The sequence below is a fragment of the Microchirus variegatus genome, assembly GCF_963457635.1.
Source record: "Microchirus variegatus genome assembly, chromosome: 8".
NCBI lineage: Eukaryota > Metazoa > Chordata > Actinopteri > Pleuronectiformes > Soleidae > Microchirus > Microchirus variegatus.
In genome coordinates, this window is record NC_139809.1 from 18326448 (window position 1) to 18436360 (window position 109913).

Below are 109913 nucleotides of genomic sequence, written 5' to 3' on the forward strand. Positions count from 1 at the left end.
TTTTAAAGTGGACCTAGACCGGAAGTTCTAATTAACGCTGTTTTTAGTGTGTATCTGCGTCATTACCTTGTTTATGAAGCCCTGAAGTTTAGAAACAAACAGTTCAGCCATTGCTGAGAACGCTGTGTTTTATTGTAATCTTGGGCTGAGCGAGATCTCACTTCTGGTTACGTAAACAGCAGATCCTCCTGCTCCGGGCACGAGTCAGGGCACATCTGGTTGTGTGCATTGAACCGCAGAAGAAGAATAACGTCCGTTGTGGAGGTGTTTCACGAGCGACAGTGTCTTCTGACTCTGGGTCTGACTCCGGGTCAAAGTCATAAAAGGGACTGCGGCGGGGAGTCGTGAAGAAGCTATTTTTAAACATTGTTAAAACAATGTTTTGATCACGAGGAGCAGTGCATCCACCGTTCCAGATGGGGGAGCTGCGCTTCTGAGAGCTGGTGTGCTGATTATGTTACTTCCGGGTACTGGCCAGTCACAAGACAGTTGGGAAGGCTCTACGCTGGCTGGCCAATCACAACGCGGGAGCAGATAAACACACAAAAAAAAAACAGCGTTAATTGGTACTTCTGTTCTATGGGAGATTTAAAACGATGTCGCAGCAGTTTCAAGCAGCCGTGTTATGATGACAGAAGGTACACAGGGGGTACTTTGAAGTCAAGAAAAACAACGACTAGAGTCGAGTAGAGCTAGAGCTAGAAGTGTGTCATAGAAAAGCACACATTTCTCTGTCCTTTTGAAGATGAATGATGAATAAAATGAGCGCAGCACTCTGTGTAGCCGGAGAGCATTGACAGTAGGGATGTGAATCTTTGGGTGGCTCACGATTCGATTCCGATTCTTAGGGTCAGGGTTAGGGTTAGATTCGATTCAAAATCGATTCTCGATTCAACAGATTCAAAAATGTACACAATGTATAGTGTGTTAAGGCAAATTATGGCATCAAAACAATACAGTTTGTATAAGATAAAAAATGTATATACATTTGTTTTTTTTAAGTTTAGGAATCGATTCTGAATCGTGGATGATTAGAATCGCGATTCCTATGTGAATCGATTTTTTCCCCCACCTCTAATTGATAGTTCTTTTGTATCCTGTTAAACACACTTTGAGATGTGTCATGACGTTCATTATGCTTATCATGCTTATTATTATTATATCTTATTTCAAAGAGAAACAATTGTTATGAGTCAATACTGTGCACTATATTGCTTTTATGTACTTTGAGGTGTGTGAAGGACAGTTATGACCAACCAACTGGAATGAGTTATTTTTTTTAACAATTACTGATGGTGAATTTGACCTCTTCACTTAACTCATCCTTGTTACACACCAGTCATGAACACACACACACGATCTGGGCGCAGGAGCAGCTCTTATTTAGGGATTCTTCGTGGCATTTGAAGTTGAACTGAGCCCAATTCCTTTGGTCTTGTCCATGGGCTGCCAAGAGTGTAAAAGCTTATTGTCAACACAGGTATAGTTCTTTGTTGTTGTTCTTTCTTTGTTCTTATTTTTATGAACATTTTTGATGCATCCGTGTCAGATGACCAAATTTAAAAGGTGGAAAAATCAATCAACATGAATTCTTACAAATACATTTGTGCTGCTTTATAATGTATAATGACCTGCTGCTTACTGGATGTGGCTAAATTTCTTGGTTTGATAATGTGGCCCAACTGTGTTTGTAAATGAAAAGCCCTTTGACACTTTGAACCCCTCATGTATTTCCTCTGGAAATATTGTATTGGACACTAAAGTGACTAAATGAAAATGATCGTAGAACTCAACGTACAGTGAAGTCTGTAAAAAGGAGTGTGTAGAAAATGAAATGAATAACAAAGAACTTACCTTGTCACCTTATCTCTCCCTCCATCATAATCTAATCTTATTGGGAATGAATCCGTTTCCTGTGAAAAGTCTGTCGCAGACTATTTACACTACTGTATTTAAACATTGGTCACACTGGTGTTAGCTCATGATGTGTACAATGAATAACTAATGAAACCCATCACTAGTAGTCACGGGCTCAATTGTAACTCGCTTTGGATAAAAGCGTCTGCTAAATGACATGTAATGTTATGTAATGTGTTATTTTGAAAGGCCAGTATTTTCTGAGGGTTGTTCCTGGTATAAAAAGCTTGCAAACCACTGCTACAAAGTATATCATGTATAATTGAAGTGCATTGTTTATTATGTGTTAAAAGAGAAAATCTGGTTCTGATCATTTTAACTTAATCTTTGGTAATGTGGCAGCCTTTTTATTGTGTTTTCTATATACGTGATAATGATATTCCCCAGTCTAAAGAGAGTCATCCATGTTCATTGTTGACACCATCATCTACCTGGTGTCATCTGTGTGTTAAGTTTAACGAGAGGCTTCTCCTCTTCACCCCCAGCATTTAACCCTCCACTTACATACAGCCAGTTCTCCAAAGAAAAAGAAAAAGACGCTGAGATGGCAGCAGTCAGTCCAGTCACCATGGAAACCTATTCATTACTTAGTTGAAGAGGCAGCAGCTCTGTGTTCTCCTTCCCCACCTGCTCACTAATGACATTTTACTCTGTGTAGCATCTTTGTTGAACTCTCAATTGACACAAAGCAGCGAGTCCTAATCTGTGTTTGTGTATTGTTTGTGCGTACGGAGGTGAAGGTGGGCGGTGGAGAGCTAATGCTGACCAGTGGCTTTATGACCGACTAATGACCGGTCCTGTTCCTGCTCTTCAACAATCAACCAATAAAAAGGTACGTTATGTTTTTACTCTGACTGAACTTCACATAATTTTTGAGCCATGTCTCACATTACTTAGCATAGTAATTAGGGCTGCAACCAATATTCCATTCAACAGTTACTAAATTATTTGTCAATTATATCGGTGGGAGTGCTTTTTCAATAGCTTATTGATTTTTCAGCTCCTTAAATGATGGGGCTGAACAATTCATCGAAATTAGATTTATTTATTTTTTAATTGAAAATGAGAATTATGATGTAAAAATTACCATTCCCTCCGATATCACGAATCACATCGCAATTCCTCTCAAAATTGTGATTGTGAAATCACTCAGCCCTATTAAATGTGAATGGTTTTTGATTTTCTTCATTATATGGAGCAAATAAATCATTAACACTGAATCATTTTTGGTTTGTGGTCAAAACAGGACATTTGAGAACATCTTCATTTCCAGGTTTGAGAAACACTGATCAACATTTTAACAATTTATAGAACAAACAAGAAAATATTGGCTTCATCCATTATGAAAATAATAGTAATCCATCCATCCATTTTGTACCACTTTATCATCGCATGAGAGTCGCAAAACAACCATTCACTCTCACAACTACGGTCAATTTAGAGTGTCCGATTTACCTAATCCTCATACTGCATGTTTTCGGACCGTGGGAGGAAGCCAGAGAACTCACACACAACCGGGGATAAGTTGAACCCGGGTCTTCTTGCTGTAAAGGCAAGAAGCGCTAACCACTACACCAACCATGTAGCCCCCTAACAGTAATGCACAACAAAAATACACACAGTAAATGACCACAACAAGCCAATACTGTCACTGAATTAACATTCCATTAGTGTAACAATTAAGCCATCAGTATATTATGATATATAATTATTAATATTTTATTTTGTAATGAAAATGTGTTACCATTAAATATTCAACAATATGTTGAACAAGGAAAGTAAAACAGTGAAAAGTACAGTGTTGTAACTGGACCTTTTAAAAACACAACAACAAAGACTGCAGTGACACCACACATCATCAGCGTGTGCAAAAACCCTGATATTTAAAAAGAAAAGCAAACAATGTTGTTATTCCCATACAACTGCTGCTGAAGGAAACTGTCATGTATTCAAAAGAAGTCTCTTTGCATCCAGGCTGAGGTTTTACAGAAGAGTTACCAACAGTGAGCCTACACTGCCACCTGCTGGAACCTACAGAGCACTGCACATTTAATACGCTCAATGCCACAGAATACTGTGGTGATGGAGGTCTCTCTGTTTCACAACAAAACAGAACAATGGATCCAGTCATCAGCAAATATCATCAGGACATCTCAAGCACAAAGTGGGATGGTTTCATTCATCATGAAGGTAGTTTGCTGAAAGTGATTACTGTGGAAGTTTTCTCTGAAATTGTCTTCATAAAGTGACGTTTGATTCTGATTCCACTGAGAAATATTACTGTGAACAGAAAACTGTTGCTTTCACCATAGATTGATAGGGTGATTATTTCCTTGATGAATCGATTTGTCGTTTCATTCATTAAATGCAGAAAATGGTATGAACATGTGAACAGAGACAGTTTACTTTAGTCTTAGTCACAGAGGAACAAAGAAACAGACAATGCATTTTGATTACATTTAAAAAGGTCCAGTGTGTTTAATTTAGGTGGGTTTATAAGCAGAAATGACATAATATGATCTAAATGTTACCGGTCAAATGTTTTTGCTCACTATACATTGTTAATGTGGTAAACGACTATTCTACGTGTAAACGTCTGTTTTTTAATGGAATATATATGTACATAGGTGTATAGAGGCCCATTTCCAGTGTTCTAATGGTACATTGTGTTTGCTAATGGCGTTAGAAGGCTATTGGATGGAAAAAATTAATTATTCTTTTTAATATAAAAATCACTATTTCTGTGACTTTTAATGGACCCCAAACGTTTGACCAGTAGTGTAGAAGCTGACCACGCAATTGAAGAGTATTATTAGTATTATTTCAGATATGTGAAGACCATCGTAGTTCAGTTCTGACATGCTTGGGGAACAGCAGGGAGCTAGAGGAGTCCTTCATTTAAATGCAATCTTATCATTATTAGATGTCACTGAACGAGGGCTACAACCAATTATTTTGTCGATTAATCAACTAATCACTTGGTCCATAAAATGTCAGAAAGTATTTTTCAAACCTGGGAATGACGATGTTCTCAAATGTATTATCGTTTTGTCCACACACAAGAGGAGTGAGATTACAGAGATTCACAGTCAGCACAGACGCAGAGTGTCACTGACGACAGGCGAACAGTCACGCTAGCATCATTGTTGTTGTTGTTGTTGTTGTTGTTGTTGTCGCTGTTAGCTTACCTGACAGTCCACACGGTGAAGCGCTGGAGGTTTCACTCGCTTCTTCAACACTGAAGTCGCTTTGTTGTCGAGCAGATGCTGCAGTCAGGTCAACGGACTCCACTCCGAACCGAACCGAACCGAACCGTACCGTACGGGTTTACGGGTTTACGGGTTCACACCACAGCGCCGTCCCCTCTGCTGCTGTTTCCGGGTGCTAAACCATTACAAATACGGGCGGGAAAAAGAGATGCAGTCACGTGACTCTGTATTTCCGCTTATACAGGATGCAGAGCAGGGAATTCAAAGGGGGGGGGGGGCGGGGGGGACTGCCATTAAAAACATTTTTTTTTTAAACACAAGAAGAAGAAAGTGCTGTTCAGTTTATTAAAGTCAGACAGTGTTATAATGTAATAAAGTACAAATACTTTGTACAAAATGTATGTATTTGTACTTTATTTATATTTTTATTTTATTTTTAATCCAATACATTTCTACACTACAGTTTTGACACTCACATCCATTTTCTATCACACATCCCATTCACACACGATGCCATCACAGCCATCTTTACGGGTTAGGGTAAGGAGACACGTCTGCATGTAGACAGGAATCGAACCCACAACCTAACAGTTAAAAAGTTGATTTTCTCTACCACTGAGCTACTGACGCTCAATTTTAACTCCTCACTTTTAATAATTTTACTTCTCAAACTTAAATACATTTATATCATTAAATAAAAATAATTTTACTCGAGCAATATTGTAAATGAGTATGGGAGTTACTATGGGAGTAACTGGGTCTCCCTCAGGAACGTCTTATTGGCCTTGGGATTATTATCTTAAAGGTGCATTATGTAATAAATCTGAAGCAACTGGCCATAAAATCCTCCTAATATATCACAGAGACTCAGGAATAATGTTCATATAACAAACTGAACTCACCAACAACAACAGTACAGACAAAATATTTGCATAAAAAAAACATTTTGCAGACTGCAAATCATGTTTATGTTTTGAAATCATGTTTTGGCATGTGGCGCCACCTACTGCCGTCTACCAATCATTGCAGTCAGTAGAGTCTCAGCTGCCGAGCAACCACGGGTTGTTACGTCAGAAAATGAAACCTAAAAGACCTCGGTATTTTTAATTTGAATGTAGTAAATTCTTACATATGACACCTTTAATTCATCAAATAGGTGAACATATTTCATACAACGACATCATTGACGATTTTGCATCTAGGAAGGCCAGAAGGTTTAAGTTTTAGCTGTTTATACATTGTGTTTTCTGTTCTGTGTGCAATTGTATAATAATTACACTTTCTTCAGTGTGTTTTCACATTTGTGTAAGAAGGATTTGCGTTTTTTAAGAATCTTTATTCTCTATTGTATTTGTATTATATTGTTATTGATGCTTTCTGCTCTTATTATTGTGTATATTTCTGGCATAATATAATATAAAATATAATATATATATATATATATATATATATATATATATATAAAATAAATAAATAAATAATAATAATAAAAACAGAAATACATTAATATACCCCTGAAATAAATAAATATGCCTATGAAATAATAATAATAAATATTCGTAGCCCTATTTATTTATTTATGTTTTTATTTATTTATTTTTATTTATTTCATTCTGACTGAGCTGGCTCTCCACAGGGGTCAGGCCAGTATTGACCGTGAGCAAGCAGGCACATCTGATGATACACTTGTGACCCGTAAAAATAGCTGCAAAATAAATGTAATTACTATTTTTGTACATAATAGAGAGGTCCTGTGTTGTGTATATAAGCTCATCGTATAATTATATATTATTATATTATTAGCAACAAAGTGAAAAGTGCAAAGAATATGTGTCTGAAGCTGACTTGCAACACCTAACTTTATTTTAGAAACATGAGACAACCATAACTGGTTTAGATTTAGCGTTAACTATTTGTTGTTATGTGAAAACGTGTGCGTGTGCGTGTGTGTGTGTGTACGCGCGTACGTACGTGTACGCGCGTGTGTCCTCCCTGGGTGGAGACTGACGTCGTGGTTCCTCCCAAATGAAAGACAAACAACTCTCCAGCAGCTTCATCTCCTCCAGCTTTGCTGTGATTCTGTCACAGGTTTGCGTTACTTTTGCGCTGTCACAGTTGTGTTGTTGCGCATATTCTGCGCAGACTCCAGCAGAGTGGCTTCTACACAACAAGGGTAAGTGTGGGAACTACGTGTGGGAACTTGTGCAGAACAATTTTAGCGTCACCGACGAACAACTGAACCGTGTCTTGACTAAAAGCAGCGCGAAGTAGAAGCTCTCGGCCAGGGAAAGAAAGGTGACGAGTTCCCGGTGAATGTGGACACGTTTTATTTGTTATTGTGTTCAAAGTAAATGATGTAAAGGTGTGCGGACTGAATCACGTCGGGGTTTTACGACCGTTTTGAAGTGTTACAGGGTCAAGTCAACTTTTTAAACCTGTTCTTAACGTTAGCTTAAGTTGACTACAGCGTGTACAAATGATGTACATTAGCTACCTAGCACAGGTGCTAGGCCTTTAGCTTAACTAATCCCATCAATATGACTCACAGAGGTGTAATGTTGAACTTTTGCAAAGAAGAAACGTGATGTATGGCTTATATAAGATGGCATCTATATTCACATGTCTAATTAAAACTGTGATGTGGGTATAATAGGAGAAATGTTTGTTATTGTTCAAAGTTAAGTTATTGTTATGTGTCTTAACCTGAAGTACAGCCTTGTAACAGACTATGAACAGGTCTGCCTTGTTTGGGTTGAAGAGCAACACCCACAGAGTAAGCTCCTTTTATTTTCTTAACACACTTAAGTGTGTGTATCCAATACAGCCCCATGCTAACATTTACACTTAGGACTTACTGTCAATTATAAGACGCCTCTGTTTGCTATAAGAGCCAGTCACACTGGCAGTGTTGTTGGTCCTCAGTCAAGTCGAGTCCCAAGGCCTCGTTGACTATAAAGTTCTGTGTTGGACTCGATTCAGATCCAAGTAGAGTCCAAATTGGAGTCCCCAGTGTTTGAGGTTGAGTGGAGTCCATCCATCCATCTTCTACTGCTTTATCCTCCACATGAGGGTCGTGGGGGAACAACTGTTTCAATCTCAGCTGACATAGGGCAGTAGGTGGGTTTCACACCCTGTAGCCATCACAGGAGACAATCATCCATTCACTCTCACACCGACGGTCAATTTACAGTGTCCAATTTACCTGATCTCCATATTGCATGTTTTTGGACTGTGAGAGTGGAAGTTGAATAGAGTTAACTGATGGAGAAGAGGAGATTAGAGAGAGAGGAAGGATCCAGAGGGACTCAGGAATCAGGATGGAGGGGCGGGGAGTTTTGTGGAGAACTTTGAGCTTTGAACTAATGGAGGATTTTATACTTTTATATACTTTTTTATAATTTTATAATTTATACTCCTGCGTAAAGTGCTCTGCGTAGGCTACGCAGAGTCCTCTGCGTCGACGCAGAACCTGTTGTAGAGTCTCTGCGTCGTCTCCGGCTGCACGAAATATTTTTTAAGTGTCCGTCACTCAGTCAAGGGACAACGGAGACGGCAAGAGCTGCGATTGGTCCTCAGGACAGGCCGAGCGAAGCTGCTCTGTGCCGGCTCACAGTGAGCACCGAGCGTCCACAGAGGGCGGAGCTGAACACCGCCGACTTCGTCGCTGCCGAACTATAAATACGTCATATCTTAACACACACAGCACATGTTTAGACTCTAAATGGCCAATTTCTCGCCTCAAATTATCTTAAAACTGCGTTCCGGGACACAGAAAAGTGACAAACGGCCACTGTTTCAACAACAACAGTCTTTTTCCCTCGGACACCATTGCTCACTGTAGCCAAAAGCACAAAAACCTTGCACAGCGACCCCTACTGATCGGGCGGGAAATTGCAGCGCGTATCCGTCACCACGACGCAGAAGTATAAAGGCTCGAGTGGTCTACGTGGTGACGCAGACGGATAACGCATTACGCAGTCGGAGAAGTATAATGTGGCCTTCGAGTGTGACTTTGAACTGTGGAGGATGGCGTCGCACCTCTTGGTGAACAGCCTAATGGAACGTATTGGAAGTAGAAGAGATGAGGATGAGAAGAACTGTGATTAAAGAACGTTCACCTGTGTTGAAGAATTTAAAACTGCTGACAGAAACGTTGCTCTTCCTGTGGAGGGCAGCATTGCCCAACTGCAGAGGTGATTTAGTGTCTTCTGTTGTGAAATATAACATTTTTCATACTCGCGTTGCAGCAAATGTAGATATAAAATATCTTTCTTGTGCAAAAATAATTAAGCATTGAAAAAACAATAGCTGTGGGGGGCGCTAGTGTAGAAGTCAAGGAGATAGGAGTTTATTCAGCCTTGTGTTTTAGTCATTAGTAAATATTGGCGGGTCTTGGCGTGTTTTCTGATATCTGATAATACATTTTAAAGCCAATATCTGCCAATACTGATATCGTGCTGATGATATTGTGGTGATAATATCGTGCATTCCTAATATATACGTAACTCAAGATAGATAACTGTTTTGTTTGGTTGTTAAATTTGTGAACAATTTTGTTAACTTAAACCCCCCTCATACCACAACCCCTACACACCCTCACTCTTTGGTGGGCAGAGAAATTAGAAAATGATAGACACTACTTTGCATGTTGTTGGAATCTGAAGTGCAGATAAGGGCTGCCCACTGCTCCTGTGCGTGGCCTCTGTGTCTGTGTTCACTACTGGTGTGTGCAAAAATAACTAATGATATCTATCTTCTGAGTCTGACTGCAGTCAGTGTTCAAGTCCTAGTCCAAATCATCAGTTTTCCAATCTGAGCCAGAGTCCTCGACGCATGTACTACAATAGTGTCACACAGTACACAGCCAAGCTACCGTTGATCTAAAAGTGTAAGTGTGCCACGTAGAAAGAGGTTAGATGATATTTGTGATGGACATAGGCTGAGAACACAACTCCTCTCTTGTATTCTGACTATGTTCTCCAACTCTGTGCATGATTCCCTGCTTTACTCGACTACTGTATATGCACATATGACCTATGACAGGAAAATGATGGCAATCAAATGGCTTTTGCAATCTAACCAAAATGAGGGAATAAAACTAAATACAGTTCCAGAGGCTTTTGCAGTCGGTGCCAAAGGGCACTGATCTGGTCTTGCAGTACGTGGTTTTCTTTCTGTTCAGTTCATATTTTGAGTGTGCGTTGTTGCACTGACTTCATGTTTTAGAGTTGGTCTTGTTGCCACTGTTGCCCTCCTAACTAACTATGTGCAACAAGTTCAGACAAAGGACTTTGCAGGGTTCAAAGCAGAAACTATTTTGGGCAACAGCTGTACTGAAAGCTCTTATATGTCTTCCCTACTGATTGATGCGTTTATAATGTGTCACAATCTCTCTCTTGGTATTTGTGTCATTTGTTTTCCCAGAGAGATGAGTCAGGCGGAGCAGGCGCCCAAGGACGTGCCTGCAGACCTCGATGACGAATCAGAAGCTGCAGGTTAGTGAAGTTGCCAAGGTTTTTTTTTATGAAAATCTTGATTTATTTAGCTCTGTCAACTCAAAGGTTTAAATCATTTTATAGCACATTTTTCAGTCAGGAACCTAGACCGAAAAATTGCACAGAGATGACAAAACATAGTTGGCAAATAATTTACTATTCAGACACCTATCAGTTAATTGTTACATCCCTGCTTTCATAGACTTTATTGATTTATTACACACACACACACACACATTAATACAAGAACACATAGGAGTGAGGATGTAGTAGGGGCTGTTACGCACTCACGAAAACCACACCCAGAAGATTGGATGGTATCCTAATTCATTTTATAGACACTGGAAATCACCAAAATAAAACGCATAGAAAAAACTAGAGGGTTAAAGAACATAAAAGACACCCTTGGAGCTGGACACGACCTCTCACTGATAACATGGCAGGGGCCACTAATTACAATAATTATGAAATTCATGGACAAGATTAAAAGGAAAGTTCAGGGTTTTTAAAGTGTTCATGTATAAGGGATTATCAAAACTGATTTCATCAAGTGTGCCTGTTTCCACGAACCTGCCTGGCATCTGGACCCTTGCTCTCATTTAAAACATGGCTGCCAGCAGCAGGACAAACTGATTATACCTTCATAACAAAAGGCTGACCTTTTAAAATCTATGATATCTCAACAATATGTCTGCTGCTTCATCGTGCTCATAGACCACCTTTTCCTGCTGGAAACTGGTGCAGAGGAGAGTGGCCAGTCCTTAACCCTCAGGCTGCCTGGATTTATTCAGATTTTATGGCTCTAGAATTGTCAAAAATGTTCAGTGAGTGAGTTCTCAGTTCTGCCCCCTTTTTCCAAAATAAACTTCACTTTGGATATCTTAAAGTTATCTATTTCATTATTCAACCGTTTAGGAATTATGGTACTGAGAAGCTGACATCATAAACGCGTGACGCGCTGGTGAATCTCGTCTGTGATTGGACGGTCGTTCCGCGAAAGTCCTGAGGTTTTACCGTAATGACAAGGATATGAGCGCAAAGCTCGATTTCTCTGCTTTCCAGGCTCCATCTGTCCATCTTCTACCGCTTTATCTTTATCTCTTTATCACACCCTGGACAGGTCGAGGAGTTTCAGTAATGAGATGTACACATGACATATCCCGTTGGACGCAGAAAGGTTAAAGTAAAACAGCATTTTAAGCTCACATTTGACATTTGAACAAAGGATTTCAAACACCAAAGTCACAGAATATCACATTACTCATGAGGTAGCAGTTCATTAACACCGACTGTGTGCAATGATGTAAATCTGTGCTTCAGATTGTCACTGGAAAAGGCTGTCTAAAGGCGAGAAAATGGAAACAAACATGTTCTCAAGATATCATAGCCTTAGCCAAGCCTTGTGTTAACCCATTAAGGCCTGAAACGTCTAGAAAAAATGCCTCTAAAACCTATGGGTGATTTCAGCTTCAATGGCTATTAAATGACTGATTTCTCAGCCTCTAGCAGGAACACAATCCAAAATGTATTTGAGAGCTTAGTTTAGTTTATATAGATACACCATCACAAAAAAATGTAAAAGTAAAGTGAATAACTATTTTCAATTAAAAAACAGTAAGAAAATAAAGTAATATCAACGTGTGTTAGTGCCTTGATTTAGTCCTGATGGAGTGTGAAGAACAAGAACAGCATGTAATGACTGTAACAGTCTGCTTCACATGTGACGGTGATAGTGCTTACAGCGCTGTGGCACCTGCAGGTAAACCAACTTTCACCCCTGGTGTCCGTAGATTACGGTAGTAATTCTCCGTCTTCCGTCACTTTCAAAACCTCGTCGTCTTCATACATTAATATGTCTTAACCATAAATCCCGGTCGATTGGTTCAGCGCATTCGAAGTCATCAGCAATGATGTCATCAAAGCCGATTAACTCCTCAAAACCACTGCCTTCAGACTTATCAGTGAGAGCTACTGTCTGACTCCCAGATTGGTTTATCATGGAAACAGCAGCACTCTCATATGGTAACGGTGTTGTGACCATGGATGTTCCTCCTCCATGAAACATTGTTAGAAGCACTGTGCGAAATACAGGGGGGTCTGGGGGGGTTAGACCCCCCTGATTAACACTCAAGCCCCCCTAAAAGCCTCAAATGCAAAATTTGAGGGGGGTCTAAACATGTTGCAGTGTAATTGGAAAGCATGTTTTTTTCCTAAAGATTTTTATAAATTCAGTTTTACATATATGATCTACATACATAATACACTTTGCATGCTTTCTTATCCTTTTTAACTAGACAAAATGTCAATTATTTCATTTCTAATTGTGTATTTTTAATGTTTTAATTCATTGCTTTCCAAATGGGGCTGTGGATAAGGCCCACACCTGACAGGGAAGATGGCCAATACTGTGGTGAAACAGTATTGCGCAACAAATGGGAGATGGGGACCCCCCCGATTATTAATGGGTATTTCGCACACTGGTTAGAAGGCCTGTTCGGAACATGAGGAACATGAGCATTGCAGTGACACAATGTTTTGTTTTCAATCAGACAACAGCAAAGACCACCCACAGGTTCAGCCGGGCATGTTTGGCCGGCTTATGGGGGGCATGTATGGTGCCACCAAGGGAGCTGTAGGAGCAACAGTGGGCGGTGTAGCCTGGATCGGGGGAAAGAGTCTGGACCTGACCAAGAGTGCTGCCAGCACTGTAGCTGCTGTCCCCGCCATGGGAGTGGGCCTGGTTAAAGGAGGAGTGTGTGCTGTTGCTGGAGGAGTGGCGTCTGTCGGTTCTGCTGTGGTCAGCAAAATTCCCATAGGTGGTGGGAAAAAGAAGGACAAGTCTGACTGACAGGAAGTGGAGGAACATGAACACACACCTGCGTTGTATGATCTCACCTGTTTATAGGATTCATGAGCTGATAAGTGTGAGGAGGGCTCTCTGTGCTTTGTATTTGATGTGGTGTGGACCCACAAAGCAAGACTTTACCAAGACTCTCTGACTCTGTTAAAGGAAAACTTATTATCACCTGTGCCTGAAATTGTTCATTTTTTATATTATAATGATAATAATGATAAGCCACAATGGTGTTTTCACTGCAAATTGTTGTACTTGTGTCACTTTAATGAATTGACGTACAGGACGAGATCAGCTCAGTGTATATGCACTTAAATGTTACTTGCAAGACAATCAATGATCTGTTACTAATACAAGGTGTTCAAAGATTTCACCGTAAACTGACAAACAAATAGGTCTGAATAAAAGATGTTATTTTTAAAAAGTAGAGTCTAATTTCTTACAGTAAATCGCACGCTGTGAATATTTCACAGGTGCATTGTGTTTGCCTCTGAATTGACATCACCCTCCAGTGTTAATTGTGTTTGATCAATGGAGAGCAACTGTGTCACAATATTAAAAAAACATTTTTTTTTAATTTTATTTCAATAATCCTAATTTCCAGTGAAAACAGAAGTTGTTTTACTGTGATTAAATGTTGATGTGGCCAAAGCGAGGTTTTAAATTTGATTGGAGTTGATCATCTAGTTTATCTGGTAGCTCTGACATGTCAGCTAATATTGCTTCCATCTCCTTGTAAAAATAAAATCATCAAAGATACTTGATAATGGCGTTAATGTCAGCCTGCACCAAAGATGTTTAATTCCATGTGTTTGAAAAATCTGTGGCTAGATTTCTAGACAAAAGATTGAATTTCAAATTTGAAATACATTTAAGGTTACAAATGTACAAAAAGTACACTTTTTTAATTGTAACGTTAGAATGATGTTCAATCATTGATGCATGACGCAAAATGAAGCTTTCAAAGGTGTTACCAGTGTGGTGGGATTTTTGCATAATCATGATAATATAATAATCAGAAATAAAGATGTCGACAGTTGTATTATTTCTGTGTTTCATGGGTTACACAATGGCTGGATTTTGTTTATTTACTGTCTACATTTATGTGGTGTATATATATATATATATACATATATATATATATACTGCAAGTGCTGACTAAGGTGACAGGCACAGTGGTATGATGACATGAAGTTAGTGTTTTATCAGCTTTACGTTTATAATAACTTGATTCTAAACGCACATCAAGATTAATTAAACTTAATTAAAAACAGTGCATTTACCTGAAATAAAAATATTTACAGCACATCAGTCAATATTTTTTAATACAATTTTGACTACAAGACTTTCATTCTTCCTGTTGCACACTGTTTTGGCATACACACTATTTGTCTGATTTCTCACCACAGATAACTGCACCATGTTAATGCTATGGATGTTTATTCAGTGGTCTCAGCCAAATTCTTGGACTCCTCATTCTTTGCTGGTTTCTGGCGGGGCGACCATGTTCAGAGCGCCAGAAGACACCACGATCTTTTGTTGACTCCTCGCCTGGTATGTAGCTTCAGCGTCTCTCTCTACAAACAAACACACACACACATGCGGTCAGATTTATGATCATATTTGTCCTGAATTCTGCAGATTATGAATTGGTTGCTTACTTTTCCTGAAGCATGATGGCTCACAGTTTCCAGAAGAGGCACTGCACACAGTTGTACTACAGTGGATGTATACCTGAACAGAATCAACAGTGTCAGCAGGGTATTAGGTAGATAGTAGGTTGCAGCATATTCTCCTCAGCAGATGAATTCCTTACCAACTCCCTCATTGGCGTTAGTGTGTTGGCGTCCACAAAGGTAAACATTTTGAAAATGAAACGCCTATAGTGACTTGGGAATTCCAGACCAGAGGAGATACCGACTGGAACCAGTGAGGACAAGTAGCGATCGTCCCTGTATGGACAGCTGGATCAAGAGGAAATGACATTAAGGCAATGACAATGAAATGCAACTGAATCGAGAGATTTCCCACTTCATTATCACTTGTGACCAATCTAAAACCAGTGTAAGAGTGAATTCCAATTCCTTGCTTAACCCTCAATCTCAAAAATGCGCGCTCCCTCTAGTGCAAGTGCTGTCCCGATTCTCAGAAAAATTAAGTTGAGGGGCAAGTTTAAGGGCTGTATCGCCCTCAATATTGAGATTTTCCGAGACCACCCTTGGGAGCAAGGGCTACCCAGAATGCATTGCGTGTTTTGACATAACAAAGATGGCGCCGAAAGCAGCGAAACGAGTACGCTACAAATTAAGTATTTTCTTTGTTAATAGAGATATAAAAAGTATGAAAACCATTGTATTATCTTAGTTTAGGCCCATATTATGGATTACTGACGTCATTGTTGCAGAACATTTATTTTTATTTTACGATCTTTTGTCAATAGCCGGCTGGTGCGGACAAGCGATCGTTTGCTATGGTTTACTTTTCAATAAGCCGTGGTGTGTGGTAACTGTCAGCTGAATATGTCCGTGGTTGTGGTATTTGTATGAGTATCATCTTATAACTAACTGACAACCTAATAACTTGACTGACAAACGGATCGTAATAAATAATCCTGACGTAAATGTGTTCTTCTTCTTTTTTGGAGTTGACAGACTGGACGCAGCTTTCGCGTTATTCTGCCCCCTACAGTCTGAAGACGTACCTGCATTTAAGGGGTGTCCCATTTCTAAGTGACAAAATTACCCTCAACACTTGGTTTTTAGGGCCAGTTAAGATTAAGGGTTGAGCTTGAGGGTTAAGATAGGAATTGGAATTGGCCCTAATAATATATCCACCCACCACGTTTTCTTGATAAGGACAGTGTAAGTTGTTGTAGTTACCCATCTATCAGAATGTCCCACTGAGGCAGGCTGTGAGGGTTGGGGCTTGTGGTTGTCCAACAGTGACCAAGAGTCAAGACTAGGTTTGGATCCGTCTTCTCAAGGAGCTGAACCTCCACATACACTCGGTTCCTCAGTACTGTGGTCACAGGGTAGTCTCCCTCCAAATAGTAAGAGTTATAGGCTACATCCACTGTGAGAACAGACGTGAGTTAGTAAAATTGTCCATAAATGCATAAATGATGCCACGCTGACATGTTTACCTTCATTACAACCCTTTGATAAGCACTGTCCATTAGCCAACCTCATTCCTACTCTGATCGGTCCAAGAGCGGCAACAGGTAAAGGAGGCTCTTGTAATGGTAATACTTCCACAACCAAGGTTTCCACAGAAGTACCGATGAACCTACACTGGAAAATCAATCTTGACAAAACAAACAAACAAAAAAACAGGGATTACACATCTTGTGAGATACATCATAATGTTCTAAAAATAAAAGATCACCTACTCAAACTGGCTATCCCTGGTAATTACTCCACGTTCGCCTGTTAACATCTCGAATTTGGACGACATACGGTTCTCGTAGGCTATAATGCCAGGCTCCTCCTACAATACACAGTCAAAGACTTGTAACAGTACAGTCACACACAATAAAAACATTTTATATATATATATATATATGTATATATATATATATACATATATATATATATACACGGTTTCCTCCCACAGTCCAAAAACATGGGTTAGGTTTAGGCAATATGGGGGTTAGATAAATTGGACACCCTAAATTTGTCTCTATATGTGGCCCTGTGATGGCCACCTATCGCCCCATGTCAGCTGAGCACCCCTCGCAGCCCTCTTGTGGAGGATAAAGCAGTAGATAATGGATGGCTGGGTAAACGGAGACAAGCAAGGTCTTACCCAAATCATAGAACCACAGCCAGTAACAGGAAACTGGTAGATGACAAATTCTGAATTAGAGTCAACGTGGGTACAGCCTTGACCTCCCCCCAGCATTGAGATTGACTCCAGGTCAATGTTGGGCAGTGTTGCATCTCTGGCCACGACAACAATGAACTGAGCATCCCTTGTACATTGGATGGTCACTGGTGACACAAAAGCATACATTAATAGGTTGAGTGGTTAGATGTACTAGTAAGAAAACAAAAAAAAACTTAAATATGTAGAATATGCTCTTGCTAGATTTTTGTATATAATTATTCTCCCTAAACCACCCCTTTAATCAGTCAACAACTGGAATAAAAGTTAATTTCCTTAACGAACAACAAACAAAAGCCCTCTCAAAAACTCACCAGCCTTTCCAAAGAAGCACTGTTGGCCATCAAAGCAACAGTTAATGGCTTCACATCCAGCAGCAGAGATTTGAGGACCTCCACATGGGATCCTCACATTGCGGTTCACCTCACAACTCACGTCATTAGGGTCCTTTGGCACTAAAGGGCTAGTTCTGTGTGGTGTCTGTGGTGGAGAGATTTGTGGCTCCTGTCGAGACTGGTCATAGTATACTTGATTTTGTGGAGGATGTATAACGGGTCCTTGCTGTGTAGGTGGTTTGATATTAGTTTGTCCAGGATATGGTTGGGGAGCTGGTTGTCCAGGATATGGGTTCGGAACTGGTTTGATATTAGTTTGTCCAGGATATGGTCGTGGAGCTGGTTGTCCAGGATATGGGTTCGGAACTGGTTTGATATTAGTTTGGCCAGGATATGGTTGTGGAGCTGGTTGTCCAGGATATGGTTTCGGAACTGGTTTGATATTAGTTTGTCCAGGATATGGTCGTGGAGCTGGTTGTCCAGGATATGGGTTCGGAACTGGTTTGATATTAGTTTGTCCAGGATATGGTTGTGGAGCTGGTTTGATATTAGTTTGTCCAGGATATGGTTGTGGAGCTGGTTGTCCAGGATATGGGTTCGGAACTGGTTTGATATTAGTTTGTCCAGGATATGGTTGTGGAGCTGGTTGTCCAGGATATGGTTGTGGAGCTGGTTGTCCAGGATATGGTTTCGGAACCGGTTTGATATTAGTTTGGCCAGGATATGGTTGTGGAGCTGGTTGTCCAGGATATGGTTGTGGAGCTGGTTTGATATTAGTTTGTCCAGGATATGGTTGTGGAGCTGGTTGTCCAGGATATGGGTTCGGAACTGGTTTGATATTAGTTTGTCCAGGATATGGTTGTGGAGCTGGTTGTCCAGGATATGGTTGTGGAGCTGGTTGTCCAGGATATGGTTGTGGAGCTGGTTGTCCAGGATATGGTTTCGGAACCGGTTTGGTATTAGTTTGGCCAGGATATGGTTGTGGAGCTGGTTGTCCAGGATACGTACCCGTTCCTTGATGACCCTTTTGTGCTGGCTTCATCCACGATGAACCCTGAGCCTCCACATTTCTTGCAGCAAGGCAGCTTAGCAGTGCTAGTACCACCAAAGAGGTGGCACTCGATGGCTTTCCCATGTTTTCACAGCTGTTTGTCCCCAAGTGCACCACTTATGTCTGTGCGACCACATTTATAGGTGATTAGGTTTGACTTTTAAAACCCCCACCTCCACAACCAAACCACCACCAATCACGGCTTCCCATCTTTCTATCGCTATCTAAATGTGCCACAGTGCATTGTGTAATGTTTGAGTAACCAAGCAACCTTTGGGCAACGTCACAAGATCACATGTATTGGACAAGGTGATGAGGTGCGTTTGACATTGACAAATCCAACATTTGGGTCACAAAAACCTTGTTGCAGGTCTCTATGGCCTCAGGATTTATTTGTTGCCAAATGTTTCTTCAAATTCTGTCACAAAGTTTCTTCAAATCAGTGCATTAACAGTGTCTGGAAAGAGTTTGTTAAATAACGACATCTGCTTGTTTGTAAGATAATATAATAATTCACCTAAGTGACAGATGCGATGTATATGGCCCTTTATTTCATATTCTAAAATAATAAATAAAAATAAAATAATAACCTTTTTTTTTAAATGAAGTGATACTGCATGTTGAGGAAATTTGAATTCCACGTCTTATTCCTCTTGTGATAGAATGACTATCCTAGAATGACTAGCTATGGCTATCACTATTTTTATCACTATTTTGTTGGGGGCTGAGCTGCTTTGGTGGAGGTCTATGCTCTCCAAGTGCTTTTCTGGTTATTCATTATTTCAAACGTTTTACTTTACTTATACTTGTATTCTGGTACTTCAATATTATTTAAACTTACTTTATATGTTGAATAAGTACTTATGTTTCTTACGGCCACACAGTGGTACAGTGGTTAGCCTTGTTGCCACAGGTTTATCCTTCTCTTTAAAATGATGTGTGTTAAATTCACAATGCCTGCTGCAGGATGTGTGACATCTTAAAAAATAAAAATAAATATATATATATATATATATATATATATATATATATATATATGTATATTGTGTGAAAATGTTTCCTGGACCCGGGTGACACAGGGGAACAGTGGCAAGTATTGTTGCCTCACAGGTAAAAGGTGACCAGTTCGGATCCTGTGTTTGACAGAGGACCTTCCTGCGTGGAGTTTGCATGTTCTGCACTCCAGGTATACGCCAGTTTAAAAACATGCAGATTAGACACTCTAAATTGACCGTAGGTGTGAATGGTTCTTCTTCTCGATATGTTGGCCCTGTTTTGGACTGGTCCACTTGTCCACGGTGTACGCCACATTTCACCCTGCTTCAGCTGGGATTTGTTCTAGCACCTGGTGAGGGGGTCGTACCTATGTTCCCCGGGTCCTATGTTCCCCGATCGGGGAGCATCAGACCTTTTTTTAAAAAAAAAGGGGTCCTATGTTCCCCACTTTGTGGATGCCTGGGTGTGGAGCTCCAGGGTAAAGGGTTAGGGTTAGGGTTAGGGTAAGGGTTGGGGTTAGGGTTAGGGGTTAGGGTAAGGGTTAGGGTAAGGGAGAGGGTACTATGTCCCCCGGGTCCTTTTGGGTGAACAGCGGGGAACATATGACCCTTCTTTATAGAAAGAGTCCTATGTTCCCCAGTCACATACAAAGCGGGGAACATAGGACCCGGGGAACATAGATACGGTCCCCCTGGTGAGCCTCATGTGGAGGGTCAAGTGGTAGACAATGAATGTATCTTCCTTCACTTTGTATTGCTGGTTTGTTTTTTCCCATAAAACTGTCAGTAAACTCTTCTCTCAGTACTGGTGGAATGTTCATTCTTGTTCTAAATCTTTTGACAAGGTACTTTAGGGGCCTCAGCTGTAGTCTTCAGGTGAGTTAAATGAAGTTACATGATCACGTTATATCTAAAAGTGACCTTAACTCCTTGAATATTTCTTGTCATGTTTTCTATTCTTGTTCAGCTAATATTTAGTCTTACGTACCTTTAGACAAAACGGCTTTGTACCTTCTAGGTAGAGACAACAGGATGAACTGTGCTGTAACAGATCAGATTACTGGGGTTGATGTCCGTTTGAAATTCAAGTATTTATTTGCTAGTCCAACATTTAGGTCACAAAAACCTTTGCAAAGGTCTGTGTGACCTTGAACTTTATTTGTCCCATGTTTATTTTGCTGGTGTACAATGTGCCTGCAAGGTTTCTTCTACACTTCTACATAATCACGTAACAGTCAAGGTTTTATATGATGCCAATCATCATGAGTGGAATTCCCAGAAAAAGTGGATAGAAGTGAACATGGCCTAACGTTTGTGAAGAGTAATGAATAAATCAATCATTTCAGTCTACTCTCTTTTAAGACAGTTAAATGTATCTCTGGTTTCTAAAGGCAAACTGACTCAAAGTAAGAAACAGTCACTTTTTTGAAGACAGGTTATTTGCTTCCTGTTTTATTTTTGCAATAACACATGATGGGAGTTGAACTGATTCGTCTGTTAAACTACCTAACTATCTAACTTATCTAAGCTATAAGCCCCAGAGTGTCCACATACATGCAAGGTTGAGGATTTTGGAAGATTGGACCATAGATTAATGCAAAACTCTTGCCAGAACTGGATGAATATTGTTGCAGAGATTTGATTATAAGTTGAAAAGATTTATTAGAAGCAGCTCAGATCTGAGGAGAACTGAGACAATGCCGAGACGAGTCAGAGAGTCAGGATATTTCAAGGGTTTTGGAGGCATTTCTCTGCTGATGGAGCACGGAGCTGACCTGGGAGGACTGAATAGTTGAGTTATCAGTCGTCTGCTCCAGTCAGGTGAGGCAGAGTGAAATTATAAAGAGGTGAATTCTGGAGACAAATGATTGGTGCCAGTGCTACACTGAGGATGCTGTGATTAGAGAGTTGTTTAGGTATGTGCTTAGGAACGGGAGCTGCTCATTTTAGAGAAGGCAAATATGATCAACCAAAAATCTACCAAAATGTATTAAGTTGAACTGTTTGTAAAATATCTGACATATGCTTGTGCTTTTGGAGGAAAATAAGTATAAAATAGCTTTTTGAACACCAATTTGAAGACAAGCCCAACTAAAAACCTGGATTTCTGAGAGAGAAGAAAATGCATGTAATAGTTATTTTTGACCACAGGGTGGAGCAAATTACTCTACAAGCAAATATGGCTTCATGATTCCCTTAGCTTAGCAAAGACAAAGCCTTTTTTCCATCTGGTATGTGGAAAAAAATATAAATTGATTAAATCAATAACCAGCTCTAAAAATGGTCACCTTTATTTCATGTCATGACACTTTGACTGCAGTCTTCAGGTTTCCTCACCACTACATCACTGTTTTAAATACCAATTTTTAAAAACCACTTCATGAATTGGACAGAAGGTACACTGGTGATTTGGATCAACTTGCATGCATGATATGCAGGCTATGTTAAAGATTGAAATAAAACAGAACTGAACAATAACATTAAATAAAGAAAATCAGTCATATGTCACTATCTATTTTTCTGCTGAATAATTTACAAAATATCAGAAATAAAGGCAACCATGTGTAGAAATATAAATAAAGGACAGCACAGACGTGCTCGTCATGACTGCACACACCCTAAAGCTCTAGACAAACAGAGGCTGGAGTCAACCACAGCAGGCAGGATGTGCAAATATGCCTCTGAGAGACAGAGTGTGAGTGAGTAAGGTGATGGCTCCAGGACATGGAACGTCGTATCCACGTGGCCAGGAATAGTGTAAACAAACATCTGCACTGAGGTTAGACTGGAGGTCCCAGGGTCAAGGTGGTTGTAAATAACAAAGTTAAGATCGTGTGGGACTAACACAAAAATAATAATACAGTACTTGTGTGGTCTTGCCTCTTCTCCAAGCTCAGGTCCTCTACCAAAGAGGGCTTTGCTCTTCCTAGGTTCCTCTGGACAGAGATTAATCTGTTGATTATTTTCTTGATGAATCTATGAATCGTTTGGTCCATAAAATGTCAGTAAATATATAAAAAACGTTGATCAGTGTCTGTCAAAGCTGGAAATGATGATGTTCTAGATTGTCTTGTTTTGTCCATAAACCAAAAGGATTCATTTGTTATGTAGAGCAAAGAAACCAAGAAAATATTCACACTTAAGAAGCTGAAACAATCAGAAATCTTGTTTTAATAATGAAAAAAGCTTCAAACCGATTATTGATTATCAAAATGGTTGGCGATTAATTTAGTAATCCATTAATCGTTTCAGCTCTAATATGTATATAGTGCTTTTCTAATCTTGATGGCTCAATGCTGCAGCACCTTTTCTATCATCTGTTTCATACCCATTCACACACAGCCATCATGAGCTGTGTCACACTGCATGTAGATTAGGGAATCAAACTCACAACCTTTACAGTTGACGGTCCCACGGAATCTAAGAAATCAGTGAGAGGTTGTAGTCTTTTTAAAATATTTTCCAAATCCTATCACAACGCAATTAAGGTCAACTATTTTTTAACGCGTTGTCATTGTTCCTAATAATGTGATCGCGAGTTCGTCCCGTCTCCTCCGGTAGAAGTCAATGTCGTTGTGATTTGCACTTTTCGGCCACCGTACTTATCAGAGTCGTTCTGGTTGCATCTTTACACTCTTCTGTAAGGAGCTGAACCAGAGTGGCCTACGTTTCCCACAATCCCAAGCGGCACGATCCCTCCGTAAAGCGCGTCTCGTGCGTCTCTCGTCCTCGGGTCGAGACAGACTGAGCTGATTGGAGTCGTCGGGGACACAGTGAGGACAGTGAAGACAGTGAGGACATGTCTCTACCGTCCACACAGAGCTGCGACACGAGCAGCAGGAGGAGGAAACACACGCACGGTGAGGAGCCCACACACACACACACACACTTACGACAACTTTATTATACATACGACGACGTCGGAGAGTTGAACATCGCAGTGACAGCGCGCTCCATTTTAACTCAAGTGTGTCAGCAGCTGATGTTCACTGTGATAACAACGAGTGAATGAATGAGTGAATGAATGAATGAGTGAATGAGTAATGAGTGAATGAAGAGAGTAAAGACGCTGTCACGGTCACGCTGTGTTCGTTACGACGTAGTCCCTGTGTTTGTGTGCGTACAGCCATTACTCATGTTGTGGGGACCTAAATCTGTTTACACACTCACATTGTGGGGATTTGTCGCCCTTATGGGGACAAAAAGGCAAGTCCTCGTGACGATAACTCCTTCATTTTAAGGTGAGGACACGTTTTAAGGTTAGGTTTCAAGGAAATGAATGTAAGTCGATGCAATGTACTCTGAAGTCATGGAAACTGTGTGTGTGTGTGTGCGTGTGTGTGTGTGTGTGTGTGTGTGTGTGTGTGAGACTGACATAAACACTGACTTTGTCAGGACCAGTAGTACTTATGGAGACCAAAACCTGGTCCTAATGAGGCACAATAATTTACAGTCATTGTCATTTTTGCTTCGACAAAGTTGCACCTGCAAAGAATGATCTGTTCTATTACAGTCACAGGTTAATATTAATCTGACATAACAGCCATTTAAATTCACAGACTTATATATTTAATCAATTGTTGTGTATAATTTGCATCTTTAGATTGACGTCGTGTAAATAGGACAGATTATAGCCATTGGCTTATGTGTCCCTATAGATATGGAATAAAACTAAATACACGAGAACAAAACAGAAGACAGACGTTAACAAAAGGTAGAAAAAGGCCAAACAGGAAATATGGGCCATAGTTAAACTGGTGCTGAAGTGCTTATTTTACTGCACATTTATTTTTTGAAGAGATTGGAATTGCTCTATTCCTACTGTATAACCTATCCCATTGTGGGTAGAGATGAGGTTTGTGCTTTGATGGTAGGTGTGACATGAACATGTAAGGGTTAGGTTATCATTGTTCAAACCATTGTCCACACAAGTCGATGAGCTCCATGTGACTGTCTGTGTTTTCATGTCTGTGGAGACACATAGTGATGTGTTTGAAATCAGGACTGATGGAATACAACCAGTTCTAGAAAACAGAGATACTGAAACAAAGAAGACAAGAAAGACAACGGATGGAATCTGGACCTAAACATCAGTTTGATCTATAGTGTCATAAAACAGAGAGAAGGAACTGACGACCGTGTTCACACATTTATTTATATGGTGATAAATGAGGCTGAACAATTTTGAATAAATATCTAATGTAATTATTTTGACAGGAAATGCTATTGCGATACGATTCACGTTGTCAGAGGGAATGATCATTTTTACATACATACAACATTCTCATTTTCATTCAAAAAAACATTTAAAAGGATTCATGTGTGATATTTGTGCAGATGTTCTCTTCAGTCTGTAGAATAAGATGTGTGATAATAATTAATCTAAAATGATATTTTCTCACACATTTTGGCTTGAACAGATATAGCGTCCCCTGCGATTTGAAAATTGCAGTACTCTGTATTGCGATTTCGATAAAATGTCGATTAATTGTTCAGGCCAAGTCATAAACAAACGTAGAGGCTGATTAGTGAATGACTCCTCTGTGTGTGTGCAGTCCTTATATGACTGTGTAAGTGTATACAGCGGCAAACCTAGGAACTGAAACGAGACCAGAGTTAACTGTGTGCAATGCAGCGAGCTGATGTAACAAGGGAAGTTGGTATTAATGTCTATATATATATATATATGTATATAATATTCACTTATTCACATTTTTCAAGGCTCTATCTTGGTCGAGACAAACCCTGGTACAGAATGATTGAATACATGAGCGCCCTTTATTTAATTACAGTCATGCCGTTGGTTTCTGTGCAGAACAGACACAGCTTTTGTTCGACTGTCAGGCACAGTCAACAGATCAAAGATAGACAGAAATGTTGTGGCAAAATCTTAACATTTATTTGTTCCTGCAGGAGGAACAAACAGCACAGAGCATCAAGGATTCTTAGAATTAGTTCATACATATATCACTATGAATATATACATTTCCCACCATGATTATCCTGACCAAAATAAATGCAATTCAAGATATTATTGCATGTCAAATATATTTTTTTAAATCATAATAAGTCACAAGGAAAGATGCAGCTCCCCATTTTGGCACATTAAAAAAAGAAATCACTAGGACTCTCTTCATAAATCTCTTCATGATCATCACCATAATAAAATTTCACCAAAATGAGTGATAATATCGTGCAACATGTCCCAGCAGTTGAGCATGCCTTTACAGCTAATAAAGGACACGGGACAACACTGTTTTCCCAGTTAATTGAATATGATGAATTGATTCAGTCTCTGTCATGTGACAGCAGCAGTGTCACGCTTGTTTCTGCTGCTGAGCAGAATAAAATGAATATGGTGAGGGCTGTGAGTGAATCCAGGCTGACTGTGCAGCTCAGGACTGGAGAGGACTGAACTGACACAGTGTGTCATGTAACTGACACAGAGTGGCAACAAAGACTCATCTGACAACAGCAAAACAGTTTCTTTTTTTCTTTAAATTCAAATAAAATACTTCAAATAAAGCATGAATGATATGGACAAAGCCATGGACCGTAACATGAAATGTATACAAATAACAGGTTTATGCACATCTTAATATAAATATGATATTTATTATCTAGTCTCTGCTATACAGAAGTAAGTCAATGAGGAGGTGAGTGGCTCAGAAGCTCCGCCCCTCCAAACTGCCAGCCTCCTGAAACATAGAGCAGAACACACTACATTAACAATGTTTTTTAGTGTGTATCTGCGTCATTACCTTGTATACGAAGCCCTGAAGGTTTGAAACAAACAGTTCAGCCACTGCTGAGAACGCTGTGTTTTATTGTAATCTCGGGCTCAGCGAGATCTCTGAAAAATCTCAGGACAGCGTCAGAAAAGACAGATTTCTATCGGCTCGTTTACAGCAATTAGGAGGTTTTTGACCATAAAAAACCAGTTAATGTATGTAAGTAGACCTCCATAACTAACATAAAGTGCAACAGGACCACTCTATGTGAGCTTTAACAAAATAAAGGACAGGAACTGAGCTCATGACACAGTCTATATTCAAATATATTTCACATTTTGGCCAACTCTTTAACATCCGCATCATTTAAACAACTTCAAGCACACAGTCCATTCTTAATGATGCTGTCCTCCAGGACACAAATGTGGCAATAAATAATGTGTGTTTTCTTGCAGATCCTTGGTTGGAGCAGGATCTCCAGGCAGACGAGAGCCATGAACAAAGTCAACAGGTCCTCTCCACAGACAGCTGCTCATCTCCGTCTCCACCTGCACATCGCTCCACATGTCATGCACTGTGCACAACAAAGTGCGTCCCTGCACGAGCATGTGAGTACGCAGCACCGACTGATCTTTATTGATTTCATTTTCTTTAACACTTAGTTTGGGTTTATGAACGTTACTGTCTTCTTGCCAACGGTTTTAGGTCCAGGCCACAACGCATGTGATGATACGTGGGAAGAGATTCAAAGTAAAAGAACCATCAGAGCAGAGAACGAAGTGGAGGCCAACAAACTGGTCAACAACTACAGGGTAAGAAGACGCCTGGAGGGTTGAGTTCTGCAGGGATGATAAACTGGTGTTTAATGTGTGTGTGTGTGTGTGTTCCTGTGTGTGTCAGTTTGGTTTCCGGAAATGGAAGAGCCACGTGACAGAGCGTCCGTTTGAAGTCAGGTCAGAGGTCGTGAAAGAGCTCTACTCTGAGCTGAACATCATCAAACCACAATCAGGTTTGCTTTTATTGTGTGAGCCTTGCACTGATGAGTGGTCTCACTTTATTGATTTCATTATGGTATATAACTATACTTACTATACTAAAAGTAATGGCTGTGATGACATTTGACTTTACAAAATGACGACAGTTAGAAGAACTGAACAGATATTTTGGGTCATAATTACTGTGCACTGGGAGTGGACGACATTTACCACGATTTTCTGATCAGTTGATGCTGATAATTATTAATAATAGACAGATTTTTATAAAAATACTAAAATCCATGGTCAAAACAACAGAAAACAGAAACATTTTGCACATCTGAGGTAAAACATTCAAAGCAATTATATGTAAACATTATATTGATATAGAACATATCGACATTGTAGAATTAAGTAAAGAATGTTGACTGAAGACTGAAAACAAACTCTCATACACTCGGAGGAAGCAAACAGTCAAGAGTCCTTTGGCAGTTTAACATACACAGACTATACCAATACAGAAAAGTGTACAAACACGGTTTTAACATCAAAAATACCATTTAACTGTACAACTATACACCAATGGAGAAAATATATTACCATAATGAGGAAACACATCAGGTCATAGTCAGAGTTCAGTCCATGACTCAGTGAATCCAAAAACCCATTACCAATATATCTGAGAGAGGAAATCAGCTGCTACTGGAACATTAACATGTTTGCATTAATGCTCTACTTTACCACAAGGGCAAGTCATGAGACAGATGGCAGACCATGTTTTCTGTATTTTTTAAATGTTTTCTTATTCTACTTTTTACCTGTTCCACATCCTTTCAGTATTCATGGATGGAGTTTGCATTTTCTTGTGTGTCCATGGGTTTACTCCCACAGTCCACAAACATGTCAATTGGACACTCTAAATTGACTATAGTGTCAGTGTAAGAGTGGATGGTTGTTTGTCTCTGTATATATGTCCCTGTGATGGACTGGTGAACTGGCACAGACAGGCTGACAGTCAGATGTATCCACAAACACTGTGGCTCCTCCTTTATCTGCCTGCTTAATGACACTGTTTCAAACATTTTGTCTCTTGCTAATTTTTGAAATGCTCATCAATATCTTGTTCAACATGTCTACTCTATGGTACGTGTCAGTAGAATTACTGCAGTGGTTGGGAGGAACTTCATTGAAAAGTTAACTTAAATATTCAGATTTATGTGATATATGTTAAACTGTCAAATGAAGCGCGGTTGTTGAGGCTTATCATTATAAATGAGTGTCACTGTCACACTGCTCCTGATCTTAAGGAAGGCCTGAGAGAGGCTGAGAGAGTGTGCAAGACCCTTTTCTCTGATTGAAACATATAGTTACTGACTAACTGTGCACCTTTTTACTTCTGAACATGTTTCTGGATCACTAACTGCCTCCTTCAGACCACACAGTCACCAGATCTCAGCAATTCACTTTATTGTTCCTGATTGAGACAGTTGCTTAAACTCCTACGAATAACTGTTGTAAAAACAATGAAACTATGTGTCATCGACAATTATTGCCAGCAAAAGCAGTTAAAATAATCACAACATACAATATGTGGACTGAGAAAATGACATGGGTAAACTATTACAATGAGGAATCTAGTTTACATTTATTTGATACCCTCTTTCCTTTTTAAATGAACGGATGTATTTATTTATTTTCCTCTCTTTGCTGCTGTCCATGTGAATATCACTGAGTAAACATCTGCTGTTTATGTGATGAGTATGATAACGTAGAAATAAAATTAAACTGTGTAAATGATATGTAAGATCATGGAGAATTAATGAGTCTTTCACTCTTTTGTTGGTTCTCCCTGGAATTAGGTCGTCTGATCACATGTGGAAATGTCCTCTATGTGTTTCTCTTTGGCTGGTGGCTCTCACTGGCATATTTCCTGGTCGGATTGCTTATGTTCATCACTGTCGCTGGATTACCGTATGGTACGTGAGCTAATCAATCAAGATTACTGTGAGATTGGTGAGCACCAGCGATTCCCCTCATGTGTCTCTTTCTCTATCTTCAGGGAAACTTTGCTGGAAGTTGTCCTGCTACTTCCTGTGGCCTTTTGGCAAGACAATCCATGAGGTAATGTTGGGGTCTAACTTCAGTCTTCTTGTTATTTTGCCATTCTCTACCAAGTGAAATTAGGTAGATACCTAGCACAGCCTGTAGTTTCCTCATTGTCCTGCCATACTCCATCATGAAAGCAGAAGCTGTGGTCATGAAAGCAGCAACAGAACAAGGTTACAACACAGTCTTTCATTGCGGTACATGTATGAAAAACAGTGCACAGCATCCATTAAGATTACGTTTTTTGTTGAGCTTGTGTTCTCCCCATGTGTTTTTTGGGATCTCCATCCATCCATCTTCTACCGCCTTATCCTCCACATGAGGGTCGCTGTTCCAATCTCAGCTGACATAGGGCGATAGGTGGGGTTCACACCCTGGACAGATTGCCAGTCCACCACAGGGACACATACAGTATAGAGACAAGCAGCCATTCACTCTCACAATCTCACTTATGGTCTATTTAGAGTGTCCAGTTGACCTAATCCCCATATTGCATGTTTTTGGACTGTGGGAGGAAGAACCCGGAGAAACCCCCCCCCCACGAACACACACACAGGGAAACATGCAAACTCCATGCAGAAAGGATCCTTGTTCTGACCGGGTGGTAAACCTGGGTCCTGACCACTACACCAACCGTGTGGCCTGTTTTTTGGGTTCTCTCAAATGAAAATAATTTTATGTGTCCTGGACCTTTAAGTGGAGACTTTGCCCATAGGTTTGAATGTCATAGTGATTTGTCTTGCCTTGGCTCCACCCCCCTCCCCGTCCCTGAACCAGACAAGTGGTAGAAGATGAATGAATAAATGAATGAATGAATGTGACCTGGTTGTGTTTCCAGATTGGAAACACATTGAGGAGATGCTGTGAACAAGCACCAGACTGTGAATGCAACATAGATAATGTGGGTGAGAACTCCCCAGTTCTGCTGCCTTCACCCACAGAGGTGATAGAGATCCCAGAACAACGTCCGCTCACTCCCTTCTGGGTAAGAACACGTGTGATTACCACCACTGTGCACTGAGTCACTGATTTCTGACATGTTTTTTTATTTTATTTTATTATTTTAGCGTCGTATCTCCACATACGTGTGGTTGCTGTTGGGATACCCTCCCATGGTGGTCATCCATTCCCTGGCATGCTTCTTCTCCTGGATCCTGATCTTCACCATCCCAGTTTCTAAGATGAATGCACGGACCATGACGGTCATTCTCCTCCTGCCTCCTGAGGATGTTTCTGTTTCCTCTTGCTTACGGAGAAAGGCGAGTGACAGAATGGGCATCAGCCAAAGCACACTAACTATACACCAACAACAGATGAATCAGTGTTAGTTTGTTTCTTATGAGCCTGTTACTTATTCATTTGTCTGTTTTTACTTGACCTGTAGAATGTAAGCTATGAGACCAGAGCACTTCTGTGCTGTTACCATGCTGTAAACTGGTACTACTACAAGTACACTGTTGATGGGATCAACGTGTTTGCTGTCAGTATCCTTTTTTGTGCGTGGCCTGTGAGTTTGCCTGTGGTAGACATGAAGACATGTTCTCTTCTTTGACCCTCCCACCCAGACCTTCTCCCTCTGGTCATAGTTGCTATAGTAATGGGATATATCGACAAAGAAAACCAGTACGCCGGCTCTGCAGTCAAGTTCGCCATAGCTCTTGGCTCCATGATACCTCTGTCGTATTACATTGGTATGGGCATTGCCAGGTGAGCTGTTTTCATGAACTTTACACACATGTTAAAGCTTCAGAGTGTAAGAATAGTGACACTGTTCCAGCACAACTTGGCGCTACTCGGTCTGGTATCAGATCTGTTGTTTTTCCATTACTTATGAGTACAGGATCTTTAGAATCAGTTCATTAAAAAGATTAGTTCAGTAATTCAGATTCTGTCTGACACAGAAGTGAAAAACCACTGAACAGGTTGTGATTCGAGTCATGGTTGCCAGCTCTCAGCAGTGATGTCGCTAAATACACCAGAGTCCTCTTTTAAATATTGACATTTTAGATATTTCCTTCCATGTACCAGGTACCAGGTACTATTACTAATGGAAAAGCAAAGAAACCCAGAGTAGAGCCAGGGATAGGGTTAGGGTTCGAACTTTATAATGGAAAAGCGCCATTTTTCCTTTGGTAAAAGACCTCCTTTTACCAAGAGTGCCAGGGAACTATGGTGGCCTTCACAGACCAGAAAGGATGCTATTCTCCTTTATTTACATACACTAGGAAGTTTCTGCCTCAAAACTCTAGGTTTGTCTGTTTGGACAGCTGTAGAAACATGGAGACCTCTGTAAAGTACATATAACCATTCAAATCAAAGTGACGGAATGAAATTGCTAAGAATGTGGCGGTGAATTTCAACACCCCTCACTATTCTTACCTAACATGATGCCATTAAGCACAATGCTGAATTGTATAGAATGAAAGGAAAGCAAAGGAAATATCTGGGCACAACCAAAAGTGAAGAAGAGAAGAAGTGAACTTTAACACATTACTGCATCAGGACATTTGGAAGTGAAACTGTCAAAAAGCAACATCTATTTGAAAATGTTTTATCTTATTCACTCTTCACTAATAGTAGTGAGATTCCGTCATTGATATTTTTTAAAAGCCTGTGGTGATAATATGTTACAGGTGTACAGTAGTACAGTTCAGTTTCAGTCAAAAAACCCTTATAGATATTACACACTGGACCTTTAGCAGCATTACCTTTGATTTCACTGAAATGACTGTAGATTCTTTTTGCATTGGCAGCATCTCAGCGCAGAGTAACTTTGCAGTGGGTGCAGTGGTGAACGCCACCTTCGGCTCCATCACAGAACTCACCTTTTACATCACAGCTCTGCTCAGAAGTCACCAGGAATCCAACAAGTGTCTGCAGGAGGTGGTTAAGGCTGCGCTCACAGGCACGCTGCTCGGCTGCATTCTCTTTATTCCTGTGAGTCAATTTATGTCATTAATGACCTCAAATATGTGCCTCACCCACTGTGAGTGTTTACGCTTACGTATCAGTCCACTTCCTTCCAACCTGTCGGTTTAAAAGTTCATTCAACTAATAGTAATGCCCCCAAATCACATAATAATAATAATATGATGATTATAATTGTATTGCTATAACCCTTTACTCAATGGGACATAACTTGCATGTGTTGTTTAAAGGGATAGTTCGGAATTTTGGACATAAGACCAATTTTCCAACTCAGCCGGTGTGATGGAGACGTCTGGAGACGTTTTCAAGAAATTTAATTCCGTTCTTCTAGTTGCAGTGTTTGCTGGTGCTACAGCTAGCGCAAGTCAATGGTACAAGTTAGCATGGCATTAGAAACACTCATACTGACTCCACAGTGCACCCAAGGCAAATCAATTGTAAAGGCAGACTATCGATGTACATATCTGTGTTGATAGAATGTTTGAAATAATACCAACCTTGCAATTTGAAGGATTTATGTCTCAGCAGCAGCGTGTCATACTTCCTATCCGCAGCGGCGGACTGATATCACCTAGCACTTATAAGTTACCGGTTCCATAATAGTTTGTTTACCTGCTGTCATTGCTACAGACGCAGAGTAGCCTGCAGTGCTAGCTTCATCTCACAAAAATGGCCACTTTTGGAGAACATACTGATACTTTTCAAGACTGATGAGGATTTTTCCCCCACCCAAACCCAACCGTACCTGTACGAGCCTGAATGTACAGAAGAAGAATTGCACGAGAGGGACGCTCAAAGGGCAGAACGTGAACGAGCGTCTGTGGAGACCGAGATAGCCCTCTGCTGCTGCTGAGAAAGTAGTCCCTCAAAAATGGATGATTCATGCGATGCGAGGTTGGTTTTGTTTCAAATATTATTCTATCAACACAGATATGTACATCGATAGTCTGTCGTTACAATTGATTTGCCTCGGGTGCACTGTGCTCGGTATGAGTGTTTCTAATGCCATGCTAACTTGTACCATTGACTTGCGCTAGCCATAGCACTAGCGAACTCGGCAACTAGAAGAACGGAATGAAATTTCTTGAAAACGTCTCCATCACACCGGCTGAGCTGGAAAATAGGTCTTATGTCCAAAATTCCAAACTATCCCTTTAACTTAATTTACTGTTTGATACTCTTATCCATCCATTGTGATTTTTTTTTGACATTGTTGTTGTTGTTGTTTGTGCATTTGCTTTGTTCCCTTTATTTATATCCCCCTGTGCCCACAAGATGAGGCCAGCACTTTGTACTTGTGCTCTTTTTGAAATGAAAGAAAACAAATAAAAAAAAGCAAACCAAAATTAGATCACATCGAGCAGTGCTGATTATCTCAATGTCATCAAGTGATCATATATGAACTGATGTCAACATGAAAATGTCAAGATCATTTATTGAAATGAATTAAAATGTGTCATCTGTACCAAAATGATGCTATACTATACTGTAAAAACATTTAAGAAATGCTAATGATTTGATAAAAGTGTGTTCTTCAAAGCTGCAGTGGAGTCAGCTGAAGAGGAGCCGTAACTAAAATGACTGGTTCATGCTCAGCTGATCAGCTCAACTAATTCATGACATTTGAAAATTTCATGAATTAGAAAAGCTAAAAGACGTGGTTTCCCACAGTGCAGTGGTGTTCAAATGTGATCTGATGTCACTGTTCTCTTTGTCTTTGTCCGTGTGCAGGGCATCTGCATGATCATCGGTGGCCTGAGACACAGCGAACAAAGATTCAACAGTCGCTCGACAGGAGTGAGCTCCGCTCTGCTTTTCATCTCTGTGGGAGGTCAGTCCTCAAAAACCATCGTCCAAATCCTCTTGTACATTTTTAGAAACTGAGCACAACACAAACTCTTGTTTAGATGAAAATAACTTACTCACATCAGCACGCTGTCAAGAAATGGCAGCTTCTTACATTGTTACACTAAAGCGCCACCTGCTGGCTGTTTATGGTACTGCTGCTCTTAGTGGACTTCATTCACTAAACAATAGTGTGTGGAAACATTCTCTGGATTCATTCATGAACACATCTCACCACCTTGTTTTATTGGTTATGACCTAGAAACATGTAAACAAACATGTTTATGACATGTAAACATGTTTCTAGGTCAGCAGTGAACATCATCATCGTCTGAAGAAGTGCAGAGTATGAATCAAACAGGGAAGAACGTATTGATTAACATTTTGTACATTTATCTGCGTTAACATTTCATTCTCCTCCCACATTTGTTCAGAAAATCAATAAAAAGAATGCAGCAGTAGTTGTAGGTCGTGACATACACATCTGTAAAGGTCTGTATGCGTCTAAAAAACAAATCATTTACCACAATGTCTCAAACTCATGTGTCTGCCAGGTGTGTTTGCCCCCACACTGTTCTCCAAGGCGTACGGCAGCCTGGTGTGCGACGCCTGCACCAACGAAACCGCACGAAACGCCATGAGCAAGGCACAGTTCGTCTGCCACAACTGCCACTATGATCTGGTCAGCGGTCACTAACCAGGAGCAGCTCACCAACATTCGTCCAAACACACACACACACACACGTTTAATGTGACTTTGTCTTTTCTTTCAACAGAACAACGGGACACTGTTCCACAGTCACGTTCAGTAAGACACCTACTCACTACCAATGAATATCCCCCACCTCCTCTTCCACATGTGTTACCTTCAGTTAGCATCACAACAACAAAAGATGTGTAGTTTGTCACCCAGCTCAAGTTATTGTAAGTAAGATCATACACATCTCATGTTTTCACACTGCACTAACACCACGTCCAGTGAAAACAGAGGCTCTAAGGAAGGACATTTACATTTAGAGAGTCCACCGCAGTGTCCTCGTTTGTGTGTCTCTGTCCCAGATCACAGCTGCACTCACATCAAACGATAAATGTAGAAAATGAAGCAAGTCCCTGGTCTCTCAAAACGAGGAAATAAAAACCACCGTGACCTAATTCACAATAAATCATCATGAGTAAATTTGTGCTTACTATTATCATGTGGGTGACCTTTTGAACTGCCAAACGTCTGTGAAAATGATCCATAATGTAATGTTTTTCATGAATCAACACTCATGACAATTTCACGCGTTAAATACATTTAAAAACAAAAGTTAACCAGTCAACTATGGTGGAGCTTAAACATAATGCTGTGCTGTGAGTCATCTGTGTGTGAGCTGCTGTGTCTTTCTCAGGCCTCTGGTGTACTCCGTGTGTGTCCTGCTGCCCGTCGCCTACATCATCGGCCTGATATTCACACTGAAGACACACTCTCACATTTACAACATCCATGTTGGAGGAGGACAAGGTATAAGTCACTGTCATGGTAACACAGTCAATGACAGCCACATGTACGGTGAATGATGAAGGTGTGTGTGTGTGTGCGCAGTGAGTAGTCAACACGGAGCGGTGGTCCACTGGTCACGCTGGAGGTCACTGATCATCCTCATCATGGCCACTGTGCTCACATCGGCCTGCGCCGATCTTGCCACCGAGCACATCCAGCCCATTCTGAACCAACCCAACATCTCACAGGTGAGGACATGCAGCCACGGCCTCGTGTGTGAGAATTAGTGACATCTACTGGTGGGACTGTAGAGTGCAGTCTTCCACTCACCCCTTCCTTTTCCAAGTGTGTCAGGAAACTACAGTGACATTTGTGTACCATGATAGATGTAAACAACTCTGTCCTCTCTTGATGTGGTACTTTTTTTAGTACCTGCTCTGGCAAAGTTCCAAGTGTGCTGAGTAGATATTATGTGTGACGTCATCAGACTGCCGGCCACTGAGGGTTAATCTCCAACAGTTACCAGAGAAATGTCTAAAATCTCAATATTTAACAGAGGAGTCTGGTGTATTTAGCGACAGTACTGCTGATGTCTCATGTGTTATTGTAGTAAATGCAGTGCTCACTCATTTTAAATAACTTCTGAACCATATTTAAGAAATACGCCTTTTGCACATAGAAAAAGTGACAGATTTGACTTAAATTCCAGGTAAATGTGAGCAAATGTGAGTTGTATTTTAAATGTTTGTGTAGTTAGATAGTTACATATAAAAGGCATATTCGTAGTCACGAAAAGCGAAATGTAATGGGATTGTTTGATTTGAAATAAAACATATGTTTTAGTATATGTACACTGTTCAATCTTACACACTGTTGCTGCTCACATTCATCTGTCTCTGTTTCTCCAGTACTTCATTGGGGTGACGGTTCTTGCGATGGTTCCTGAGATCCCTGAGATCGTTAACGGGATCCAGTTTGCTCTGCAGAACCACATCAGTCTTAGGTAAATGATGCATAATTAAAACAAGTGAAAGTTCCTCCCCAGTGTGTCTCTAACCAGAGTGTGTCTTCTCTCAGTTTGGAGGTGGGAAGCTGCATTGCCGTGCAGGTCTGCATGCTGCAGATTCCAATACTGGTCTTATTTAATGCTTTCTACGTAAGAAGCCTTTCTCTTCATTGGTGTTTTTATTATAAATAAAGTCTCTGAGATAAAACACCGTCTCTGCTTCTACACAGGATGTGGGCTTTGTGCTGTTGTTCAGTGACCTGCACCTGTGGGCCAGTATCTTCAGCGTCATCGTCGTCAACTACATCTTCATGGACGGGAAGTCGGATTATTTTCAGGGTGAGTTTCAGTTTGTTTGAAACAGTTTTTTACAGAGAAGTCATTTTATGTATGTCTGAAGTAGAGCTTCAAAATGACCTTTGTCAAGCCTTCCAAGGGAATCCAACAAAATATTTAAGTCATCACATAACACTTCATAATGAAATATTACCAATAAATAATCGTAATAGATAAGCACGGATTCCATATCGATCAAAATCATTGTCATAACAGAGATGCCTTATGTTTTCTTTAAATATTACCACATAGTTTATCATAAGAATTCAATATGTGTATATACATATACAGTATGTGTATACAATACTGGTTAGGTCTATTAAAGCAGACCTAGAATGGAAGTTCCAATTAACGCCGTTTTAGTGTGTATCTGCGTCATTGCCTTGTTTATGAAGCCCTGAAGTTTCGAAACAAACAGTTCAGCCACTGCTGAGAACGCTGTGTTTTATTGTAATCTCGCGCTCAGCGAGATCCCGCTCCGAACCCGGTCCGGTTATGTAAACAATGGTTCTCCGGAACAGCAGGTCCTGGTCCGGGCACTAGTCCGGGCACTAGTCCGGGCACATCCGGTTGCGTAACCGCAGAAGAAGAATAACGTCCGTTGTGGAGGTGTTTCACGAGCGACAGTGTCTTCTGACTCTGGGTCTGACTCCACGTCAAAGTCATAAAAGGGACTGCGGCGGGGAGTCGTGAAGAAGCTATTTTTAAACATTGTTAAAACAATGTTTTGATCACGAGGAGCAGTGCATCCACCGTTCCAGAGGGGGGAGCTGTGCTTCTGAGAGCGGGTGTGCCGAATGTCACTTCCTGGTACTGGCCTTTTACAACACAGTCTGTCTTCTCAGGCTAGATTTATGTCTGAAATAGCACAGCTGACAAGTGCTTCAAAAAGGACATATTTCTATCGGCTAGTTTCCAACAACTAGGAGGTTTTTGGCCATAAAAACAAGTTAATGTATATAAGTAGACCTCCATAACTAACATATATGTGCAACAGGACCACTCGATTTGACCTTTAAAGTGTGATTAGAAAAATGTATTCCATCAGTTCTATTATATTTTTACGCTGATATTTTTCCTAGAACAAAGAATTTGTTGGTGAATTTCTTTGAGCCCAGTCTGACGCTTACCTGCAGTACCTCCAAGGTCCACCAGTGGGTGACTGAGACCTTGGCAGTACTGCACGATACTTCACAAACTAGAAAGCAATTCTTCTGTTTCAATAGTGAGCTTCCTAAAGTCCATATAAAATATATTCTTATTTTAAAATGAACGTACACTTATACAAACCGACTTATGGTCATTCTGTCCTGTTTCTACCAATAAACCATCCTAACTGTTACACTGGACCTTTGAGAAGTTTGTGGGGATGTAGGATTATGTTTTACTGTGTGATGATGATACAGATTCAGGGATAGAGCATTGAGGTTTGTCATGTCTGAGTCGCTGTCTTTACTTGTAGGTTTGAAACATGTTTGTCTCGTTGAGTGATTTGGTTTGATGGTGGCGTGTAAACCTGTAATCTCAGGTACAGCCCTGGTGGTGGTCTACCTGATCCTCCTGGCTCTGTATTACTTTGCTCCGTATCCTGCTGGATGTTGACGGAGGATCACGTCGTCAAAACCACTCCCCGTCAGTTGAATTTACTCTCACAAGATTTTATCTGAATGACGATGTGACATGTTTAGTCTCAGGTGGGTACTTCCTTCTTTGTCTAAAAAAATGTACTCCTAACATATAACTCCTAACACTATGGCGTTTTTCAGCTCGTTTCTTCTGTCCTTTTAAACTGTGGTAAAGGAGCAGTTTGTTTTTTACAATACAGGGGATTTTGATATTTGTGCACATAGTATTTTGTTAAAATGACTGTTCTGTGATATGCATGTATACTTTTTTAACCTTGTGTATATTAAATGTAAAGGGTGCGTGCTTGTGTGTGAGAATGACTTCTAGATCTCTGCATGTTGAGATGAAAACAGTGTTTAACTGCGTCTCTGAACGGTTTTCCAGCTGGCTGTGCACAGCAAGAACGAGAATTGTAAGGACAACTTAAAACATGTTCTGCCACAGCTGTATGTTCCTTTGTTCCAGCTCTGGCGTTACAATAATAATAATAATATACCTGAGAATATATTATTTAAAAAAGCAACCGTCTGTGTTTTATTGTTTGAACAGACAGAAATACAAAACACAATCAACATTACAGATATACCATTTGCCTCGAAGGAGGAGGAGGCGCTCACCATTTTACAGAGGGCTTTACGTGAAGTGACATGCAAAGCATGCTGACGTGCAAGAGGAGGTCATTTCACCTTCAACATCACACACATCTCAACCTGTAAGCAGTGCAACACATTTACCAAGTATGAGTGAGTGGAGAGGGGGTGAATAAGGCTGTCATCTGTGAATGGAGAGTCAACGTCAAAGAAAATAATGCCGAGATGTTTTCAAACATTAAAAGAGGCATGTGACACAAATGACTCATGACAAGTGGTTTACAGCTAAATCGTCCAGGGTTTGCCTTCATGTGACTGCTGATGCTTTAACTGAAGAGTGTGATCACAGTGGTTCAGATCCTGAGTGAGCGAGCATATTTACCTCTCTTATGGTTTTTCCTTTCTTTAGCACAATAATGCACAGAGAAAACAGAGCAAAAGTAACAGTACAATATAAAAAGGCTTACATTGAGATCAGGCATAAAGTGAGAAATAAAAAGGATGTGAAATAAATACAGCTACAGGGTCTGCTACAATTCAAAGGTTTGTAATAAAACAAAAACAGCAGCACATTGATGGAAATAAATAAGTAAACGCAACTTAAACTTTGTTTAAGGTGATCAGATCATGTGGAAAAAGAGAGACATCTTAAAAATGAATTATAAAACACAACTTTGGAAATTCAGAAGGCACTGAATGGAGAAATAAATAAAAACAAAGGCTTAAGAAACACTGTGGAGCTTCACGTCTTCACAGTGATGTAATGTCACAGATGCTTTGATTGTTTTTCAGTTCACAGCTGGACACCAGCGTGACCTCACCGCGTCCCTAATGCTCACGTGATGCTGTTCTGCATGGTCAGCAGTGTTTTCAAAGACAGTCACCTTGATGAGCCGCAACGTGAAACAAGCAAAATCTCAGCCTCTGAATGTAATTTGGAGTAGAAACTAGCAGAAGCGCCATTCTCCATTTGTTTTCTTTAGAAAATCTAACTTTCTGCTCATGCTCCACAAGTGTGGCCAAAACCGAAGAGCACAAGACACATTCTGAGCAGAACACGAGAAACTTCTTAGTAACGAGGAAGTGGAAAGCAGCATAACAGTGATTCTGGTTTCCACAGCGATGTGTGATTCCTCACAGAATGCATGCAAACTCAAACAGAGAGAGAGAAAAAAAACACATTTCAATAAGATTTCAATGAGATTTCTCATATCACCATCTGACATCAGGAGTGGTTTTTTTTCTTCAGAGTCACGTACCACTTTCTCTCCGTCGCTGTGCTTCCTCTACTTGAGTCGCTGAATGAGTGAGTGAGTCAGTCCGAGGCTCAACAGCTGCATTGTGGACAGATGTGCTAAATGAGGGAAAGACTTGAGCACTTTCTCCCAGGTGAGTTCTTGCAGGCTGGGAACCACCAACCACACTTTGTACAGAGAGCCCGTCCTACGGTTCCCGGACATGTTGACGACACCGCCGTGGACGTACATACAGCCGGCCTACGCACAGGCAGAGGAACAGGACAGGAGGTCAGAACTGCAACAGTCAGGCCTTGAATCGATAAGTCACTTATTAGAAAATTAATTTTTTTGACTTGGATGATACCATACACTAAGCTTTTACTTTCTCCTTTAGCAGAAATGCGTTTCGTTTTCGAAACAAGAGGCTCACCCAACAGAATATACATATTTAGGGTGAATTCCAATTCCTTGCTTAACCCTAAATCTTAACCCTCAATCTCAAAAATGTGTGCTCCCTCTAGTGCAAGTGCTGTCCCGACCCTCAAAAAAATTTAGTTGAGGGCCAAGTTTAAGGGCTGTATCACCCTCAATATTGAGATTTTCCGAGACCACCCTTGAGAGCAAGGGCTACCCAGAATGCATTGCGTGTTTTCACATAAGAAAGATGGCGTCGAAAGCAGCGAAGCGAGTGCGCTACAAATTAAGTATTTTCTTTGTTAATAGAGATATAAAAATTATGAAAAACATTGTATTATCTTAGTTTAGGCCCATATTATGGATTACTGACGTCATTGTTGCGCAACATTTATTTTACGATCTTTTGTCAATAGCCGGTCGGTGCGGACAAGCGATCGTTTGCTAAGGTTTACTTTTCAATAAGTCGTGGTGTGTGGTAACTGTCAGCTGAATATGTCCGTGGTTGTGGTATTTGTATGAGTATCATCTTATAACTAACTGACAACCTAATAACTTGACTGACAAACGGATCGTAATAAATAATCGTAACGTAAATGTGTTCTTTTTTTGGAGTTGACAGACTGGACGCAGCTTTCGCGTTATTCTGCCCCCCACAGTCTGAAGACGTATCTGCATTTAAGGGGTGTCCCATTTCTAAGTGACAAAATAACCAACACTTGGTTTTGAGGGCCAGTTAAGATTAAGGGTTGAGCTTAAAGGTCAAGATAGGAATTGGAATTGGCCCTTAGCTTTGACTTGAACTGATAAACTGGTAATAAATGAATGACAAAGAGCTTTGTCTCACAGGAGTGACTGCAGCACAGTGGAAGTAGGCTGGTTCTGGCATGAGAGCGGGAAGCTTGGTCCACTGAAATGTCTGCAGGTCCATTTTCCACAGGTCCGATAGGATCTGCTCTCCGTTATAACCTCCACATATAAAAACCTCTGGGGGGAAAACAGAGTGAGACAACAACAACAACACAGGTGTGTGTGTGTGTGTGTGTGTGTGTGAATCCTCCTTACCGTGTTTGACCTGCACACAGCTGTGACAGCGACGGGCTGCAGGATACCCTACCATTAAAATGAAGTAAAAAATAATGACAATGTGTTATTAAGATAATATTATTATTATTATTATTATTATTATTATTATTATTAATATTAATAATAAGTTCAATGATCACAAACCTATTTTTTCATGCGCTTTGGTGTTTATCTCCTCCCAGTTATTCGTCTCCAAGTTATAGGCGTGAATCTGATAAAGATGATCAACATTAAATCGATGACACTGACACTGTTTCTTTAAATCTGCGTTTGTATGAACTCCTCACTTTATCCATGGGATATGACGTCCAGGATGTTCCACCTCCCAAAATGTATATTCTCTGTCCGTCATGAGCCAGCTCATGTCTGTACCTGTAAGATTGGGCATTGATAATAATGAACACTGACAGGGAGTGAATCAGTGATAGTCTAAGATGGTCTGCTCTGCCTCACTGACCTCTCCTGAGGTAGATCCGACGGTGTGTTGTTGGGTTTGAGGTGAGTCCACTTTCTGGTGGTAAGGTCCAGCCTGTGAAGGTCAGTGCTGTAAAGGTAGCCTGTTGTTCCTCCAAACACATAGAGGTAGCCATTGATGATGACCATTGCCTGCAAAATGGAAAGCACTCAGATCTTTGTTGTAAAGAAACAGCTGTGAAGAGACGAACACTGGTTACCTGCCCATAGATCTTGTTGGGCTTCTTCCCTCTGCAGTTGAGCAGGTTCCATCGTTTGTACTGAACATTGCAAACGTGGACGTCGTTGCCGTTGTTTTCACCAAATGGAATCCCAGTGCCACCAAACACCAGCAGGTTGTTGCCATGCAACACAGCTGAAAGAGTGACAAACAGTCAGCCCACGTGTGCGAGAGCAACACTTTTCATACATTTTCATATCCATGCTACGTCCTGTCGTTGTCGTCTTCTGATGCTACTTCCTGTGTCTCACCTACGCTTTCATTGGCTGTCGGCAACAGGTGTGTACACACTAGAGGAGAAACCGCACTTGCTTTACTCAGACTTTCAGCGTCACTCATCACAACAAACTGTGACGATCTACATTTCACACTTATTATTATTATTATTGTCTCTGATCAAACCCGGCATTAACATCCAACCACGAGAGGACAGCTCAAATATAAGTGTGACAATACATCGAGGACACGTTTGCATTGGCAATCAAAGCAGGAGGTAAATGAGAAGTGGTCACTTAAGAACACATTCTTACGTTCTTACAAGTGTTCAGTTTGTGAAGAAATCAAAAATCACATGACTGCAGGGCACAGACTGCTTACATTAGTTTAATGCATTGTAGGGCTGTAACGATACACAAACTCACGATTCAATTCATATCTCGATTTTTGACCCACGATTCGATACATTCCACGATTTTTTTTAAATTTAAAAAACATTTTATTTAAACAACATTTAATTATATAGCAACTTCATGTAACATTTAATAATATTTTGGAACACTGAACAGATTTGAACATAAATAAATAACCAAAGATTTCTCTCTTTTCTGTAACAAAATAATACTCTTGAGAAATACAAAGTAATGATCAATCAGACTGGGATTTGTCCCCAAAGCATGCTGGGAAGTGTAGTTCTTCATTAGAAGCATGGATGATTAGAAGCAGTTTTGTTCCAGTGGAAATAACTTGTTTTGATAAACAGCAAAGGTAAGACTACATTTCCGCTTGTATTTCTTGAAAGTCAGTCGTTTTGCTCTTATTTAGGGGCTGGATCCGTGAGTCTTGTTTGTAGTGTGATAAATGTCTGTGAATTCTCCGCAGTTTACATAATCACGCTGACGCTCCGGTGCCGCTTTTCAATGTGTGTGCTGGAACGGGTTTTTTCCGCTCCTGCGGGTTTCCATCGGTGTTTTAACTGTGTTTGGTGAACATAAGAAAGGTTTATATGAGCTTTTAGCTGAGTTTCTGACCTTTCTGTGGGTATACAGCATGTCTGTGTTAGACATGGTTTTATGACGATTTTGTCGCTGCGTCTGACGCTGCTCCGGTTTACATCAGTAAAGAAGAGATTAACGCGATTAAAAAACACAACGGATTAATGATGACTGTAATTAATTCATCACAATTAAATCGATAATTTGACACCCCTAATAAAAAAAAGTTTGTTAAGGGCGTGTCTCGATTCTGCCTTCTCACATCGAGACACAGGTTCGTGGCTCCGAGTATCGCGATTTCGATACGCATATCGTTACAGCCCTAATGCATTGGTTCTCAAAGTGTGGCCCGGGGGCCAATGGCAGCCCACACAAACATTTCTGGCGGCCCGCAATTAATTACAGTTGATAGTTTTAATCCAGGCGCTACTAAGCTTGTTAAATGTTTATTGGACATTACCGGATACAGACCAATAAGTGTAAACTGTAGAACTGCAATCTGGTCATTAAAATGATTACAAATGGGATTTCTTGCATCTCAATCCAATGTTGGGTTCCTAAATTGGCCCTCATGTATCAAAACTTTGAGAACCCCTGGTTTAATTACTACAATCATTGTTTGCGGGTGTCCTGAAGAGTTTCTGTTTACACACTGAACTTCTTCAGAAAAAACATGTTAAATACATTTAACATGTCATTTACTATTTATTTTTATCTGTTTAACGTGCGCAAAGTCTAATTTCATGACACGTTTGTCCACAGTGCAATGATTTGCTCACTTCCTCTCCGTGTGAAGCTCTTACCTGACATAGAAGCCAACTCTGTGGGCATGTAGCCCTCTGTGCGGACTTGCTGCCATGTGGCTGTGGCAAAGTGAAACCTCCAAAGCTCCCGAAACAGAGGGTAGTCTTCATTCTCTGAGCCGCCGGCCTCGTCAAAGTCTGGGTTGTAGCCTCCATACACGTACAAATTGGTGCTGTCCGCGACACATCGGTGTCCACTGCGGGCGGGAGGCACACAGTGTCCTGTAGGACGAACAATGTCTACTTTTATTCTCCGTCACCGGTTGTCTTTTGACACCGAAATATGATATTACATTTGTGCTGCTGCTCATCTTGATCAGATCATTTTCCCGATTAAAAGAAGGCTAAATAAAATAGATTTGAATGAAAATGGAGAAACAGATAACCCATGTGTTTGTGGATAGATATTAGACAACATGGTGTCAATCATTCTCTCTTATTTGCTAAAAACTAGGCTTCGAGGACACGTCACATCTTTTCGAGAAGAATACTGTAAGATTATAGCAAGCGTCTATCGATGAACGCGAGGGCTCTTTACCTTCACGCAGAAACCTGTTTGGGATACGCAGGTTAGGACAGGAGGGGGAGAAGATACGTCGAGCCTGAAGCCATCGAGCTCGCTTCTTAGAACCTGAGATGAATCAGTGACACAGAAACACAGAGATACGTACAGTCAGTGCTCTGCCTGTACTTCACAAAAACAGAGAATAAAAACTAATTCAGTGAAACACTAATACAGCTACACATAATTGGCATAATTGACACAATACATATGTATATATATACACACATATATATATACACACACACACACACACACACACACACACACACCCCTTGTGTCCAACTGCAGTGGTCGTTTTGTCTCTTCTGCAGTGAAATTAACACAATATTTTGCCTATTCATCCCACAGCAAATAGTAGTAGATATACATTTTCTCTGTTATAGTAATTAGATATATCACCAGATGTTGGTGCTGATATCTGATAATCCCTTTTATATCCAATATATGCAGATATGTTGCCAATAATATTGTGCATCCCTTTTTTTTATTTTCTTTAAAGAGTCCTGAATGACAAGAAAGATTTTTGCTGGACTTGGTTTGATCTCTCGCCTGTTTCACAGCCTTATTTTAGGAATAACCGAGCTGTATCTACAGATAGCACAAATTGAATGAATAAAACCTCCATATCCTTTGAATCTTTGAAGCATTTAGTGCTTTTTCTTTTTTATGAAACAAGAATAGTTTTAAACTTAATGCCAAATGAAACAGAGGAAACAGTCATTTCAGTGATGGTGGTGTTCCTGTAGCAGATTTGAGATAGTGAGGTCATGCTAATGTTGTCAGCAGCTCTCTCACAGAGCTAACAGAGCTAACATGTCAATCACCATTAAAATAAAGAATGAAGTGAAGGAAAGCAGCGAGCATAAAGGCGGTGATGCCTTTATTCAGTCAACATTTGCTGCTGGCTTCCGCAGCAGCTTTAGCTAACTGTGGCCTTTGAGCAGTGGCGATGCTACACCACAGCTAACGTCACTAAAGCACACTCGAATGTGATTCCTTCTCCACCTGCAGTGATTAGCGCTTCGCTCAGCTTTAGTGAACCTTCACTACTGTTTGTTTGGTACACGCCGCGAGGCAGAGCGCGAGTGGCTGTTTACAAACCCGAGTCTCGGACGGACGGCCTCCACGACAGCTTCTCAAACGTGTTGAGCTGACTGAAGGTCCCGCTGTGCTGCGCCGACATCTTAACGGGAGTGAAACACACGGACACGGAGAGAAAGAGAGAAAGCGCGGCGGTTCAGGGCAGAAAAACAACCCGCTTCACCGTGACCCACAGCCGGGGCATGAGAACACAGCCTGAGGCGACAGCGCGGAACAACACGGAGCAAACGTCTCCACCTGCTTCTGCCGCTACTGCTACATATGACGTCACACACAGCTGCTCCCAGCTGGCCAATCAGAGGAAGAGACACGCGTGCTGCGTTCAAGAGTAATGTTTTTTATATATATAGTTTACAGCGGTTTACATTCAAGAGTTAGAGCCAAAAAACAACTGAGCTCTGAGACTTAAGTCACAATCCTGGCTTTTTATGACGTTTGTTACAAATGTGCACATAAACATACACAAAGGTATAATAAGATAACAAAAGAAGAATCACACGGACATGGAAGACAACATATTCAAACGATATGCAAACAAAATGTACAGAACGTGATATACAATATATACGTAACATATGATATGAAAACAACTGGTAACTTGGAGCATTTACTTCATTTCTATATATCCTACGAATTCAATCTTTATATTTCCCTTAAAACAGTTTCAAACTTGCACATTGCTTTTATGTTCCATAGCCCCACTCACAGATAAGAAAAACAGATTTTAATTGTGAAGATTGTTCAGATTGTGATCCTCATCTCGATTGCCAAACACGTTCTGTATATTCCCCTAAAGATTATTTCTGCCTTTGAACATTATTTCATTTTCCCTGTAGAAACAATGAGTTTGTGTGTTCCATTTGACCGACACTGTGAATAACACTTAATAATTAGTTGACGTAGTGTACTAATGTAGTCTAAGTATGTCAAGTATTGTTTTATACCTTTGTGTGTACATGTTTAATATGTGATTTCTAGGAATGTAGTTTCATGAACTCTTTCGATTTCCACTCCTTTTGTTGTTGTTGTTGTTTAACCTGTGCATTTGTTCTACTCCTTCCAAATAACAGTATTTTTGTTTTATTCAAATTCAGTGCTAACCTGTTGCTGTCAACACATGATTTTAGTTTGTAAATTCAGTAGTAATATCCTCATTCATGTGATTTAAGTGTAAGTCATCAGCAAATAGCACAATAGTAGTATTAATAGTGATAGTTTTGATACTTTACATACATTACATAAATTACAAATATCAAAAGTGTACAATCATTTTTTTATTCAAAAATCTGTTCAATTTTATTTTTATTTTGCACAAATTGAATGAGAATGGACCTACAGTTTAGGTAAGGTCATATGTTTATATATATCTTTGTTGAGACCAATAGGAAAAGTATTCCCCCAAATTATATTACAATGTGAAAGCTACTGTACATAAAACATTCTTCCTGCCGTGGTTAATAAAGCCTCCTATAGCTTTTCTTCTGAACTCCTCAGTAGTGGCAGAGTGCAGTTCAGACCCAGCCTATTGTCCGCTGTAGCTGCAGGATGTGATGTCCTCTCAGAGGAGGATATACAACTGTGGGGTGACAGTTTCCTTCACCACGCTACAAAAAATGAAGCAAAAAGAGATAAATCTACTGCAAGATGAAAACAAGATCTACTGATGAGCAGAGAAACACAAAGATTATTTTTGATCAACTGCACCTACAGTGGTAGAGCGAGTCGTCTTTCAACTCGAAGGCTGTGGGTTCAATTCCTGGCCCTGCTAGTCTACATGCCGATGTGTCCTTGGGCAAGACAAATATGATAGAAAATGGGTGTGAATGGCCAAGGTGTAGCTTTGCGAAAAGAGCTCTTTAAACACAGACCATTCAACCGAGTCAACCTTTAGCCCAGATCTCTGGGGCTGCTTTGCTGACATGTGGTAATCTGGATTTGAAGCTCACCAAGAAGACGCTGCAAAACACAACAGTGTGATCAAATCATCCCATGAAACAATATACTGTAGCTTGTTCACACGTGGTTGTGGGAAAATTTGCATCATATGCATCTGATGGTTAATATTTGTCTCAGTGACGACAATAATGATGGAATATGTGGTTAAGTTGTCTTATCAGTGCTGTTAGTTCACACATTTACATGCAATGGTGTTAATGTTTAACATCGGAGGCCTCAGCTGTCCGCCTAGACCTCAAAGCTGTCAGAGTAAAATAACTCATAGACTTCTAATGCGTTTCTATTGTGACCGCAGGAGCACCAGTCAATTAAATATAATGTTCCTCCTTCACCACTAACATAAGCAGAGATCATTTGTAAAAATTAGGAATTAATTGGTAATTTAATGTACACATACTCCACATAATTGGTCAATGCACTGACAGAGAGTAGGAAAACAGTGACCTGCAGCTCAGGTAATGAGATTAACAGGAAGATGAGTCGTCAAGTTTTTCTTTGATCCACTGATCTACTCATAGATTTCTGGAGGTCAGCACTTACTAATATAATCCCATCCAACGTGATTAACCTGATTGTGAGTTTGCACTGGATTCGTGCATTTTTATTGTGTGTGGATGAAGAGATTACAAACTATTGCTTTGTAAATTATGCTGGAAAATGTTTAATTTAAAGGTGCCATATGTAAGAATGTGGCCAAAAACGGTTACTACATTCAAATTCAAAATACTGAGGTCTTTTAGGTTTAGTTTTCTGACGTAACTGGCAACTTGTGGTTGCTCGGCAGCTGAGACTCTACTGACTGCAATGATTGGTAGACAGTGGTAGGTGGCGCGACATAAACATAAACATGATTTGCAGTCTGCAAAATACTTTTTTTTAATGCAAATATTTTGTCTGTACTGTTGTTGTTGGTGAGTTCAGTTTGTTATGAACATTATTCCTGAGTCTGTGACATTTTAGGAGGATTTTACGGCCAGTTGCTTTAGATTTATTACATAATGCACCTTTAACACACCTTGAATGAAGTTGTATTTCAGTGTGGAAACATGGTACATCAGTGAGAAGTGCCATGACTGGAGTGAAATCTTGAGAACTGTGATGCACAGACACCAACAGAGATTTACACATGGAAACTAATAATACAATGTATAGATAGTTTTGTGTACTGTTTGTCGTTTTCCAGTCTTTACTGTATTTTTTTTATTTATATCCGTATATCTAGCTCTTGTTTCCTCATGCTGTATGTCTTCCTACTTTGCACGGCGCATCTGGAACGAAAACAATTTCCCCCCCGGGGATTAATAAAGTATTCTGATTCTGATTCTGAGGTACCTGTGTAGTCAGCCATTTTGTTTTTGTCCCGTCCATGTTGCTCCTCTCTGGAGGACAAAGTGAGATGAATCTGACACGGACATCACCGTCTCAAGACCTGAATCTTCCCCGGGGATCAAGGAAAGTTTATTGTTTATTTTAACAGCAGTTGCAGTTTTCAGTTTGACAAGAAAGACGTGAGAGGATGCTGGCCTTTTCTCCGTCAGAGAAAACAATGCATTCGCAATCAAACTCCTCAATGACAGACTATAGGTCACAAGACGACGATATAAGGAAACAGCAGCAGAACTGAGATATGGTGTTCTTTTTTTCTTAATGAAGTACAATTAATGCAATATTAGCAGCACAAACAAAGAGTATTATTCGATCAACACTTCTTTAAAGCAAACTAAAAGGAAATAATATACCCATCACTAAGGCAGGGTTAAGTACCTTAGATGTAATGATCCTTTTTGATTGCACTTCTTTGGACTAGTAGTAGTAGTAGTAGGCTAAAATGGCTTACAGTAATGACTCAGGTGCGATTTTTTCAGGGCTATGTGGACACATAATTCTTGATTCTTAAATATTTTTGTACATGCACTGATGGTTGTTGTCATACAAACAGTTTTAGAGGACAGTTGCATTCAAACATCAGTCAGATAGAATACATGTGTAGTTATGAACGTGAACTGTCAAATGTGAATTGAACAGTGTGGTTGGTTGCAGCCTTTACTCAGTGTAAACAATATGTTGACGTGAGAAATGATAAAGCAAAATGCCCCATTCTCTTCCTGAGTCAATGTGAACTAATGCCTGTTTTGTGAATTTTAAATGAGTTCATAGGCGAATAGATCTGGACATGATAGACAAGCACGCAACTTTTCTTGGATAGAACTGGGAAAAAACAAGGCAAAAGTGCGTTTTCTGATGAAGTGCCAGAGTAAATATTTGCATAAATGAGAAGAGCACACTGGCGTTCATAAACATGACACTGACAGTGCACTGTTGTTCTGTGCGTGGGCCCCTCCTCCTCCTCCTCCTTCTCCTCCTCCTCCTCCTCCTCCTCCTCTCAGCAGCTCTGCTGGCTGGAGGTGGATGTCACACACACAGGCAGAGTCCTCAGGACAGGACAGTCAAACCCTGGAGATCCACTGAGACAGAGGACGAAGGAAAGTGGGTGATGTTGCAGTTCGGATCTAGTTTAAGGACACTGTTGGAAGGCTGCTGAAACAGTCCATCCACGCTGAGAGTCGAGGTTTAGCCTCAACGCCGCAGTATTTTTAGATCACTTCTTAAAAGGAATACAAACATGTCGTCTCCAAGTCCGGGCAAGAGGCGAATGGATACCGACGTGGTGAAACTGTATCCTTTCCCCGAAGATAAATAAGCAGAGATAGACGAAGCGAACAGGCACGTCCTGCTTTGTAGCAGCTGTCAGCGCTTTGTTGTTGATTAAATATGTAATTTGTTTCCTGCTAATGTTGTAATGATATATATGTGATGTCATTGTTAGCTGAGTGAAATGAGTAGATAATGAGAAAAGTGACTAATGCCAGTCTTTTAACACTATGATGCTAACGCTGTTAACGGCCAGTTCTTTAATGTTAGCTCACTTAAGTTAGCAAAAGAGCGAAAGGGCTAATATCTTTTTTACATGGGCTCACTTGCCTTTTAGCCACTGTTAGCTCTGTTAGCTCTGTTAGCTCACTTGTACAACGGTCGTGTTTTCCCCCTTGTTTGTACGTAGTGTGAATTTGCAGCTGAGTCTGCTGCAACATTGAAGCAGACTGCTCAAACTCCGAGGAAGCCGTGGGCGCTGTTAGCCTTAGCTTGGTAGCGAAGGGATAGCCTGTTAGTTAGCCACTAATATCTCGTGCCACCTCATTGACAACACAATATGAAGGACAACTGACGGCCTCTTTACATTTTGGAGGCACTTCTTTGTAAATGGACGTGTATTTTATCAAGATTTATACGAAGCTAGCCGTGTAGCATGCTATCACCAAGAGAACAATTAAGGTCGACGGAGCGTAACGATCTTTGCCAAATGACACGGGGGAGGGGGGGGGGGGACAGACAACAGAGAACATTTAACATCACAAACAGCAGCACAACGCCGTCATTCTGTGCGTTTCAAATTAAATATCGGATAAAAACTACATTCAACATATACAGATTTACATTAATGTTCACGGTGAATAAGTCACGGCATGCGTGTTTACTACTTCATCCTATAAATATTGTGAAGCCCGAATACAACTAACAGTTAACTTTAGTTTATCGATGTTAAATAAACAGGGTGAAAACGTTGTCCTTTAGTTCTATTATTTTTCCAGTAACAACGCTCTTCCTGAGGTTTAATTAAACGTGTGGATAGCTGACAGCTGTGGTGATTTTATGTCTATTTTTATTCTATTTTTTACTTGTATCTCATTATCTGCAGTTTCCTGTTGGAAGTTTGCATGAAGGGTTTTATGACAACGTGAGCTGCATTGTTTTGTTTTTGTCCTGCAGCGAGATGCTGCTCTCTGATTGGTCAGCCTGTTACCATCCGGAACACGACAGGGGGCGGGGCTTCTCACAGCTGATCGTGGAACAACAAGCGTGCTGTGTGTGTGTGTGTGAGCTGGGGTGGGGGGGTCATCTCACGTGACGCGATCACATGATTCAGCGATTCAATGATCAGTCAAACTGTTTAGTGATCATAGTTATTCACAGGAAATCCTGGTTCCGATCCTGAGGTTCTGAAATGTTTGTTGTTTGAAATGATGATTATTTATTTTTTCTTATTAGACTAATCATGGAATTAATTACTGACTAATTGAGCGAATGAGCGAATTAATTAGTAAATGGAACAATTGAATAACTTATTTATTGCTAGTAACCAAAATAAGTAATAGAATAATAATAGAAATCAACCAACACATTTATCAAAATCATTGTTGGATCACAGTCTTAATTAAACTAAGCATCATGCCAGTCCTAATGTTTAGTTTGAACTCCTGACCTGTCATTTGACAGTCTAACTGCACACAAACATCAACAGTTATTAGAAATAGTGAAATTATAGTCAATTCATAAGTAATTGTGGACAGAGAAAAAAAACGAGCCTGAGTGCCGCTGTTTCCAGCATTAACCTGTATCATATTGATCATTTAGCATGCCCTCTTATTCATAATCAAATCTTATTTAAACAGGTTAGTCCCACTGAGATCAAATCTTTTCCAAAGGGAGACCTGATAACCAAAAATAGCAGCAGCACAGTTACAGTAAAAGTTAGAACACATAGGTTTACATTAAAAGTTGCTGATATCAAACACTTAACTACATTTTCTCCAGCCCTTTAAACTCTTTTATGGTCACTAGGTTTGGACGTTGCAGTCTATTATTAGTCGTTATACTGTTGATTATGTATAGACAGTGTAATCATGGGTGTGTCGTCACAGCTATATGAAAAATTCAAACAGGAGAAATTCTGATTATGCTACATATCTTTGTTTTGTTGTTGATGTTATCATACAATCTTAGTATAGATATTAGTAGACACTCAGTGTGGATCTTGTTCCAGCACCTGAACATTGCTTGATGTAAAACAGACTGTAAATCACATGTGATGGATTAGTGGTGTGTAACACAAGCACAGCTGATTCTTACCTTAACGTTACAAATGGAAACAGAGCTGAGAAGCTTCAAGTCATGAGAAGCAGTGCTGATAAATCAGTGCACTGTCAGCTTTTACCAAAATAAAGGTTTTCCCCTTGTGTAGTTACATTACCCTTGAGTCAGCATATGCTTAGGTTTCTATGGTTGACCCTAAGGGAAAGGCAGAAGAGAGAGAAAGTTTTATTTATAGGAGCCATCACTGAAGATCACATTTAGCACTAGCTTGTCTTCATGGTCACTGGTTTCAAAGCTTTTTCAGTTGAGTAACCACACTTTTTAAACTGTCTCCACTGGTGTAATGGCCAGACTTTTCCTATTACCTTGGAAAGACAGATGGATTTATGGCAGGATGATGAAACAGGGTGTGGAACTGTTCCCTCTGTGTTTTTCTCTTTTTTCCATCTGTCATTGTGTCAGTTGACTGAATACACTCGACCCAACAGTTGACTCACTTTCACGTCTCCTTCTGTTACCACAGGACGCCATTATGACACATTGTCTCCACCCCGTCACCCTAAAACAGACAGAAGTTCCCATCACACTTCAGATAGCTGTTGCCAACAATGCACTCATCATCTTACTGTTTTCTGTCTGTGCCTTAGTATTTAAAAACCCACTTCACCTTTGTCTGAACAGTAATGATGTTGTCTGTTATTATCATTGTGGAAAAAGTTCATATTCTTGTTTAAGATAAATTCCGTCTTCCGTCTTGACTCATGTTGTTTTGTTGCTAAGGACGGCTGTCGTCCCATGTTGCTGTTGTTGTTGTCTGAAAGCGGCCACTGCCGTCATTGAGATCATTGCCTCGTGTTATTGATCCTGTGTCTGACCTCTGACCAGAAAAGTTCACTCACATAGAAAGAATCTGATATGTCCAACTTGTTTTGGAGAGTTTTTGCCCACAGTGCTGTGTAAAAGTCTTGGGCCACCATGTTGTGATAATGACCATACGGTGACATTATTTCTCAATCACTTTATTGGAAGTATTTAGTGTGACCTACTCTACACCTGAACAATAGCACAACCCTCACTCTTCAAACTGGAGTGGAACTCTAATTCATGCTTGTGGTAAAACCTGTGTTTGTCTTTGTGCTATTTCTCAAACTTTTTATACAAAGAACCACCTCTCTCAGTAGCTCCATTATCACCAATGTTTTAACAAATACAGTGGTGTAACTAGACCGAACAAAGTCAGCTACAGACTTTTCACAGGAGGCAGATTTATTCCCAAAAAACACAATTTTCCTCCTCACATACACTTCACACACTGCTATAGTGGAATTAGATTGAGATGGAGCGAGAGAGGAGGTGACACCCATTATTATGATTTCATTTATACATTTTTTTGTTAGATTTTCTATGCACTCTGATCAAAATCATAAATTCCTCAGCTCCACTCGTCGATCACATACCCTGGTACACAGGAGGAACCACAGTTTGAGAAACATGTATGGAGACACATTTAAAAGCCCTAAGACTTTTGCACATGTATTTTTTGTCACTTGTGTTTGGAGTTTCACTTTTCTTTAACGCAGCTTCAGCATTGAGAGCAAGCACGAGGTCACCATACTGGGTGGACTCAACGAGTTTGTGGTGAAGTTCCACGGACCCCCTGGAAGTAAGAACTTTTTTCTATTGACCCTGTTCACACCTGGTTTTTACATCCGGAGTGATCTGGTCACATGTGGACAGCGTTTTCTTAACATATCTTATCACAGAAAAACACATGATGGTGACATCATCTGACCACCTGCACTTTCACAGAGCTCATTTATTTGTAGTCACCACCACAACATTAACATTGATTGTCACATGATTTCTTTTCTCTCATGGATACAAAGCTTTGTTTCATGTTAGATGAGTGTGAGTGAAGCATCCATTCACTCAGCTCCTCCTGATCACATGGTCACAGGAGACACATCCAGCATGTGTGGCATATCATTTGTGAACAATTGAACTTAACGCTGTCCACTTGTGATCAGATGTTATCACCAGGTTTGAATATGAGCATCGATTCTTCCCAGTATTAATCAATGGTATCACTCTTCTTGAACCCTGGTAAGAAATCTAAATCCTGAGCTGTTCCCTTGTTTTTTTTTGTTTTTTTTAATCAGATATCATATTATTTCTAATCTTGTATTGAAGAAAAATATATTGTCACTTCTTCCAGCACCATATGAAGGAGGTGTGTGGAAGGTTCGGGTGGACCTGCCGGATAAATACCCCTTCAAATCACCTTCAATAGGTATGAAAAAAAAAAAAACACTCTTTGTCGACAGAATAACAGGAAGCCTTGGAAACATCGTTGCTTGCTCATCATTATCATGTTATGCTGTTAAACAGGGTGTCTCGTTTATTTTCAGGATTCATGAATAAAATCTTCCACCCCAACATTGATGAAGCGTAAGTAATCTTTTACATATAAGGACATAGTCGCTGAACCTTTTCTGTGGAAAAGGTGGGATGTTGTTGCCTCAGGCATCTGTTAAGGAAACAGGATATTATTTTATTTTTTTGCCATGAATGACATCCAGCTGTCTTGATACACGAGCTAAAGCTCGCTGCACCTTCCTTTCGATTTGACCCAGTCACACTGTTGTTGTTGTTGTTGTTGTTTGTGTTTTCAGGTCAGGCACCGTGTGTTTAGATGTCATTAACCAGACATGGACAGCTCTCTATGGTAGGTCAAAGCCTCGGCTCTCACTGTGATGCTGCTCACTCACTTCAACAAGACGGTAAAGGAACACAAAATGAGAGAGCCATGTACTCTCCAGAGCATATCGCTGTAATCAGCTTACACTGCACTGATAACTGTCTCTTGTATTGAGGTCATGCATTGAGCACGTTTAGATAAGAAGGTCCTGAGGCTGTGAACCTCAGAGGGCTTTTTGTCACTTTGCTCCTGTTGTTTGACTGACTTTAATAGTAAATGCACAACTCTTTCAAAAGTCACATTTTCATTTTTATCATGATATTGATTCCTTAACTAATTGTCAACTATTCTGATAATTGATCAGTTGGTTTGAGTGTTTTTTTAAAATAATGAAAAGAGTACATGGAGCTGTGAGCACGGCTTGGCCTGCATCAGCTTTGCTCCTGTTGTTTTGTGGAATCAACGGAGAACAAGAACAAACCAGACCGTCCTCTTGAGTGGACAATCACAACAAAGCCTCTGATGTATTTTTGTTTTTTTTGGTTCAGAGTAGCAAACCAATCATTGGACTCGGTAAAAGTACGGTAAAATCTCACAATAGTCTTGTGTTTTTTGAGCCCAGCTCTCATGTGAAGTGTGAGCAATATTGGTGGCCCATCCAATGCCTGCTACTACTCAAAATTGCATTGTCTTTCAGGGGTGTTTTTTTTTTATTATCTTCGGGTGTAATATTGTTATTAGACTCTCTTTTGCAAGCCATCCTAATGAATACACTGTGATTATAATACCTAAATGTTATATCAGACTGATGTTGTTATTAAAAGTTATGACTTGGAAGAGTGGTGTCAGACCATCAGTAGTTTTTTGTTTTTTTGTTTAACCCTTTTAGAAAGTGTTTTAAAATCTAAACTCACATGCTTGTGTGTCTGAAATCAAGCTGTGATTAATAATACAGTAGTTAATCTCTAGTGGAGCTGCATTGATTTTTGTTGACATGATTTGTGTCAGTTTGCTTTTCCTTTGACTCATCTTTCTCCCACCAGACCTCACCAACATCTTTGAGTCGTTCCTCCCTCAGCTGCTCGCCTACCCCAACCCCATCGACCCTCTGAACGGGGACGCAGCCGCCATGTACCTGCACCGACCAGAGGATTATAAACACAAGATCAAAGGTAACGCACAACTGTCTTTTACAGCCAGATACTGTGTACACACACACACACGCACATATATATACATATATGTACATGTGCATATATACATATATATGTGTATATGTATATATATATGTACATATACATGTATATGTATATGTACATATATATATATATTTGTATATGTGGTATGCAAAAGTTTGGGCACCCCTGTAAATGTTCATGATTTTCCTTTATAAATCATTGGTTGTTTGAATAAGAAATTTCAGTTAAATATATCATATAGGAGACAAACACAGTGATATTTGAGAAGGGAAATAAAGTTTATATGATTTACAGAAAGTGTGCAAGAATTATTTAAGCAAATTAGGCATGTGCATAAGTTTAGGCACCACAAAAGAAACATTATGGGCATCCTCCTTTTGCAGAAATAACAGCCTCTAAATGCTTCCTTCCTACCATTCGTCTTTACAAAACATCCCAAATTAGGCATAAGTTTAGGCACCCTTGTCATTTTATTGAGTTCAATACCTTTAGCACGAATTATTGGAACTTAAGATTGGTTTGGTAACCTCAGTGACCCTTGACCTCCATACACAGGTGAATCCAATCATGAGAAAGGGTATTTAAGGAGGCCAATTTTAGTTTCTCCTCTTTGCATCTTCTCTGAAGAGTGGCAACATGGGAGCCTCAAAACAACTCTCAAATTACCTGAAAACAATGATTGTTCAACATCATGGTTTAGGGGAAGGATACAGAAAGCTATCTCAGAGATTTAAGCTCTCAGTTTCAACTGTGAGGAACATTGTGAGGAATTGGAAGACCACAGGCACAGTTCTAGTTAAGGCTTAAAGTGGCAGACCAAGAAAAATCTCAGATAAGCAGAGGTGAAGGATGGTTAGAATAGTCACAGTCAACCCACAAACCAGCTCCAAAGACCTACAATGTCATCTTGCTGCAGATGGTGTCACTGTGCATCGTTCAACTATTCAGCGCACTTTACACAAGGAGATGCTGTATGGAAGAGTAATGCAGAAAAATCCTTTTCTCTGCACCTGCTACAAACAGAGTGGCTTGAGGTACAGTATGCTAAAACACATTTGGACAAGTCAGCTTCATTTTGCAATAAGGTGCTGTGGACTGATGAAACTAAAAAAGAGCTATTTGGGCAAAACAAGGGGCGTTATGCATGGTGGAAAAACAACGCAGCAATCCAAGAAAAACACTTGCTACCTACAGTAAAATATGGTGGTGGTTCCATCATGCTGTGGGGCTGTGTGGCCAGTGCAGGGACTGGGAATCTTCTTAAAGTTGAGGGTCGCATGGATTCCACACAATATCAGCAGATTGTGGAGAACAATGTCCAGGAATCAGTGACAAAGTTGAAGTTGTGCCGGGGCTGGATCTTTCAACAAGACAACGACCCTAAACACTGCTCAAAATATACTAAGGCATTCATGCAGAGAAACAAATACAACGTTCTGGAATGACCATCTCAGTCCCCAGACCTGAATATTATTGAACATTTGTGGTGTGATTTAAAGCGGACTGTCCATGCTCGGAAACCATCAAACCTGACTGAACTGGAGATGTATTGTAAAGAAGAATGGTCCAAAATACCTTCAGCCAGAATCCAGACTCTAATTGGAAGCAATAGGAAGTGTTTAGAGGCTGTTATTTCTGCAAAAGGAGGATGCACAACATGTTTTCTTTTGTGGTGCCTAAACTTATACGCATGCCTAATTTGTTTAAATAATTCTTGCACACTTTCTGTAAATCATATTAACTTTATTTTACTTCTCAAATATCACTGTGTTTGTCTCCTATATGATATATTTAACTGACATTTCTTATTCAAACAACCAATGATTTATAAAGGAAAATCATGAACATTTACTGGGGTGCCCAAATTTTTGCATACCACTGTGTATATCTACAGTATATATATATATATATATATATACACATATGTACACATACACACACACACACACACACACATATATATATATATATATATATATATTTTTCTTCACTTTGCAAACAAGTATTCCAGTACTTTATCGAGGGGTGGAATTAATTAAATTTTAAGTTCAACTCTCATCCAAACCCAGGCCAGGCACATTTTAATATACAATATAGATAGGAGATACATACTAATGCTGTCTGTATAAGATGTCTATGAATATGATTTTATTCTTACAATAGTCAACAATATACTTTTGTCAAATGATATTCCACATGTTTATTGATAAAAACATCCAAATGTTGTTGACCAAGAATTTCCAGAAATATGTCGAAGACAAATTGATTTCACTCCACTGTATGATTGTCATCATTTTAGTTTGTTGTGAATGTCCATGCAGGGCTTTGTTGATTAGAAATTCACTTTTCATGACTATGCATATGTTTAAAGCTGGATTCACTTTGACACCTGCTGTCCACACTACTCCAGTGTTTTCAAGTACCAAAGAAACGAAGTTCTGAAGAAGCAGAAACTTTGCATTTACTTGTTGTTCAGCTGTGGACACAGAGCTCCATTAACAGTCACTGACTTTTACAAGAAGGCCAATGTCATGTACAAATATGTCATTGCAAATATTTGGCAGGAATATTTGGAGGTGAATTTTGAAGCATCTTCATTGTTCACATCCTCAATTAAGCATTTATCAAATGAAGCAATCAATCATCATCATCATCATAAGAAGGAACATTTCGCTGAACACAAGGAAAAGGAGAAGAAAGAGTCAGTAAGACTGAGGAGAGGAGAGCTTGATTTACTCATTTGCACTTCTGTTTGATGAGGCCACAATGTGTCTCCGACCACCAAAAATCTAGTCCAGAGCTCCATTTATCAGGCACACGGATCAGGGGCTGAACGGGTGAATGGGATTATTTCTTCAATATATGTTGGTTATATGGAAACATCCAGAGGATTTGTGTCCAATCACAATCCATGCACTAAACCACCGGGTATTTTGGCTGAAGAGTTTTATTTCTCCGTATTGTTTAATATCGTCATTGTGGTCATAATGTAATGAATTGTTACATTACTACATTGCATGCCAAGACGTTATTACGTCATGCACTCATGATTTTATTACATTCTGAACTTTTATTCCATAATGAGTTGCTACATGTCTGTCTAAATAAGTGTGCCTGAAGTGAACACTCATCCATGTCTCTCTCTCTCAGAGTACATCCAGAAATACGCCACAGAGGAGGCTCTGAAGGAACAGGAGGAAGGAGCGGGCGACTCCTCTTCCGAGAGCTCCATGTCAGACTTTTCGGAGGACGAGGCTCAGGACATGGAGTTGTAGTGAAGGGGCAGATCGCGTCCACTTCACCTCACAACAGACTTATCATTTCCTAAAGAGCAGAAACTCAGTACTATATTCATATTTAAGACGATTTTTTACAGCGATACAGTTTTTATTGCTACACAAGGATTTGCAGTATGATATTGCAGAATATTAACCCTTCTGAGGAATTCTTGACCACCTGCCTCTCCCGCCTCCTCCTCACCTGTTTACGATCAGAGAGGAATGCGTCATTCAGTTCCACGATCTTCAGTCGAGGCTTGACCCAGTTTCAGCGCAGGGAGCAGGTGGACGCTCGTCGACTGTTTACACTCAGTTTCCTGTTTGGAACCCGAACTCACACCTCACCAGCTTTTGTGTTCCAACATTCTTAAGTTTTCTTTATTTCATTTTTATTCAACGTTTTACTGAATTGTCAGGCATCTTTTCCCTGTGGACAGAGTTTTCTGCAACATGACAATCTACTGGTTCTGAGCGGTCACTACTTCAGAAGAGCATGGACGTCCACATTTAAAAAGAAAGAAAATAAGGTCACCTTTGTTTTGTGCTGCCCTCGAGGAGCTGCCATTACAGTCACCACTGCTAAGGACGAGGCTGAGGACGGAGAGGGACTGCATCATTTATATCATCTTGCAACCATGACAACGCCACTGTGTGTGTGTGTGTGCGTTTGTGTGTGTGTATGCACATGCATGACCGTGCTCCAGGGAGAATTGTGGCTTTTGTGTTTTGAATGATCTGTGTTGTACTGACCGCTGATGCTCAGCAGAAGTGGAGGAGAAGTTTCACAGTCCTGATCCAAGTTCTCATTTCCAACATCCATTTCCTCCTCTTCCTCCTCTCCGTTTTAGGAAAGTGTTTTGTCATTCTCTGAGTATCTTTGTATATTGTGGCATGACACAGAAGTGAAGTTTGTGTAGGGCTTTGTGGAGCAGTGACGCTGTAAGGACATGCAGAGGTCCTTGGTGAATTGTCAAACTTCTTAACTTTGCCTATTGCTTGTGTTGAACTATTCTAGGTGTTTGACTTGCGTAGAGATAGTTAGTTTCTTTGCGGGTGGTGACTTCTATCATAATGTATGGTTTAATACTTATATAACACACTAATTGTCCTGTTAAAAATGAGGAGAGTTAAATGCATCTTTGTCCGCGGGATGACGACTCCGTGTAGAATCAAATCCTCCAAATACACGTTGCACCCCTTTTTTATGCAAATGTGTCCGTCAGAGTTCAGAGTGCTGTTGGTTTCCACACTGTCACTCGTCCTTGTTTTTCAAAATGAGTCCATCTTAAAAACCCTGCTGTATGTTTCTTCACCCGAAACAGAAAATGTCCTCAGACTGGTGAGAAGATCATTTTAATTTAAACTTAACGACACATTTCTTATTGAGTGGGAACTTTAAAGGAACTTTCATTGTTTGTGCAGAGAAGTCACAGTGAATGGTTCATCATCTCGATGGTTGATGGTGCCGGTGTGACACCTGTCTATGTTTGCAACAAGCACACTACACCATTTGGTTTGTTTGTTTTGTGTTGTATAAGAACAAAAATCTTCACTCATCAAACTGGGCTGTTTCTTCCCGTTTGGAGAAATAATATTTATATAGTACAGACTTCAATTAATAATCCCTTTATCATTTTTGTAGAAGGATATCAGGTTCTGTTCCATGGCGCATGTTCATTTGTGAATAACACAAGTTAATAAAACTAGCACAACACAATTTGTTTTTAACATGGAATAAAAAAGGTATTTGTTGAATACTGTAGTTAAAATGGCCCTAATTTGCCTCCGTAACCAAAACATAATGTTGTTGTAGGAGATGCTGAGGTGTCATTTACAGCAGAACAAACCACTGTCCAGCCTGGTTCTTTATCATCTGTGTGATATGTATATTATTTTCTATTAATGGGACATATATTTGATGCCTATAATTTCTTTGAATGTTGTTTTTAGTTTTGTCTTTTAAACCCTGACTCAAGTCCAAGACATACAAGTCAGGATGTCCCTGATTTCTTTTCTTTTTTTTAAAGACAAAAAATGAGTAAATGTGCTTCCCTTGTAACATAAATAAAGAAATAAACAAAAAATAAATAAATAAGCACCAACTGTCGAGTCATGCTTCAGTGGTAATAGTTCCTATTGTGTGTGTCCACCAGATGGCAGCATCTCCTTCAATGGGTTTTTCCCCCTAATTTTTTTATCACCCAAACTATTCTTTGTATAGGCAGAATTAAATATATAAAATCAGGATTTTACTCATGTGTTGGAAATGTATTCTGATGTGCTTTGAGCTCACAGGTAATAATCACGTCAAAAATGGCTGAGTTCAATTTAGGATCTGCGTTGTGAATGCGGCCTCATTATCTTTGACTTGACACTAAATTGAGCTGAGCCTTTGACGGTGATAAGTCTGTTATTATTAATCTGTTATTAATAACCAATCACAGAAGACAGGTTGTTAGGTATGGTGGCTGCTAGTGTCCAAAAATAATAAATGTTAAGGAAATGTTATTGGTCATTTATTAAAAACTGTCATCATTTCTATTTTAATCATAACTACACATCACTGTTTTTATTGTTGAGCATTTTCTTGACCTAATATTTCATATATTGGCGACTTTGAGTGTCTTGAAAGGCGCCTTCAAATATAATGCATTATTATTATTATTATTATTATTATATTGAGTAAACAGAAATAAATGAAACAGATGCTGAGTGTGCTCTATAACAGCCTCAGACAGACAATAATCATCTTATGAAATATTCATCGTCGTGTGGCCATGAAGCTTGAGTGAGTTCAGGTTTCCTGTACCAGCATCAGTTTAATTTGGCCTCAGGTTTTTCAGTATCGCACGCAAGCACGCACGCACGCACGCACGCACGCACGCACGCACGCACGCACGCACGCACGCCACAGCTTTTGTTATCACCGCAAATGTTAAACTCTTAAAGCCTGTAGGTTTAAAAACTCACACTATCTTCTCTGATAGTGGTTTATACGGTGTTGTACCTACCTACCCACCTACCTAGCTGCTTACCTAACTACCTACCGACCTATTACCCGCTCCTCTACCTACCTACCTACCTGCCTATTACATACATACCTACTTACCTACCAGCCTATTACCTACCTACCTACCTACCTACCTATCTGCCTGCCTCCCTCCCTACCTAACTACCTACCTACCTATTACCTACCTACCTGCCTAATTCATACATACATATCTACCCACCTAGCTGCTTACCTACCTACTTACCTGCCTATTACCTAGCTACCTACCAACCTAGCTGCTTGCCTACCTACCTACCTAGCTGCCTCCCTACCTGCCTATTACATACCTACCTGCCTATTACATACCTACCTACCTACCTACCTACCTACCTACCTAGCTGCCTTCCTACCTACCTAGCTGCTTACCTACCTACCTATTACCTACCTACCTACCTAATACCTACCTACCTACCTACCTACCTACCTACCTACCTACCTACCTACCTACCTACCTACCTACCTACCTACCTACCTACCTAGCTGCTTACCTACCTAACTAGCTGCTTACCTACCTAACTAGCTGCTTACCTACCTAACTAGCTGCTTACCTACCCACCTAGCTGCTTACCTACCTACCTACCTAATTGGTTGTTTTTTGTCACGTCATCTGAGCCAGTCTTGACAAAGGGGGTCGTCCGAGATCGGTCCAGATCTGAAAGTTCATGAGGTGAATTCAGTGTGTTTGGTGTGTATGTTTAGTGGCTTTTCATTTGACTGTGTTAGTGTGGGAGTTATATTTCGGGCAGGTGTCACAACCTTGCCACATTACCCTTTTTATTTTTGGTGGTAATTATGAGTGGGGGCACGCTTCAGAGTGTTGCTGTTACTACACCTGGTCTTCATTCTAAGTTCAGCGTTTAAAGTCAAGCCATTGAAGACTAGTTAGGCTTAGCTTCATCCTGATAGTTTGATGTCTCTCCACTGTTCAAAATATCATTCAGATCACTTCATCTAATACTTAGTTTACAGTAACGTGTGGTTTCAGTTGCAGTTTAGGTGTAAGTTTAAACATTAATGTGTGGTCAGTGGTTGACTACAGTGACAGTTTGTCACATGTGTGTTACTGTTGTATTTATTGTATGTAATTGTGATTTTTGAGTGGCATGATGTCTCTCCACAGATCAGTGGATCTTTGAAGCCATCTTCACCACTTGGAGCAACATTCCCACTCGCCTCCTGGAAACACGAGCATCAAGAATGTGTTAGTGTGAATCTTTGAGGTGATTAACACGAATGGCGCAGCTACTCATTACTGAGTCCTTTTTTGAAAATGTTATTTCTTTTTTTTTTTAGTTTTTTTTTAGATGTGGTCTTAAAGGTGCCATGTGTAAGAATGTGGCCAAAAACAGTTACTGCATTCAAATTCAAAATACCGAGGTCTTTTAGGTTTCTTTTAGGTTTTTCTGACGTAACTGGCAACCATGGTTGCTCGGCAGCTGAGACTCTACTGACTGCAATGATTGGTAGACGGTGGTAGGTGGCGCCACATGCCAAAACATGATTTCAAAACATAAACATGATTTGCAGTCTGCAAAATATATTTTTTAATGCAAATATTTTGTCTGTACTGTTGTTGTTGGTGAGTTCAGTTTGTTATATGAACATTATTCCTGAGTCTCTGTGACATATTAGGAGGATTTTAAGGCCAGTTGCTTTAAATTTATTACATAATGCACCTTTAATCTTTTGATGGCTGAAGAACAGCCTATTTCACTTTAATGGTTGTTATTGTAATAAATTGCTTACTCAATTTTTTTTGTCTCACTCCCATATCTTCTTTTTGCATTTTGAAACGCGAGTTAGAACCTTCTTAAGATCCAACAGTGCAAAATATAAATTCTTTGTCTTTTTTTTTTTTTTTTTTTTTTTTATCGGGAGTGTATCTTTGTACATTGTCCTTTCTTTCAGCTCTCGGCTTGTTATGTGGAAAAAAAAGCCAATAAAGTATACAAAATACAAAACAATGACATACTTACTTCAATCAAAGCATTCATTCATCAATAAAGTAACTCTAAATTGAAAACAGTGACCGCACATTAAAGACCGACACAATAACTGCACATGCAAACACCAACACAACACAAAGGGACAAACATGTTACTGAAGAGCTGCTGTAAAATATATATAACGTTTTAGTCAAATATCAAACACAGCATCAAGTTTTATTGAGTTTATTGTATGTTTTTACAGGAAGAATCATAGCAATTAAGAAATACAGAACCAATTAAGGAAAATAGCTGAGTGTAAGTGAGTGTACGCTGATGCTGCTGATGATGAGGATGATGCTGCTGCTGCTGCTGCTGATGATGAAGATGATGATGCTGCTGCTGCTGCTGCTGACCGTCTGCGCCTCCTTCATAATGTATGTAGAGCAGGACAAAGGCTGAGCGGCTGGATTTCAGCGTTAACTCTAAAAGAGCCGTAACCTAAACCTGAGTCATCACAGTCTGACACCATGATGCCGCTTTTTCCACCTGCAACCTGCCCTGACAATTACTGACAGCAGGTAAATGAGCCGCGGGACCCGAGGAGGAGGAGGAGGAGGAGGAGGAGGCTATGAGTCCACTGTATAAAGAGGAGCAGAGGAGAGAGGAAGGGAGAGAGACAGTGAGAGGCACTGAGAGAGAGAGAGAGAGAGAGCCCGGGGCCACACCCGGTGGATGTCTTCAGGTCGTTTTTGAGGATCACTTTCTCTTTTATATTCATTTGTTATCACTGTCTTTTTTCAGGTTGACATGTTTGTGTGAAATTGACTTCAGTCACTTGTTAATGATGTTGTGTTTTAGGCCGCGTTTATCTGATTATTTCCCTCCAAAAGTGTCAAGATGAGTGTGAGGAAAGGTTTGCGCTTCTTTATTGTTCAGAATATAATTCTAATATAAGCAGTAAATCATGACAGTGAACTAACTCTCGGGTCATCGTCGCCACTGCAGTGCGCGCGTCCTGTGCGTAAAGGCGCAAAGGAGACGTAAGTATGGAGGCGGCAGAAGTTGATGGAGGAGGGCGGCGTGGATTACTGCTCTGACACTGGGGTTAAGACGCTTATCAACTAATTACGAGTCCTGGAGAAAATCCCTGTCGTGACGCGTAAACGTGTGTATGTGTGTGTGTGTGTGTGTGGAGCAGCTGACTGAAAAAGAAGTTTAAAAAGTGCTCTGAGCGTATTCATCCTGCTGGAGATCATCATCATCATCATCATCACCATCATCATCATCTTCGATGATTCTCCTGCAGTGAGGATCCAGGGTGCACGTGTTTAAGGTAAGACGATTCAAAAAACTTGATGATAATGACAAATGCAGCTCTGAGCTTCAATGATCGTCAGCGTGTGTGGAGAAAACACAAAAGAAAACAAACACAATGACAAGTGTCGTTTGTTTTCCCTCCACCAGAACAGAACATATACCATGGCTGCAATAATGACTAATAGATTCATTGATGACTTTAAATAGTTACTCGATTAATCCAGAAGGTTTTTGAGATGTGAATCTGTTTTCTTTGCTCCTCTATGAGAGAAAACTGACTCTCTTAAAAATGTGAGGTTTTGGAAGCAGCAATCAATATTTTTACACTATTTTTTTAACATTGTATTTACCCAACAATAAATTGAGTAATATTAAGAAATATTGAAAATAACAACTTATTCTGTTGAAGGACCAATTCTATTTTATTATAGGTGGGACTCTCTCTCTCGCTCTCTCTCTCTGTCTCGTGCGTGCTCTCTCTCTTTGTCTCGCGCTCTATTGATCTCTCCCGGAAACGGGAAGATGAGCCCTGCTTTGGGACCCATTTGGAGCATCTCAAAAATCACTTAGCGCATCATTCCCTGTCCTGTTAGAATCAATGTGAGCTGCAGCCTCGCTCCTTCACCAGGATCAGGAAGGCTCTCGTGGAGGTTTTAAAATGTCCCAATAATAACACTGAAACCACACAACAACAACAACAACAACAACAACAACAACAACAACAACAACAACAACAACACAGAGAAACTTTTAAAAGGATAGAACTCTTTGGAGATTTTCCTCAAAGTACATACTCAAACAAAGATGATGACCGTGTGCTTCTGCACTCCTCTCTCCTCCTGTTCTGTGTATGGCACTGGTAGAATTCACTGTCACAGCAGACCATCAGTGAATTACCATAGGGCCATAAACAGAGTAGAGACAGAACCACAAATGTCCACGAAAAGACAAACCGGACGATTTAAAAACGCCTTCTTTGCCCATTTTGGCACTAGCACATTTTTGCTGTTGTCTCTCCTTGTTTGAGCAATCATGTGTAGTGCCAATATGGGACAAGACAGACTGTCAGCTGTACACGAGCATTAAGGTGAGTGTTGTCTGTGACAGATCCATTTACAGCAGCTCCTCTCAGATATCAGCCAGCTCTATATCTGAGACGATGCTCCGTGTAAACTGATCCCCCGACTGTGGCACAGAGCTCTCTCTCCCACAGTGTTTGGCAATGGTAGAACTCACTCTGGTGCGCTGGAAGGATCCGGTGGTTCTAGACTTGCCAACAACTGACCGAGAGTTTTGACCAGTGTGTCCTCAGCCATCATCACAGTCTGTCAGCCAGTCCATGTCCAGTGTTCTAATGCTTATGTCATATTTACCCCTAATTGTCTCTGTTACTCGTTACAACCAAATAAAATCAAAGAAGAAGAAGAAGAGTTGGCATTATGGTCTGTATTTTTATAGAGCTTTTCTAGTCTTTACACTTCTGCCATTCACACCACATTTTCTATCACACATCCTTCATACCCATTCACACCATGCCATGAGGAGCAACGTCAGGTTAACTGTCTTGCCCAACGACACATCAGCATAGAGTCTAACTCGCAACCTTCCAGGTAATAGATGACTGACTTTACCTGTGAGCTACGGTCACTCTATTGAAACTCTAAAACGTAAGCACATTTTCCATCCATCCACTTTCTCCCGCTTTATCCTTCACAGGAGGGTGCTGTGCCAATCTCAGCTGACATTAATTTTACACTGACAAGGCGGGGGTTCACGCTGGAGCAGGGACACATATAGAGACAAACAACCATTCATTCACTCTCACACCTACGGGCAATTTAGAGTGACCGGTCGCCTTATTGCATGTTTTCCGACTGTGGGAGGAAGCCACGCACACACAGGGAGAACATGTGACCTCCGTGCAGAAAGGTCCTTGTTCTTGCTGCAAAGGCAAGAGTGCTGACCACTACAACCCCATGTGGCCCTTAAGTACAATAAATATACTCATATTCTACCAAAGTATTTTTCTACACTTTTACTCAAGCATCTCTTTTTAGTACTTTACAGAAGTGAAGACTGGCTGTGAGAGGAATCACCTAAGTACAGTGTTGGTTAAGACTCCAGAGTCTGTTTCCTCTTTGTCTTTGTCTCCCTCAGATGTACGGTGTCCCTCAGGGTTGTCCTGGCTGCACTTCACTGATCGTGACATCAAACCCTGAGTGGTAATCTTAGACCTCCAACACTGAAGGTATGGACCCAACGTGACACCTTTGACCACTGGGCCTTAACCCATGAAGCCATACACAGACCATTAAGCACTGAGCTGACGATCACCTGATCAATACATCTATGCTGCTCATGTGAAAACAGGGTGTTGTTGTAAATCCTTAGTGTTGCTGTGAGCAGCAGCAGCAGCAGCAGCAGCAGCAGCAGCAGCAGCAGCAGCAGCAGCAGCAGCATTATATCCTCAGCTATTTTACTCCATGTTTCAAAGAGCCAGAGTGTGAGGGTCAGTCACTAAATACTTGACATTTCCTGTATTTACTGTGTGTTTTTAGTCTTCATCAGTTTACAATGGAGAGACATGGAGAGTTTTAAAGCCTAATTATTTCCATGTACAGAGTCAAAATAGAATAATTTGGATTGGATTGGTTCAGACCTAAAAGCAGAGAAAGCATGCAGTGCAGACTCACTTTCACTGGTGTGTTATTTCTTTCTTAGGCCATGACTGACATCATCAGAAAATGTCATCAAAATAGTTTCTTAACGTTTTGAGTTTTTGAGTTATGCAGCACAATCATTGCCCTTAAATGAATGTCTGACGTTTATTTGTTCAATAGGAGGATAAAACTGCACATTTAGATGTTGGACTTCAGTACTTCAACTTAAAATTGTGCTTTTGCTACGTAATAGATGAAAGTTCCCAAAAGTGTCCAGAGAACCATGACAGTAAAAATCTGTGTAAAATGATGCATTCAAATCTGCAGATGCAGTGCACTCTTTTATTATTATAAGTGTTAAAGAATACACTTGAGCAGTGGGGAAACGACACAAGATTGTTAGGTTTGGCAAAGAAAAAAAGAGGAAGAGCAGCAGGAGTGAGGAGGACAAAGAGGATCAGAGACAAGACAAGAAAATCTGTTCCCTCCCGTTGAATACGTGACGTCTGCATCAGTTTTATCAAACACATGGTCGACTCAGAGCAAACGCTGCACCACTGCACCATCGCCGAGACATCATCACACTCTGATATGTGTTCTTCATGTGATGAGAGTCCATTATGGACCAGTGGAGAGGATGTGAGGTTAAGTGGTGTCAGAGAGAGAGAGGGGAGAGAGGGGGGGGGGAGAGGGGGGAGGTGATGCACTGACAGCTGGCACCAGTGATTAGACCTGGTAGTGATTCAGAGAAGGCATCAGAGCTCTTTAGGGGTGAATCCCTGAACACACACACACGCACGCACGCACACACACACACACACACACACACACACAGCCAGGAGTACAGTAATAAAGGTGGAACGTTCCCTGTAAAGTAAACTCATGTCACAGTGTGGAGGTTTTTCTCTGTTCTGTTTGTATTTGATTGTTTGTTGTTTTGAATACACTGTACATGACTTTCTGAACTGTTAAACTTTATTAATAAAGCCTTACTTACTTATTCACTTCATGTGTGATTATTGTACAAAGACCAGGTGAAACTTTGCAAAAACAGATGTTCTAGATGTTTCGAGCTGATGCAGTACGTCACAACATACTGTAATACTGTATATCATTACATCAACATGTGAAATAACAATGCAAGACCACCATTTAAAGGTCCACTATGTAACATTTACAAGGATAAGTATGTTTGTATACAAGTAAGTCAGTGTAGAATAGGTTTAAATAGAACCTAATAATGAGGTTTCTGTCGCTTTTAGCCTTTTAGATCACTGATGTGTTTGGTCAGTGTGCAGTCTGACCTTTACTATCTTTAAATTTAAATGTTTGACGCAAAACAACAACAAAGTTTTGATCAATTTGATAAATAAAATCATTTTTATATTCATGTTTTAAGTCAACTTGCAGTACCTCCCTTTAGAAATGTTACATTCACTTTACTTTTAGTGTGCTGACCTAGAGAAACACAGTGTGCTGTTCAACGAGGAAACACACACACACACACATGAACACAGTGAGGCTCTGGATTACAGTAATCCAGGAACAGAGTGGTATTTTTAGTTCTTCATGTTCAGAGACAGACAAGAGGCAACGATCATGGAGAACAGATGATGATTGTGATATGATCGAGTTACAGTTTTTCTCAATTGTTTACACACATTTTCTGAAACCTTGCCTCATGCTCTCAAAACTCTACACACAAATCCAAAAAACACACACACAATGGGCAAAACCCCTCAATTCTTCTGCAAAATGAAACTTAACATTCAAAACAATGTTATTTCTTCTCAAAATGGTATTTTGTTTTCAAATCACACACACAAACGATCATATCAATAGACATGTATAAGAACCAGTTGAACACTGATGTGCTAAATAAAAAACCCTATTGGCGCTTTTCCACCGGCCCGATTTTCAACGGCACTGCCCTACACGACACGGTTTAGCGATTGTTTCCACTAGTGTAGTACCTGGAACTCGGCACTAATTTTTAGTACCTGCGGTGGTGAGGTTCCATTCAGTGGCGCAGGTACTATGCGCAGGTACTGTGGGCAGGTACTATGCGCTGATTGGTCAAAACTGCCGGCAACTGATTGGCCAGAAGTATCGTCACTGGGTGCGTCATGAGCGCGACATAAAATACAGGATGCAGGAATCTATCCCACCATTTTTAAAAAACATTTATCAGCGAGTCATGGCAACAGCGCCAAAAGTCGTTCCCTGGACAAACGAGGAGGTCCAGACTTTCTTATCTTTTGTTGCCGATGAGAAGATACAGAGTAAGCTGGACCGGGCCACTCGGAAGGAGAAGGTTTATCAGGAGCTCGCCGTGTCGATGTCCACTCACGGCTTCCAGCGTACGCTGCAGGAGTGTCGGGACAGATTGGAGAAATTAAAGAGTGACTACGGGGACATAAAGGACCATAATGGTCGCAGTGGGGCGAACCGCAGGACCTGGAAGTGGTTCGACGACATGGACGCCATCTACGGGCACCGGCCGGCATACCGAGGGAGAGAGGGTGGCATCGACTCGGCTTCTTCGTTGTTGAAGGCGATGGTGGAGGATGGTAAGTTTTCTTCAATGAGAGCAAACCAGACACTTTAAAAAGTAACATCATGTAGGCAAACCCACGCACAAAGGTAGCCGACTAGCTAGCTTGTTTGGGTTTAGCCCGTTTGCCGCCCAAGGCAACGTTATTGACTAGCTAGTTAGCAATGCTAGTACGTGCCCAGCCTACAACAACACATTACGTGAACGTGTAAAGCAACCCAGATTTGTACACAGCACGAATTACCCCAACCCCCCTAACTTAACTAAATTGTAATACTATGATGTTTTAAACGTGTTGCCTGATGTAGTGTTGTTTACATGAGGCAACATAGCTGGCTAGCTAGTTTGAAATATCCGCTTGTACGTGCTCAGCCTACTACAACAACACATTACGTGAACGTGTAAAGTAACCCAGATTTGTACACAGCACGAATTACCCCAACCCCCCTAACTTAACTAAATTGTAATGCTATGATGTTTTAAACGTGTTGCCTGGTGTAGTGTTGTTTACATGAGGCAACATAGCTGGCTAGCTAGTTTGCAATATCCGCTTGTACGTGCTCAGCCTACAACAACACATTACGTAAACTTGTAAAGCAACCCAGATTTGTAACTAACTTAACTAAATTATAATACCATGATGTTTTTAACGTGTAGCTGATGTAGTGTTGTATGTGTAATAAGCCTATATGTACACATCTTTTGTTCAAGAATCCCAAACGGTATGCATGGAAGGTTCACTAGCCACCAGCAGCGATTCCCCTGGTGAGCCAGCAGCGTCTTCCTCACCGGTGCCCCCACCTTCGTCTTCCTCGCCAGCGCCACAGGCGGCACACAGCAGGCCACAGCTGCGTGGAACAGGTAAGACATACTAAATCTGATCCACAACATTTTCCCATGTGTGTTTCCTAAATGGTTTGATAACCTACTTCTACTTCTATATTGTTATCTAGCAAAGAGGAAAAGAGGGTCAGAGTCCGACCTCCTTGCTATCCAACAAGAACAGCACCGCATCCAGATGGTCCTGTTCAAGGAACAGATGACAATACTACTCACTGATGCCAGAGAAGCACGCGCGCATGAAGCGACTTTGAGGAGGGAGGACAACCAAGTACTGATGGCGTTGATTCAGGCAATGGGTCGCAGGAATCAGTGACCGATTTCTTCTGTCCTTCCGTACGACTGTGGCACTGTACAGTATTTTTTATAGAATTTTGCTTTGTTGCACTGTTTTGCACTTTGGTTTGCTGTGTTTTTTTTGTGTGTAAATAAACCTCAATCTTACTTAAGTGATCGCATCGTGCCTATTTATTATTCATCATCATACATTGATCTACGCTTTAGCACTAATGTGCAAATGCGGTGTTATGATAGTTTAGCAATTCCTAGCACCGAAGTGTGGGTAACAATTGCTTCATAAATGTGACTTTTTACCACATTAGTCAAACACGAGGTCAGGTGTGACGTGGGAAATTATCCAATTTCACCTAATTGGTGTAAAAACATTTTTAGAAAAATTACAAATTATCTCCAAATGTGGATATAAATATTAAAGACACTTTGATAAGAATGACTAAATTGTTACTATAGGCTACAGAGAATCATTTAAAAAAACAAAAAAACATTTGTTCGGTGTGCCTCGTGATTTTTTTCTAAGAAAAAAAAGTGTACCTAGGCTCAATAAAGGTTGAAAAACACTGCTGTAGGCTACCAGACTGTCAGAGAAGCAATACCTATTCAGCATTTTAGAAATGCACTGAAAACTAACCAGGCATGCACTCATGGTTACATTATTTCTTTTTGTTTTATGTTTTATTTTGAACTAATGTTTTGTGATTTTAAATTGGCTTTTGTGCCAACTCTGGCATACTTAATTGTTGCTCTATGCTGACATGTTGATGAATATGCAGTGTCCTGATTCAAATAAATTAACAAATTGGTTATCAGACATAATGGTGCTGCAGCAGTCACTTGTGGCAGCCGTAACAAATAAAATGTATGCAGACATTTCTGTAGAAAGTACAAACTTTTATTGATCGTTGAAAAACAAGTAGGAAATTTACAATGTCACAACAAGTGACGCAATAGACCGTCGCGTAAATCTCTACCCTCTTCCACACCATGTGCCACTGCAACCACAGGTTCGCCCACTGTTCCTTTCGTGTGTGCATCCCAGTCTGTGGCATAGGTCTCGCCATGATTTTCACACAGGTTGTGTAGAGCACAGCAGGTCACCACCGTCGATTTTACCAGCTCAACATCGCAATCATTCCTTTTCAGGAGGCAACGCCACCTGCCCTTCAGTCTGCCGAAAGCGTTTTCGACCACCACCCGTGTTCTGCTGATTTTTTTGTTGAACGTCTGCTGTTCTGGTGTAAGACGTCCGGTGTCATGAAAAGGTGAAGATGAATGGAAAACACTTCTTCTTCATCGATCATAATGACTAAGGCTGTATATTCATGTAAGTCTTAGACAAGCAGCTCATGCAGTTTGAGTGTTGACACTGACAGGAGCTGTTGGATATTCTGAGGCTTACAGTTTTTCTCAATTGTTTACACACAACTTCTGGTACTTGAGACACAATGACCACAACAGGTAACTCATGCACCAACCCCCTGAACCAACTCTACTAAACTACAAGCACAATTCCTGCCTTACACTCAAATTGCAGTTGTAAAACACACTTCTTTCAAATCACTACACACAATTCTCTGCATTTGGCACAATTTTCATGAAGAAAATGTCTTGTTTTCACAAAGAACACACTGTCATTCAAAATTCTAAAGTTAATTTCCCTACTATGCAAACTGACTCATCACATGGGAAAACACCTGTCACACAGTTTTACAATTTGCAATCAGTGCGTGAGCATAAACGGGTTCTGTTTGGTATGTAGACCACTGTATGTGCAACTTTGTGTTGGTTGGGATGTACAGTGTACATTGTTTTTGTGGGAAATACATAGGAATAAAATATATGTGTTACTGTGTATTTGTGTGTTTTGAGTATAAAAACAATCCATCCATTTTCTAACACTCCACCCTCCATCCTCCATCGTCAAACACAAACATTTTACACACTTATGTATGTACTGTCTGTAGTTAGTGTAACACTAAACACTCAAAAAGGCCTAAGTCATTATGATCAATGGAGAAGAAGTGTTTTCCATTCATCATAGTGTTTTACATTGAGAACATCAGTGTTCAACTGGTTCTTATAAATGTCTATTGATATGATGGTTTGTGTGTGTGATTTAAAAACAAAATACCATTTTGAGAAGAAATAACATTGTTTTGAATGTAAAGTTTCATTTTGCAGGAGAATTGAGGGGTTTTGCCCATTGTGTGTGTGTTTTTTGGATTTGTGTGTAGAGTTGTGAGAGCATGAGGCAAGGTTTCAGAAAATGTGTGTAAACAATTGAGAAAAACTGTAAAATAATGCTTTATATTATGACAGTAATGCTCTTCTGCCCTCTAGTGGGAAGAAACAGTCACATAACAGTGAAACTCTACAACAATACTGCCTCCTTCTGCATTTACCTAGAGTTTATACTGTGTGTCCCTCACCTACAAACACAAACAAACAGAAATACTTTACATTAAATCATAGAAACTGAGACAAAAAGACATGGAGAGACTTTGAAAAGCAAGATTGTTTTATTTATAGTGAACACAATGATCTTAGTATGTCATTTAAATGGAATTAAAATACATTCAATCAGGATTATAGGACTAAGACATTAAACTATGTTAAGTGTATAGATGCATTTTTTCCTTAATGGCAAATAATCAACAGATAATCAGCTGGAAACTCGACTTACTGATTGTTGTTTACACTTTATGTTTCTCTTCATACTTCATCACAATCATCACGGGCCAGTTGTTCAAAGATAATCTGCTCGGATTTTGGTTATAGGTTTGGAAAATGGTTTGTTCAAAAGGAAAAGAAGGATTCTAAAATTGAATCAGATCATGTAATCCAATCCTAGTTTGGAAATGTAAGGAAAAACCTTCAGTTTGTGTTGCTCAAAACTTTTTAGTAGGTTTTGGATAACTTTGATCCACAAAAACAGGATTACCCTGATCCTAACAAGGGGTAGGATTTCAAAGTGGATTTCAGGAGGAAAATCTAGTAAAACTATAGAATTGGTCAAATAATACATTTGTGTCATTCAGTGTATATACTTTTATTTATATTTTGCACTTGACTTGTTTAACCGTTACAGTGATCAAGTAACATAGGCTACCAATCAAGCCTTTCAGTTTAGTAAAGTAAAAATAAAAATGATCATGTCCCCATGAAATAAACTCCCAAACAGATTTCAATAACTTTTTGAATTTGAAACTGTCAAAAATAATTTCGACAGTTGCATCCCTTACTCCACGTCCAGTCAGTCCCTCATTCTGACAGAACACCAGAGGTTGGTCTGGTTCTTCAACAGGCTCATGTGCATCATAAAAGGCTCATAAAAGAAATTATAAATGGAAGTGGATGTTTATGTTTAGTGTTTCGTCTCAAAATAAACACTTAAAGTGACCCAATGTTGGCTCTTCTACCTGTTTTTTACTTAGCTGGTAATCCTGAATCAGGGTGATCCAATCCAATGTTGTTTTGAAAAAATGGGATTTCCAAACCTGGATAATTTTGATCCGGATTACATTTTTTGAACAACTGGCCCCACATTCTAGACGAGAAACAGATACAGATGCACATTCATCACTGTTAGAGCTCAGTGATGTTCAGGCTGCAGAGGGCGCCAGAGCTCTGTCGACATCTGAGGAGCTTCTGTTCTTCACATTTATGTCCATAGCTTAATACCTGTTTTTTAAAAGAATACTTTTGTTAAACACAAGATAAAGCAAACATTAGTGTTCTTGTAACAGTGTGTGTGTGTGTGTTGACCTGTAGTATGTGGGTTTAAAGGGCCCGTGTTTACTGATGCCCAGGTACTTGGCCTGATCCTCGGTCAGTTCTGTGAGGTGAGCGTCAAATGTGGACAGGTGAAGTCCGGCCACATATTCATCTGAAGAAGAAAGACACATAAATGAAGTTGTTGTCTTGTTTTGATCCGTCTTTAAGGAACAGTAAAGGGATAGTTCAGCTTTGGACTGACCCTGCCCCACCAGCACAGACTAACACTCACTTCTTACACCAAAGTCCATCAAGAAAAACAATGATAGTAGAGAGTGAGAGATTTGCAGGCTGATTCATGGCAGTGCCGAAAAACTTAAAAAATCCCTTTAAGGTAATGTTTGTTTCAGGGTTTTAAAGCAGAGGACTTGCCCATCTTCTTTGGCAGCAGGTAGACATCTTTTTTGTATCGTCCCTGTGGAGCGCTGTGCAGCTCTATCAGAGCCAGAGCCTGGAACACAACATGAACACATGACTACACACAACTGGAGGAGAGTAAACACATTAACAGTGTGTGTTTCGTGTGTTCAAAAGAGAAAAAAGAAGAAGAACAACTTCTGATCACACCTGAGTTGTGGCAGTGATGGAGAGGACACACGAGGGCACTGTGGAGCAGCTCAGGTTCAGCAAACGACCCTGTGAGAGGAAAATGAAACACAAATGATCTGAAATGACAATATGCAATATACAATGTGACAGCAGGAGGAATCGGCACATGTGTGATAGTGATGGGTCGGTCGCGAATGAAAGGCTCTTAGAGCCGGCTCTTTGAAGTGAACGACGGGAGCCGGCTCTTTCTTGGGAGCCGTGTTTTTTTTTTTTTTTTTTTTTTGTCACTCTCTCTCTCTCTCTCTCTCTCTCTCTCGCTCTCTCTCTCTCTCTCTCTCTCTCTCTCTCTCTCTCTCTCTCTCTCTCTCTCTCTCTCTCTCTCTCTCTCTCGCTCTCTCTCTCTCTCTCTCTCTCTCACTTTTTTCAAATTTGTTTAAAAGGAAAAAGTTGAAAATTGAAATAGTTAAAAGTTGAATTGTAAATAGTTGTTTTTGTATTTTATAATTAATTTTTTACATTTTATGTGGAGTGTATAACTAAAAGCATATTTATATAATAAACATATATGAATAAAAAGCACTTTTTTTTACCTAGTAATTAATTTTATGCATAATTTTATATTGTTGTAGATAAATTAATGAAAGCAATAAAACAACCTGAAGAACCGCTTGGGAGCTGAAAGAGCCGGTTCTTTTTAGTGAGCCGAGCCGAAAGAGCCGGTTCTCTAAAAAGAGCCGGAATTTCCATCACTAGTGTGTGAGTGAACACATGCTAAAGCAGGATCATATGTGCAGCATTAGCCCCTTTAGCTCTGACAGTTAATGTGTGTGTGTGTGTGTGTGTGTATGTGTGTGTGTGTGTGTGTGTGTGTGTGTGTGGTGTTAACGCTGAAGCTAACAGCGTCCTCACCTTGGCCAGCAGGACGATTCTCCTGCCATCAGGCCAGAGGATGTGGTCCACGTGAGGCCGCACATGCTCCCACCTCAGCTCTGCAGTCTGCAAACTCACCTGAGAGACAAGGATTCACACACACACACACACACACACACACACACACACACACACACACACACACACACACACACACACACACACACACATGCATGAACATTGCCGATAGGAACATCAACATATATACGGTAGAAACACACACACACACCCACACACCCACACACACACACACACACACACACACACACACACACACACACAGACTGTATTTTTGTTTTTACCAAATCTATCTCAGAGTTGGAGTGTCCCATGTTGCAGATGATACAGCCGCTCTTCATTCTGTCCAGATGTTCCCTCCTCACCACGTTTCTATTACCTGCAGAGAAATGACGATTACACATGTTCACAATTAGTTGGGCCCTACCCCCTATGGGGGGGCACCACAGCACCATAGTTATATCATTATTTAAATTATACTATGTGAACAACTGCAGTATTTAAAACTAAACTAATCTAGCAGCACAAACTGCCCGTTTATAAAATAATTAGTAATAAATAAATAAAGGCATTTAAAAAAAACAAAAAAAACATGAGGGTGAAACATCGGTTTCGTTCTCATTTTCGGTTTTATTTTGAAACTTGGATTGGTCCCCTGTTTCACTTTAAGTGACTTCCTGTCATTGATCCACGCCCACCAGCTTGAGGACACGCCCTTTCTTGATTTCTCACCTGTGTTCTATTAGCAACGGCTGCACTATTTAGGCTAGCTTTACACGACAACGATCTGAACACAAACTGTGTGCAAAAGTGGCGTTGCGTTCCCACTTTTTTATTTCGCGTTTAGACGAACGTCTTAGGGTGGAAATCTGCATGCACACGGTGACGCAAAAGTGTGTGACATTTGATGTAGTATGCATGCCAGGTGGCTAGGTGGCGCTGTGAAGCACTGTCATACAACAACACCAGGACCGCGCGCATGCGCTGAAACGTCCTTCTACTTAGCCCACAGTCGAAAACCAAACCATTAACTCGGCTTAATTGCTGAAATGACTCCTGGATAGGTATCAGAGCAGCTAAGGCAACATGAATGTCTGACTGATGGATATAATCCGACATGTTTGTTGTTGTTTGGCTGTTACTGCACATGGATCTGACATCAACGCATACAGGAGGATAGCCAATAAGCTAAGGTTACACATGTTCTCCAACATCCTTAGAAGGGAAGGATGAGCTGATGTTCTCTTGTGCCTTTAATATTGTGTTACCTGTACAGGTGATGACCATGTCCACTTGTCTGATCACGTCGCTCAGTTTAATCACTCTGAAGCCGTCCATGCTAAAACGAGCACCAATATAAAATAGAGTTAATAGTTTTCTTGTTTGCCTACAATTTAAACTGAATAAACTCCTCCTTCGTTCATACCAGGCCTGAAGGGCGCAAATGGGATCCACTTCTGTGACGTACACAATGGCACCTAGTGCTTTAACAGCAGTGCAGCAACCTTTGCCAACCTTCAAAGGAAAAAGAAGAAGTCGACTTATTAAATCCAAACTCTCACTTTGTGTATTTATTTAATGTAGTGTTGCTTGTTCAGACTTCATCCAGGACACGTGGAGCTGCAAGATAAAGGAAAGAGCAGCAGCTGTCATGAGCACATGCAGGCACATATAGTCAGGCAGTTGTTCAGGTGGAGATAGCACATACTCTCAGTATTGGAGGATCCAACATGAGGAGCCAAGATCATGGTTGTGATTAGTTTTATTGTATGGTTTTACTTTCGGCTTCTCCCTCTAGCTGGTCGCCACAGTATTTGATTTGGCAGAATTTTTTTTTTACACTGGATGCTCCTCCTGATGAAAGCAGAACCTGCCCCCTTGGCTGGGGTCAATGATGAGTGTCCATGATTGTGATTAAAATACTGTGAAGTCTCAGTTTAGTTTTAGCATGAGAAGGATTTAGAATGATCTTTTTAGCATTGGACTTCACTTCTGAGACTTGTGATGTCTGCTTCTTAGTGCTGCTGTATGAAACTGTCTCGCTTTATGAAAGTGCTGCTTCCTCCTTGTATCACTCTATGCAGCAGCATGGGAACATACAACAAAATAACGCACTGCTATCTGCTGAGTGAGAAGTGTGGTACTGATAAGCTTAATCAGTGTTGAGTAAACTTTATTGTTTCTTTTGTCTTTCCCTCCTGCTTTGGATTTCGCCATTTCTTGTTGATTCTTGATTTAAAGACTGTATACATTACACTCTGCATGTGTCAGTTGTACTCTACATACAACTGTTGTGTATATTTACAAGTTACACATGAAAACATGACCGCGCTTATCTTCCGACTCACCTCACCGTACCCGCACACCACCACCTGTTTTCCTCCAAACATGATGTCAGTGGTTCGCTTTACCCTGAGAGCAGAGTTAAACAGAGTAGAACAGAGTCAGGTGTTTGCTCTGTGATCGGCTGTTTAACATCACAACATTCGCCCCCTCACCCGTCCAGTAAGGACTCCTTGCAGCAGTACAGGTTGTCAAATTTCTGCTTGGTCACTGAGTCGTTGACATTGATGGCTGGCACGCACAGTTTGCCGGCCTTTGACAGCTGGTACAAGCTGAGACACAGAGACGCACATGAGCCGGAAGGACAACGACTGTGAGGTGGAAGACGTGAAAGAGTTTGGTGTGAAAACAAACCGATGGACGCCCGTCACACTTTCCTCCACGATGCCTCTGATCCTCTTGAACACACTCGGGTATTTCTTATAGATCCAGTGGGTCAAGTCACCTCCATCGTCCAGAATCTGACCAGAGTCAAAAAGTAAGATCAGCTAATGATATCAGAAATGAGCTGTATGTGTGACATCGAAAACAGCAGAACATGTACCTTAAGGGTTAGGGTTGTTAGGGTTAAGGACTTAAATGTTCCTATGACCTTGAAAGGTCATGTACTGCATGTTCTGTGTGTAAAACTGTAATCTGTCCTTTATGAATACATTAAATACCATAAAGAGTCAGGAGTCAAGATGTTTTCATCCATGAAAATGGAAACTGCTGTGTTTACACTCTGTTTATTACGCACTATATTGCAATTTCAGAAGTGGTCATAGCCGTCAGACAAATACATAAATGTACATATTTGTCTTTATGGCTATAAATTGTAGTGAGCAGTGAGGAGAGAATGAGCACAGCATTTCCCTTAAGATAAGATAAGCCTTTATTTGTTCCAGGAAGATTAGATGATGTCTGCACATGTGCGTTATTGTCTGGACTTTACTGTACCATGTTGGGCTGCCAGTTCCTAGCACCAACACATTGGTCAATACACCACCAGAAGTCCTCCTCTGATTCTCCTCTCCATGCAAACACAGGGACGCCTGAGCGGGAACGAGAGGAGGGAGGAACATTGTGATGATCAAAAGAGAAAATGAGGAAGGACAAAAAGCAGAGTCAGGAGGAGGAGGAGGAGGAGGAGGAGGAGGAGGTGGTTTTACCTCCTTCAGCCAGAGCAGCAGCTATAGCGTTCTGGGTGGAGAAGATGTTACAAGCTGCCCAGCGACAATGAGCTCCCAACACACACAGAGTCTCAATCAAAACCTGCAACACAGTGACACACACACACACACATATGTTACTCTTCTATAAAGGAGGTGTGTGCATGTGTGTGTGTGTGTGTGTGTGTTGCACTGACCGCTGTCTGTGCAGTGATGTGTGTGCAGCCCACAATTTTGGCTCCGGCCAGAGGTTTCTCTCCACCTGCTCTTTTCCTCAGGACCATCAGCGCTGGCATTTCTAAATGTCACGTTACACAGACACAAGGACACATCATTGAGTCATGAAGTATAACGCAAATATTTTGTGTTTATCTTTTCACATGCCCAATTTATCTCTCTTTATTTTCTTCTCTCCTGTCTCGTCACAGTCTGGAGCCATAAACAGAGGTTTGAGGATAAGGACGGGGAGATTTTTATCAGACATAAAATGATAATGAACTGATTTAAGATTCTTGTTTTACTTAATAAAGTATTCTGATTCTGATATATGTATCAAAGCATTTACATTACAGTTATTGCAATCATTTTATGAACTGCAACTGAGGATAAAGATGACGGGAAAGTTTCATTTTATTTCACCTTGCTGAGCCATTTCTATCTCTCTGCGTCCAAACTCAGCCTGTTTGATGTTTCTGATGCAGAAGTCAGAAAGGCCCTTGGAATTCTTCTGGATCTTGTCTTTTGGAGAAGACTCATCCTCTGTGCTGTCACTGCCCACTGCCACGCAGAAAGAAAGAAGAATTAGTATTAGCACATTAAAAAGACCTCATTCTTCACAGAACTTTTCAATTTGACAGAGATTCAGCTGGAGGAGAAAGCACCAAGGCTAATCCTCAGAGACGTGATGTGATCAGTGTTTGCATGTTTCCTTACCTGAACTGAAGCTATCAGTAGACGACTGTGAGACGGAGCGAGACAGAGAGCGACGCGCAGTCTTGGTGGGAAGTTTGTTGAATTCTTTTTTCTGGTCACTGAACTGTATTTGCTGTCGAGATCAAATAAAGAATAAAACAATATGAGTGAAGCTTGTTTTATGGCATGCCTCTGTCATAAATCTCTTTCTGGACTCATTACTGCATCTATTGCTGTCTCACTATATTATATATATTATGATACTGTAACTGTGCACTCGAACAATTGTAAAATCAAATTAGAAATAATAACATTGTATGAGCCATATTCATTTTGTATTATTTTATGTAATTCTACTCCGTGCCAATAGGGGGCTGTATGTACTGGCTGCAGCCCAGTGATGCTTTTAACCCAGTGAAACCAAGACACAGGTGTTTTCGAGTGTACCTGATGAACCTAGTGTGCTTATGGTTTACTGTGGTGCGATATTCGGTTTGTTATTTTGGTTACATGTGTCATGAGTTAACGTTTTTGCGGCTGAATGGTATATGAAGGAAAATAAACCTGCGTGATAATTGTAAACACAGCTGAACTCTGTCCTCCGTTATGTTGGAGCGCACTGAGCGCACGTCTGAAACTAAATCCTCGTATTAGCAACCAGTACTGGACTTTGTTTAGGACTAGGCCGAAAAGGTCCGGGTACTAATGTATAATCCGTTTTCTTGATAATTTCAACAAACAAGAGCACAGAAACAGCGCTGCTCTTTCCTTTTTTCGTATATTCAACCAAAAAATGAAAAAACGGTCACAGTTTTCCTTTTTTAACTAAAACTGGACCAACGGAAACACACACAGTTGTTGACAACACTTGAAAGGGATGATTCTCAAACTGACGATGCCAGCAATGGAAATGGAGCTGCTGTTGGAAAGGAAGAGGAAGAGGACGATCACATTCTACCTCAAGACAGCATTTCAAACATTCAGTCAAGTAGTAGATCCTCAAGTAGTAGATCCTCCACGTCTTCAGCCCAACACAATGCAGAGGCGGAACAGGCTGCACTCTTGGCTCAAGCTGCTGCTTTAAAGGAGAAGCTTGCATTGGAGGAGCAGGAGGTCATCTTGAGGAGAAAAAGGGAGCAGCTTGAGCTGGACACTGAGATCGCTGTGACTACTGCGAAGCTAGCAGTGCTACAGGGAGGTAGCAGCATCCATTCAAGGCAACCTGATGGAATGGCTTCCTACATCAGGAAAGGGGCTAGAGCTAAGCTCCCACTCACCTCTCTTTTGGCATTACCAATTACCAATCACCATTGGTAATTGATCAACGATCTTGCCAAATTTGGGGGAAACCCAGGTTGCTGTTTCAACGTCTTTACCCACTCATTATACAACACAACCAAAGCCACCTGTCATTCAAGGCTCTCAACCCCCTCAGTTACAAATACAACCTACACTCAAAGCTTTCAATCCACTAAAGGCCACTAAATCCACTAAAAGTGTTTGAACCCCTACAAGGCCAAAATCAGACCGCAGGACTCTATAATCTGCTGCAACAACAGAATGATAGAACAGATCTCCCTGTTCAAATGCAAACATCACAACTGCTGCAGAGCCGAGAAATTCCAACTTATGATGGAGATCCTCTGCAGTTCAACACTTTTACGAGAGCGTTTGAGCACTGCGTGAAAGCAAAGACCAGCTGTAAAAGAGACTGCTTGTACTATCTCGAACAATTCACTAGGGGGCAGCCAAGGGATATTATATATATACGCAGCTGCCTTTATATGATTGCAGAAAAAGGATTTGCTGTTGCAAAAAGTTGCTCAAAGAGAACTTTGGAAATGAGATCAAGATAACAGCAGCCTACATGGAGAAGATCACAGGATGGCCAGTATTAAACCCGAGGACACTTAGAACTTGGAAGAACGTAACATGCCAGCAAACCTGAAGATTCTGAGTCCGAAGTTTCCGTAAATGAAATTGAACTTGTTCAGTTTGAGGCTGCTGGTTCACTGTCACACTGTCCTGACGTGGATGAAACACATGTGATCAGTGACACCTGTGCTTTTCTTGCTGAAACGTGTTAAAATGGCTGCTGTGCAAAGGACTCGTGTAGAATTTATGACCAGAAAAGATATTCTGTTAGATTGCGCACGTTTAAAAAAAACACATTTTAAACTTTGGACTAATTAAAAAATGTCCATGGGCGGAGCTAATGCCCCCCCCCACTGTAGAGTCTTGCCCCCCCCAATCTGCCCCCCCTGACTTTTGTGTTTTAAAAACTTTACTTGTAAAAACATCCTATGTCCACAAGCTTTTCAAAGTAGTGAAACAAACAATAATTTGACCAAAAGTCATTAATTGTAAATATAATCTTAGGCCCCTGACTCACTTAGCTACGGCCCTGCTTCAAACGTGCAGTGCACTGTTCACAATCAGTTTCCCCAGGTGAAGTTTAAACACACCAATTTAACTTAAAATAACATTTATAATGAATGTAATCTAAGGTTATTCAGCGATAACAGCGTGGCCATTAATTAAATGTGAAATCACTTGCTCGTGATTTGTAAGAGCGTTTTGCTCTTTGATCAGTTTTGATTTTAGTGAAAAACAACAGCTTCATATATTAGATATATTAAAATCTGTCATGTTTTAATCCATAACGTTTCGCGGGATTACGTCACAACACACTAAAACCACTTACTGTCACCTATCACAGCAATGACTTAAACCAGGTGACATCCTTTACTTTTCTAACTGGGAAAATAACACATACAAAAGCATTAAGTAGTCTAAACATAACTGTTGTGTGTAATAAATATCTTGTGTTTTTGAATTGTTGCACGTATTAGCTACATGGCCCTACAGTGTAGTGATACAAGGATAACCAGAGCTTCTCACAAGGAAAAGGAGAGCAAAAAGTGTGGATGTTGAAAAGGGTTTTTAGTAAGAAAAGTGCAGAGCAGAAAGAGAAGGAGGGAAATGAAGGAGAAGGTAGTGAACTGGAGAGACCAGGAGGCTGAAAGCAGAAGAAGACCAAGTGAAATAAGTGAAGGCCAGGCCAGCATTGTGAATCTGAGGAAGCTAAATGAAACCCATTGAAGCAGAAAATTCAATCATAGTTTGAATGTAGCCTGAGAATGGTCAGGAGTTAGTACCTGGAGGGAATGAATGCAACTGGTTTTAAATTTAAACGTCTCCTTCTTGGCAATTAATTCTTACAATGAATACACTGCAGGCAGTTACTCGTTGCTGCTTAAACGTTAACACAAACGGACAATAAGCTGTGACCTGGAACAGTGTGAAGGTTCACTCACTGCATGGTTGGCAAAGTATATTCAGGTTAGCTGCTGTGAAAGTAGAATATATATATGTCTGTCTATCTGCCTCTGCTTTTAGAAAACAAAAAGAACAATCACCACTTGTAGACATTTGAACATTTTGTCGGGCGTCATATTCAAGCACTCTTCTAACTGATACAGATACACGTCAAACTAAAGCAAAACATTTAACACAAAGAAAGTGATACCTTGATACAGATGGACTGCACCGCCTCCTCGTCCTTGGCTTTAGTGATGTTCACTAGACTGTACACTTTCCTCATGCTTCATGCAGGGTGTTTGTTCCCACAGTGACCACCTGACAGAGCTGCGAGCTGACCGACTGATTCACACTGATTCACACTTCATTATACAGTTCCCAGAGTGACACTCACGCCACACCCGCAGGTGACAGGTGGAAGCAAAACGGTGAATAAATGAGTCTTTGTGAAGCTTACACAAGTGAGAGAGTTGTGAGGGCTGTGTTAAGAGTTAGTACTCAAAGGCCTCACACACACACACACACACACACACACACACACACACACACACACACACACACACACACACACACACACACACACACACACACACACAGTATATGTACATATAGTAAAGTGCACTGCAGGGTTTACATTCAATAGACCGCAACTGCAAAGACGTGCACTGTGCATTCGTTTGTTAGTGAGAGAAAGAAGAGGGCAGCTATAGCATGAGAAGAAGAATCAGCAGAGCGAAGTAAACACGTCATACAGTTGCATTCTGGGACACAAAGGGCAGCTTAGGTTTCTTATAATAAATGTGAGGATAAAGCTACAGTGCTGCTCGCTAAATGACCAAACCAATTCTGTTGCCTTAGACCATTGGTTCTCAAAGTGCGGCCCGGGGGCCAATGGCGGCCCGCAGAAACATGAATTATAGTTGATAGTTTTAATCCAGGAGTTACTAAGCTTGTTAAATGTTTATTGGACATTACTGGATACAGACCAATAAGTGTTAACTGTACAACTGTATTGACTATGTCATAAAATTTTGGATGACATAGTGACACAGTGTAGTATGACGTTTTTGTCAAATTTTGGTGTTGAAATTTTTTCCCAAAAAAAACTATGTCAGATTTTGGACGACATAGTATAGTATGTCATTTTTGTCAAATTTTGGACCAAACTTTTTTTTGAAAAAAATTGTCAAATTTGGGACGACATAGTTTTTGTCAAATTTTGGACCAAAAACTTTTTTCCCCAAAAATTTTAAAATTTTGGACGACATAGTATAGTATGACGTTTTTGTCAAATTTTGGATATATTTTTTTTTTTTTTAAATTGTCAAATTTTGGACGACATAGTTATTGCAAATGGGATTTCTTTCTGTTTTGTTTTTTCCTTTGGTGGCCCTCAGTCTAATGTTGGCTTCCTAAATTGGCCCTCAGGTATCAAAACTTTGAGAACCCCTGCCTTAGACACACGTCACTGATTTCACACATCATCATAATCCATTATCCGTCCATTTTCTACCACTTTATCCGCCACATGAAGTGGAAATCCATGTGAAAAGGCAGTCGTCTATAAGGCCCTATCTGGTTATGATGATGTCATCGTGACATCATCTGTGTTATGTTGGCAAAAAGCTATAAGGGATTGACCATACACACACGAGAGGACATGTTTTAATTGCAAGCTGTGGAAAGTAAGCAGACATGAAGAGTGTGGTGAGGGATGCTCACGTGCATGATGGGTAATATAGGATTCAGAGACTTTGGAGCAACGTTTAAACGTCCTTTACATTCAAATGAGGTTGCACCGCTCTCTCTCTGTGTTTCTCAGTGTATCGGCCAAGCGATAATCATATGCACAGGAAGTGATTCATTTTACGTCGAGACAGATGGAGGCAATAGCAGCACTGCGCTAGTAAAGCGAGACGTCTGCAAACTGGTCGGAGTATGATACGTCGATGAACATTTTCAGGAGTGATTCTACCGCTCAAAATAGCCGCTCTCAGCAGTTTGACAGGATAAACACCTCGGCACTGCCACTGTATACACACAAACACTCTCTCAGCCAGGTGTGATAGTATTGCTTCACCGAACCTGTTTCCAGACGATGAAGGACACAGAATACAAACAATGTTTTATTGACACCGGACGCGTGGCTGCTGCTGCTGCGTGCAGTGGCTTGTGTGTCTCCTAACATCACCAGTATGATAATGACTTTAGTTTCTGATTTAACTTTGATTGATATGGACAGAGATACAGAGATAGTCTGCCCTTCACCTCATATAAATACTATAAATTAATATTTCTCCATGTTCTGCAGTTTCCTCTCACACTCCAAAAACATGCTGAGGTTAAGTGATCACTCTATGCTGCACTTAGGTGTGAATATGTGAGCAAGTGAATGATTGTTTGTCTCCGTCCCTGTGACGGACTGGTGACCTGTGACCACGCATTTTACTCTACTGTATGTCAGCTGGGATTGGCACCAGCAGCCCCGCAACCCTCATGTGGAGGATAAAGTGGTAGACGGTGAGTGAGTGAATTAGACTCTAAAAGTACTGTGTGTAATATTGCTGGTAGACACATGCAGTGTAAACACTCTAATCTCTTAACACACGCGCCAAAATTAAAAACTTGACAGAATGCAACAGAAGAACGATGTACACGCTACACGTGATTTCTGCTCATGGAACCCATATCGAGGCAGGATAATAACATCAACAACAACAAAAATAAATCCTTCAGTTACAAATCCCCCGGAGCTTAAATATTTCACCAAAGGCTAAGCACTGTAACTTTAAGTGTGTAGAAAGTCACTAAAACTAGGTTTAAAAGAGTGCAGCTTAGTTTAAAGGTACCATATGTAAGAATGTGGCCAAAAACAGTTACTACATTCAAATTCAAAATACCGACGTCTTTTAGGTTTCGTTTTTCTGACGTAACTGGCAACCCGTGGTTGCTCGGCAGCTGAGACTCTACTGACTGCAATGATTGGTAGACGGCGGTAGGTGGCGCCACATGTGAAAACATGATTTCAAAACATAAACATGATTTGCAGTCTGCAAAATATTTTTTTTTAATGCAAATATTTTGTCTGTACTGTTGTTGTTGGTGAGTTCAGTTTGTTATATGAACATTTCTGAGTCTCTGTGACATATTAGAAGGATTTTATGACCAGTTGCTTTAGATTTATTACATAATGCACCCTTAAAGCCACAGAAGGCTTTATATGAAACAGACCAAACCAATAAACAGATTTTAGGTCAATCAGTGAGATTTTACGGTGATTTTAGGTGCTCTGGGTGTATAAGGGGTGGGTGGATGGAGGGTTGTATTTAAATTAAAGGGCTATATATACTGTAGGTAGTCAGGAAAGAAACTTAAAATACCTGACACATGAACTAAATTTGAGGATAACAGAAGGGTTAATAGTCCTTTCCTGTGAGATTAAAGAGTTGCGTGTGCAAGTCAAACATTGTTAGAGGCCGTTACATGGTAACTTAAAACACTGAGTAAAGACTTAAGTATATGCAGCTTCACGCTGCCAGGCCAGAGAGTCGAGCTGAGTTCCTGCCTCACCATGTCGGTCTTCAGAGCCTCAGTGACCTCTTCGTCTGTCCCACGTGTCTCTGTGTCGTCTCTGTCCTCCTGACCCTCAGACATCCTCCTGCTCTCTGCCGCCTTCAGCATCCGCAGCAGCTCGGGGCTTATCTTCACTGCCTGGTCATTGGTGCCAGGCTCGCCCTCCTCTGTTTTTCCATTCAGCACAGCTCCGTCCTCCACATGAGGCCCAGGTGAATCATCATCGGCTGGTGGCTGCTCCTCCAAAGAGGACGCTGTGTGCTCCTTATCCTCCGCCATGGCCGCCAGAAATGAAGTGATCAGGCAGGTTGCAGCTCACACAGCCCACATGGTGCTTCCTCCTGTGAGTCGTGTGTGTGTGTGTTTTCACTGTAAACAGCAGCAGCTCCTTGGTTCTTTGATTGAGAGTAAAGTAGAGCGTTTGTGTGGGGCGTAGTGTGTACAGGGAAAACACTGATACGAGTTCACAGAGGGATATGGAGCCTGTAAATATAGGACCCAAAATGTCACGAATGGACATGTTGATCTTCATACAGCCATTTGTGTTGAAAGTCTTTGATGCTTCATTTGTTTTTTTTAAATGTGTGTAGAATTCTGGAGCTGCTTCTTCGTGTGTGTCTGTGTGTGTGTGTGTGTGTGTGTTGTCTTTGATAACAACGAGTGACAAAGACATTAATGCAACGCAAAGCAAGGCTTACATTAGAAACAAACAGCCATGTTGACATAAAGCTAAACCTGCATGAACAGTGGCTCTGTGTGCTGACTGACCACCTCTGTCTGCCTTTGAAGACAAAGCCAGCGTAAACAACACTTATGCAAAACTAAAAGCATTGATGCTAAAATGTTCTTTTTACTTCATTATAATTCTTTTTAAAGGTGCGTTATGTAATAAATCTAGAGCAACTGGTCATAAAATCCTCCTAATATGTCACAGAGACTCAGGAATAATGTTCATATAACAAACTGAACTCACCAACAACAACAGTACAGACAAAATATTTGCATTAAAAAAGTTATTTTGCAGACTGCAAATCATGTTTTGGCATGTGGCGCCACCTACCGCCATCTACCAATCATTGCAGTCAGTAGAGTCTCAGCTGGCGAGCAACCACGGGTTGCCAGTTACATCAGAAAACAAAACCTAAAAGACCTCGGTATTTTGAATTTGAATGTAGTAACCGTTTTCTTACATATGGCACCTTTAGCTACTTCCATAGTCTATATTTTTGTAGATTCAGTTTTCATATGTGCTCCAAGTTTGATTTGTTTTGAATCATTCTTTAAATATTTTATTTTGTATGTTTCTTTTTTAAACTTTCTACTCTCCTTCTTGTATTGCTGTGAAGCACATTGAATGACTAATGTGTCCAATAATATATATGCCATACAAATAAATATGTCCCGCCTTCTGAATGTATTTTTTTATTAAAAGGAGACAATCGTGTAATAAAAAGATAAAAGCACACACACCCACACATGCACACACACCCACACACACACACACACACACACACACACACACACACAACACACACACACACACACACACACACACACACACACACACACACACACACACACACACACACACACACACACACACATACACAAACACACACACACATTCTTGTACTTGCTGCATACTGAGGACCAGGTAAAAGTGCTGACAAGGTGAGGACCAGCATTTCCACTTCATAAATCAACACAATTACAAATATCTACTTCATGAATGACATCTACAAAGAACTACTGGGTGCAGTACCATAAAATGTCTGCAGGTGGAGCCCTAGAGCAGAACGTGTGTGATACGCCAGGGCTGGAAAACAGGGTTTTTGTACCAAATTGAGGAACTGTGAGAATTTCAATGAAGACAAAGTGAGGACCGGTCAAAATACACCTCACTTCGTTAAATTGACCTCACCTTGTTGGTTAAAAACCCTCACTGGTCCTCAGTATGCCACAAGTACAAGAACACACACACACACACACACACACACACACACACACACACACACACACACACACACACACACACACACACACACACACACACACACACACACACACACACACACAACACACACGTGTGCAGCAGCAACAGCCTCAGGTGGTCTCACAATCAACAACAGCGTAAGTGCTTTTTGTTCCACTAGAGGGCGTCGCAGCTCCCACAGCTGAGACAGAGACAGCCTCTGTCCTTTCTTCTCTGACAGAGAGGACTGGACTGTGGGAGGATTTCAGATCAATTCCTCTTTCTGGCTCTGTGTTGTGACCATCACAGTCCTGTGGGAGGAGACTCCAGTGGGAGGAGACTCCTGTGGGAGGAGACTCCTGTGGGAGGAGACTCCAGTGGGAGGAGACTCCCTCATTTCTGCTCAGAGCAGGAATTTGTGAGACTGGTGTTAAAATAAGAGGAGGATAACAAGATAACCCTAATATTGAACTTTTTTGAATGAATGTTTTGCATGACTTTATTTTCATGTATAGGAATGTTTGGTCTTTTGGTGGTTGACAGGTTTTAAAGTGACCCTGTGAACTTATCACAGGGAGCAGGTTACCTGCAACATGAGTGAGAAATAAAAAAATAAAACACCAAGTATTAGGGCCAATTCCAATTCCTATCTTAACCCTCAATCTCAACCCTCAAGCTCAACCCTTAATCTTAACTGGCCCTCAAAACCAAGTGTTGAGGGTTATTTTGTCACCTAGAAATGGGACACCCCTTAAATGCTGATACGTGTTCAGACTGTAGGGGGCAGAATAACGTGAAAGCTGCGTCCAGTCTGTCAACTCCAAAAAAGAAGAAGAAGAACACATTTACGTCAGGATTATTTATTACGATCCGTTTGTCAGTCAAGTTATTAGGTTGTCAGTTAGTTATAAGATGATACTCATACAAATACCACAAACACGGACATATTCAACTGACAGTTACCACAGACCACGGCTTATTGAAAAGTAAACCATAGCAAACAATCGCTTGTCTGCTATTGACAAAAGATCGTCAAATAAAAACAAATGTTACACAACAATGACGTCAGTAATCCATAATATGGGCCTAAACTAAGATAATACAATGGTTTTCATCATTTTTATATCTCTATTAACAAAGAAAATACTTCATTTGTAGCGTACTCGTTTTGTTGATTTCGGGGCGCCATCTTTGTTATGTGAAAACACGCAATGCATTCTGGGTAGCCCTTGCTACCAAGGGTGGTCTCTCGGGAAATCTCAATATTGAGGGCGATACAGCCCTTAAACTTGCCCCTCAACTTAATTTTTCTGAGAATCAGGACAGCACTTGCACTAGAGGGAGCTCATTTTTGAGATTGAGGGTTAAGATTGAGGGTTAAGCAAGGAATTGGAATTCACCCTTAACCTTGACAACCCCAGCGTGCTAACTCCGGCATACTTACATTGTTGCTCTATGCTGACATGTTGAATATGCAGTGTCATAATTCTGAACTGTTTGACCACAAAGGTGTGAGTGTGGCAGTGTTCAGTCTTTAGGCTTCTTCAGAACGTTGGATAATTATGACCTGGATGAATGAAAATCTACACAGACATTGTAAAACATCTTTATTCTGAACAGACAAAAGCAGTGAGCGTCAACCAACACCACAAATACATGGTCACATGTTTGCTGCACAGTTATGATTTCACAGGATCAACGCTTAGTTTCCATTCACATCCTATGTTGCACCTGTTGAGCGGTGACAGACAGTTACAGTTATAGTCATGATTGTTTTTACCCACTGACTTATTATTCTTATGATGCACATGTTTTGATCAGGATCACGTTTTATTCACACACACACACACACAAAGAAAACATGTATTAACATGTGGTGAAGGAGGGAGAATAAGAATCGATGTCACATTAGGGCTTGTTTCACAACACTGTTGTTAAGGACACTATGATTGACTAAAGGAAACATGCACACACTCACATATGTTCACTTTATAGTCCAGGAGACAAATGACCTGATTCATTTTGTCATGTTTCACAGCTCAGTGTCACTTTATGCAACAACACGTTGACCGTTAACAGTGTTTCTTCATCTTAGCTATACTTGAAATACTACATGTTTAATGCTGAGGTAATGAAAGCACACACTGCACACGCTCAGCTGTCATGGTACAACTTACAATTGTTTACATGTTCACAATACACTGAGTTCACTGGGTTGACAACATTGAAGTACAATTACACAGTAAAACTGTTCCATTTTCAGAATAAATAAAAATAGAGTTCAGTGCACAATAAGAACAACAGTATGTTCATGTCCTGGTCACATTATTTTTTACCTCCATCACAGATGAGAGTCTGTATTTGTCGGCCCTCACCGCGATGTGCGTATGTTCTTGTACTGGCACAGAAGCAGGTGCTTGAAGGTGTTCTTGAAGGTGACGTTGCAGAGGGCGTAGCAGGCCGGGTTTATGGTGCTGTTGATGTAGCAGAGCCAGTAGCCAATGGTCCACAGGGTGTTTGGGATGCAGATGGAACAGAAGGTGTTGATCAGGACCATCACGTTGTACGGCGTCCATGTGACAACAAAAGCGACCAGGATGGCCATGATGGTGCGCGTTACCTTCTTCTCCCTGGAGGAAACACCTTTCCTTCTCCACTTTGCCACCGCACTCTGCTTTGTCACCTGAAGAGTGTGACGAGAACAACAACTTTGTTTTATTGCCATGCACAACAATGATATAGTGTCCTCCTGCAAGTATAAACCTCAGGATTAATTAAAGCTGTAGTGTGTAACTTTGAAACACAAGTATAGCGGTGTTCAGGAACTCAGTAGCACAGGAAGTGATTTGTTTTATGTCAGGACAGACGGATGCAACAGCAACATTTAGCGAGTATTTTTTTGCTTAAAGCTCACATAGAGTGGTCCTGTTGCACATATATGTTAGTTATAGAGGTCTACTTACATACATTAACTTGTTTTTATGGTCAAAAACCTCCTAGTTGCTGTAAACGACCCGATAGAAATCCTCTTTTCTGACGGTGCTTCCCAGCCGCGAGATTTGAGACTCAACTCTCACCCCCAGAAGACAGAGTCTTGTGATTGGCCAGTACTATTCAGCACACCCGCTCTCAGAAGCGCAGCTCCCCCTCTGGAACGGTGGATGCACTGCTCCTCATTATCAAAACATTGTTTTAACATTGTTTAAAAATAGCTTCTTCACGACTCCCCGCCGCAGTCCCTTTTATGACTTTGACCCGGAGTCAGACCCAGAGTCAGAAGACACTGTCGCTCGTGAAACACCTCCACAACGGACGTTATTCTTCTTCTGCGGTTCAATGTACGCAACCGGATCTGCCCGGACTAGTGCCCGGAGCAGGAAGATCTGCTGTTCAGGAGAAATGCTGTTTACGTAACCGGACCGGGTTTTTTCAGAACGAGATTTTCCCGAGATTACAATAAAACACATCGTTATCAGATCTGTTTCAGTCTGAACGTCTTTGGTTTGTCCTGGACACAAGTAAGGGTGCTTCAAGGAGAAAAGGTTGGGAACCACTGCTCTAATCACTCACTTTTTAGCCCTGTTTTGGTCTCTTCCATTTTGCAGTGAAATAAATGCTGACTGAATACAAAGAAGTGTGCAACAGTGTGGGTGCACAATGGTGCTTTTAAAGGTGCCATATGTAAGAATGTGGCCAAAAACCGTTACTACACTCAAATTCAAAATACCGAGGTCTTTTAGGTTTAATTTTCTCTGCCATTGTAGCTCAGACGTAACTGGCAACCCACTCAGCAGCTGAGACTCTACTGACTGCAATTATTGGTAGACGGCGGTAGGTGGCGCCACATGCCAAAACATGATTTCAAACCATAAACATGATTTGCAGTCTGCAAAATATTTTTTTAATGCAAATATTTTGTCTGTACTGTTGTTGTTGGTGAGTTCAGTTTGTTATATGAACATTATTCCTGAGTCTCTGTGACATATTAGGAGGATTTTATGGCCAGTTGCTTTAGATTTATTACATAATGCACCTTTAACCAAATGCTTTTAACCAGTTTATTAATATGTGTATTCTGACAAACTAGAGAAAGCAAAACTCTGCCAAAGCCTCTCACTTTCCCACAGTCTCTGATACACTCCTCTTTCCTGTAAGGGTAACAAGTGTTATAACAAATAAAATAAAATAAAATACTATTTTAGGATCCATGTGTGAATCACCATAAAAATCAAATAATTTCTTCCTTGAGCCAGAACCAACATTCAGTCAGACCACCTATGATTTAAATGTCTATTGCACCACAATACAAATAGTTCAGTTTTGGCGTGAAGACTTTATCACTCCACCCTTGAGTTAGAGCTAAAAGACAGGCGAGACACCAGTAGAGGGCAGCAGTCGCACTGACACACACACACACACACACACACACACACACACACACACACACACACACACACACACACATAAGGAGTGATAGGAAAATGGAGCGGCTTCAATAACAAAAATCTGGTGAGGGAGTTTTTGTGAGGCGTGTCTTGTGGAAACAGTGTGTGAGCTCACAGACAGAGCAGCCTGGCTAAAATCATAACCCTCTCAGCAGATGTAGTAACATTATACAGCCTAATGTGCACTACATTAATCATCCTAGATTAGTGTGTTATCATGACTAACTGGAAAAATAACAAAATTAATGTCTGCACAAAATGCAGATGTAAACCCCATGGTGGCGCTGACAGAGAGCGTGTGTAAAATGGGTCACAATGGTTTGTTGTCTTTAACTGACTTAAGTGGTACACTGACTGACTGAATGGTCATCTTATTGCTTCACCATTAGGGTTCAAAAGATGGAGAGTTGTCAATATTTGTGTCTAGTTTGGGATAAAGATGGACATGGTCTTCCAGTAAAGCAGGGCGTTTCAGGTCTTTCATCGATACATGATGTAACTTATGTTACCAGGAAAATAGAAAAAGTGACATTTACGAAGTCATCATGGCGACAAATCAAATGACAAATCTTGAGGTTTCCCAATGAGAGTAACAACATTACCTTAAACAGTGACCTCGCGACCAGACTCTGCCTGTCAGCCCCTGAGTTTGCTGGAGACGGTGGCTGTGGTTGATTTGTCTTCTTCCCTCCATTTGCTCTCGAAAACACAGCAGCAGCAGCAGCAGGTTCATCTTTAGACGTTGAAGCGTGGACGCTCTCTGAGTCCATCTGCTCAGTGTTTTCCTCTATGCAGGGACCTCCTCCATTCAGCTGCTGCAACATCTCCTTGTCCTTCCCGTCTCCAGCCGCCTCCCGAGACTCTCTTGCCATGATGCAGTTGTTCTGGGTCTCACATCCTTCCTCCTGGCTGTGAGAAGGGACTTCTCCCAAACTGGTACCAGACGTTTTCCTGCTTTCCTTCTTCACGCGGCTGCGGCTGGCCTTGGAGATGCGCCAGTAGAGGTGGATCATGATGGCCACTGGCAGATAAAAAGCTGCTATGGCTGTCCCAAATGTGACTGCTGGGTTGGAGAAGAACTGGATGTAGCACTCGTCCGGCATCACGGTTCGTCCACCCACGATAAACTGCCAGAACAAAATGGCTGGAGCCCACAGGATGAAGGACAGTACCCAGGCCGCGGCGATCATCAGGCCGGCCATCTTGGTGCTGCGGCGTGCTGGGTAGCTGAGTGGTTTGGTGACGCAGAAGTACCGGTCAAAGCTGATGATGAGCAGGTTCATGACTGAGGCGTTGCTGACCACGTAATCGACAGCCAGCCACAGGTCACAGACCACCGCTCCCAAAGGCCAGTAGCCAATCACGATGTAGACGGTGTAGAGGTTCATGGAGCAGACGCCAATAATCAGGTCTGCACAGGCCAGACTGAACAGGAAGTAGTTGTTGACGGTCTGCAGGTTCCTGTTTACCTTTAGAGAAACAATATGGAGCCTGCTGTCAGATGCTAATCTTTTTTGCTAAATGTGATGTGTGTTTTCTCATTTCTATTAGATTAGCCCTCCACACAGGGAGGCACAAGCAGTAATATTATCTCTAAATCTGTGGGGTGCTTTACAAGATGTCCAGAGATGGATGCTGGAAACATGCTCATTAATCATGGACGTTCAAAACAGGGGAAGCCAAACCTTTATAGAGAGCATGACCAAGATGTTTCCGATGACAGTGATCAGACTCAGAGATCCAGCCACCAGGACGATGAGCACTATCTCCACAGTGGTGTACGGACTTCCAGAGAAGAGGCCGGAGTGGTCAGCACTTCTGATGCTTATGCTGTTGGATGAATTCAGAGTCTCCATTGTGTTTCCTCTCACAGACTCTTCAGGCTTCAGTCATATCTGTACATCACCTGCAGAGGGAAAAAGACAATGAAAGAATCGGCTTCTTTACAGCAGTTGTGATGTTTGCGATGTCGATGCAACATGTTTGTGTGTGCTTTTATCTGCAGTAACAGATGCACAGTCACACATAGCGAGTGTGTAAACAGCTGCCGGTGGGCTTTCTGCATGGTCCAGGTGTGAAGGGTGGACAGGTGAGCAAATAAAGTCTGCATCAGCTCTGTTAATACACAACACAAACTCCTATCAGGAATAACATGGTGAAAATAGTCTAGTTTAAATGTGGCTGTAATCTCTAACTCAGCTGTCACAGTAAATCAGATCAGATTAGATACAGTATTATGATATTCTATCGTATATAATCTACTGTATATTCAAAAGATTTTTGCCAATATTAGATTTGAATTATGTTTTTTCTTTTGTTAAAATATAAAATTGTCTCTTTACATCAAACCCCGCTCTACTCTGAAACTTAAGAACGTCAACGGCCATTTGAAATACTGAAATCCACATCAAAAGACTAACTGAAGCCTTGAATCACAGCTCTGATCAGACTGTCAGGTGTCATTTATTTCATAAACTGGCAGAAAACGTTTGGTGCTCTAAATTAGGCCTCTGTATATCTACAGTACAAAATACAAGCACAATGCATGTCATCAAGTCTGTGAGCGGTTTGTGCAGCACATGGAAATGAGTCACCAGGGTTGCTCGGCAACAGAGTAATAAAGATTTAAAGCACAGGTTGTTGTTTTTTTGTTTTTTTTAAAGGACAGTAGCAATCACCTGTGTGTCCGGGCACGTGTTTGTTTAAAAGTGAAATTAAAAACCTTTAAATATTTTTTTTTACAACTTTTCACACCCCGCCTGCAGTACCCTCAGGGTCCACCAGGGAATCACTTCCAACATTTAGAGAAACGCTGCTTTTGTCAGCACTTTTCATTTCTCATTTGAAACTTGAATGTCCCTAAACAGACAATTTATTCTGTGCAAGGGATTCAATTCATTAAATTGATATTTTGATCCTGCAAATGCATAGACATATGTTAACATCTGCTCCTAGATATAAAAACACTGTGGTGTCTAATGTGAATACTGGATTGTCTTTGGAAAACAAGGACAGTTTCTTCTACTCTGAATTATTACCTGTAGAATAATTTCTGTTTTCTATTAAAAGGGTTAAATATTCACTGTGGCCGCCCACGCTGACAATCACACTTATGGTGCTTTTAGGTGCTTTGGCTAAAAGCATCGACTAAACATTAAATGCTGTGCAAACCTGTTCCTGCTTTGTATTTATTATGGTTTGTGCATTTAAAGCAGCCCCAGTCACTCAGACTGACAACAAAACACCACAATGAAGGTAAAGTATCATTTCAGCTCCGATGATGGTCAAAAAGAAAATGTACACAGCATAACAATGTGATTAACTGCTGCATTCTGATCAGAAAATCAATGTAAAGACACTTAGATGAGACCACAAGGATTGTTGCATACTGCTGAAACCTTGTAAGTGACTCCATTAGACAACATGATAACATCATACTGTACCTGAGAGATGTTTCCTTCCTGCTCTTACAGATAGATGAAACTTCATTACAGCATCTCTAACTCTATCACTTACTCATCAACCACCCATTCTGGGGTTTCTTTGTCACAAACGAGACACAGCGTGAGTGTGTGTGTGTGTGTGTGTGCACTCGTCAACCAGTAGAAAGGGGGACTTTGGCGTCGTTACACATTCACAAAGAGGGGAACTCATGTTGAACCGGGGACATTTTTCAGGTCCTCACTAAGTCATGCCTTAAATAAAGCTAAAATTAATGTCAAACATGCTCTCATGAATGTTTTTAATATTAAGCAAAGTGGGGACTTGTAAGTGTGTGAGTGTTAAAGTCCACACTCAGCACTGCTCCTGCAGGCTGGAGCAGGAATTTCAACACCTCATTCACACACGTCGTTTCTTAATTTAAAATTTCGTATATTAAAAAAACAACTAAAATAATATAAACATTATATAAAACATGGGTAAAAGTAACATCCAGACAATACAAAATAAATAAATAAAAATAACAAACAAACAAACTACAACACACCAACACACACAGTACAACATTGGTGCCACCTTCTGGTCAAAGACAGAACTTTTTCTACAAAAGCACTCTTATGTCATGCACGATACAGATTGATTATTTGAAAAGTTGTGATGTTTTTATTCGACTGGATAATTTAATCCAGATGAAGCAGATTAAGCAGATAATTTTTTTTGGTGGATAAACAGTTTGTTTATTGCACCACATTGCACCACCAAAAACAAACAGTGTCTATTTTATGCACAGGGAATTCTGTGTGTTTTCTGATGTGTGTGTGTGTGTGTGTGTGGGGGGGGGGGGGGTCTCACAGGTGTTTAAGTCGCTTTTAAGAGACGGTCAGTAAGCATTAAATGAACAAGTGTCTGTCTCTATGTCCACAGTGAACACACTATTATTATACACGAGTAACCATCACAGTCAAGCGCCAGTGTGGAACCCCTGGCGCCCCCCTGTGGATTTCTGAGTAACTACCAAAACAGTCTGCATGCTCTAAGTTCCTGCAGTCTATGACTTCTGCTTCTCATGGGTTTGGTACAGTATGGTACGGTTTGGAATGGTAAAGCCCTGTTGTGGCCTGTACCCGATGGCCTAGTCGGTGAGTGACGTGGCATGAAGTACCCATGTGAAGACAACAAACGATATCATCAAATGCAACACAATAGACAACTTTTTTTTTTTTAATCTTGTTTGAGCTTCATCCAGGAAACTTCAAACTGGAGCTGCGTGGTGAAGGAACAGCAGCTGCATATGCAGGCATGTAGTCAGGCAGCTATTTAGGGAATGCCTGGTAGCTATTTAGCAGAGTGTGTATTTTCAATCACCTTCACAAGTAGCCAAAATTGTGAACATGATTAAAAAACGATTGAAATTCACTTGTGAAAATTTAGGTGCTTCTTGGTGTTTTCAGCCATAGTTGAACTGTATGAAGCCGCCTTGCTTTACACGTGCTGTGTGCTTCTACTGCCTCGCCTGCTCAGTCATGTGTCCTGTGTTGTGCAGGAATGTGGACAAAGACATGAAAACAAAAAACTGTCACAACGTGTCACATGGAGCCGATCATTTGACAATGAGTTGATTGTAACACAAATCTGTGTATATGTAAATGTTCCACACTACAGCTTGAAGTTGGGTTTGGGGGTTATAGGTTTGAAGTCACAGTAAAACATTTAAAACCCTGTAGTGATCAAGAGTGGTGAAGAAGCTCTGCTTTAACTAATAGCCATCGCTGTACATCTTAATATTCAATTTCAGTCCATCCATAATAATCTTCATTAATTATGAAAAGTCAGGGAGGACATTAATAAGAATAAGAGCAACCGACACTGAACCGGAACTCATTTTCACTGAGGGCCACATTGGCATAATGGTTACCCTCAAAGGGCCAGATGTAACTGTAAGACAGAATAAATGTAACTAAATGTAACCAAATATAATGTAAAATAAAGGTAACTACTCCGTAACATATTGCTAAACAACTTTCTGTATTTATTACTTATTCAAGTTACAAATATGATGCATTATAGATGTAACCTGGTCCGCGATGGTGATTCTTGACAAACTAACAGTTTTAAGAGTCTGTATCTGGTCTGGTCAGACCTGCTCACACACCTTCAGAATGCACTGCTTCAAAAACACACCCTCAGAAAAAGACTTTGAAGCACAGGTGATTTCTTCAGCCACAATAAAGCGAGCTTTCACTCACTGCCTCATCGTTGAACACATTCTGCTGCGATCACAGTCTCAATCTCAATTTAACTCGTCGCATGATGCATATAAAATGATACACTGCGATTTAGTGGCAGGATGCCATCACTTTGCGGGTAACGCAATCACCATGCATTGTGGGAAATGTAGTTTATGGTCAACGCACGCCTTCAAGCAGCATAGACCTATTTTAACACAGATTTTTAAGACTAATTAATCACTTGTGGGCCACATAAAATGGCTGTGGCGGGCCACATCTGGCCCCCGGGCCTTGAGTTTGACACATGTGCTAATGGTTAATGTGTGAAAGGCTCTGCCCAACAAAATAACGGCAATAACGGCACAAAATAACACATTTGAACTTAGTGATGGAGGAAGCAATGAATGCACAATGCCTGTGTGCGCTGATGTAAAATCATTGATTTTCTCAATGGACTCTGGTGCGGGATGTGTGAACGACTGACTAAAGGTGATTTTTTTAAATATATGGTTGCTTCAAGCTGCTCTAGTTTTATCAGGAAAGCCTTTAATTAAGTAAACCTTTAATTCAGATGATTTATCACTTTCATGGTCCATGACTGGAGATAACTGTTGGTGAGTAAATGAATGAAGTTTGATGGTTTGTAAGCAGCTGCTAATGATCGTTCTAATGCAACATGAAATATGATAGATAGATTTAGGCCAGCAGAAGAAGACGCGACCTTACATCTGAATCGCTGAGTTAACTGTGGATAATAATGATAATATAAACATGACATTCCTCATAATTAGGAGTCAGAGAAGTGTAGTGATACGTCAGTGGAGTAATGTAACGCCTCATGCTACAATTACTGGTGCAAAATCAGAATATTTTTCACTGTAAATGCTCCGGCCGCCTTTATATAAAGATGTTTCCTGTATACCTGCTCCTTCCCTCCATGATACCCGCTGCACCTTCCTTGTTAGTGTTGGGCTACTGGAGACAGTCACGGAGGCAAACAGCATTTCTTTGACAGGAGCAGAGGCATAGTAATTAGATCCTGCAGATGCTGCCTCTAACAGCTGTACCGGTAATATGCATCTAGGATCTAGTAGTACTCAACAGGCGGGGTGAACTCTGATCTCTTTGATATGGTCACACTTGGGTGCAGCGTGAGGAGTGAGAGGAGAAGCAGAGGAGACGGCGAAGCTTGTTTACCGAGACACGAGCGAGACGAGATGTAGAGACGCAGATATTACAGTGGAGAGTGTACACAGTTTCATCAAAGGAACATTTTAACGACTACACGGATCAAAGTGTCACTGCTTCTTCGCGAGATAGATTTTTATCTCGTAAATTTGATGTCTTCTTTTGACAAATACATCCCAGGAAGAATTGTTTGAATGTGACCTGCAGACGTAAAGGGCCGACACTTAGGTGAAAAGCAATGTGGAGCAGAACTGATAGTATTTTTTAGAAAATAGTATTTTGCAACTTAAGTCACTGTAAGTTGGTTTGTTGTGATTTGCTGTATGGTCTGAATCTGAAGAGTGGGAAATTTCACATCAGCCCGAGCTTTGGCCTCACACAGTGGTGCAATGGGGGGGGGGGTCTTAGAGGAACAAGAAATAAATGTGTGCACATTAAAAACAGTAACTTTTAAATCAAACTGAAACCATGAAAGTGGAGGAGATGATACGCAGAGGAAGTCCACCCCGAGGGACAGGAGTGGGAGAGAGTTAATGAGCAAAGATTAACAAACATAACTAGATTGCATCTTGTGAGCCTACAGTTTTCAGGGCGGAGCTGTCTGTTTGGAAATCTAATTTACGTCTTAAACGCAAGCACAGTGTAACCTGGGGGATTCCTCGGGAGCACGGACACCAGGGAATCCAGAGTCAGGAGCTGATGCTGCTGGCTGAAACCTATCAGCTCTGCACAGAAATGATAATGATGAAGATAAACATTTCTGCTGCAGCCTTAGGGGAACAATAAACCCCAGTTCAACGCTAGAATAAATAGAAACTTCCTCAGGAAGCTGAAACGGCATGTGGAGGGCAACACATCAATCAATACATTGATCCAGCACATTGTATTCCTGGAATCTATCTCATAATCGCTTTAAAATGATTTAAGGTTGAGTTGTGCATGATTTGTTCATGGCTTTTATCATTCTTTTAATTAAGCTTTTTGTTGTTTAAAAAAAAAAATTAAAAAAAAAAAAATTAAAAAAACATTTTTACAGCTTAAAATGAATGTCCAGATTGTCACTTATGTCACTTATCAATCAGGTGAATACATCTGTTGAGAAAGTGTCCTCACCTGCAGCAGTTTGGTAGAAATCCACAGAGAAATGTTATCTTACCTCAGGGACGACACTGAGGATGAGCTGCTGCACTTTTGTCCATGTTACTGTCACCTCTGTCGACGCACTGGAACACAGAGGAGCAGAAAGAAGGAACCTGACGTTGATGTTGCTCCTCCTCTGACAAGAATCTGTGTGTGTGTGTGTGTGTGTATGTGTGTGTGTGTGTGTGTGTGGTGGACAGAGTAGGGAGGGGTTGTGAAGGCTATTATATCTGTTGTGTTGAATCCCTAAAGCTAGGGTCACACATTTGAATAGATAAGCGCTGGACAGAGATGTTGGTTTCAGAACCATGGAGAGCACTGCTGATGAAAGCTGTGGGCGATCATGTGGACAGAAGTTTGAAATAAAATGACAGAGAGGACACTGGGTATTTTTTTCTGTTGCTGTGGGACGTTAACCTTTAAGCCTCTGCTGTTTTGACCTTTTAACCAAATTGGTGACGCAGTCTGCCCCAGTTTGGTGGATGACCTTACTTTGATGGAATTATCACAGAGAATAATGGTCCATATCCACACAATAATATTACAAATGAAAACAGGAGAATACCAAGGATCCTCGTACATATCATATCACAGAAAATGTGAGTCATATCAAAAGACATTAATATTGTTTTGATATGATGACGGCGAGGATGTCACATGTTATTGGTGAAAGAGCTCGACTTCCGCTCTTTCACTACAGTATTTGTCGTGAACACAAATCGATAGAAGGCTTTGACCCTCTGTCTCCATAACATGCTTGGTTTCCCGTATAGCTCCTTCAATTTCTGTTTTTGTACTTTGAATGTTAAATATTACTGTAGAGAAGTGGCGGTTGCTGGTCTTTGAAAAAGGGAAAGCTAATTTAAAGCGGACCTAGACCGGAAGTTCCAATTAACGCTGATTTTTTAGTGTGTATCTGCGTCATTACCTTGTTTAAGAAACCCTGAAGTTTCAAAACAAACAGTTCAGCCACTGCTGAGAATACTAAGTTTTATTGTAATCTCTGAAAAAACCCGGTCCGGTTACATAAACAACGGTTCTCCTGAACAGCTGATCCTCCTGCTCCGGGCACTAGTCCGGGCACATCAGGTTGCGTACATTGAACCGCAGAAGAAGAATAACGTCCGTTGTGGAGGTGTTTCACGAGCGACAGTGTCTTCTGACTCTGTGTCTGACTCCGGGTCAAAGTCATAAAAGGGACTACGGTGTATTTTTTAACATTGTTAAAACAATGTTTTGATAATGAGTAGCAGTGCATCCACCATTCCGGGGGGGGGGAGCTGCGCTTCTGAGAGCGGATGTGCTGAATATGTCACTTCCGGGAACTGGCCAATCACAAGACAGTTGGGAAGCCGGGGTGAGAGTTGAGTCTGAAATATCGCGGCTGGGAAACAGCGTCAGAAAAGACAGATTTCTATCGGCTCGCTTACAGCAAATAGGAGGTTTTTGACCATAAAAACAAGTTAATGTATGTAAGTTGACCTCCATAACTAACATATATGTGCAACAGGACCACTCTATGTGAGCTTTAAGTTATTACTTCCAAAAATCCTGCAAATTAACAAGAACAAGGAAACGGGATAATTATGTACAACTGAAAACAGTCCATTCTGCAACACTGTCAATCAAAGATTGCAGACAGTTCCTCCAATCATCATGCAGAAGCCCAGCGTCTGGGCCCGCCCACGGCTCCATTGACTCCAAGAGAAACTCAGCTTCTCTGTAAGTGGCTCGTGATAAACAGCTGATTCTGAACGAACTAGCAAGCGTTTACTTTTGAAATGTAAATACAACACAGTACATATTTGACCACATTTCTTGGGGTTCTTGGTTTTCCAGATCTCGATTGGCCTCCCTGATCCAGCAGTGGTGTTTATTACTTTCAGAGCAGATGACTTTGGCCTTTTACTAATCCATGAAGTGATTCTCTCTTTCGCAGTGGTCAGACATGGCTGATTTTACACATGTAGGATTCAGGGGGCGTAGTCTGACAAACCTGTATAAAACAGGAAGCAAGACACAGCACATGCAACATCTGACTGAAGCTCAGTCATTCATCAGTTTGATAGAATAAAAGCTTCATGTCTTCATGAAGCCCCCCGCCCCTGCTCTGCTGCTGTATACAAACACTCCCTCAGGCCTGCTCCATATAGTCTGTTTTCACATGAAGACGCAGTATCCAATAGGGATGCAACGGTGCAGTTTCTCCACAGTATCGGTATGGTTTCGATATCTTAATATCAAACTGCTCAGACTAGCGAAGGCAATATTACATTGTAAAAATAATTAAAAGCACAGATATAATCACACCACAAACTTCAGATCAAATGAAACGGCAAACATAAAACCACACAAATTAAAAATAAATAAAGTTGTATAGTGCTATCAAACAAAAATAAACACAATTTTAACCCACTCAGAAACTACAAATACACCATGCAGCTCCAAGTGAAAGAGACGGTGATGACGCTTGCTCTGGGTGGCGCTGTAGAGCGAGTGTCTGTCCAATATCCAACTTCAAACCAACGAACGGTTCGGTAAAAGAATACCGTTGCATCCCTAGTATCCAAATGATGTTACGTCATATCTGTTCACAAAGAAAGCAATAACATCAACACCAATGAGAATCTTCTAAACTTAAGTAAAGAAAAAAACTCAGCACATTTTCTTACTTACACACATTTAAATGAGATGAAACATAAGAGCATCTGTGGCCACAGACGTTCTGATGAACATCAACATTCAAGACAGTTACAGGTTTGAATGTTTTCCTTTGCTCACTGAGATTCATATGAGGACGTTCATTTAGCCACTTAGCTTTGAGACTATAAAATATACTGGCAAACAGGGACACACTTTTACTGACAATAATCTAACAATGTGAGTAGTTTTCTAATCGATGAAGACAATTGAAAGAGAAGTCAGATTGTTCTCATAGCTTTAAAGTCTCTGCCGTGACAAACTCATCCGTCTATATGTGTGTGAAATAATAAGAGCACATGTGTGTCTATATAATGGCATACTGCAGGGTTGTTCCAAATGAAATGTCACCGTTTCACCACATACTGTTTTCTTCAACACAATGTCTTGTATTTTAAAGGGTGACACAATGAATGCATTATTCATGAGGCTGGGACAGTTGTGTACTAACACTTGCTTACCAATGGCATTAGGTCACAACATGTGAAAGCACAGGCTCTGAATTAGCATCAGCACATGTGAGACTCTGCTTGATTAAAGGCGTCATCCTTGGTTTTCGCTGTATGACTTGGAGCAGCTTGTATCGGTGGAGTAAACTCGTGAGCTGACCCCACACGCTGTAAAGTCATTCATGAAATGGCTTTAAACTAGAAAGGAGGAACAGCCTCTGGGCTTTAGGATGTGCAGAATGACTGATAAAAGCCCAACACACACACACACACACACACACACACACACACACACACACACACACACACACACACACACACACTAAACCTTCAAGCAAATCACTGCTGTTAGCATTATTTTTCTTCGTATATAGAGTAACTGTTCCTATTTTGCTATCGCACATCAGCACAATGTTCTCTCTTAAATATCACTGACATGTGTTAGTGTCCTCACAGTAAGTGGAACACACTTACTCTGGGTTTTGCGTGTGTGCACAAGGAAAACGTTGTGAAAAAACAGCACACAAAGAAGCTCTCTACTCCTCACTATATAAAGAAAAGGCCCAGAGGCTGCAGGAGAAATGAGGTCGCCTGCTTTGGCCCCAGAGCAGAGGTTTGAATGGAGAGGGGTCGCCAACAATACCCACCTCACATTTTCACATTCTGAAATTTACTGATGGATTAATTCATTACCAAAGCTGTGGAGCTCAGAGAAAGAGGATGAAAATCAAAAACAAAGTGTTAATCATGGGCTATGAAACATATGTGTCATTCTCCGTAAAGTGTGACTTTATAATCTCCTCTGATGATCATCAATGACAGACTATGATTGATTATTGTGTACAGTAAGGATTTTGGTACAGAAATAAAGTCCACATAAATCGGTTTGTTTTATATTTAAAGGTGCCATATGTAAGAATGTGGCCAAAAACAGTTACTACATTCAAATTCAAAAATACCGAGGTCTTTTAGGTTTCGTTTTCTGACGTAACTGGCAACCCGTGGTTGCTCGGCAGCTGAGACTCTACTGACTGCAATGATTGGTAGACGGCGGTAGGTGGCGCCACATGCCAAAACACATGATAAACATGATTTGGAGTCTGCAAAAGATGTCAATGCAAATATTTTGTCTGTACTGTTGTTGTTGGTGAGTTCAGTTTGTTATATGAACATTATTCCTGTCTCTGTGATATGTTAGGAGGATTTTATGGCCTTTAGTTGCTTTAGATTTATTACACAATGCACCTTTAAGTCACCAGCATATATTTATCAAATTTTCTGAAAAAATAAATGCTTATATTTGCTATTTCATCCATAGTTGGAGGAATCTGAGCATTGTGCTAAATGCTGTTAAATAAGCATGAGAGCAGTGGTTACATGAGTTTGTGACATGTTTCATGACTCTGCTGCCATCTAGAGGACTAATGTGTGCTGTCTCTGTCAGGTTCCTCCTCCTAGAGGACTAATGTGTGCTGTCTCTGTCAGGTTCCTCCTCCTCCTCCTCCTCCTCCTCCTCCTCCTCCTCCTCCTCCTCCTCCTGCATCCATACAGAGTGGTAACAACATCTACAGAAGACATTATAAGGCAGACATGAATCTTTGTGGTCGCCTGCAGCAGTTTAACCAACCAAGGTCTTCCACTAAAGAAAATAAGATAAAAATAGCATGGTATACAATTCACTGCCAGTTAAATAACTTCAAAAATAGCACGACACGAGTTGTACTTTATATATTTAGTATATTTATACTGTTGATATAATAACTCAAGGCTGTTTTTCCAGGACTTTTCCAGGAGTTGCTTTTTTTATCCTCAGACTGATGCAGTTCACTCAGTTGTCGTGGAAATTGTGTGACTTAATGAAATGTGTTTGAAGGGAGGACCAGGAAGAGGCTGTGTCTACTGAAGGATGAATGAGTTTAATGTCCTGGATTATTAGTTGATGTCTTTCTTAATCTCCCTCTGACTCCAGACTGGTGAATTAGACACGTGGCCACCTGATGATGAGGATGCAATTCAAGAACTGTCCTCCACCCCTGAAACCATTCAGGACCCTTTTCTTTGTGTAATGAGCTTTTAAAGATGGAGCGTGAAAGGCAGAATGAGCTAAATGTCTTGCATCACACGCACACTTGAGGGCCCTGACTTGTGCTGAGCGTAATGATCACCGGTGCTGACAGCAGCGCTGATAAAGCGTTGTTTCACCATTTTACTGACACTCATGAGGCTCCAGCAGAACATTTCCGTGTTGCTTGGGGTGCAGTGGCATGGCAACACTTTTGCACATCCCCCTGCAGTCAGACGCAAAACAAACACGCCCTCCTCTCCAAACTAGCTTCAGTGTTTGCTGATTAAAAGGTTTTTCTGCTGTTTACCTCACCCTCTCTTTTCATGCACAGAGGAAATCTTTCCATATTCACTTAAAATGAGCTGGTTTACATACTGCAGGGTGGGCATCTGCAATGGAAATTGTATGCAAAGTGAGGAGATGAATTCTGACCACGACTCAACCTCCTCCCATCCCATTTATTACTAATAACACTGAGAATCTGTCGGTGCATTTGAGGTCAAACTATTTTGGCGCTGCAACATGAAGAGA

At 40.7% G+C, this 109913-nt stretch overlaps 7 protein-coding genes across 8 annotated transcripts; 4 read left to right on the plus strand and 3 right to left on the minus strand.

Annotated features, from left to right (window-relative positions):
* Nucleotides 1-7204: 7204 nt before the first annotated feature.
* Nucleotides 7205-14446, plus strand: tmem263 (transmembrane protein 263). Of its 2 annotated transcripts, XM_083893406.1 has the most exons (4): nt 7205-7299; nt 10551-10621; nt 12997-13086; nt 13171-14446. In XM_083893406.1, the coding sequence occupies exons 2-4, from the start codon at nt 10555-10557 to the stop codon at nt 13467-13469; spliced, it is 456 nt and encodes a 151-aa protein (XP_083749532.1). In that variant the 5' UTR covers nt 7205-7299; nt 10551-10554; the 3' UTR covers nt 13470-14446. The 2 variants fall into 2 exon arrangements, with proteins under 2 accessions (XP_083749532.1, XP_083749533.1); XM_083893407.1 differs by lacking the exon at nt 12997-13086.
* Nucleotides 14447-23478: 9032 nt separating this feature from the next.
* Nucleotides 23479-39111, plus strand: LOC310930339 (uncharacterized protein). The gene is made up of 20 exons (XM_083893290.1): nt 23479-23598; nt 26925-27077; nt 27175-27281; nt 27370-27478; nt 29303-29419; nt 29503-29564; nt 30388-30534; nt 30617-30808; nt 30934-31033; nt 31115-31256; nt 32303-32486; nt 34209-34308; nt 34877-35004; nt 35099-35130; nt 35714-35826; nt 35908-36053; nt 36714-36808; nt 36883-36961; nt 37042-37150; nt 38676-39111. Exons 1-20 carry the CDS (start codon nt 23538-23540, stop codon nt 38747-38749), a joined length of 2250 nt encoding a protein of 749 aa, XP_083749416.1. The 5' UTR covers nt 23479-23537; the 3' UTR covers nt 38750-39111.
* A 1501-nt stretch (nt 39112-40612) lies between these two features.
* On the minus strand, nt 40613-46591 carry LOC310930940 (kelch domain-containing protein 10-like). The gene is made up of 10 exons (XM_083894008.1): nt 46476-46591; nt 45348-45440; nt 44810-45031; nt 42776-42930; nt 42559-42707; nt 42389-42473; nt 42246-42312; nt 42081-42128; nt 41863-42002; nt 40613-40859 (listed from the first exon to the last, which is right to left on the minus strand). Exons 1-10 carry the CDS (start codon nt 46555-46557, stop codon nt 40650-40652), a joined length of 1251 nt encoding a protein of 416 aa, XP_083750134.1. The 5' UTR covers nt 46558-46591; the 3' UTR covers nt 40613-40649.
* A 4259-nt stretch (nt 46592-50850) lies between these two features.
* Nucleotides 50851-62764, plus strand: LOC310930585 (ubiquitin-conjugating enzyme E2 H-like). The gene is made up of 7 exons (XM_083893617.1): nt 50851-51107; nt 54950-55026; nt 55579-55653; nt 55772-55811; nt 56036-56088; nt 57105-57233; nt 60411-62764. Exons 1-7 carry the CDS (start codon nt 51055-51057, stop codon nt 60533-60535), a joined length of 552 nt encoding a protein of 183 aa, XP_083749743.1. The 5' UTR covers nt 50851-51054; the 3' UTR covers nt 60536-62764.
* Nucleotides 62765-71689: 8925 nt separating this feature from the next.
* Nucleotides 71690-73214, plus strand: LOC310931142 (uncharacterized protein; the record flags this gene model as incomplete). The annotated part of the gene is made up of 3 exons (XM_083894252.1): nt 71690-72062; nt 72758-72907; nt 73000-73214. 3 exons carry the CDS (start codon nt 71690-71692, stop codon nt 73200-73202), a joined length of 726 nt encoding a protein of 241 aa, XP_083750378.1. The 3' UTR covers nt 73203-73214.
* A 2394-nt stretch (nt 73215-75608) lies between these two features.
* On the minus strand, nt 75609-90033 carry LOC310931143 (S-adenosylhomocysteine hydrolase-like protein 1; the record flags this gene model as incomplete). The annotated part of the gene is made up of 17 exons (XM_083894253.1): nt 75609-75612; nt 76949-77069; nt 77330-77408; nt 77525-77593; nt 78416-78514; nt 78739-78833; nt 79723-79793; nt 79881-79969; nt 80803-80866; nt 80953-81069; nt 81152-81258; nt 81737-81831; nt 81949-82051; nt 82146-82246; nt 82588-82725; nt 82882-82993; nt 89752-90033. 17 exons carry the CDS (start codon nt 90031-90033, stop codon nt 75609-75611), a joined length of 1746 nt encoding a protein of 581 aa, XP_083750379.1.
* Nucleotides 90034-94097: 4064 nt separating this feature from the next.
* Nucleotides 94098-98027, minus strand: LOC310930935 (muscarinic acetylcholine receptor M2-like; the record flags this gene model as incomplete). Its single annotated transcript, XM_083894003.1, has 3 exons — nt 94098-94409; nt 96774-97640; nt 97857-98027. The coding sequence occupies 3 exons, from the start codon at nt 98025-98027 to the stop codon at nt 94098-94100; spliced, it is 1350 nt and encodes a 449-aa protein (XP_083750129.1).
* Nucleotides 98028-109913: the final 11886 nt, after the last annotated feature.

Coding starts and splice junctions, on each gene's coding strand:
- tmem263 (XM_083893406.1), top strand. CDS start 10,555: ATGAGTCAGGCGGAGCAGGCGCCCAAGGACGTGCCTGCAGACCTCGAT. Junction 10,622..12,996: donor TGACGAATCAGAAGCTGCAG/GTTAGTGAAGTT, acceptor GCTGTGGATAAG/GCCCACACCTGACAGGGAAG. Junction 13,087..13,170: donor ACCCCCCCGATTATTAATGG/GTATTTCGCACA, acceptor GTTTTCAATCAG/ACAACAGCAAAGACCACCCA.
- LOC310930339 (XM_083893290.1), top strand. CDS start 23,538: ATGTCTCTACCGTCCACACAGAGCTGCGACACGAGCAGCAGGAGGAGG. Junction 23,599..26,924: donor GAGGAGGAAACACACGCACG/GTGAGGAGCCCA, acceptor GTTTTCTTGCAG/ATCCTTGGTTGGAGCAGGAT. Junction 35,131..35,713: donor CTGTTCCACAGTCACGTTCA/GTAAGACACCTA, acceptor TGTCTTTCTCAG/GCCTCTGGTGTACTCCGTGT.
- LOC310930940 (XM_083894008.1), bottom strand. CDS start 46,557: ATGTCGGCGCAGCACAGCGGGACCTTCAGTCAGCTCAACACGTTTGAG. Junction 42,708..42,775: donor CCAACAAGATCTATGGGCAG/GTAACCAGTGTT, acceptor TCCATTTTGCAG/GCAATGGTCATCATCAATGG. Junction 42,003..42,080: donor CTGTGTGCAGGTCAAACACG/GTAAGGAGGATT, acceptor TTTTCCCCCCAG/AGGTTTTTATATGTGGAGGT.
- LOC310930585 (XM_083893617.1), top strand. CDS start 51,055: ATGTCGTCTCCAAGTCCGGGCAAGAGGCGAATGGATACCGACGTGGTG. Junction 55,027..55,578: donor GTTCCACGGACCCCCTGGAA/GTAAGAACTTTT, acceptor CACTTCTTCCAG/CACCATATGAAGGAGGTGTG. Junction 56,089..57,104: donor GACATGGACAGCTCTCTATG/GTAGGTCAAAGC, acceptor TTCTCCCACCAG/ACCTCACCAACATCTTTGAG.